This window comes from Cetorhinus maximus, chromosome 3 (genome assembly GCF_964194155.1).
Source record: "Cetorhinus maximus chromosome 3, sCetMax3.hap1.1, whole genome shotgun sequence".
Lineage (NCBI taxonomy): Eukaryota > Metazoa > Chordata > Chondrichthyes > Lamniformes > Cetorhinidae > Cetorhinus > Cetorhinus maximus.
The window spans coordinates 162,416,156-162,560,334 of record NC_135881.1 but is presented as its reverse complement, the minus strand read 5'-3'; the positions used below and the strand labels follow the sequence as shown (position 1 = coordinate 162,560,334).

At 44.1% G+C, this 144,179-nt stretch overlaps 1 protein-coding gene across 1 annotated transcript; it reads right to left on the bottom strand.

Annotated features, from left to right (window-relative positions):
* Positions 1-43,371: 43,371 nt before the first annotated feature.
* Positions 43,372-126,603, bottom strand: nedd9 (neural precursor cell expressed, developmentally down-regulated 9). The gene is made up of 7 exons (XM_078539176.1): positions 126,428-126,603; positions 81,571-82,041; positions 62,448-62,546; positions 50,699-50,815; positions 49,045-50,298; positions 47,007-47,096; positions 43,372-46,047 (listed from the first exon to the last, which is right to left on the bottom strand). Exons 1-7 carry the CDS (start codon positions 126,437-126,439, stop codon positions 45,538-45,540), a joined length of 2,553 nt encoding a protein of 850 aa, XP_078395302.1. The 5' UTR covers positions 126,440-126,603; the 3' UTR covers positions 43,372-45,537.
* Between the last annotated feature and the right edge of the window lie 17,576 nt (positions 126,604-144,179).

Here is a 144,179-nt window from a genome sequence, read left to right as displayed (position 1 = left end):
ACTACCAAGACATGAGATTTTTTTTATAGCTTTAAGACTGGAGGCATCAATGGGTATGTCTGGTGATTCATCGTGTGTGCCTGGTGCTGACCGAAACATAACTTTGGTGGCAGGACTCGAGGATTTTCTTGCAATTGTCTGGGTGTCTTCCTTGTTGAGAACAGATAAAGCACAGTCATCTGCATACAGAATCTCTCTGGTTATTGCCTCTGTGACTTTGGTGGAGGGACGCTGTCTGGAGAGATTGAAAAGCTTCCCTGAATGGAACCCATTGTTGATGCCTAAAGGCACATCTCTGATGACTCCCCTAAGCACTGCAGCAAAGAAGTGATTGAAGAGCTGGGGAGCCACGACACATCCTTGCTTTGCATCGCAGGTTATTGCAAAGGCATCAGACATCTCGCCACAGGCACAAACATGTTCGAACATGCCATCGTGCAGCAGGCACAGGATTTTGGTCACTTGTTTAGACATCCTAGCTTGGAGAGCAAGTGCCATAGACCTGGTTGACTTACATTGTCAAAAGCTTTAGTTAAGTCTATGAACAGCATATATAGATCCTGATGTTGCTTTCTTGCACTTTTCTTGTACTTGTCTTGCTATAAAAACTGAATTGGCTGTCCCATGGTGAGCCCTAATGTTGCTTTGGATCCCAATTGCAGACCTGCATGGTTTTCCACAGTGTGGCCAAGGATGAATTGTCTGATTTTGTTGGGACTCGCCAGTTTTTCTAGCCTTTTGTCCTTTGCTGCTTGTACTCTTCGCTCTTCGAAGGAAACAACACCACTACTTGAGTTTGCTCCCTGGAAGCTCTTTCTTGTGCATTTTTCTCCCAGCCTGTGATTGACATACCACATTTCCTGAGGTTTGCCTTCAAGGAGTCCTTGAATCTTAATCGTGGCCCACCAGGCAGTGTCCAAGTTTAAGTTGTGAATACATGACTGCCTTAGGGATTTTATCATCAGCCGTACGTACTTCATGTCCACTCCATCTGACCTGAGCTCTGATGGTGAGTGCTTTAATTCCAGACATTTCTGCTTTTTGAAGTACCTCAGTATTGGCCACTTTGTCCATCCATTTGATGTGCATGATGTTCCAGATGCATCTCATTGGAACCTGTCCAACTGCTTAATATGCCTGGAGTAGGTAGTCCATGTTTCACAGGCATATAGGGTTGGGCCTTGTTCACAACAGATTTTGTTGTAAGTTTGATGCCTCGTTTCCTCCACAGTCTCTTGCATAAACAGGCAAATATTAATTCACTCTGGCAATTCTATTTGCCACCTCACTATCCATGCAGACATTTCTTGAGATTGTGCTTTTGAGATAGATAAAGTTATTTACAGCCTTCAGAGTTGTGTCATTAAATAGTTACAGTGGTGGGGTGTAGTCAGAATTTGAAAACATTCAGAAAACAAAAAATTCACAGTGTTTGTCACCTAAACTTGATGATAAAATCACCAAATTCCACCAATTTGTCATCCAACATTGAAAGAAGAATGTGTATCTATTGCTCATCTGGGACATGTTCGAATTCCACCTTGCAGATGATGATACCGTGATGTGAGATCAACCAACACTGATGTGGCAGTTATTCCCAGTTGTTCTACAAGTGTTGTTCAGCTCTTGGGCGTATGTATAAATAAACCTCTCAAGGACAATATCAGAAAGACGTGAACAATTGGATGTTGGGCAGCGATAAAGCATTCACTAAAGGCAGAAATATGTGAGCACCCTATTGTGACAATGGGTCATATTGTGGGATGAACTTAATCTCAATATTGTCAAAAAATAATTTCTAAAATATGTAATATCAAATGTGCTTGACTGTACCAAGGATGATTACTTGTGGAAGGCTGAAGTTACCAGTGCTACCGAAGATGAAGATGAAAATCAGTAACATTCATATGGTGCTGTTATACAACCAGGCTATCGAGATGAATTGTTCAATGATTCAGACGGTGATCAGAGTGATTTCAAAGGATTTCAGTGTGAAGTGTTGCAGTTAATTCATCATGGTATATATCTATATTGTGTTGGATGAAATGTATATAGTTTGTTATAAAATAAATAAGTATTAGAGAATTGATATGAATTTTGTAGTGTTTGTTTGTTTTTACTTTATTCTATGGTCTTTTTTGAGCCTAAATCAATCCCTCAAAAACATTACCCATGTAAAAGTCGACCCCATGACTTTTGGCCTAAAAATTGGCCTCAAAAATTTCACTTTTACACAAGTATATATAACATTAAATTTAAACAGCAAGAACATTGGGTAGAATCTCAGGTCCTTTGAAAAATTTCAGGTATCGGTGCCATTTCCCGGTTGTGACCGTGTGTGGTTCAGAGGTGCACTGCTGTTAGGCATCTTCAGAGAGACAGCTAATTAATGGGCTGCCTCTACATTCACCATCCAATTAAAGACAGCGGGCAGGCTCCTGAGATGCCAGCCACACTGGCAGAGGTAGGTGTTACTGGGGCTGGAAGGGGAGCATGAGGGTCCCTCAAAATGGAGGCATGCTTTTTGAAGCCTGACTCGTATTTGAAGAAAAACAATGCCCACAGCTTATTGGGCCATCAGAATGGAACAGAAACCCCTCCATAAGAAGGGTATGGGTGGCGTTTCAGCTTTGCATTTTTGTGGCGCATTCATGGGGATAATGACAGGAGACCCTGATGGACCCGTCACCTGCCACTAGGAGCCTGCCTCCAAGCTGCTGCCAGCCCACCCTCCTGATGTTGGCATAGTAGTAAACAGCCGAGAGCAAGTGACCCTGGAAGTCCTCAACTTTGACTGTGGACCCCATGATGTCTTATGGCATTAGGCCAAACATGGGCATGGAAACCTTCTGCAGATTACCACATATTGCCACCCACCCACCCCCCCCCCCCTCCAAACCACTCCCGTGCCAGCTGATGAACCCTCCATGTTGAACATCACCAACAGTAGTTTGGTAGCATCACTACTAACTGGGATGGCCTGGCCCTGAAAGACATAGCTACCAAACTAGGCCTGCAGCAGGAAGAAACCAACACATGGTAGAAATCTACTTGACCTCTTCCTCACCAACCTACCCGTTGCAGATGTGTCTATCTATGTCATTGTTATGACCGATGCAGTTGGTAAAGTGAGGTTATTTCAAAGTCCCAGAGGGAAACTTTAAACAACTGTCATAACCTATAATTTTAAGTGATATGTTTGAGTTGCGACTCTAAATTCGGGAATCAGACCACCAGTTCCTGAGGTTTTGCATTAAACTAATTGAAACGTTTTATTAATTTACACAGGTTAAAAATATATATACAAATTACTACTATCATAACTTTTAACAAATTCCCAAACTAATCTTCATTAAGGCAACAGCAACCCATAGATTTAACCAAACATCAGGCAAAATGAGGCTCTTTTCACTGTGAAGCCAGTTGGAGGCTTACAGCTGCCTTTTGATCTCACATTGCCTCTGCCTGCACACCCGAAAACTACTGAAGCTACCAGCCCCATTGAATGTTAATTCTCATTGCCTCACCAGTCTCTTTGAACTCCACCTTTTAACAATGAAACCCCATTCATTGTACCAATTTTGTTAGTAATATAAACATATTGCTTGGCAGCTGTTAGAAAGGTGTCAAGTTTTCACCCCACTTCTTGAATGCTCTATTCAAAAAATGCTAATACACTCTACCTCTCTGTTTACATCTCAAACTAGTACATATCAAAGCACCCAGACTAGCTGCCTTTAATCCAGTTAAGACACACCCACAGACTAAACCTCTATTTTCAAAGAAATAATATTATTGGAAAATATTTTATACATTAAAAGCTTCATGACAGCCATATTGGTAAGAGTGACTACTACACAGTCCTGGTGAAGGCAAAATCTTATCTTCACACTGAGGACATCCTCTATTCTTTTGTGGCATTACCACCATGCTAAATGGAATAGATTCAGAACAGACCTGGCTGCTCAAAACTGGGTATTGATGAGGCATTGTGGGCCATCAGCAGCAGAATAATATTCCACTGCAAACTGTAATCTGAGTATTGCTGAAACAGAGACACTTTTTGTCGAAGCTGTTCATCTTGCGCTGATCGGACAATTTGTAAGACAAGTGACATCACTTTTGCATGTCTTGGGCAGCCCGTACATACGCGGACACAGCGAGCCATGAGGATGAACCCTGTCATATATATCACGCAGCAGCTCATCACCCTTACACAAGTCCAGCAAGCATTTTTTTTGGCTTACTTTTGAGCAAGGCTGTCTGGTCATGTTGAGTGGCAGGTCCAATGGATATGAATTTGGACCCGTCATTAAGAATGGTGTGCATTTTGTTGATATAGTCACACTTGCTAAGGATGACTATCCCCGTCCCTTTGTCAGATTTACTGATGTGTATGTCCAGGTTGGTCTTAAGGCCTCGGAATGCTGTAAGACATTTGTGTTGCATGTGAAAATCAGACAGGTCATTCAGAATCCTGCAATTATGCATGCTCTAGATCAGTTAGGTGCACTTTCAAGGATTCAGCATCTTTAGTGGATGCTGGTTTGTGGCAGGATAGTTGGGAGTAGAGGAGCTGAAGACAGAAAGAACATATACACACATTGTGCCTGTTTCAGCTAAAAAATATAAGTGACAGCTGGTTAATTTCCCAGGGCTTGACCAATGAGAGTCAAGCTGCTTGATTTAAATTTCGAACAATGCTTGGCAGTTAACTGTCAGTCACCATCAGTAATCATCATTCTCCATGGCAACACATCTACCAATCAGAGTCAACTTGCCAACCAATCAGCACTCTCTTCTCATACATGATAAATATGTTGTTTCCCCTGACATCAGTATTTTCTTGCAAATTGTCCTGATGAGTACAAGACGAAAAGTTTCAACAAAAAATAACTCTTTTTTCAGCAATACTCAAGTTCTGTACTACCAAACTATAATCTGTAATCTCATAGCCCAGCATATCCCTCACTCTACCAGTACCATCAGCCAGCGAACACAACCCAGGTTCAATGAGGAATGCAGGACAACATGCCAGGAACAGCACCTGGCATACCTAAAACTGAGGTGTCAACTTGGTGACGTTACAATGCCAGACTACATGAATACTAAATACCAGAAACAGCATGTGATAGACAGAGCTAAGCAACCCCATAACGAATGCATCAGATCAAATTTCTGCAGTCCTGTCACAGCTAGTTGTGAATGGTGGTGGACAACTAAACAGCTGGTGGAGGAGACTCCATGAAAATCCCCATCCTTAATGATGGCAGAACCCAGTATGTCAATGCAAAAGACCATCTTCAGTCAGAAGTGCCATACGGATGATCCATCTCAGCCTCGTCCTGAGGCCTCCAACATCGCAGAAGCCTGTCTTTAGCCAATTTGATTCACTCCATGTGATATCAAGAAATGCTGAACTAATGGAGTAGCGAAGGCTATGAGTTCTGGGTTCCGATGACATCCCAGCTGTAATGATGAAGACTTGTACTCCAGAACAAGCTGTCCTCTGGCCAAACTGTCCCAATACAGCTATAACACTGCCATCTACTTGACAATATGGAAAAGTGCCCAGTTACGTCTTGTCCACAAAAAGCAGGACAAATCCAATTTGGCCAATTAACACCCCATTAGTCTACCCTCAATCTTCAGCAAAGTGATGGAAGGTGACAGCAACACTTACTCATTAAAAACCTGCTTATCAATACTGTAATTGGGTTCCACCAGGACAACTCAGCTCCCAACCTCATCACAGCCTTAGCCCAGACATTGACAAAAGAGCTGAATTCCAGATTTGAGGTGAGAATGACTGCCCTTGACATTCATGCAGCATTAAATCAAGTGTGTCATCAAGGATCCTGAGTAAAATGTAGTGAATGGCAATCAGGGGAAAATTCTCCGCTGGTCAGAGCCATTCCTACCACAAAAGAAGATGGTTCTGGAAGCCAAACATCTTAGCTCTAGGACATCACTGCAGGAGTTCCTCAGGGAAGTGTCCTGGGTCCAACCATCTTCAACTGCTACATCAATGACCTTCCCTTAATCGTGACATCAGAAGTGGGGATGTTCGCAGATAATTGCTGAGCATTCAGTTCCATTCACTACTCCTCAGAAACTGAAGCAGTCTGTGCCCACAAGACCTGGATAACATTCAAGCTTGGGATGATAGGTATGGCATGAATGTTGCCACAAGTGCCAGGCAATGACCATATCCAACAAAAAGGAACCTAACCACCTCCCTTTGCCTTTCAACAGGATAACCCACCATCAACATCCTGGAGGTTATCATTAACCAGAAACCTAACTGGGCCAGCCATATAAATACTGTGGCTATAAGAGCAGATCAAAGGCAGGGAATTCTGTGGCAAATAACTTACCTCCTGAAACCCCAAAGTCTGTCCATTACCTACAAGAAACAGTTAAGAGTGAAGGAATTTGCTCTACCTGCCTGGGAGAGTGCAGGTCCAATAACAATAGAGAAGCTCGTCAACATCTAAGACAAAACAGCCCACCTTTTCCACTCCTTCCTCCACCTTAAACATTCAATTCCTCCATCACCAGTTGTAGTGTATACCATCAACAAGATGCACTGCAGCAAATTACTGAGGCCTCTTTGACAGCACCTTCCAAACCTGCGACCTCTACCACCTGGAAGTACAAGGACAGCAGATACATGGGAACACCACCATCTGCAAGTTCCCCTTCAGGTCACACAGCATCCTGACTTTGAATAAAATTGCTGCTCCTTCATTGTCAAGGTAAAGGTAAGTTAAGGCGGCTCACCACCACCTTCCTAAGGGATGGGCAATAAATGCAGCACCCTCACCCCACAAATGAATAAATAAAAAAAAACAGGTTAGATCCTCATTCTCGTTATATATTTTAAACTTATTTTAAATTTTTCCTGACCCCAATTTCCACTTCATGGCTGATATCATGTTTTCTTTTCCCCAGTTTCCTCACATTTCTCCAGTCATCCCACTTTCTTAGCTATTTACATACTTTTGTTCTTTATCATATTTATGCTTCTTCTGTCCAGTATTTGACTGCGATGTCCTGTTCCATCATTTCCCTCCATTATTCCTCTTTTGGTCTGTCTTTTTTGTATTATATATATATTTTCCCACTTCCCCTTTTTCTGATTATATTAATTTGCCTCTCATTTGTCAGTTTTGAAGAAGGGACCATACCTAAATCCTGGACTTGCCCACATTCTCCACAAATGCTGACTGACTGGCTATGCGTTTTCAGCATTTTTTGGTATTGTTTTAGGTAACTCAACAGATTTCCAGACAGGTCAATTCCCACAGCAATATAATGATTCCTAGTTAGTCCTATCCTTTCATATTTCCAATCTAAACTATTCTTACTCAATTATTTATCTCTGTCCAGGTAGACTGGTTTCTTCATTTGGTTTATTTTCAGTAGGTATATTCCTGAGCACTACCACATTTATTGGGATGTCATAAAGTGTTCACTCTGATTCTAAATCACATGTTAATTCTCTTACCAACAGAAAGGTAAAGGTAAAGTCTGTCAAAAAATGGAAACAAGCAGGAGAGACATTTCCCATAAAATAAGCCTTGAAAATAGTATTGGTCTCCTTGCAACTTAGCGTATTAAAGTAAACAAAACCACTCAGTGAAAGGCGAGATGAAATTGTGCTGTTCTTAGCAACAACTGCTAATGAACCACTTGACCTTTGTATTGAATCTGACTGACTATAAACAGGTGATAAAGAGCAGACAGTAGCTTTTGACCTCAAAGTTACAAGACTGAAACGTGCTTTTAATTGAGAATGCCGTGCTTATAAAATGAAACTAGGGCCAGGATTTTACAGCCTCTCCCGCCCGCGGTGTTGGTGGGGAAACACGCCACAGCGGGGCCATAAAATCCTGGCCTAGGGCGGTCTTTTCACAGATCCAATTTTGTTATTGCCCACAACTTCTGGCTGTGAAACTGGTCAGATGAAGGCAATGCCTCCAACTAAAGACAGAAGGCTGAAGAAGGGGAAAAAATAGATATTTGCCCATATTAAGAAAGCCAAGGTTAGAGAACTGTCAGGTTTTTTTTTATTAAAGCAAGCCATGTTTGAGGCCTTATGTAGTAATATCTAAAACATCTGTTTCGGATAGAGTTGTTTACCTTCCTGTAGCCGCTAAGCATATAAAGACTAATCCCCTAGGCATCCCCGGGAAAAAAGTCATTAGGATAATTTAAAACAAATTGTGTTTTTGTCATTTTCTTTGAACATATTTGTTTATTAGTTATAAGAATATTGTAGATTATAAAACTTTACCAGTCTGGGCAGCTGACGGCTGTAAGTCATGTGATGAAACCTATAGGAATGCATCCAACAGGAGTGGACAATCCTTGCCTCAGGTGATACACATAGTATAGTCATAAAGGTAAATTTTAACCCAGCCTACCTGGTGGGAATGGGGGTGGAGGTGCTTATGGGTGTTACAATCTATTGATTCAATGCTGCCCTGTTGCTGCCATAATCACACCATCCTTCAGTTTAACTGGTCACTTCACTTCGGTGGCTAAGGTGCCTGCTGGAAGAAGGTAGGTGCCTCACGAATGCATAACAATTGGGTTGCTTTGTTTTAATTAGGTTAGAGTAAAACCTCCAGGGATTTGCTTCAGGTTGCTTGACATAATGGAAAGCACAAATTAAAGGGATGCTGATATGGCACTATTTTACCTGTTGGATTTCCGTTTGATTTTTGAGTTTGTTTCTATTCATTTTTAAGCACCTTCAACCTGATTTAAGCTGTCACATGGTACCATCTTTGCTGCATTCCTTTCTGCTGGAGGAACAGTTAGGGGAAGAAAAGCAGCAGCCTTACAACTAGAACGAGCAGCAGCTGGGCATTTTAGATTACTGCAGGTGAGGGGAGCTTCTCGTAGAAAACATCACCCAGCCCATACGGTTAATGGACGGAGATATTTTTCTGGCTTTGACCAAGGAGCATCAGGTTCACCCTTCACCAAGTGGGCCTCTGCTGATTGACTGGGATGGAAGCTTGGCTGAAAGCCCAGACTTCCATTCATTTGTTGAAACAGGTACGCACAAAAGAAAACATTGCTTGATTGGCAGCTTTTTTCCCTCAGATCTATTTTGTCACTGGCTCAATGTTTATTTACACAAGATAAAAAGATAACAAGTTCTTATAGTTTCTGCTATTGATACTTTAAAGGTCTGGTTGATTGACACTTTTACAGGGTTGTAGTAAGAGCAGTTTTAAAAAAAGGAAATTATGAATGGATGTTATTAAATCTTTTCCACATATGTTATTACTACTATATGGTTCATTGGTTCTGAACAGACTGTATACTGGGTGGGTGTGCATAGAAGTGCTATGAGTTTCATGGAGGGGCATGAGGGACCATTGGGGGTGGTAGGGTAGGGCATGTGTTGGCATGGAGGGTATGAGGAGCCATTGGGGTTGGGTGGGTGGTATGAGTTTGCACCAGGGCATGGGTAAGACCTTTTCAAGTTATCCTTCAAAAGGTTTTGGCATCCAGACTAAGGTTCACGACCCCTGGGAGAGGCTGTGAACCATGAGTCCTTGAGGAGCTGGCCCAAGTCCATGAAAATTGCAGGGGCTAGGAGATACCTACCCCTGCAGTGAAGCCAGCCAGGTCAGGAGTGCAGGGTACAGGCATCTTCTCCCGCACTAATGAAAATTGGGAATGCCTGGAATGGTGGAAGGAATCCCAGAGTTTGGATCTGTCCACCATTTTTAATGGTCTGCGGTGTCTCCTCAAAAATCCAGCCCTCAATTCCTACCTGCACTATCCTGACAGTGTCCCAGGGACAGTATGCATTACCCACCATTGGTTCCAACCAATTGGTCATTCTTCCATGTTGGCAAAAGCAAAATACTGTGGATGCTAGATATCTGAAATAAAATTAGAAATGCTCAGCAGGTCAGACAGCATCTGTGGGGAGAGAAACAAGGTTTATGTTTCAGGTCTGTGACTTTTCATCAGAACTGAGGAAAGATAAAGATAGAAATGGATGAGCTTATGGGCAAGTGAAAGGGGGAGGGAGGGAGAAGAACAATAGGGTGGAAAGCAAGAGAGATTAAATAACAAAGGGCAGATGTGACTATGAAAGCAGGTTTTTGTAGATACCTGATGCCAAACTAATTAGCTAAAGTAGCTCAAAGAAACCACTTAGTGAAAAGGAAGATCCCAATATGAATTTACTGCGCCCTGTCATTCATAGAAACACAGGAACAGGAGTAGGCAGGGTGTCACAGTGGGGAGGGAAGGTGAGGCCCAGTGGGCTGGGGAAGAGGGGTGTGGCAGTCTTGATGGAGAGGCAGGTAGGGAGCATCTGCTGAGGCCAAACATGGTAGGGGTCGGGGAAAGCCCGATGTTGTAAGGGGGCCTTTGAGGGAGACACCCTCCCCCCACTTTCCACCTGAAGCCCGAGCAAGTTGACCTGCCTGGCCTCCCTGCCCCTGAACTCTTCCCGCCAGCCTCAGAATTTAGGCCAGGTGGGAAGCAGGCCTTAAATTGCCAATAATTGGAGATTAAGATCACTTATAGAATTACAGCTCCTATTGTCTGGATATTTACAGGAACTCAAATACAATAGTCACTCCAGACTGGGTTTCTAAAAATTCAAAATCTAACAAAGAGAGGTATTGAGAAACCATTTTATCATAATCAGGTGAGAACAACCACCATTCATTCTCCATTATGTGGCAATGGCTTATGACATTTAATCATTTGTGTGAACAATGGAAGAATGGACACTGTGGTCACATGATTGAAACCTGGCTTCAGACAGCAAATCTTATTATTCCAAGGGCAAGCCAGAGCAAACCAGTCTGGGGCCACTTAGGGCAGAAGGATCATTATCTCCCCAGCAAAAAGAAAGGAAACTTGCCTGAACAGACAGTCAACTCAGGCAGTGAGCAGAGGGGCTAATTTGTTTTCACCTGCAAGATTATATTTCTTCCTTACAGAAGCTCAGCCACAGCTTTGTATGAAAACCCAGAAACTTCCAATATCCAGTTATATTCAAAGAATCAGGAAAGAGAAACCCTTCAGTCCTGAAAACTTTTTATCTCCAAAGACTGATTCAGGACACATGATTTGTGTCTTGTTAGTCTATTAATAGTCTAGGTGCATGCATCATCCCTAGAACTCATCTTTTCCTGTGTATATGTGTCTTTCTGTTTGAGGGGGTGAGTATTTCATTGTGTTCACATTTTGGGTGTAGTGTAAAAATAAGTGTTTATTCTTTCTTTTGATGGAAACTTACCAGAAAACCTGTTGCATCTATCCTTCATAACACTCAAAAGGTTTAAAAACCTTGTTGCAAACAAGCAAGAGGTGAGAGAAAAGGGGAAAAATAATCCCACCACCTCTCCCCATCCATAACATAGCAAAATAATTGACGGAATTTAGGTCTTTATATATAGTTATAGTGATGAGGATGCTCTCAACATCTGAGGAGCTTTATGACTATAATATTAGCATTAGTTTCAGCATCACAGTATGTGAGCTGAAACAATTTGCTGGTGAAGACAGATTGTAATTTGAGGCCCTGTCTGATCTGATTTTTTTTCTTCTTTTCTTTGTTACCTGAGGCATAAACTGTGCTGGTGTCTCCCTGGTTCTTCTCAAAAAAATCTGGTAAATGACTGAGTTTATGAAACACTTAGGCCTGGATGTTCATCTGCAAGTCAGGTGTATAGAGTCAGGAGAATTCCCAGCTCCTTGAGACTGACTTTTAAAAATGGCTGCCCGGATGGCAGCTTTTCAATCCAGGGTCGGGGGGGTGGGTGCACTATATTAGAAGTCGGACCAATAGTAGTGAGGAGGATGCTGGGTGCAGAGGTAGGCTGAGCAGAAGGCTAGCCTTGGGGCTCTGGCATTGTGTCTAACAATTAAAAAAAAACAACATAAAACATCCCTCACCCCTCACCCCCACATTGTTCCCAATGCTTCATCCATGCACTGTACACACCTCACATACTCCCTCAAACTCCAAACCAACACATGCGCTATATCCACCCCCATGGCCCCTCATACTCTCTATGTCAACCCATTCCACTGCACCTACCCCATGGCCCGTTATAGCTTCTAAGTCAACTTAGGGCTGAATTTTCCATGCCCGCTGATGTCAGGCATGATGGCGAGCATGAGAGGACAATATGTTGGGAAGGCCAAAAATTAGTTTCACAACATAGTGGGCAGAATTTTCCGTTTGCCGGTCAGTCGGGCGGCCGATTGCCGCTGAAGAAACGGGCCGCACCACCATTTTCCGCGGGTGGGCCAATTAAGGCCCGCCCCGCGAGTAAGCGACTCCCGTGGAGAATGGGAAAATAGTTGCGGGGCGGGCGGCCTCAGACTGCCGGTTCCAATGGGGAGCCGGCAGCCTGTATAAAGAGTGGCCAAGCAGCCTGCTTGAGGCAGTGCACCTTGGCCACTCGTGGAGAGAGGGAGGGAGGTGCGAGTGGAGAGCAGCATGAGCAGGAGGAGGGGGGCAGGCTGCAGGAGAGGCCAGCGGGGGGCCACTGTGCCCCCCGATTTTCCGATGCATGCCTTGCTGTCCTCCTGCAAGAGGTGGGCATCCGTCAGCACCTTCTGTATCCGGAGGATGGGAGGAGGAGGGCCCCCCATGTCACCAGCCAGGCGTGGGAGGAGGTGGGTGACGATGTCAGTGCCCATGATGATGTGCACACAGTGCAGGAAATGATTCAATGATTTTCTGCGCTCTGGATGGGTGAGTACCATGTCTGTCTTGGCCATTTGACCCAGAAGGTAGCCTTAGCCTTTGAGCCCCTCCACCATGTCTTGCTGTCGTTACTGCAGAGGGCATCTGTTGCACGCTGGGTGGGCAAATGGGTACTGACCATGTTTACATCAGCCTTAGTGGTTGAGGTGAAGAAGGGTTCTCCCCGCAGCATATATTGGTCTTTGTGGCATTTGAGTAGTCTGGAGGCAACCTGCAGGGGAGGCTGCAGGACACATACTCAGAACTCAACACATGTCATATTGATGGTAATGAGATGGTGCAAGGGGTACCTCAAGGTGTTTTGGGTAAGTGCCATCTGCTGGCATTGGCGCTGTACCTAGTTGCACCTCCTTGCTATGGCGCTAAGAGCCATGTGATATTCAAAGTGATGGACGCCGAATGTATCCAAGGGGACCGTTGGGGGAGGGGTTTGGACCAGCCTTACTATCTTCTGGGGACTGATCACTAGTACTGTGGACAGGAGCCGCTGGAGGCCTCAGATGGGCCACTGTGGTTGGGGTGCGGCGTGCGCATACAGAGTACAGAGTACCCAATAAATCCTCGTCTCTGTTTTGCAGGCAAAAACTCACACAATGCCTGGAAGCGCCAGAGGACTGGAGGTGGGCAGGAGTCAGGAGGCCAGGGTGGCCGGGGGTGGCGAGGCTGGGGTCCGGCGGGCAGGTATTTGAGGTCCACAGTCCCATGCACTCTGTCTGCACACCATCCAAACCACTGATGGTTGCTGCAATCATTAATGCTGAAACACTGCTCATTCACAGACTGAGACATTCTGATGTGTGGGTTATACAGAAGGGACCATCGTCCCCTTGAGGAATCGCGTCTCCACCACCTTCCAAAGTCACCTTATCCCATTTGTGACCACTATCACCATGGTCTCACATGCCATTGGATTGCTGCTGCACAGCCAAAGACTTATTTCATTTGAGGGGGTTTGGGACCTCCTGCACCCTTTCAGCCAGTGCGCCCCACATAGGGATGAAAGGTTGAACTGAATGTACGCTAACTGATGCACTGTCCTTGTTGTTAATTTCAGCATCACCACCAGAGCGACCCACACGTACTGAACGCAGCCCCCCCCTCTACACCTGAGGGCCAACATGTGCAACTTGCGGCACATCATTTCAGCCAGCCAGGCACCAGCACAGACACACACACCTCAGTGGGGACTTTACCGTCGGCTAGTGTCCCGGGTCACAGTGGAGAGAGCACATCACGATCGGTGGAGGAGATGGTAGGGGCAGAGAGTGCTGATGGCTCCAGCAGCTGGAGGCTGCAGGGGACGAGGCACATGCTGAGTCCGGCACTGATGACGTCCCTCTGGAGTTGTCCCCATTGCAGCAGCTGCAGGAAAGGCGGCAGGAAGTGCGTTTGCATCTGGCAGGGTTGCATGAGGGAGTGGTTCAGTTGCTCTCTGCGACGGAGGAGTCTAGGCAGAGAGCACGTGAAGAATCTATCCTCAGGGCAGAGCTTCAGGATTCCTTTAATGAGAGATTGGCGACTCATAGAGAGGGGTTTCCACCAAATGGATCAAAATATGATTGGGTTATGCTCTGACCTGCAGGCCCTCAGCGGTTCTGGCCACGGCTGGTGTTTTCCATTGTGGGAGATGTTGTGGACACTCGGTGCCCATGCATCTGCGGTGAGCAGCAAGGTAGATTTGGACCTCACGTCGGCGCAGCAGTTGCCTGTCGTCTCTGCGGGCTCCTCTTATGGTGCTCCGGATGAGGGCAGCAGCTCCTCCGCCCCTCTGCCAGTCAACATTTCTTCCATTAAGGCTGTGACAACTGGGGAGATGCCAGTTCAGGAACTGGCCACCCCCTCCCAGGCGGAGCTATCACAGGCTCCACGGGCCAGAGGACGCCTGCCAGGGCCATTGAGCCCAATAGGACAGCAGAGTCAGCAGGCTGTCTCACAAGCCACTCTGAGCGATGGGGCGGCACCTAGACATAGCACCCGCAAACGTAAGCATGAGGCACCTTAGGCACTCCACGGGCTTGGCACTGGTCATTTTGTGTTGGCCTTAGAATAGGGATCCATGTTTTTGTGATCGCTAACAAGTGGTGTGTGTTTTTGTTTTGGACAAAATAAAGTCCACCTTTGTAACCATGGCTGAGGGTCTTTTGTTTGTGGTGCATTTTTCTTTTTCACATATTTATCATGAGTGTTTGAGTGATGTTTATGTAATAAGCCCTTAGTTGCAGCTGATGAGGTGGAAGATATGGCATCTAAGTGCCACGTGTGGAAGTGCCAGGCAATGGTGTTCCTGCTGATCCATGTGTGTGGAGCTAGCTGAAGGTTCTTTGGATTAAATTGTCATGGGTGTCTCTGCCTCCTAGGTGTAAATGCGGGTCATCGTTCTGCCCCTCATCATCGCCCTGTGCTTCCTCATCCTCTGAGGCACTGCTGGATTCATCATGTGCAGCCTCATCGAGGGCGTCAAGGTCTTCATCGTCAACTGCATCCCCCCTTTCCAGCGCAAGATTGTGCAGGGTGCAGCAGACTACCACTATCACAGAGACGCGATCTGGAGGGTACTGGAGTGCGCCCCCTGAGCGGTCCAGGCATCGGAAGTGCATCTTGAGAAGACCAATGGCTCTCTCCACCACAGCCCTTGTGGAGGCATGGCTCCTATTGTACCGCTGCTCAGCTTCTGTTCTTGGATGGCGGAGAGGCGTCATGAGCCACCTTCTGGGGTGATAGCCCTTGTCACCCAGCAGCCATCCATCCAGCCGAGCCGGAGCACTGAAGAGCTCCGACACCTGGGAGTGTCTGAGGATGTAGGCGTCATGGGAGCTGCCTGGGTACCTTGCACAGACTTGTAGAATCTGCATCCTGTGATCACACACTATCTGCACGTTCATGGAGTGGAAGCCCTTCCTGTTGATGAAGGCACCGGGCTCACCTGCTGGCGCCTTGATGGCCACATGTGTGCAGTCTATAGCACCCTGGACGCGGGGGAAGCCAGCAATGGCCGTGAAGCCTCTGGTTCACTATGCCTGACTTGCCTGGTCACAGCGGAAGTGGATGAAGGTGGATACTCGTCTGAACAGAACATCTGTAACCTGCTTGACACAAGTGTGGACAGCTGATTGGGAGACACTGCAAAGATCACCCACCGAGCCCTGGAAGGAGCCATGGGCATAGAAGTGGAGGGCAACTGTGAGCTTCAGAACTGCTGCCATGGGGTGTCCATCCACACAGTTAGTGGAGATCTCAGGGCCAATCATCTGACAGATATAGTTGACTGTCTCCCTTGAGAGTCTGAGCATCCTTCGGCACTGCACTTAAATCATATTGAGGTAGCTGCTTCGCCACCTGTATACCCTAGCAGCAGGATAGTGGCGTCTTCTGCGGCCCCTTCCACCTTGGACAACCTCTTGGCCCTGTGCCCCTTGTGCCTGCGCCTGGTCTCCCAAAGGTGGCTCCCCTGGAGGCTGATTGTCCAGTCCTGGCCTCCTCCTGATTCTATCTCTCCCTTCCTCCTCAGGGGAGCTGCCTCCGGTGGAGAGGTCAGAACCCATAGCCCCAGGCTAAATGGAGGCCTCCGGAAAGCTGCAGGCCCGAGAAAGATTACTGTCTGCAGACTGGTTTCAAAGTACACAAGAAGCTCTTGGAAATTGATGAGAACTACTAACAATCACACAGGCAACTTTTAAACACTTTCATCAATTATAACTTTGTCAAAAACATGAACAACCCCCTCTGAGTCCACATATCCCGACATTGCAAAAGTTTTCTTGAATAATCTCCTACCCGCCTTCCCGTTGGGCCTGTGCACCTACCCGAAGTCCGCACGGGCCCCTCAAAATCGTACACAATTGGCAAGTTAAGGGGCTTAACGAGCCCTTCAATTAATGGCGGGTGAACTGAGCGCACCCGCCCACCAAAATATCGTGATGGCGCACGCTGACATCGGCATGCTCGCGCGACGTCAGCGCGCGTCATTTTATGTGCTGATGTGCGGGCTACGCCATCCGCACGTCAGCCGGAAAATTCTGGCCAGTGAAACCAGCGTGCAATCGCCTGCTCTGTCCATCAATGGCGGGCTGCATTTCCCACTGCCGCATGTCAGGAACTTCATTGTAATACATCTACCTATCATTATAAGCCCTGCTTGCCAGAATCATCCCCCCCACGCCGGATCATCCGGGCACGTTGGCATGTTTCACATCTGAACATAAGCAACGTGCACCTGGCGAGCTGCACTTCACTCGGGACTTCGAGGTTTGTTTGCCTACCTTGCTTCAGACAGCACTCGTGGTCACCAGATCCAGGCTTCGCAGGCAGAACCACATCACTTTTAAGGTGGCTCACGAGCAGGTATTTACCTATCAGACCAGCAATAAGGTGGGGGTGGCTTTTCAATGGCTGCAGGGCTAGGGCTTGCTTGGGGAATGGAGAGAAGTGACTTCAGGCAAGGGAAGAGGCTGCAGGACGAGGGCATTACCGGGGAGGGGTGTATTAAAGGGTGTGTGTGGGGACGCATGTTGATCTGTGCAAATGCCCTCAACATGGTGAGGGCTGAGAGACAGTCTCCAGAGGAGATGAGGCCAGATGGAGATGTGAGGGTGTGTGTAGTGATGTCCCTTGATCTGGAAGTGAGTGAGATGCCAGTGAATGTGTGCTGTGCTTGAGTGTGAGTTTGGAGTGATGAGATGGTTGCCTTACCCTGGCAGCACGGATGAGATCATTCTACACTCTTTCTACACCGGGTGGCATTCTTCTGTGCAGCATTGGCACTGACCACCATTACCACTGGCTCCCAAGCCAGAGTGGTGACACTGATGGGTCTCCTGCTGCTAGAGCGGGGGTAGAGGTCATCGCAGTAGGCTCCAGCAGTGTGCAGAAGGCGTTCCAGGGATGTGTCACTGAATCGGGGGGCTGCAGTCTTCTTGCCTTTCAGGGCCATGTGCAGCAGTCAGGGCTGGAAGCACTGAGAGGTATGGGCAGAGCTGTACTTTAAATATGGCGCCCAGTGTGAGGAAGTGTCGATGTGTCGGCGTGGCGGGCAATTTGGAGGCCGCCTGCCAGGGGAACAATGTATTTCCCAGGAATGCATGATTAATGAGGTGGGATTGGGACAATACGGTGCCCGCTACCACACTTAGTATAAATCTGAAATGATTCAACCCTTAGTATCAACTCATGCTAACCAATGTTCCCCACCCAACACCCTTTGCCCTTACACCTACTATGCCAATTTTCCCAATATTCACCATGGGCAGACCTCAGGATCCATGCAGAGATGAGATAAAATAAAATCCTTTCAATAAAGTTCTAAGTGTCTATTGCAGACTTCACAATATTGAAAAAAACACTCTCATTCATAAAACCCATTTATTGCATTTACATTCCTTCCACTACATAAAGCCTTGTAACAACAAACATTTCTTTCAAGTGCACAAGCCCTTATAACAACAAACATTGGAATTCATAGCCCCACTTCAATGAGTCTATAACCACTTGTAGCTGTCAATCAAACTGTGAATTGGCAGGCATCTTGCTGTGATAATGGATGGTTTTGAAATCAGTCATGCAGCAATAATCCAGCATTGGAAGCCCTCAGGCTTATGTCAACAGACAGAATGAAATAGCAAGCAATGATTTTTTCAATAATCCAGACATTTTTTTTCAAAGATTTAAAAAGCAGGACTTTTAAATGCATTGACAGCTTGACAGCTCCCTTTGACAGGTGCATTTGACAGTTCCTCTTGAAGCTTTTGACAGGTGCTCTTGACAGTTGCTTTTCACAGTTTTGACAGTCGATTTTGACAGGTATGTTGACAGTTCTAATGAGCCTGATAGTTAATGAATTTATGCACTTTTTGCACACATTCATGCCTAATTTTAACAATTTCAAATGGCACCTTTCCTCCCCCGAAGGACACATCACCTCCTCCAAAGGGCACCTGACCTCCCCCAAAGATGTCCCAGGACCAGATCCAAAGGGATACCTTACCTCTCCAAAGGAGTACACTTGTATCCAAAGAAATGCAGAAAGTTTAGATCTGCTCTTACCAGGTCTCCTCTGCACACTTTGCATTTCACATGAAATGTGAACTGCCCCCATCCAGCCCCTTTGAACATGGGTGCAGAGCTTGCAATTTCTGGGCTCATCTGCTATTTTTGCAACAATGCAGAGGCTCATCATTGTGGTGAAAGTCCAGCCCTTAGTCAATCTCCTGTGGTGTTGCACATCGAATAGAAGACGCAGGGTAATATTCAGATGAAAAAGAATTAGAGGGCAGGGGATAGTTGCACCAGGACCTGAATGCAGAGATAATTCAATCCCAAAATTAAAGTTATATATTCTGTCCTTATTTTTACATAGTATTTGAGAAAACTTATAACCACTTTGGAAGCAGAGAAGTAGAGTTGGTTGTAAAATATGAATTTCTCGGCAATACAGCCTGAGGAACCAAAGATGCAAACCTGAGGCGTTATGGCACCACTGCTGGTGTGTTAATTACAGCACGTGTGGTTTAAGTAGACAGTTTCCCTTATACTGTGAACTTGGGGAATTAAAATGGGAATAGTCAATGCCACAAGTGCACCTGGATTTGAGATTTTGAATAGCAAGCAAAGTTAGTTCATTAAAGATTAATAGGACTCCTTCACCCAGTGTGCCAACACTAACCCTCTCCCCAATCCCTCCTTCAACATGGCAGGATGGGGGAAGACTGACTAAGAGCTGTGCAAAAACAAGGCCATGAGTTGACAGCATTAGTCCTTGAGGCATTTTGATTAATTTATAATAAGATGATAGAGATTGAATTGATTTTCACCCAGGGGCCATTTTGAATTGCAGATCCCTTTCCCTGCCTTCCTCAAAAGTTGTCCTCTCTTGGCTATTCAGGTGGGTATGGGGGTAAGATAAATGTGAATATTCTTTGAAATATTAAGCATATTGCCAACTGTATGCAAAATGGAAATATGTATATTCTCTTTATGTAAATAAATCTATTCCACATTAAGCAATAGAAGATTTTTTCCCCAATGATTAATCTGTTTCCTGCTTGTATCAGAAGCATTTATATCAGTCGGTAAAAATAGCAAATTTGCATTAGAGCCATCTGCTGGTGACAATGTCTGAACACCAAGTGAAACTGTGCAGCCCACATGCTATTTGATCTGTTAGTGTCTATGGGCAATTCTTATCAAGTAAATGAGCTGCCAGGGCAATGTTTTTTTACATTTGATAAGTTGATTATATTGTATTCGATGTCTGTACCCACAAGAATTCAGTGGCAGCCTACACTGCAGCTCTGATTTTCAAAGAATGACAGGACAGAAGTTTAGTTCTGATTGCTACCTTCCAGCAGAGTGCTTAAAATTTTGGACCCAACATTTTAAGTAAATGGATCACATTGCGAATTTTGTATGAGGGCAACTCCTTCACCATTCTCACTACCACCAGAATGGTGAAAATATAACATGCTATAAAGTGCGGCAACTGTAAGTGCATCCCACACACTTGCATGCAGAAAATCACACTGATAGTTGAGAAGCTATGCCTGTAAGGTAGCACTGGGATGGAGATACAGCACTGTAGCTCCATTCTCTGACTCACCGCCAGTCCAACATTACATCTCTCATGTTTTCTCTTTTTTCATTAAACCAATACCATGCCCTATTCTACATTTCACATGGCTATCAGCTTAATTAGGAGCCTTTCATATGAGACTTTATCAAAACTTTTCAGAAAAGTGCTTCTCCTATTTACCTCTTAAATGATTTTGATTGTTTTATTTATTATGAAGCAGGTGCTGTTGTCCTGTTATTTTTCCATTTTTAAAGGGCTGGGGATTTAAATCACTCCAGATAATGACCATTAAACAGACCTCATCCACCCATCAAAATCATTTACCCCTCCTCCATAAAATATTGGTTCCCAGAATGTGAGTGAAGGCCCGGGGACAGTGAAAAGGGGGTTTGTCTGAACTCAGCACTAATTTCAAATGGCCCTTGCTGAGTTTGGGTTTCCCGCCTGTGTGATTCACTCCCTAACCCCTTCCTCCTGATGGCAAAGGAAATGGGGGTGGGATTTCTGGACCCAGGTCCCACCTGGCATTTTTAAAGGCCTCCAGAGTCAGGTCAACTGCGCGAAAATCCGGCCCAAAGTGCTTAATTGCTTTTGCATTTTAGCCAGACCTTTACTCTGACAGCAATGTTTTGTATTATTTTTATCCTCTCATTTGCTTATAAATATATCCATTTTTAAATTTCATGGCTATTCAGTATGCGACAGTTATGCTCACTATAAAATCTGTCATATGTTATACCAGCCATTGCATATAGCCAGCAAACCACATTTGCACAAGAAGACCTGCTAGAATAAATTAGGACTGTACCCAGTGGAGTTTATACAATAAGTATGCCTGCTGCTTTGATCTCAATGAGGGCCAGTGTGTGAGAAGCAGTGGGTGGAATCATCCCAGATTTGCACTAAGTGTGGTTGTGGGCTGGAAAAACAATGTTTCTCCCACCAGCCGCAATAGCGGCTTTTCACGCTATATCGTTCCAAACCCGCCGCATTAATTATGCATTCCCGGGATACATGCCTTTTCGATGGCGGGTTCCAAATCACCTGCCATGCTGTCACCTCGCTGCTTCATCACGCCAAGCACCACAATTGAAGTACAGCCGTACTCAGTGCTTCCAGCCCAGGGCTGCAGCAAAGAAGACATGACCCCAAAAGGTAAGAAGACTGGAGCCCTGGGCTGGAAGCACTGAGTACGGCTGTACTTCAATTGTGGTGCTTGGCGTGATGAAGCAGCGAGGTGACAGCATGGCAGGTGATTTGGAATGCAATGGAGGCCTGCTTTGATGTCCCGCACCCCCTCTTTGACCGCAAGAGGGGCAGCTACATTATCACTCCGGCCTGGTAGGTGATGGTAGTGGTGATCAGTGCCAATGCGGCACAGAAGAAGACCATCCAATGCAGATAGAGGATGAATGATCTCATCCATGCAGCCAGGGCATGGCAACCATCTCATCACTCTAAACTCACACACTCAATCCCATCACACATTCACTGGCATCGCACTCACTGCTAACTCAAGGATCATCACCAGTCTCTTTCACACACACCCTCACAGCTCCATCTGGCCTCATCTCCTCTGGAGACTGCCTCCTCAGCCCTCACCATCTTGAGGCCACTTGCACAGATCAACATGTACGTACACACACACCCTGGGATACCCTTCTTCCCCAGTACAGCCCTCTCCCTGCAGCCTCTTCCCTTGCCTAAGGCCACTTCTCCCCTTTCCCCAAGCAAGCCCTAGCCCTGCAGCTGTTGAAAAGCCACCCACATATGGCTGATCTTGTAGGTAGAGACCTGCCTTAAGCCCCTCTAAAAGTGATGTGGTGCTGTCTGTGAAGCCTGGCGCTGCTAACTGTGAGTGCTGACCGAAGCAAGGTAGGCGAACAAACCTTGAAGTCCCAAGCAAAGTGCAGCTCACTAAGTGCCTGCCTATTATATGCTGTTGTGAAACACATTGGCGTGTTTTCCCACTGACATGGGCGGACAGTCCAGTGGGGAGGGATTAGTCCGGCGGGCTGGCCTTATAATGATATGCTGATGTATTACAATGAGGTTCCCAATCTCCGATGGTGGGGAATGTGACCCGCCATCGATGGGCTAAGCAGACAATCGCAAACTGGTTTCATGACGGCGTGAAACCGATTTTTGGCTTTCTTGTCATATTGTCTGCTCATGCCACCGAACACACCCAGCACCAGTGAGTATGAAAAATCCCGGCCAGTGACTCAGCAGGGACTTGGGGTTGAATTTTCACCATTCAGGTGGCAAACAGGAGCAGGTTCTGTTTTTCAGAAACCTGCTTCTGGTGGGAAACTGATTAAAGTTCATATTTTCACGCGCCCTTAATTGTTTTGGAGATGGGTTTCCTGTTCAATTGGAGCCAGTGAGGGCAGGAATTGAGGTAGGTCAGATAAAGTTTAAACTCCCGACGGCAGCCATCACTGCAGCTGCTGGCCGTCCTGAGGGAGAGATGTACAATTTATGCCAAAACCTTTCCATTACTCCAGAGGGAAGTGAGAAGTCAAAGGGGAGCTGGAGACCTGACACCTGGGGCAGGGTAGGTCCTCGTTTCATCAGCTGGAGGCCATGAGGGAGGGGAGGGAGGTTACTTTGTCATGCAGCAGGAGCACATCTCTGTTCAGCGTCATCTCCCTCTGCTTCCACGTCCTCCTCCTCTGTCACTACCTGCTCCTCCCTGTATAAGCTGTCTTCTTCCAGGCCTTCACCTCTCTGAAAGGCCATGTTATGGAGAGAGTGGCAGACCATCACAATGACCAAGACCCTTGAAGGGAGGCAACACCCAACCAGTCCGGACATCGAAATCACACCTTCAGAAGCCCAATAGTCTGTTTAATGGTTGTCCTGTTGAACAAATGGCATTGGTTCTTTTGCCTCTGTGCGTCTGTCTGGGCCTCCCATAGAGGGATGAATAGCCATCCCTTCAAGGGATTTCCCTTGTCCCCTTAGTATCCATGCATGCACTTTGAGAGTTGGAGTGAAGATGTTAGCCTGCCTGGACTAGAGGAGAATGAAGTAGTCATGGTAACTACCAGGAAAGCAAGCACACACACGGAGGAAGCTCTTGTTGTGCTCACAGACCAGCTGAATGTTGAGGGAGCGGAAGCCCTTCCTGTTGATGGCCAGTCACTCGGTGCCTTGATGGCCACGTGGGTGCAACTGATGATACCCTGCACCAGGGGAATCCAGAGATGGAGGTGAAACCCACTGCTCTCTGCCACTGTGAGGTAAATGAATGTGCAGTCTAGCTCTAGCAAAGACAGCACCCGTGACCAGCAAGATGCAGTGCTGTGCAGCTGCTTGAGAGATATCTCTGAGGAGTATTCGCAATGAGGTTTTCATATGTCATGAGGAAGACAAGATAAGGCTGGTTCTTGGGAGAAATGAGTTACCCACTCTAACCATGCCTACCTCTGCAGACTTCCCAGGTCCTTTGACAAAGAGCATACTATAGCAGTTTTTCTCAGACATAAACATAATTGAACAGACTTTCAAGTCTGTTAAAATAACCTCAGCACAGTGTTTCTAGTGTACAAAAACATAGCACTGATATTTTGATTGCTGCTAACTTATTCACACTTGCCTCTTGTGGTAATTATAAGTGATTCACTTCCTGTCCATTTCAAACTCAGATGATTCATCTACAAAATATGAGATCAATTAGCTCAGCTAGACTGACCTGCGAATTATCTATGATTCACTCAGGTAGCTAAGATAAAAATTTTCCATATATTGAGAAATTGTGACCCCGTCCATGATTTTCCATCCATTAATTTTAAACCAGGGAGCACTAAAATGGAAAATCTCCCTTTGCATCCAGAAAGGATAATCATAGCAACATAATGTAAAACCTCTTCCTAGCTCTTATCTGTTTTTAATTTGCTGTAGGTGCTTATAAGTGAACCATAAAATGAAAACTCAATCAACCTTTGATAAAGCAGCTTTTCCGAATTTTTCATTTGGAATTACTCACAATCCACACATCTACCCTTTGGCTTGTAGATTTATGAAGTAGAATTTTTCATATGGCAGGCAGGCTTGGCGATAGCGGGCAGGGGTGGGCACGGAGCCAATTGCTGCCTGTGATCGGCTCTGCGCCGCCATTTTACGCGGGTGGGCCAATTAAGGCCCGCCCAGCATAAGATGCAACCAGTAGCGCTCTCTACCTGTGCAGGTGGGAGGAGGAGGGAGAGTCAGGGCCAGTGCTCTTTCACGTGCATGCGCGCGAAAGAATGCTTCAGTCTCCCTGAGGCACAGAACAGAATTGAATTATTAAATAAAATGTGTAAAAATGTATTTAAACATGTCCCCTCATGTGACTGCGTCATATGAGTTGGGACATATTTTTATATTTATGAAAATTTATTCATTTATTTAACAAAAGCTTGAGGGAGTCTCATCCCGCTTGTGGACGAGATTTCCTAACAGAAGCTAAGGCCACTTGGGCTTTTCACCTGCCCACCAACTTTAAGGTTGGACTGGCTGTGTTCATAAGTACTTCAAATAATTCCTTAATGGCCTTAATAGGCCATTTACGTTTCAATGGGCCGCAGCCGACTCCGTTGTGCGCCCGCTGAATGAAATATGCGATGACGTTGGGACGCACGCCCGATGTCATCGCATGTCATGTTACATGTTGGCATGTTGGGCCCGCCCTCGCACGCCAACTGAAAAACTCTGCCCATGGTGAATAATTCCACTCTTATGAGAGTGCTCTTCCGTTGAAATAAGGCTTTTCAAATGCATGTTGATGTCAGTAGCTTCACAGTGCGCAAGCTGACTTTCGAGTGCACTTCACCCAGGAAGTGTGCCATCTCTAGAACTGGGGGTCTCACACCATCTAGGATTGACAATATAACTGCAGCTCAGGTGAAAACCAAGTTTCAAAGGTTCCAGCTGGGACATTTAATGGGCTGTGAACTTCTTCATTGTTATTCATTGATTTTGATTTTAGGAGAGAATGGGTGATTTTGTCTGCACTCTCCTAACATGCAAGGAATCATTGGGCTGATTAATCCTGCTCTGTGGCAGGGGGTGGGAGTCGGACCCGGAAATGAATGGCTTGCTGACTCCCACCCCTGCAGGTCCAGAACAGTGTATAACATGGCAATCACCCAATTATCGTCCACCGGGAGGGTTTCCAGCCCACGATGTTGCAGGAAGGTGGCCTGTCCACCCAATGGGGTGATTTTGTTGGAGTGCAAAAATATTTGCAATCATTGACACAGGTAAGTTTCAATTTTCAAATCATTTTGACAATTTTCACAGAGGGTCAGAGTTAAGGACCTTTGGCAGGGAAAAAACAGTCATGGAATGCACCCTAAGCTTAACCATGATGAAAATAGGGACATATGAAGCAGCAGACTGATAACTATCTTTCTCCCTCCATAGATAGCTGAGGTGATAGGGAGGGAAGAAGGCCCAGAACTGACCCAAGGTTCGATGATAACTCCCTGTGAGTCCTCCTCCAGACTGTGAGTAACGGGCAGGATGTACTAATGCCTGACGATGGAAAGAGAAGACCTCCCTGTTCGATCAGAGTAGCTTGGACGGAGGTGGCTACAGATGTCAGCAGCACTGGGGTCATCCTGAGAACATGGAGGCAATGTCGAAAGAGGCTCAATGATCTTTTAAGAACTGCAAGGATGAGTAAGTCTCCACTGTAGACATGAGCATAGACGGAAGGTAATGGGAAGGCTCCATTTAGGTAATGCCTTGTGTACTGCTCAGAAATCCAAGGCAACAGGATACACAAATGACACTGATTGTGGCCCCAAGGCCTATGTAGGAGTGGTGTTGGGCGTGGGGGAGGGCGTGGGGGTGAGGTGTGGAAGGTACATAGGCTATTGGCTGCTATATATTGTGCAGCCTGTGGAGTTGTAACAGGGCATAGGTGTGAAGGAATGAGTGTACCTGAGAATCTAATTCATCGCACTGTCACACTTCTTTGCTAGGAAAGAGGGCCCACAATGCCAGGGAGAGGAGCAGGACTGGAGGCGGCATTGCCAACCTGGCCATCCTGACCCCGCTGGAGGAGGAGCTCTCCATGAGTGACTGATGCCATTCAATTGGCAGTGGTGAGATTGGAGGAAGACCCCTTGGTGGTGAGATTAGAGGAAGACCCCTTGGTGGTGAGATTGGAGGAAAGTCTCGGGGTGGAGGGATTGGGGGGAGGCCTCGGGGTGGTGAGATTGGGGGCGGGGACCTCGGGGTGGTGAGATTGAGGGAAGGCCTCGGGGTGGTGAGATTGGGGGGGACCTCAGGATGGTGAGATTGCGGGGGGGAACCTCGGGGTGGTGAGATTGGGGGGGGAGGCCTTGGGGTGGTGAGATTGGGGGGAGGCCTGGAGGTGGTGAGATTGGGGAGGGGACATCGGGGTGGTGAGATTGGGGGGGGGACCTCGGGGTGGTGAGTTTGTGGGGAGGCCTCGGGGTGGTGAGATTGGGGAGGGGACATCGGGGTGGTGAGATTGGGGGGGGGACCTCGGGGTGGTGAGATGGGGGTGGACCTCGGGGTGGTGAGATTGTGGGGAGGCCTCAGGGTGGTGAGATTGGGGGAAAGCCTCGGGGTGGTGAGATGGGGGGGAGGCCTCGGGGTGGTGAGATTGGGGAGGGGACATCCGGGTGATGAGATTCGGGGGGGGACCTCGGGGTGGTGAGATTGGGGGGGGACATCGGGGTGGTGAGATTGGGGGGGGACCTCGTGGTGGTGAGGTTGTGGGGAGGCCTCAGGGTGGTGAGATTGGGGGAAGGCCTCGGGGTGGTGAGATTAGGGGGAGGCCTGGAGGTGGTGAGATTGGGGGGAGGCCTCAGGGTGGTGAGATTGGGGGTAGACCTCGGGGTGATGAGATTGGGGGGAGGCCTCGGGGTAGTGAGATTGGGGGGAGGCCTCGGGGTGGTGAGATTGGGGGGAGGCCTCGGGGTGGTGAGATTGGGGGGAGGCCTCGGGGTGGTGAGATGGGGGGGAGGCCTCGGGGTGGTGAGATTGGGGGGAGGCCTCGGAGCAGTGAGATTGGGGTGGGCCCTCGGGGCGGTGAGATTGGGGGGATCCTCGGGGTGGTGAGATTGGGGGGAGGCCTCGGAGTGGTGAGATTGGGGGAGGGGCCTCGTGGTGGAGAGATTGCGGGGGAGGCCTCGGAGTGGTGAGATTGCGGGGAAGGTCTCGGGGTGGTGAGATTGGGGGAAAGTCTCGGGGTGGTGAGATTGTGGGGGGGAGCCTCAGGGTGGAGAGATTGCGGGGGAGGCCTCGGGGTGGTGAGATTGTGGGGGGGCCTCGGGGTGGTGAGATTGTGGGGGGGCCTCGGGGTGGTGAGATTGCGGGGATTACCTCGGGGTGGTGAGATTGGGGCGGGACCTCGGGGTGGTGAGATTGGGGGGGTCCTCGGGGTGGTGAGATTGGGGGGAGGCCTCGGGGTGGTGAGATTGGGGGTGGGGCCTCAGGGTGGAGAGATTGCGGGGGAGGCCTTGGGGTGGTGAGATTGGGGTGGGGGGCCTCGGGGTGGAGAGATTGCGGGGAAGGCCTCGGGGTAGTGAGATTGTGGGGGGGCCTCGAGGTGGTGAGATTGTGGGGGGAGGCCTTGGGGTGGAGAGATTGCGGGGGAGGCCTCGGGGTGGTGAGATTGGGGGGGGAGGCCTCGGAGTGGTGAGATTGGTGGGGGGACCTCGGGGTGGTGAGATTGGGGGGAGGCCTCGGGGTGGTGAGATTGGCGGGGGGACCTCGGGCTGGTGAGAGTGCAAAGGGCATTATCTGCACTAACTTGCTGGAGTTTTTTGAAGAGGTAACAGAAAAGGTCGATGAGGGTGATGCTGTTGATGTGGTGTACATGGACTTTCAAAAGGCATTTGATACAGTCCCACAGAACAGACTTGTGAGAAAAGTTATAGCTCATGGAATAAAAGGGACAGTAGCAACGTGAATACAAAACTGGCTGAAAAATAGGAAGCAGAGAGTAATGGTCAATGGATATTTTTCGGGCTGGAGGAAGGTTTGTAGTGGAGTTCCCCATGGGGTCGGTATTGGGACCCTTGCTTTTCCTGATATACATTAATGACCTGGATCTTGGTGTGCAGGGGACAATTTCAAAGTTTGCAGATGATATGAAGCTTGGGAGTGTTGTGAACTGCGAGGAGGACAGTGTCGAACTTCAAGAGGACATAGAGCAGTTAATAAAGCATGTAGTTTCTTGGGCTTGATTAATAGGGGTATAGAGTACAAGAGCAGGGAGGTTATGCTGAATTTATATAAGACACTCATTAAACCTCAACCTCAGAGTATTGTGTACAGTTCTGGGCCATTCGGCCCAGAAGAAGGATGTGAACACGTTGGAGAGAGTGCAGAAGAGGTTGACAAGAATGGTTCCAGGTATGAGAAACTTCAGCTATGTGGTTAGATTGAAGAGGTTGGGACTGTTCTCCTTGGAGAGAAGGCGGCTAAGAGGAGATTTGATAGGAATGTTCAAAATCATGAAGGGGCTGGGCAGAGTAGATAGGGAGAAGTTGTTCCCACTCATAAAAGGATGAAGAACGAGCGGGCACAGATTTAAAATAATTTGCAAAGGAAGCAAATGTGACGTGAGAAAAAACTTTTTCACATAACGAGTGGTTCGGGTCTGGAATACACTGCCTGGAAATGTGGTGGAGGCAGGTTCAATCAAGGCATTCAAGAGGGCATTAGATTATTATTTGAATAGAAACAATGTGCAGGGGTACAGAGAAAAGGCAGGGCAATGGCACTAGGTCATAATGCTCATTTGGAGAGCCGATGCAGATGTGATAGGCCGAATGGCTTCCTTCTGAGCCATTAAAATTCGGTGACTCTGTGATTCAGTGTCAGCATTGTAGAAGTTGTTTAATGTTAACAAACAGTAATACTTCATTCTGCATGTAGTGCTACCATAGTTGAAGGCTGTGCCTTCACACACATCACAAAGGTAGAGAATGTTTGTGAATTATTCACTTTTTTATTTCCTTGCACAGGTGAACCATCGACTGCTGTGACCACCAGCCCTGAGGCACCCACACTAGCCTCCGAGGAGAAAGAGGAAACTTCTGAGGGTGCAGAGTCACATCCTCTCCCTGCACCAAGCACGGCACAGATACTGGCACCTCGGCAGGCTTTTGCGCATCTGAGCCAGGGGAAGCACAATCTGGTGAGGGCAGTTCACAATCGCACGTGCAGATGCCAGAGAGTGTGTGGAGCAGGCCTCAGGCAGCCAGGGATGTGTCTGAGGTGATCCAGAGGCTGAGCCCCAGTCAGATGGAGCCTCTGGAGTCATCCGTGAGGCGGCAGATGCTGAACGTCCAGCGTGTACATGGAGATTTGGCAGAGATACCGGGGGTGGGGTTGCATATTCTGGCAAGGATTCTGGAGGTGTCCATCCAGGCCATGTGCACTACAATAACCCACTCGAGTGTCAAACTTCCTCCATGTTCAGACTGGCAACTGCCTTGCAGGGGAAAACACAACAGATTGCAGAAGCAGCCGTGGCTGTATGCACTGACTTGCACTCTGTCACCCTGGCTCTGTTCTCAGGGGCCCAGAGCCAGGATGACAGGGGGAACTGGGAGCCTGAGCATTTAGTCAGCTCCTGGTCCCTCTTAGGAATGCAGGGAGGACCAAACAGCCCTAGTGGTGGAGGATGAGCAGCAGCTGCCACCATCTGGAAGCACCTCTCAGGGCACTTCTGATGAGGGCAGCCTCTCATCCATCCCTCTGCCATTGGCACAGCCAACCTCGATTGCTGCCGTGACAAGAAGGGCCTGCTGACACTCTGCAAGAGAATTCTAACATGGCGGCCTCCTCAAGGTCTCATTCACACAGAAGATGCCCGCCAAAGCCATTCGGGGCAAATGGATCTGCAGGCTGCATGAAAGTGATTCGAGAGCAGCACATGGAAGAGATTTGGAAAGACTCTGCAGTAGACACATGTCAGTTCACATGGGTGCATGTAGATTTTGTTTCCCTGAGAAGGCCCATATATAAATAAACTATCTGCTTCATGCAAGCTCGAGCAGATTATTTATGGTTTAAGAAAATGGCGGGAGATGCAGTTCAAGGCAGATGTGAAGGTGTGTCAAGCTGCAACAATGGTTAATGGATGGCTATGGTGATTAAGTTGACAGGACTTTAGCAATGTGTTTTCCATGGAGGTGGGATGAAAGAGATGCACAGGGAGTGTAGGCAGCTCAGAGGCTTCGGCTACATGACCTACAGGAACCTCTCCATTATTAAAGCCTCACGTGTGTCACATCCATCCATGTACTCCTGTGCAGGCCCTTGCACTTCTCTGTCCAGTAGTTCCCTCACATGCTCATCGATCTCAACATCAGAGGAAAGTACTGTGTAAGTAGGTTTAGTTCTTTCTTTCTTTCAGTTTAGACAGGGTAAACTCACTCTCAGCTGTCAGAGCTGAGTAGTTAATTCGCTAACTGGTTGAACCTGGTTACTGTAACTGTAGTTCAGTTTACTATAAATTCAGGGTTCTTTAGTGCAGACAAATGGAGTGCAGCTGACTAACTGAGTGAAAACTTGGCCCAGAATTTTACATTCGGTGTGCGGGAGCACGCCCGACATGCCGGAACGTAATATGATGCGCGGTGATGTTGGGGTGCATCCCGATGTCATTGCGCACTTGTGCGATATTTCGTTCAGCAGGTGCGCGCCAGAGTCAGCTGCGTACCTGCCAATAATTGAAAGGCCTATTAAGGCCATTAACAAGCTCATTAAAATCAAATTTATTGCCCATCCAGCCTTACAGTTGACGGGCAGGCGAAAAGGCCAAGCGGCCTTTACATTTTTTAGGGGATCTCATCCACGAGCGGGAACAGATTTCCTAAAGCAAATAAACATTAACTGAAAACATTATTTTTGAATTAAAAACATGTCCCAGCTCATGTGACAGAGTCACATCAGGGGACTTGTTTTTAAAAATTTTTACTGTGTTTATTAATTTTTTTTAGAAAGCGCTTCAATCTGCCTGAGACAGCTCAGTGCCTCAGGGAGATTGAAGTGCCCTTTCGCGCACATGCACGAACTGAGCACCAGGCCTGCTCTCCCTCCTCCCCCCACCCGCACAGGTAGCGCTCAGCACCATCGCTCGCGATCCACGCAGGGCAGGCCTTAAATGACCCGCCAGCATGAAATCGCGGAGTGGAGCCGATCGTGAGTGGTGGTCAGCTTCCTGACCGCTCCTGCCCACTCCCGCCGATCCGGCCTGACAAGAGAGAAATTCTGGCCTTGGAGTTTGGTGAGAGGGGGAGTTGGGGGAAGGAGGTGTTTATATCCTCTTTTTATCTTTCTCATCCAATAGAATTTGGTTCTTGTTTTACCACAGGGAAAGGAGCTAGCTGTTTGGTGAGTATCTGGTAGGTGGGTAAGTTCTATTCTATTCCAGAGGTTTAAAATAGTACACAATTTGGTGGTAAAATTAATAAAATATATTAAAAAAACATAAATAAGTGATTAATATAAGTAAATAATTATTTAAAACACATTATGGATGGCAGGACAGGTGATGTATCAAGGCTGCAGCATGTGGGAGCTCTTGAATAACATTGTGATCCAGGGCGAACACGAATGCAGTAAGTGTTTGCGGCTTGAGGAACCTTGGCTCAGAGTCATTGAGCTGGAGGCTGAGCTGCAGACTCTGCAACACATCAGGGAGGAGGAAAGTTACCTGGGTGCTTTATACCAGGAGGTAGTCACACCACTTAGGATAGGGTCTTCTGATTTGGTCAGTGGCCAGGGACAGGAGGGTGTGACTGTGAGTGAGACAGGTAAGGGGACCCAGAGGGCAGGAGTGCAGAAGTGTGAGCTTCTGCAATTGTCCAATAGATTTGAGGTTCTCTCAGCTTGTTTGGATGAGAATGGGGGCTGCAGGGTGGATGGGCAAACCGACTGGCACTGTGGTAGAGGGAGCCATCCAAGTGGGGGGAGCAAAAGGAAATGTAGTGGTATTAGAGGACAGTATAGTGAGGGGGATTGACATTGTTCTTTGTAACAAAGAGGCGAGAGTCCAGATGGATTCTGGTGCCAGGGTTCGGGACATCTGCTCAGGATTGAACTGGAACTTGCAGTGGGAGGGGGACAATCCAGTGGTCATGGTCCATGTAGATACCAACAACATAGGCAGAATAAGGAAGGATAGTCAGTATGAGGAGCTAGGCACCAAATTAAGAAGCAGAACCTCAAAGGTAATAATTTCTGGATTATTACCTGAGCCACGTGCAAATTGCCATAGGACAAATTAGATTAGAGAAATGAATGCGTGGCTCAAAGACTGGTGTGGGAGAGGTGGGTTCCAGTTCGTGGGGCACTGGCACCAGTATTGGGGAAAATGGGATCTGTACTGTTAGGACGGTCTACACCTGAACCGTGCTGGGGTTGGTGTCCTCGCAAGCTGCCTAACTGGGCAAGTAGAGAGGGTTTTAAACTGAATAGTTGGGGTAAGGAATCAAATTTGGGAAGATGTGGTAAACCAAAGAGTAGAGACAAGGTAAGAGAGACAGGTATTAATGTGGGAAATGGTAAACAGACTGTGACAAGAAAGGACAGAGAGTACAAATCTAAGAGTAAATCAGCAGATAAGGCTAGACGCTACAAAATAATAAGAGGTCAAAACTAAAGGCTCTGTATCTAAATGCATGTAGTATTCAAAACAAAACAGATGAACTGATAGCACAAATAGAAATAAATAAGTATGATCTGATAGCCATTACAGAGACATGGCTACAGGATGACATAGATTGGGACCTGAATATTGAAGGGTAGGTGATATTTAGGAAGAACAGGAAGTTAGGAAAGAGTGGAGAGGTGGCTCTGTTAATTAATGATGGTATTAACACATTAGAGAGGGATGACCTAAGTTTAGGAAACCAGGATGTAGAAGCAGTTTGGGTTGAGATGAGGAATGATAAATGCAAGAAGCCGCTTGTGGGAGTGGTGTACAGGCCCCCTAATTGTAATTACACAGAAGGACAGAAGAGATAATGGGATCTTGCCAGAAAGGTACAGCAATAATCATGGGGGATTTTAATCTACGTATAGGCTGGAAAAATCAGATGGGCAAAGGTAGCGTAGATGAAGAGTTCAGATAATATTTTTGGGATAGTATCTTAGAACAGCATGTTCCGGAGCCAACCAGAAAGCAGGCTATACTAGACCTGGTATTAAGCAATGAGGTAGCATTAATTGATAACCTCCTAGTGAAGGCACCCCCAGGTAGCAGCGATCATAATAAGATTGAATTTTATTTTCATTTTGAAGGAGAAAGGAGTGCATTCAAGACTAGTATTTTAAACTTAAATGAGGGCAATTATGAAGGCATGAAAGCAGAGTTAGCTGAAGTCAACTGGCAAATGAGGTTAAGTGGCAGACATTTAAAAGGATATTTCAGAATATACAAAATATATACATCCCAATGAAAAAGAAAAATCCCAAGGGGAGGGCCCACCATCCATGGTTAGCTAAAAATGCTAAAGACAGTATCAAACTTAAAGAAAAGGCAGATAATTACGCAAAGACAGGTGGCAGGTCAGAAGATTGGAAAGATTATAAAGAACAGTGATGAATGACAAAAAGATTAATAAAGATGGAAAAATTAGAGTTAGAGAGAAAGCGAGCAAGTAATATTAAGATGGATAGTAAGAGTTTCTATAGATATTTAAATAACAAAAGAGTTAACAAAGTGAGTGCTGGCCCTATAGAAATTGCATCTGGGGAATTGATAATGGAAAGTGGGGAGATGGCGGATGAACTAAACAGATATTTTGCTTTGGTCTTCACTATAGGGGACCCAAGTAACATCCAGGAAATAGCTGTAAATCAGGAAATAGAAGGGAGGGAGGAACTCAGGCAAATTGCAATCACCAGGGTAGTGGTATTGAGCAAATTGTTGGAGCTGCGGGCTGACAAATCCCCAGGTCTAGATGGACTTCACTCTAAGGTTTTGAAAGAAGTGGCTAGTGAGATAATTGCTGCATTTTCCAAAATTCCCTAGATTCGGGAAGGTTCCATTAAATTGGAAAATAGCAAATCCTTTATTCAAAAAGGGAGGGAGACAGAAAGCAGGAAACTATAGGCCAGTTAGCCTAACATCTGTAATAGGAAAAATATTAGAAGTTATTATTAAAGATGTTACAGCAGGGCACTAAGAAAATTTCAAGGCAATCAGGCAGCGTCAACATGGTTTTGTAAAAGGGAAACCATGTTTAACCAATTTATTGGAGTTCTTTGAAGTAGTCACATGTGCTGTGGATAAAAGGGAACCGGTGGATGACCTGTACTTCGGTTTCCAGTAGGCATCTGATAAGGTGCCACATCAAAGGTTATTGCAGAAAATAAAAGCTCATGGTGTATGGATAACATATTGGCATGGAAAGGAGATTGACTAGCTAACAGGAAGCACAGAGTTGGGATAAATGGGTCTTTTTCTGGTTGGCAGGATATGATGAGTGGAGTGCCACAGGGATCAATGCTGGGGCCTCAACTTTTTACAATCTGTATAAATTACTTGGATGAAGGGACCAAAAGAATTGTTGCTAAATTTGCTGATGACACAAAGATAGATAGGAAAGTAAATTGTGAAGAGGACGTAGGATGGCTACGAAGTGACATAGATAGGTTAAGTGGGTGGGCAAATATCTGGCAAATGGAGTATAATGTGGGCAAATGTGGAATCATTCACATTGGCAGGAAAAATAAAAAAGAAGCTTATTATCTAAATGGTGAGAGATTGCAGAGCTCTGAGATTCAGAGAGGTCTGGGTGTCCTACTGCATGAATCACAAAAGGTTAGTATGCAAGTACTGCAGTAATTAGGAAAGCTAATAAAATGTTATCATTTATTGTGAGGGGAATTGAATACAAAAGTAGGGAGGTTATGCTCCAGTTTTACAGGGCATTGGTGAGACCACATCTGGAGTATTGTGTACAGTACTGGTCTCCTTATTTAAAAAAAGATATAAATGCATTAGAAGCAGTTTGGAGAAGGTTTACTGTTCTAATACCAGGAATGGACAGGTTGTCCTATGAGGAAAGGCAAGGCAGATTAGGCTTCTATTCACTGGAATTTAGAAGAGTAAGGGGCGACTTAATTGGAGCCTTTAAGATCCTGCGAGGTCTTGACAGGGTGAATATGAAGAGGATGTTTCTCTTGTGGGAGAATCTAGAACTAGGGGTCACAGTTTAAAAATAAGGGGTCACTCATTTAAGACAGAAATGAGGAGAATTTTTTCTCTCAGAGGGCAGTGAGTCACTGGAACTCAAAGACAAAAAAGCAGTGGAAGCAGAGTCTTTGAATATTTTTAAGGCAGAGCTAGATAGATTCTTGATTAACAAGGGGATGAAAGGTTTTTGTGGTAGGCAGGAATGTGTGGTTAAGGTTACATTCAGATCAGCCATGATCTTATTGAATGGTGGAGCAGGCTCAAGGGGCCGAGTGGCCCACTCCTGCTCTGAATTTGTATGTTCATATGTTCGTATGTAGGATTGACTGCTTTCTTGTGGATCGTCTCCCTGCAGGGCATCCCCTCTCTGAAGTGCAGGGTTGTGCAGAGTGCAGTGCGCAATGACCATCAATGACACGCTGGATGGAGCATACTGCAGTGTTCCTCCTGATCTGGCAGGCACCGGAACCTCATCTTTAGGACCCCAACTGTCTGCTCAATGATGGCCCTGATTGTGCTGTGGTTGTCATTTATCTCCTCTCTGTGTTTGTCCTTGGAACCCTCACTGGCTCATGAACACTTCTTCAAAGGGTAGCCCTTTTCACCCAGAAGCCAACCATCCAGTACATCAAGTCCATTAAACATATGTGGCACCTGAGAGTTCCTGGGAATGTAAGAGTTGTGGCTGCTGCCTGGGAACCTAGAACAGGCCTGCACAACTCTTCACTGGTGGTCACATGCTAACTGCACATTTAAAGAGTGATAGCCCTTCCTGTTTATAAATGTGCAGGGCTGGCCTTTATGGTGACGTGTGCGCAGTCTATCACCCTGGACCCTGGGGAAACCTGCCATCTTTACAAAGCTTCTGACTCATTCAAATTGACTGTGGCAGTCCATGGAGAATGCAATATACTGATCTGCCCTTTGGAACATCACATCAGTAAAAAACTTAATGCTGTGGTGGACAACAGCTGCGTCATTCCACTGAGGTCTCCACACATGGCTTGAAAGGATCCAGTTGCAAACAATTCAGTGCCACAGCGACCTGCATGGTAACTGGCCTTGGGTGGTCATCCATGAAGTTGGAAGCAATGTCCCCAGCCAGCATCTCACATAGAGGTCACCGTGCTTCTTGACAGCCTGAGTTTCCTCTGGCACTGTGTCTCAGACATTTGAAGGTAACTTATTCTCACTCTGTATACTCCACCGAGATCATAAGACCTTGTTTTACACCTCCGTGGTTGCAGCATCCTGCCTGTGTAGGTCTGCTGCCCTCATGCGCCTCCAATACTTCCTGCCCATGACCATTCGGCTTTCTCTATGTCCTTCTCAATTTCCTTCTCCTCCTCCTCCCTGGAAGATGTGTCTCCCACAGAGACCACTATCCCCATGTTGCTCAAACCACACAGGCTGGAATGCAGATGAGGCACTAAGTGCACAAGTGTGCAGGCAACATTCATGTTTTAAAAACTTATGGATTACACTGAATACACACCTTCAAAGAATAACTTATCCAGCATTTTCTGTTTTTATTTCAGATTTCCAGCATTCACAGTATTTTGCTTTTATCACAGCGGTCTAGTCTGCTGAAGTTAAACAGAGACCCAACTACTGCCTTTAAGCCCCCCTGACATGCAACCATGGAAGAAAACGAATTCCCCACCTGACATTTTTCCCACACACTGAACGTTTATTGCATTCAGCATGTATTATTGCAGTCGATTGGACTGATAATTAGCTGCAGTAACTAATAATTGAATATTTGATTATGTTGGGCGGGCACTCAATTCCTAGGGCTGCCTGCTAACTGTATTATTGTTTTCTAGCAAGATGACATCAGGAACACGATCCGGCATCATCGTGCTGGATAATACGCTTCCCTGGGCGCAGGACAGTCCCATTTTCAGAGCGTGTTATTCAGCCCATAGAAACTCACAGACCACCTCACCCCATCATGCCATACTGGCTCTTGTAAGAATGATCATGCTTAGTCCCACATCCCTCTTTTCCCTCATCCCTGATAACATTGGGTAAACCTCCTCTATACCCTTTCTAAGACCTTTATATCTTTCCTGAAATGTGGGACCCAGAATTGTCCATAATACTCCAACTGAGGCTAAACCAATAGTTCATAAAATTCTGGAATGGTCTTCTTGCTTTTATGTTCTATTCCACTATTTATGAACCCAGGTAACCATTTCATTAATTTGTGCATATGGACACTTGAGATTTATCTGCTCATATATTTTTTGCAAAATCATGCCATTTCTCCTCTCCTGAGATCCCAAACATCATGGCGGTCAGTCTTCAAACACACGAATCTGGATACAACAAAGGCTATGTGTCCTGACAACATTCCAGCTGCAGTATTGAAGACTTGTGCTCCAGAAGTAGCTGGGCTCCTAATCAAGCTTTTCCAGTCCAGCTGCAACACGGAGATCTACCCAACAATGTAGAAAATTGTTTAGGTATGTCCTGTCTACAAAAAGCAGGACAAATCCAATCCAGCTAGTTAACGCCCCAACAATCTAATCTCAATCATCAGCAAAGTGATGGAAGGTGTAGTTGACAGTGCTTTCAAGCAGCACTTATTCAGCAATTAGCTGCTCACTGATGCTCAGTTTGGATTTTGCCTGGGTTGCTTATTTCCAGACCTCTTTACAGCCTTAGGCCAAAAGAGCTGAATTCCAGAGGTGAGGTAAGCATGATTGCCCTTAACATCAAGGCAGCATTTGACCACGTGACTCATCAACTAGCCTGAGTAAAATTGAAGTCAATGGGAATCAGGAGAAAACCCTTCAGCAGCTGGAGTCATACCTAGCACACAGGAAGAGAGTTATGGCCAGTCATCTCAGTCCCAGGACTTCACCACAGGTGTTCTTCAGGGCAGTGTCCTAGGTCCAACTATCTTCAACTGCTTCATCATAAAGACCTGGATAACCTTCAGACTTGGACTGGTAAGTGGTAAGTAACATTCCTGCCACACAAGTGCCAGGCAATGACCATCTCCAAAAAGAGAGTCTAACCACCACCTGACATTCAATAACATTACCATCATCGAATTCCCCACTGTCAAACATCTAGCTGGTCACCATTGATCAGCCACATAAATACACTGGCTCCAACAGCAGGTCAAAAGTTATGTATTCTATGATTCTAGTCAGTTACTCATCTCCTGAATCTCCCCAAACCTCTCCACCACCTACATGGCAAAAATCAGGACTGTGATGAACATTCTCCACTTACCTGGATGAGTGCAGCTCCAACCCTCAAGAAATTCAACACCTCTCAGGGCAAAGGACCCTGCTTGATCAGAAACCCAACCACCGCTTTAAACATTCATTCCCTCTATCACTGGCACAATGGGTGGAATTTTCCATGCCCGCTGGCGTTGAGCGTGTTTGGTGGGTTGAGTGGACAATATGGCGAGAAGGCAAAAAATTGGTTTCATGGTGTCCATGAAATTCGCCAACCTCTCCATGGAGGAAGTCAAGTGCTCACTGTCCATACATGGCTGTGCATAGCTTCTGGCATCTCCACCAGATGTTCTCCTGCTGCTGCTGCATCTCCAGAAGGTTTTGTGTGGCCATCAGCAGAGGCCAATCATCAGCTTTGGGCTCAGCATGTACCTGAACTCTAAAGGCCTCAAACTGTCAACTACTATCGACTGTCACAGACTCCACCAGCTGTTCCACCGATTGTTTAAACATGAATGTATCTGTGCTGGTAGAGGGTGTGGGGGAAAGATGTGACATTGCACCCTCTGAGGTTTTTATGCCCTCCTTCTCATGGACTGCAGGATCCTGGATGAGGGAGCAGGCCACCCCTCCAGAATGTGAGGACTCTCATTGGTGAACACAAAGAATCAGTCCATCTTCCCATCCCTCTCCGAAGCATGTCTCCTTTCTACCCAGTGGTCAACAGCAAACTCACTGCCACTTCACTCTCTTCTCTCTGCACTCCTGCTTCACAGTCTGCAATTGTAAGGCTGCCCTGCTCTCCAGCCATTTCCATTGCCTCTTCCTCTGCAGGTGTCTGGCACTCCTCCACCTGGCTTTGCCTGTTCTCTGCTGTTCTGAGCTATTTTCTTCTGCAGACAGAAGGGGAGAATAAGTCTTTGCTCAATGAACAACTAGCACCTTTATCAGCATGCATTCCTTTAATAGATGGCACTTGTACAATGATGGAAGGAAGAGCCTGTAACCTCTAGCCCACATGCAACCAAGTCTCATGATGCACCTGCTTCTGAGGCTTATACTTCTTTGGCCTGCCTGCCTTCCCCTCACTGAAACCCATTGATTGTTGCCCTTATGAGAGCCACATCACTCTAACCATTCTGTTATGCTTAGTCTGGTGGTGCAGAGGAGATCATTGACCCTTTTTTTTTTACTGTCAAGGACAGTATTTATGTGTTTTTCTATTGCCCATGATCAAAGTATGTTTATGTGTGAGCTTAGTGTATTTTCTTACCCTCGGAGTGGTTTGCCCCAATTTAAATAAAATCCAGCAGCAAGCTTTTGTGAATTATAAAACAAAGAGGATTATTTATTAACACACACTTGCCCCGGAGGTTTAAATGTGACATCCCACACACTCTATCATATATATAAAGATTAGATACAGATGAAGAGAAAAAAACAATACAGTTACTATCTGCTATTATTTGAGTCTCTTTCATAGCAGGCTTGTAATTTCTTAGATAAATTGATGCTTTAGCTGGAGTGGAGGTTTTGTAAAGCAGAGAATTCTCAGTAAGCTGCAAGGTTTCTTGTAGTTGAATGGGCAGGATGTCAGCTCTCAGGTGAACTTGAAGGTGGAACAGGCTGGAGGAGAGTCCATCATCCACTTTCAAGGAATAGCTGTTTTACCTTGGCTGTGTAGTTGGCTTATAGCTGTTTTGATGGCTTTTCACATGGTGTCTCTCACTGTGTTTCTGATCTGAATAGCTTCTGCTGTTATTTTTAATAGAACAGGTGTCTTAATCATGTGACCACTTATAAGCTTCTTCCAAAAAAATGGTAGTGGTTTGGGCTGATGTGCATCCTGTATCGTCGCCTTTCACACTTTGAGAGTTTTGAGACAGCCATGGCTTTGTAACTGAATGACCCATTCTATTTAAATTACCCTTTTAAATGTCTTCTCTGAAAATCGACATTGAGTCAACAACAGTCTGGATGGGTCCCTTGTCCTCTGGAAACAGGGACATTTTGTAATCCACAGAAGAAGTCAGGTGAACTTCGGGCACCCATCCTTTTGCAGCCTTATTGCATTTAATTTCTTTTTAAGATATAACTTTAAAAAATCATAATATCTCCATGCCAGTACTGAGCATGATACGGCATTGGACCCAGGTGCACTTGTTGACCCCCATGTCTGCTAACCTCCACTACAATATCCATCCAGGCTTCCTTGATCACGCATCGCCTTCCATTCCTGGAGAACCCTGAGAACAACCTGCAGGGACGTATTGCTGGACCCTTTGCTCCGAGTTATGTGCCAGTTGGACATTTCTTTCTCGATGCTGGTCACAGATCAGTATGCGCTGATGAGGCTGGAGATCTGGGCAATGGGCTAGGGGATCAGCTGAAGAAGAGAAGGTTGACGCTGGAGGTCTGGAGAATGAGCTTGAATTTCAGCTCAAAAAGAGATCAAGTCTGGAGGTCTGTTTAGCAATGGAATTCCTCTCTTCCTCTGCAACACCAATGCAGCTGGCCTGTAGACACTGCAGGCAGGTCCAGATGCTGTTTAAAATAGCACCCAGGCCTCCGAATCCATCAGCTGATGGTGGATTAATAGACTTCCTTCCAGCCCCTGCCACATAATTGGCCGGGCCCTGTCACTCTACTGCATTTAATGGCTGGCTGTTACCAAATCATGGTTGGCCAACCATTCCCGCTGTCAGTGGTAATGCTACCCACTTCCAGTTCCGATTCCATCATTAGGACCCGCATCAGGGCAACTAAATTCTACCTGATATCTCCTTGTGATTGAAATTGGATATTCATGTCCTTTGCATATGCCCAATCATTCCTTCCTTTTTTGAAGGAAGGCCAAGAAAACACCTGGTAGGATAAGTCCAGGTAGGAATAGTCAAGATGCTTTATTTTACAACTCACAAACATGGAGAGCACCAGTTATGACTCCACTCATTTAACTTGATCAGTACAACTTGTCTATGTAGTAATACAAAATAATGAACACACACTTCCCCACGTCAGGGAGTTCCTACATGTTGCCTAACTCTGACAAAATAACTCCTAACCACTCTCTTGCCCTTTCCTTGAGTGTTATTCAAATTTGCCCTCACAGCTGTGTTTCTGTCTTTTTTTCTCTTCTCAGATTATTAGTATGGCTGACATTTAATAAACAGTATGGATTATTGTACAGATTATGATATAAATAATGGATTGTGATACTGTTTAAAGTTTTTTTAGAATAGTGTAATTCATGCAGCAGTGTGACTGTGGCATAGTATGGATTTTGGTAGAGATTACATATAAAGTGTGGATTACAAACATTTACACTATTCCCCAAATTTAAACCATACTTCATGATTCATAGTGTACTATAAACAGCATCTTACTATAATCCAGGACCAGGCACTTTGGTATAATTTATTGAATGGTATGTATTATGGCTCAGGTTGTGATTAATGGTACAAACCATGTGCTGTGGTCAATATGAATTATCTTATAGTTCAATATAAATTATGTTAAAGTAACAGGACGATTATGTAGTAAATATAGATTATTGTGGAGATTATGGATCAATGTGGATTATAGAAGAGGTTATAAATTATTTTACAGTATTTCAGAAGATTATTTCACATCTGTATTAATCATTATGGTATTACAGACACCACTGTGCGGTTTATGCCTTGCAATGAACATTGTGCAAATTACAGCACAGTGTTATGACAGATTTTGCTCTAATATGGAGTAGGGTACAGATTCAAATGTATAATGGGGTAATGTAAAGATTATGGTCTATGCTACAGTATAATGCAGATTATGTTTTAACAATACAAATCATAGTATAGTTATGGATTAGTGTAGGTTATATAACACCCTGAGGTACCAATAAAGTACTGGATATATGTGCAGCCTCATTGACAGGTTTATGTCCATGTGTTTACAGTGCTTCTTCTGTTCCTGAGGGCATTGACTTGTGCTGGCTGCATTCCAATACCTTCCCAAGACACTGTCACAACGATCTGGTTGTGGCTATGTCTCTCAAATGGTCTTCGCAAAGAGAGGCACCTCATGAGAATTAGCCTTGTACTCATTCATAATGTAGGCTCAAAAGCCACCAACTGTCTTCATTTTGGGTGAAATAACACATCCTTTTAAGGAACGGTTTCCTTTCTTAATGAGCAAATCTCTCCTGTAACCCAATAAGTCCACTCTTTCAAATCAATAGAAGCATTAGCAGGACTTTGGCTACATTCTCATGCCTGTTCCACTGCTCTCAGCTTTGATTTTAAAAGCAAAACATCATATTGCCTATTTCACTCACATCTAATGAGAAGCAACACATTTTACATATAAAAATGTACCAGGCCATGGTTGGGATTGGGAGGGGGAGGTGGGTAGCAGGTTGGGATGGAGGGGAAAATAATTTTCCCAAGTACATCCTAGCTAGGGGCAGCCTCATCCACTGGTGGGGAACTTTGGAGAAGCACCAGCATGCTGCTGATACTTTCATGTGTATGTTGGAGGTAGGCAGTGCCAGTGGGCACTCGAATTTACTCACCACATTCTATTTAATAAAAAAAATTAGGATTAAACAAAATAGAATAGTTTTGGTCAGGTATTACTTCTCATTTTAATGAATCAATAGGTTGTGAAAAATAAAACAACCATTTTCTAAAACCATATCAAAAACATTTAATTTTTTTCAGTAGATATATTTAAATTTTTTTTTACAGAATAACGTGGCTGAATGCTCTATGTAACATTCAGAAAAGTTTAATTAAAGTACATTTCCAGTTCCGGCAACGTTAGACATAGATTACAACAGAGTCTGAACTTTACCTTCTTACTGCACATTCTCCTTATGGATTTCAGTTGTCATATAACCACACAATTATAAGACATTAAAAATATTAATGAACCATGTTTTCATTCATAAAGCAATGCAATCTGTTGTGAATAAATCAAACATCTACAAACTTAATGACAGATGATAAATGGCACTATCTGGATTCTGACATGGCTTTTTTTTCTATATGTAGTTAGCTACACACAGATTTCCTGCACATTACATTACGAACCTTAATGTAACAACATGACACATTTCATAACAAATGGATTATATCTACCATCAGGTGTATCACTTTACAAAATTCTGGACTTGGGGCTGTGGAAGTACCACACAGATTGTAATGGTTCAACAAGGCACTTACCACCACCTTCTCAAGGGTAACTAGGGATGGGCAATAAATGACAGTCCGCATCCTGACAATTAATATGACAAATAAAGTATGCAATCAATTGGGAAAGATTTATGGGCACAAGACCATTGATATTCAGATCATCAATATGGAACCAACTGGTGGTATAGTCTTTGTATGATTCCATCATGGAAAACTACTCTGTTTATGAGAGTAGCAGTGTCCAGTCTTTGTCCTGTGGGTCATATGGGTGTCCATCAATATAATTTATCTTAACTTGCAAATATTATAAAGTTGTTGATCCTAAAAAATCATATGCTCTGATTTAAGATTTAATCATCAAATGTTAAGAACTGTACTTTCCAAACTGCTGGCTACAACATTCGAATAGGACAGATCAGCAAATAAGAAATTTAAAATTAGAAGTGTGTCACCTAGGCTTCGAGGGTATAGGGGCAGCATTTTTGGACACCTTTGTTAAACTGTACTCATTGACTCCTGTTCAACATCCTTGAACCATCACTCATTTGATAATTAGCATAGATATTTGTAGGGTGCTCTAAGTAGTGAATACAGTTTCATCTGACAATGTTAGGGGCAGAATAAATAAAGGGAATATGGCAAGGATGATTAAAACAGTAAAAAGAAATGTACAGTACCAGTTAAAAATATACAAACTAAAATTCAAAGGTTTAGTAGAAAAATGATTTCTCTGCTTCATCATATTATGCAGAATGATTGGGATTTCATGTTGCTTCTCAAGGCCAATGTAGTTCTCCAGTTTGCACTTTTGCTGATACAATGATAATAAAAATGTGGGCAAGACACCCAAATTTCCAAATATTCCTCGGGTGACAGCATGAACACGTAAATTAGAAATATAATTGATCATTCTATAGTTCATGTTGGCAGTGGGGAGTTGCACTCACAGGGAGCCTGTGACTGATATGCAGCCATGGATTTTCTTTCAATCAATTCTGACTGGCACAAAATGATCACTGTGCATCTTCAATGTGCTCTCTGGGAATTCAACGGAATTGTGGAATCAGTCCTGTACATTGTTACTGGTTTAATGAATGGCCAACACTGTCATTTCTGAAGTACAGAAGAGTCAAAACACTCTTCTGATTAACAACCTCATTAGAACCACTGTCTCTTTCATCTGGTACAGGAGAAAATCTCTTTTAGTGCTGGTTTTTTTTCTCTGCGTTCATTCATTTAATGCTGCAATAAATATGTACAGTTATAAACAAAGCCACAACTTTGGGTTTGACTGCTACTGAAATGTGAAGTTGCTAAAAATGGACATGATACAAAAGGCGCTTCACAGTGCAGTGTTAAATGGTAAATAGTTAACAATGAGTTTATGACTCAAAGTGTGATTATACTTGGTGCACAGTATGATTCAGAGTAATTTAGGGAACATTAAAATCTAGATACTCTAGCATCATATGCATCTGAAAAATGCAAATTGTTTCAGTGAAGCATTGAACATGGGAAATATAGCAAAAATACATAGTGATATAAAAAACATTCTACATAAAAACAGAACATTCAATGAGCATGTCCTTATAATACAATATATTGTTTCTTTAAAGAATACCTTTACTTATTCGGAATTTAACAATAATGTCTCTTCATAAAGACGCCAAGTGCAGCAGCAGGACTTTAAACTGATGAGAATGATAGGATAGTTCTGTGACCTTGTCCACCATCTCCTGCACTGCTGCTATGCTGGGATATTGTAAGGCAGCTGTCTTGGTTGCCATGACGATACTTTTAAGAAGTTCACAAAGCAGATTACTATAGTTTAATACTTTATTCCGAACATCCTGGGCCATAGCTTGTCTTGATAACGTGTCCCCGATAAATACAAGTTTGTGAGCACTGAGGATAATGAATTTGCTATGAGCCACAAAGATTCTGGGTGGCTGCCCGCCACTGATAGAACTGAAGAAGGCGTCAATGGCATTCAGAAGTGTTACAAAATGAGTCTCGCACTGTTCAGAATAGAAGAAGAGAAGCTGCTTATCTTGAGAACTGAGATTGCTGCTCTTTTGAGGAATGTGCTGTGGTGCTTTCCAGTTTGAGAGGTCATTTTCCACTGGTTTTGTGACTTCTTTCTCCAGTTCCTGAAACTGGCTTAACTAAATAGAAAAGGAAATCAATTTTTAAAAATCAATTAAAACTAACATGAACATAATTATTTGTCCTGCTCCCAAAGTTTGTAATTTCTAAATTTCACAAGTGAAAAATGTTCATCCAAAACCCAGCATTACAAAAATAAATTTGTTCCATCCTCCTCCCAAACCAAAAACTGAGATTTGCTCACATCAAACCTAAAGTACCCCTTACAGCTGGATACCAGTGACCGCAATTAGATATAATCACTTCTAATAAATTAATATGGATGTGTTTTTAATGTACAAGAAAAAGTAAGGAAAGGAAATATACTGACATGTTACAACTGATGACAGAATATTTTTCCATTCTGTTAAAATTAACACACACTCACACGAGGAGTGCCAGAGCATAGAACTGTCTCTTATATTTCAGTTGAGTAGTGAAAATGTTCATCACATTTCTGTACAATTGAAGCCAGCCACTGAATGTATTAAAGGACAATATAACTTACAATAACAATGCTGAAAAATGTTCACTACTAAATGCTTCCAGAGTAGACAAGTTTTATAATCACAGGGCCATGAATCTGATTATAGCTAGGCAACCCAAGCCTGAATCTCATTTTCAACCAACATTTTTATTGGAGGTATGGAATGAGTGGTGAGGACAGAAGGTCAAATTTCATCTGGAGAAGAGAATTCCTTCCAAAATTACTTGAGTCTCTCAGCAGAACCAAGCAGCTATGGAAAATTAATGGTTACACATTTTGCTGTCTAATATTATCATACCAGCCTTTTATATATTCATGCTCGTAACTTATCAAAGTCAACATATATTTAAAACAAATATGTTAAATGGCAGTCACTGTTAATCAAAATGATTCAGCCTGAAGAGTGTTCGAAGTGAGTTAAAATTCTTATTGACCTAATAAAGTCTTTCAGGTTACTAACTGAAGAAAACATGCACACACAACAAAACGTACTTGATGTTGCTCCAGTTGCACTTTGTTCTGCTTGACAATATTTTCTTTTTCCAGGAGTTCTCTTTGTTGCCTCTCAAATTCGTCTTTCCCCTTCAAAGTTTAAAAACAAAGTAATCAAACATGAACAAGTTATCAAAAATCTCTCACATTGCGATTTTTTATCAATTGGAAATTCGCAGTCTGCGCATTCACAATTTTCGAATAATCTCACGAGAGGTGCCATATCATAGAACTACCCCTCATATTTCAGTTGAGAAGGGAAAATATTCATCACATTTCTCTACAGGTCAAGCCAATTGAAAGCATTAAAAGGGTAATATAACTTAAAATAACAATGCTGAAAAACGTTCACTACCAAATGCTTTCATCAGAGTAGAAAGATTGGGGGAATTACAAAAGGCTATGAAATTGCTTTTCATGCATTTCTTAATTTAAAAAATGAGAAGAGAGAAATACATAGGATATTAGGCACAGACACAAGCCATTCTGCCCAACCAGTTCATGGTGGTGCTTATGTTCCACTTGAGCCTCCCCCCCATTATTCCTCATATAAATCATCATCAAAACCCATTATTCCCTTTTCCCTCATGTGCTTGTCTAGCTTCCCATAAACTGCATCTATACTCAACTACTCCCTGTGGTAGAGAGTTCCACATTCTCACCACTCTTTGGGTTAAGAAGTTTCTTCTGAATACTCTATTAGGTTTATCAGTGAATATCTTAAATTCATGCCTTTTGTTATGTTCTATCTTACAAGTGGAAACATTCTCTCAATATCCACTCTACCAAAACCTTTCATCATTTTAAAAGCTTCAATTAGAGCACCTCCCAGCCTCCTTCAAAAGGAGAGACTTAGCATGTTAATTCTTTCCTGATATGTAAACCTACGCATTTCTGGTATCATCCATGTAAATCAACTTTAAACCATCTCCAGTGCCTTCACATCCTTTTTATCATATAGTGACCAGAACTGTATGCAGTGCTCTAAATATGGTCTAACCCACGTTCAATACAGGTTCAGCACGGTCTCCCTACTTTTCAATTCTATCCTTCTAGAAATAAAGCTTGGTCCTTGTTTTTTTTTAAATGGCCTTGTTAACATATAATGCAACTTTTAGTGATTGGTATATTTATTATATTGCAATATCCCATTGTTCCTCTACCCCACCTAGACTTGCCCTTTGCAATTAATAAGTGATCTCCCCATTCTTCCTACTGAAACATACTACCTCACATTTATCTGCGTGGAACTTCATTTGTCAATTAATTGTCCATTTGCAAGTTTATTAATATCTTCCTGGCATTTGTTGCAGTCCTCCTCAGTATTAACTATCTTCCCCACCATCACCCACCCCAACGCCCCCCAAAATTTGGTATCATCAGAAAATTATGCTTCTGATTCCAAAATCCAAATAAGAATATAAATTGTGAACAGCAGTGATCTCACCACTGATCCTTGTGCAAGGCCACTTCCCACCTTCTGCTACCCTGAATAACTACCCGTTATTCCCACTCTCTGCTTTCCATCTTGAAACCAACTAGCAATTCATTCTGCCACTGGTCTCCTGACTCCACATTCTCTGCCCTTATTCAGTAATCTGTTACTGGGCACCTTATCGAAGGCTTTTTGAAAATCCAGATAAATTACATCTACTATCACCTCATCAAAAAATTCAATAAGTTTGGTCAAACAAGATTTTCCCTTTTGAAATTCATGCTGACTATTCATTATTACATCTTTCTTTTCTAGCTGTTCTCCGATTCACTTCTTTAGTAGGGATTCCATTACTTTTCCTACGACCAATATTAAGTTGACTGGTCTATAATTCCCTGGGCATGTTCTATTCCCCTCCTTAAAAACAGGAATTATATTAGCTATCTGCCAGTCCTCTGGCACTGCACCTCCTTATAATGAATTATTAAATATGCACTGTAATGGTTTGGTTACCTCTTCCCTAGATTCTCTTAAAATGTGTGGAGGCAATCCATCCAGGCCATAGGCTCAGTTCAATTCAAAAAGGTCAGAAATAATACAAACCTGCAAATGGACATAATCATAGTCTTCCATCCAACTTTTATCTATGGTTTCTTTACTTTTAATATGATCTTGGTGGTCCAACTGTGGTGGGCTATGCAAAGGTCTTATCTGAATCAGTGTCTTATCTCCTTGTGATTGGGGCTGATTACAGTTTGTAAGACTGTTGTCACCAACAGTCACCTGGTTTATTTCATGCACAGTCTCTAGGTTTGTAGTTCCAACACCTTGTTTGAATAATTGTTCTGCATTTGCGCTTATAGAAGATGCTAACTGCTTAACATCGTCTGGTATAGTCTTTGTCACCATAACAAAACGGTCTAAGTCATCGCATTTATTATGAGACCTGTTTACTACCAAGATGTTCAAGGACCAGTTATTGTTATCCAGTGCCTGGCTGGTCTGGACTAAGATCTGGTAAGAGTCATCCAAACGCTGCAGCTGCTTTCTTAGTTTGTTGTGAAGACTGATATCTGATAAATGCGACGCATTCACGACGGCTCCTTGGGCAAATCCAAGGAATCCCATTAATGAGTGCTTTACTTTGTCAACGCTGGCATGTATTTCATTGAGGTTTTTCTCCATTACTTCATAAGATCGCCAATTAGGAATGACAAAAGCCACGAGTTCCTTTATTGATGTATCCACATTATGCTGCAGTTGAGTCAGTCTCTCAAAGGCAGAGTCTAGGTCTAGCAGTAACTTCTTCTCTGGCAGTGGCGAAGCTGAAATAGAAGACTCCTTCGATGTAGTTGAAGATGTAGACATGTTACTCCGTGTACTACCTGTGCTAGAGAATGACAAACGATTCATTCCATCAGTCACATCCTGCACCACCTTCACATCTTGCGAAACCTGTGGTGGAACATCATATATTGCATTCTCTACTGCTGGTGTAGGTCGATCAAAGTTTTGAAAACCTCGGGGAATATCATAGATGTCTTTCTGAGGGGACAGTTGGTGGGTTGGTGGAATATCATAAACACACTGTTTTTTTGAAACCAACTCTGAATTAACCACTGTTGGTGGGACATCATAAATAGACTGTTTCAGAGAACTGATCCCACCTGCTGGATGGACTGAGTTCAGTTTTAAAGGTGGCTTTACAGTAGTTGGAGGGATGTCATATAGCCCCTCAGATTTCTGACTTATAAGTGGATCTGTGCAGTGTCTCATCGGTGGTGGGAAGTCATAAGTAGCTTCTCTGTCATGACTGCCAAGTGCCTCCTTGCAAGAAGTGGGTGGAATATCATACACCTATAAAAAATTGCAAAAATAATTTAACACACATTTTTTGTGCAGAGCTTTATAACACTATATTCTGTCCTATTTAACTGTATTACTGAAATTAATTATTTGATAGAACTGAGAAGTCAATCCTTATTGAATAACTAAATATGAACTTCTGAACCATTCTCTCAATTGTAATAGCCCTCAATGTTCAGGCAAAGAATAAAAACTATTTGTGAACAGAAATTCCATGCTTAAAGGATCACAAACATTATTAATTTTTCCACAATCAGGGGTCCAGTGTAGTGTATTAAGGGTCACTGGACTCAGGCCACCAGCTAATTTTGAACCCTTGGTTTACAAAAATAGTCCTCAGCTTTAAAAAGCAATAGTGTATTATGTGTGTGCATATGCAGCAAATACTTACACTTTGCTTCTCCTTCCCCATACAAGATGGTATGTCATACAATCCTTTGGCTCTAAATTCTTCCTGTTGTGTATGATGCATGGCTCCTTTTAGCATTGCAGGAGGGATGTCATATAGCTGTTAAAGGCAAATTAGGCTTGGTCAGAACTTAAGCCAAACACTATCTAAATATTATTAATAGATTTGAAATGGCTGGGATTTTGAAAAATTTTCCCTCAGATTTTTGTTTGATTTCACCCTCCATCACCCTGGCTGTACTCTTTTGCATGCTCTTCATTTCAGCTGTGGAGAGGGTAAGGTGGAAATCTCCATTGTAAATGCAAGTTCTTGGATCAAATATGCTTAGAGGATAGACAGGTGGTAATGAAAAATTTGCCTCATGTATCAATTAAGAACACTCGGAAAACTGATGAGTTTTGATAGAATAATACAATAATGGAAGTTAACGTATAACAGTAAACAGTTGTATATGTGCTACGGAAAAATAATTTCTCTTTAAATTGTGAAATAAATGAATTTGGTTACAATAATAATAGAATCTAAGAATACAGATGGAGGCCATTCAATCCATCATGCCTGTTTTGGCTCTTTGTAAGAACTATCCAGTTAATCCCACTCCTGCTTTTGCCCAATATCCCTCCAAATTTCTCTTTTCAAGTATCTATCCAATTCTGCTTTGAAAATGGAATCAGCTTCACTCATCTTGTCAGCCAGTGCATCCTAGATCAAGACAACTCGCTATGTAAATAAATGTCTCCTCATCTTCTCTCTGGTTCTTTTGCCAATATTCTTAAATCTCAGAAGGGCTTGAAATGTTAACTCTGTTTCTCTCTCCACAGATACTGTCAGAGCTGCTGAGTACTTCCAGCATTTTTGATTTTTATTTCAGATTTTCAGCATCCACAGTTTTTCGCTTTTGTATTTTAAATTGGTGTCCTTGGCTCACAATCCTCCTGCCAATGGAAACTCGTTTCTCCCCATCAACTCTATTTAATCAAAATCAGTCATTCCTAATTTTACAGAAGAAAAAGAATTAATCACCAATTACACATGTGGCGACATCCCAATTTCTTAGAATTTTATTACATTCTTTCCCTTTTTGATCATAAGAAACAGGAGCAGCAGTAGAACATTCAGCCCCTCAAGATTTTGGCCCAGTGACAGTGAAGGAACGATGATATATTCCCAAGTCAGGATGGTGAGTGACTTGGAGGGGAATTTCCAGGTGGTGATGTTCCCATCTATCTGTTGCCCTTGTCCTTCTAGATGGTAATGGTCGTGGGTTTGGAAGGTACTGTCGGAGGGGCTTTGATGGGTTCCTGCAGTGCATCTTGTAGATGTTACACACTGCTGCTATTGTGCGTCAGTGGTAGAGGGAGTGAATGTTTGTGGATGTGGTGTCAATCAAGCGGGCTGCTTTGTCTTGGACGGTGTCAAGTTTCTTGAGTGTTGTGGGAGTTGCACTCATCCAGGCAAGTGGAGAGTATTCCATCACACTCTTGACTTGTGCCTTGTAGATGGTGGACAGGCTTTGGGGAGTCAGGAGGTGAGGTACTTGTTACATGATTCCCAGCCTCTGACCTGCTCTTGTAGCCACAGTATTTATAAGGCTAGTCCAGTTCAGTTTCCGGTCAATGGTAAGCCCCACGATGTTGATAGTGGGGGATTCAGTGATGGTAATGCCATTGAATGTCATGGGACGATGGTTATATTCTCTCTTGTTGGGGATGGTCATTGCCAGACATTTATATGACGCAAATGCTACTTGCCACTTGTCAGCCCAAGCCTGGATATTGTCCAGGTCTTGTTGCATTTGGACATGGACTGCTTCAGTATCTGAGGAGTCACAAATGGTACTGAACATTGTGCAATCATCAGTGAACATCTCCACTTCTGACCTTATGATGGAAGGAAGGTCATTGATGAAGCAGCTGAAGATGGTTGGGCTGAGGACACTAACCTGAGGAACTCCTGCAGTGATGTCCTGGAACTCAGATGACTGACTTCCAGCAACCACAACCATCTTCCTTTGTGCTAGGTATGACTCCAACCAGCAGAGAGATTTCCCCCTGATTCCCATTGACTTCAGTTTTGCTAGGGCTCCTTGATGCCACAGTCAGTCAAATGCTGCCTTGATGTCAAGGGCAGTCACTCTCACCTCACCTCGGGAGTTCAGCTCTTTTGTCCATGTTTGAACCAAGGCTGTAATGAGGTCAGGAGCTGCGTGGCCCTGGCGAAACCCAAACTGAGTGTCAATGAGCAGGCTATTGCTAAGCAAGTGCCCCTTGATAGCACTGTTGCTGACCCCCTCCATTACTTTACTGATGTTACCTTACTGATGATCAAGAGTAGGCTGATGGGGCAGTAATTGGCCTGGTTGGATTTGTCCTGCTTTGTGTACAGGTCATACCTGGGCATTTTTCCACATAGCCAGGTAGATGCCAGTGTTGTAGCTGTACTGGGACAGCTTGACTAGGGGAATGGCAAGTTCTGGAGCACAACTCTTCAGTACTATTGCCTGAATATTGGCAGGCTCCATAGCCTTTGCACTGTCCAGTGCCTTCAGCCGTTTCTTGATATCACATGCAGTGAATCGAACTGGCCGAAGACTGGCATCTGTGATGCTGGGGACCTCCGGAGGAGGCCGAGATGGATCATCCACTTGGCACCTCTGGCTGAAGATCGTAGCAAATGTTTCAGCCTTATCTTTTGCACTGATGTGCTGGGCTCCTTCATCATTGAGGATGGGGATATTTGTGGAGCCTCCTCCTCCAGTGAGTTGTTTAATTGTCCACCACCATTCACTACTGAATGTGGCAGGATTACAGAGCTTAGATCTGATTCATTGGTTGTGGGATTGCTTAGCTCATTTTATCACTTGCTGCTTATGCTGTTTGGCACACAAGTAGTCCTGTGTTATAGCTTCACAAAGTTGACACCTCATTTTTAGGTATGCCTGGTGCTGCTCCTGGCATGCCCTCCTGCAGTCTTCATTGAACCAGTGCTGATCCCCTGGCTTGATGGTAATGGTAGAGTGGGGGATATGCCAGGCCATGAGGCTACATATTGCTAGATCTGTTCAAAATCTATCCCATTTAGCATGGTGGTAATGCCACACAACATGATGGAGGGTATCCTCAATCTGAAGGCAGGACTTCGTCTCCACAATGACTGTGCGGTGGTCACTCCTACCGATACTGTCATGGACAGATGCATCTGTGGCAGGCAAGTTGGTGAGGATGAGATCAAGTATGTTTTTCCCTCTTGTTGGTTCCCTCACCACCTATCGGAGACCCAGTCTAGCAGCTATGTCCTTTAAGACTAGGCCAGCTCGGTCAGTAGTGGTACAACCGAACAAGTCTTGGTGATGGACATTGAAGTCCCCCACCCAGAGTACATTCTGCGCCTTTGCCACCCTCAAGTGTTTCCTCTCCAAGTGATGTTCAACATGGAGGAGCACTGATTCATCAGCTGAGGGAGGGCGTACCGCAGTAATCAGCAGGAGGCTTCCTTGCCCATATTTGATCTGATGCCATCAGACTTTATGTTGTCCCAAGTCGATGTTGAGCACTCTTAGGGCAACTCCCTCCCGACTGTTTACCACTGTGCTGCCACCTCTGCTGGGTCTGTCCTGCCGGTTGTCTCAGGGGTGGTGATGGATGTGTCTGGGACATTATCTGTAAGGTATGATTCCATGAGTGTGACTATGTCAGGCTGTTGCTTGAATAGTCGGTGAGACAGCTCTTCCAATTTTGGCATTAGCCCCCAGATGTTAGTAAGGAGGTCTTTGCAGGGTCAACAGGGCTGAGTTTGTCATTGTCGTTTCCGGTGCCTAGGTCGATGCCGGGTGGCCTGTCCAGTTTCATTCCTTTTTTGAGGCTTTGTAGCGGTTCGATACAACTGTGGCTTGCTAGGCCATTTCAGAGGGCATTAAGAGTCAAGCACATTGCTGGGGGTCTGGAGCCACATGAAGGCCAGGCCAGGTAAGGATGGCAGAGGAATCCCCTAAAGGGCATTTGTGAACTGGATGGGCTTTTGCAACAATTGACAATGGCTCCACGATCATCATTAGATTTTTAATTCAGACTTATATTGAATTCAAATTCCACCATCTGCCATGGCGGGATTCGAACCTGGGTCCTCTGAGCATTACCCTGGGTCTCTGGATCACTAGTCTAGCGTCAATACCAGTATGCCATCGTGGTGCCTTTAAGTTACATTTCCAATTGCTACGTCTTGGTGCACCCCTCCACCCCACCTTCACTGGCATCGGCATTGGAGACAGCCTGCTGACTCTGCTGTCTTGTTGGCCTTGATGACCTTGGTGGTCGTCCTCTGGCTGGTGGAGCCTGTGCTGGCCCCACCTGGGAGGGAGTGGCCAGCACCAAGGCTGCCATCTCCCCAGTCGCTGCAGCCTCATCAGATGGCACGGTCACTGGCGGAGGGGGGGCATGAGTTGCTGCCGTCATCCAGAGCGCCCTGAGAGGTGCCCGCACAGGCAGCTCATGCGTCAATGTCAGGTCACTCTGGACCTCCTGCTCATCATTGATGAACGGGCACCTCGTTGGAATACTGGGTGCCTCATCCACCTTCCACACTGGCACTGATGACCTGAGCTCAGTGCCTGTGTGAGGGCTTGAAGGTCTGAGCGTCACCCCAGGAAACCCTGATTCTGCCCCTAGAGCTGCCCCTCCATGAGAGTTGCCACTCTCTCAATGGAGGAGGCAGTGCGCTCAGCCTTAAGGGTCAACGCAGTGCTCATGCTCCGCATGGACTCTTCCACAAAAGAGAACATGGCACGCAGACCTTCATGGATCTCTGCCAGATCCTCCTGCACATCCCGCTGGACACCCAGCATCTACAGCCTAATGGACAACTTCAGAGGCTCATCATGTGCCTTCGACACAGCATTGTCTCTGTTCCCAGCAGTCCTGGGCACTCTTTGCCTCCGCCTGCACCCCAAGTGAGTGTGAAGTGCCCTCACCAATGTGCACCGACATTTTGGCCGCCAATCTAATGCCCAGCTGGTATCTGCACTGGTGCCTGGTTCAGAGGGCGGGTGTGACACAGGCGCAAATGAAGCCCGGTGGCCCTCCAGCGTCAGGGGTGGCCCTTCGGGGTCCAGAGCGCGAGTACATGTTGGCAAATCTAAGGAAGAAGAAGGATGTCATTCATTAAAGTCATCACACTATCACTGTGCATGCCAGGCACCCTGGTGAGACAATGGAGATCTGCATCATAGTGCATTGTCTTTCAATCATCAATGGGGTCTCCAGGTTTGAGGCTCCCATCAATGAAGAGACTACACTAGAATGGTTGCACAATCCGAAACTCTCACCACTGTGCACTGCACTACTACCCTTCGTCTGGCACCCCCGCCTCTCCACGCCTATTTGCACAGGGAGCATGCCGGCTCTCCAGCTCAAGGGCGTCCTGCTCGAACCTGGTCAGCAGCAGTAGGTTGGGTGGGCCTCTGCCTGTACGTGACCTCTCTGATTGGTTATGACTTATCTTCTCCTGAAACAACAGAGCAGCATTGAGTAGTCCACTCTCTACCTGCAGCGCCATTGCAGCCTGGCCAACCCCAGCTGAGGAACACCTCACAGGGCACATCCGAGTTGTGGCCTTGAGCCGCGAGGCACTTAGTCCAAGGAGCCAGACTCACCCCCTTGGCCAGCTCCAGCATGAATGACAGTTGGCACTCAAGGTCCACGAGGGGACAGTCACACCTTAACACTTCTGCACACTGACCCATGCCAACACAGTACTTCCTCAGCGCAGCACATCACTGAACCTCTTCCGGCACTACACCCATGTGTGCAGCACCACGTCATGGCTGCTAACCAGTGCTGCAACCTCCTCCTCCCATCTCTGGGGACAAGGGTGTCCCTCCTGGCAGCCACCTCATCCAGGAGGACTGCAAGGCACTCATCTGAAAAGCTGGGGGCTGAGTGCCCACCCAACTTGCCTTCCTGCTTGCCATATCCAGCCGCACTCGACTCCATAACTTGAATATTGACAATGCAGAGAAGACGTTCTTCAGTGGCAGCCTGGGCCGTTTTTAAACTGGCTGCTGGATCGCCATTGGACCCGGCGGCTCACAGGCACCTGCCTCCGCCCATGCTTTCCTGACCACTGGGGGGTCGTGTTTCATGCTGGGCGGGCCTTAATTGCAGGAGGCAGCCCGTTTCCCGGCTGATCCCAGGCCCGCTGACCTGAAAATTCTGTCCTTTCCACGAGTTTCTATAAGTATTTACTAAGGAACAGAGTAACTAAAATGAGCTTTGGTCCCTTAGAGGGTGAGGCTGGGGGATTAATAATAATAAACAAGGAAATGGCGGAAGCATTGAAGAAATATTTTGTGTTTGTCTTCACTGCAGAAGGCACAGAAACATCCCAAAACAGTTGAAAATCATGGGGTAAAAGGAGGAGAGGAAGTTAAACAATCACAATCAGCAGGGGAGAATCTATTCGAACTAAAGGCTAACCTGATGACTTTCATCCTAGGGTCATAAAAGAAGTGGCTGCAGAGATAGTAGATGCATTGGGTGTGAACATCCAAAATTCCTTAGATTCTGGAAAGGTCCCTAGTAGATTGGAAAATCGCAAATGTGACACCTCTGTTCAAGAAAGGAGGGAGACAGAAAGTAGGAAACTATAGGCCAGTTAGCATAACATTTGTCATAGGGAAAATGATAGAATCCATTATTAAGGATGTAAAAGCAGGACATTTAGAAAATCATGCAGAGTCAACATGGTTTTGTGAAAGAGAAGTTACCCTCAACTAATTTAGAGTATTTTGAGGAAGTAACAAGCAAGGTAGATAAAGGTGAACCTGTAGATGTGGGGTACTGGGATTTCTAAAAGACATTCGATAAGATGCCACATCAAAGGTTATTTCATAAAATAAGACCACAAGCTGTAGGGGGTAACATATTAGTATGGATAGAGGATTAATTAGCTCATCAGAAGCAGAGAGTAGGGATAAATGGGGCCATTTTCTGGTTGACAACATGTAACTAGTGGAGTGCCACAGGGATCAGCGCTGGGACCTCAACTATTTACAATCTATATCAATGACTTAGATGAAGGGACCGAATGCTAAATTTGCTGATGGCACAAAGATAGGTAGGAAAGTAACTTGTCAAGATACAGGAGTCTTCAAAGAAATTTAGGTAGGTTAAGTGAGTGGGGGGAAAACTGGCAGGTGGAGTATAATGTGGGAAAATGTGAACTTGTCCACTTTGGCAGGAAGAATAAAAAAGCAGTACACTGTTCAAATGGAGAGAGATTGCAGAACTTTATGGTACAAAGGGATCTGGTCTCCTGGTACATGCATCACAAAAAGTTAGTATGCAGGTACAGTAAGTGATTTGGGAGGCAAATGGAAAGTTGGCATTTATTGCAAGGGGAATTGAGCATAAATGGAAAGTCTTGTTATAGCTGTACAGGGCCTTGGTAAGACCGCATCTGGAACAGTGTACAGTTTTGGGTTCTTTACTCAAGAAAGAGTATAATTGCATTAGAAACAGTTCCGAGAAGGTTCACTTAACTGATTCTTGGGGTGAAGGAGTTAGCTTGTGAGGAACGGTTGAGCCTGTATCCATTGGAGTTTAGAAGAATGAGAGGTGATCTTATTGAAACATAAAAGATCCTGAGGGGCATGACAGGGTGGATGCTGACAGAACGTTTCCCCTTGTGGGGGAGTTTAGAATGAGGGGACACAGTTTAAAAATTAGGGGTCTACCATTTAAGACAGATGAGGAGAATTTTTTCTTCTTCCCTGGGTGTCCTTGTTCATGAATCACTAAAAGCAAGAATGCAGGTGGAGCAAGTAGGAAGGCAAATGGTATGTACATCATCACAAAGGGATTTCAGAAAAGGGGTAAAGGTGTCTTCCTGCAAGTTGTACGGAGCCTTGGTGAAACCGCACCTGGAGTATTACGTACAATTTTGGTCCCCTTATCTAAGGGGAGATCTACTTGCCATAGAGGGGGAGCAACAGAGGTTCACCAGATTAATCCCTGGGACGGTGGGATTATTTTATGAGGAGAGATTGAGGAGGCTGGGTCCGTATTCCCTAGAGTTTCAACGAATGTGGGGTGACCTCATTGAAACTTACAAAATTCTTACAGGGCGTGACAGGGTGGATGTAGATAAGATGTTTCGCCTGGCTGGTGACTCTAAAACCAAAGGACACAGTCTCAGAATAAGAGGCAGGCAATTTAAGACTGAGATGAGAAGAAATTTCTTCACTCTGAGGGTGATGATTCTTTAGAATTCTCTACCCCAGAGGGCTGTAGAAGCCCAATCATTGAGCATGTTCAAAACAGAAATCGATGGATTCTGGAGACCAATGACATCAAGGGATATGGAGATAACGCCACTTTCCTGCACTAAGATAGATGATCAGCCATGATCAAATTGAATGGTGGAACAGGCTTTACGGGCTGAATAGCCTACTCCAGCTTCTAATTCTGGTGTTCTTGTGATGCTTACCAATGTCTTATCCCTTGCACACGAGCCATTACTCCAGGGCCAGGATTCTGTGGTACATATGGGAGTGTCTGAGCAGCTCACACTTTCACACCCATGCAATAAATAGATTTTGCAACCAATATTGTCTGCTATCCGCCCTTTATTATTGCCAGTTAAAACTGGTTTACATGTTCAGAAGTGTTTTTGAAACCATGACTAAACGATGGGAGTGGGACTATAATTTCAAAAAAAAGATTTTAAGCACTTAGGGTTGTCCTGAGGTTGGGAAAGGTGCTATTTAGAGGCAAATACTTTCTTTTTACTCAACTATTGAGTATGCATCACAGTTCCCACACAGACAGACATTCACAAGCTGGAAGGGTCAATCAGAATATTAGACACAGTGATTGCTTCTCCTGTTTTTTTAATTTGTTCATGGGATGTGGGCGTCATTGGCTAGTCCATCCCTAATTGCCCTCATTCAGAGGACTTTTTTTTTAAAGAGTCAACCACATTGCTGTGGGTGTAGAGTCACATGTAGGCCAGACCAGGTATGGACAGCAGATTTCTTTCCCTAAAGGACATTAGTAAACCAGCTGGGCTTTTTTTTTTTACAACATTCGGCAATGGTCATCATTAGACTTTTAATTCCAGTTTTTCATTGGATTCAAATTTCATCAGGATTTGAACCCGCATTACCCTGGGTCTCTGGAATACTAGTCCAGTGACAATACCTCTATGCCACCACCTCCCCTTAACAGTCCTCCTAATTATCTGGTCATTAAAAGTTAAAGAAGGAAAATTAGGTGGGCTCTGAATCTCTGGTCTGGGAATAAATTTATAATATCTATCCCTATATTTAAAATTGACATAGCTAGTCATGCCTAGCAGAAAGGAAGATGCTGGTTGCTGTTTGAGGTCAATCATCTCAATCCCAGGATATCACTGCAGGAGTTTCTCAGGTTAATGTCGTAGGCATCTTCAGCCACTTCATCGATGACCTTCCCTCCATCATAAGGTCAGAAGTGGAGATGTTCACGTATGATTGCAGAAATGTTCAGCACCATTCATGACCCCTCAGATACTGAAGCAGTACATGATCATATGCAGCAAAACCTGGACAATATCCAGGGCTTGGGCTGATAAGCAGCAAGTAACATTCGCGCCACACAAGTGCCAGGCAATGACCATCTCCAACAAGAGAGAATCTAACCATTGTCCCTTGACATTCAATGTCATTACCATCTCCGAGTCCCCCATTATCAACGTCCTGGAGATTACCATTGACCAGCAATTGAACTGGACCAGCCATATAAGTACTGTAGCTACAATAGCACAAGGCACAAATCAGGAGTACGGTGGAATACTCTCCACTTACCTGAATGTGTGTAGCTCCAACAACACTGAAGAAGCTCGACACCATCCAGGACAAACAGTTGGCTTGATTGGCATCCCATTCGTCACTTTAAACATTCACTCCCTCCACTACCAACACACATTAGCAGCAGTGTGTACCATATACAAGATGCACTGCAGAAACTCACCAAGGCTCCTTTGACAGCACCTTCCAAACCAGCAACCTTTACCACCTAGAAGGGCAAGGGCAGCAGATGCATAGGAACACTGCCACCTGCAAGTTCCCCTCCAAGTTACACACCATCCTGACATGGAGCTATAATCGCCGTTGCTTCACTGTCGCTGGATCAAAATCCTGGAACTCCCTCCCTAACAGCATTGTGGGTGTCCCTACACCACATGGACTGCAGCGGTTCAAGAAGACAGCTCACTGCCACCTTCTCAAGGGCTTTTGGGGATGATCAATAAATGGTGGCCCATGCCACTGAAGCCCACATCCCGAGAATAAATTTTTAAAAACTGTCCTCGGCACAGAAAAATTCACAGTGCAAACTCTGATCAGCAAGATATTGTCCCCTAAATATTTATCGCTAGATTAAACTGTATTGACTGGCAAATGGAATGCTGCAGCTAGTTATGAACCACTGGATTCAAAACATATTGTTGTGAGCTCACAGTCATTATAGTTTGAGCTGCGCAATGTTTGTTCAAGGTGATGCAATGGAGTTAGTATCAACCAAGTGAAAGTTACAGCTTTTAATAGAGAAGGCATAATGAGATAAATATATTTTCAAAACATCTTTCCTAAGGTACAACACCGTCAGCTCATGACAAAGGTTAGGACAGGTGGAGTTAGAAGACAAATAGCTGGAAGGACAGCAAATTGGCTAAAAAAAATAGGAAGCAGAGAGTAGAGATTAAAGGGTAGTTATTCACATGGGGGGAAGATAGAAAGCTGTGTCCCATAAGGAGCAGTGCAGGGACTGCTTTTAATATTATACATAAATTATTTGGACTCAGGAACAAGTAACTCAATGTTAAACTTTGCAGATGATACCAAGCCCGGCCAGGGTGGGGAGTGGTATAGCTAACACTGAGGCAGAATGCATTTAATACAAAAAGACATTAGAAAACTTGCAGACTGGACAATTAAACGACAAATGATCTTTAACATAGATAGATGTGAGGCGCAACACTTTGGTGGACAAAAACAGAAACATCACCTCCACCATAAAAAATAGAAACTGAATAGAGTAGAAGAGCAAAGGGATCTAGGGGCACAGATGAAAAAAATCATTAAAAGCAGCAACACAGGTCAGGAAAGCATTTAAAAATATGAACACAACACGAGGATTTATTTTTAGGTGTGTAGAATTCAAAAGTAGCAAAGTTACGTTAAACTTGTACAAGATCCTGGTAGGCTGGTCTCCATAATGGACATAGAAGTACTTGAGAAAGTGCAAGTAAGCTTACAAGGATGGTACCAGAACAGAGAGATGACAGCTATTGGGAAAGGTTGAGACATTTTTCATTAGAAAAGAGAAGACATGGGGGAGATCTGATATAAATCTTTAAAATAGGATAGATTTGGAAAGAATGCTTCCACATGTGGGAGAATCTAAAACAAGGGGCCATAAGTTCAGGATAGCTACTAATAAATCCAACAGGAAAAATGCAGAAAATTATTTTAAATCTGAGAGTAGTTAGAATGTGAAACTCTGCCACAAGAAAGTAGATGCTTTCAGAAGGAAACTAGATGAGTACATGAGAAACAAATTAATAGAAGGAAATGCTGAAAGGTTGAGATGAGGTAGATGGAATAAGAGGAGACTCAGCTGGAGTATGAATACCAGGACAGACTAATTGGGCCAAATGGCCTGTTTCTCTGCTGTACATTCTTTGCAATATTACATACCCCTTGATGGCGAACTGGTGGGATATCATAAACTCTTTGTTGCTGTCTTGATGGAGAGTCATAAACATAACCCTGTCCACATCTGATAGGAGTTACAACCTGTAGAAAAATAGCCACCAAAAAGTAAATTGCTAATAAACTTTCAAATAACTTTTTTTCTGCAAGTACTTATACAAAGAATGTGGAAAAGATGATCTCTATTAATCTGGGCTGGTGCAGTATCCACATTTGCAGTGATAAATCTCCTGAACACTAGCCAGAAATTATCTCCATTAAGTTTAGTCATCTCACCAATTGGGTTTATTGGGTTCAAATTTCATTTGAGACTAGAATTTGAACTTCAGTCTCAATGAAGGAGTCTGGCCCTTTACTGGAAATGTTAGGCCACTTTCAGTTTTGGGCACCTATTACAGACATTACATTACAGGGTTAGAGTTCAGTCAAGAATATTCATCACTGATTATAAATTATCCAAGGCTACACCTGGATTTTTAATGGATGCCAATGAGAGATGTTGCCTGTGAAAGGTACAATTTTCTACTAACGGAAGGGTACAGATTGATTTGACAAGTGATGCTTGTAGCTTTCTGGAAAGACTGGGAAATAATATAGGAAACAAAGATGCATCTGATTTTTATCAATTAGAATACACAGCATCCTGTCAGCCAATGACAGAGATACCACATCTTCAAAGCAAAGACATGCTACAACAAAAGTTGTCACTGACCCTCAGGGTACAACAACCCTAATCTGAGGCATTTTGGTAAAATAGATCAATATTTTGAGACAGTTATTATAAAGAAAAATATAACTCCCTTTTATCATCCTTAAATCATAAGACTGACATAAACAGTTAGTTAAGCATGCATTGCGGGGAGAGTAGAAATGCTGCACAGCTCACTGTACGGGGTAAATCTTACTGGATGATCAACAATGAGCTAAGAAAGTAAACTGTCCACTTTTTGCCATCATATAGACCATTGCACATTGGGTGCAAAGGCTTGTGCTCCCAGTAAGCAACCTGCCCATTTTAGCATCATATTGTTTCTTTGATTAGCTTCATTTATTTGCAACTCCAATAAGGGAATAGTAATTTTAAAGTAACTACTGAGGAGTGTGGGTGTTACAGTGGATTAGCACACCACCTTCTGAATGCAATCCAAGCTGACGAAACATTATTTTCCATCATCGTCTGGGTTTAAGGGCCTAATGCATTGTAAATATAGCAGTCACAACCTCGTTTCTAGCTGTCATGTGGTCACAGAAGAAAATGTTTCTACAATGACAAATACCCAAACAAATAACATCTCAGAGTCTATAATGTCTATTAATTCATTAGAATATATAGCTCAGTCTGTGCCCTGTGCCCCAATCCATCACTCGGTCTGTGCCCTGTACAACAGTACAGTACAGCAAATCTGTTGATCACACTTCTTTCAGCAGACAGGACATTTTTATTTGACAAAATATGGGTGTGGTGGCATTCAGCTTCCAAGTAAATGACTGAAATTCTGTTAACCCTTTTAGCCATGACACATAGCTCAGGCCATCTGTTTGGGGGAAACTTCTCATTCTGCACTAAATTGTTTTCTTATTCATTGGTGTCATCTGCATGAAACAGATGGAGGGCCCACAAATCCTCTTAGCCAGCCTGCTTCAGGACAGCGTATTCTCAGCTATTCCCACTGCAAAGTGAAGGAAAATGTAGATTGAATATATGAAAAAAATTGTTTAAAAATCCCTCTGAGATAGCAAGAAAAGTGGGAAGTCATACTATGCACAAAGGCACTAGTATTATTAAAGATCATTTTCGAAAAAGTAAAGCCTATTTTTAAATTCCACAGAGTAGGGCCAACCAAGTTGAGACGTAAATAAAGTATGAGAGAGCCCATGACAGATCAATGAGAACAAAGTGATGCACGGACAGAATGAGACACTGAGACACATAGAAAGAGATGTCATTTCATCTAAAGCTACCAATCTACATGTGAAAACTGATGTGATGGGGTGGAACTGCCAGCAGCCATGGCCTTCCCAGGAAAGTCAATATTGATTCAGCAGATGGGGCAGTTTCCTTTTAAGGTGGTGCCAGATGGTTTTACACTGCTTTGGTTTGGCTAAATTTCTCATTTTTTCCAGTTAAAACCAAGGGAAGGGATTGTGACCAGCTCACGGGCAAGAAAGTGATTTTCAAAGATAAATGATTTAAACTATAATAATTAATCTATTGAGCTAAATTAATGTATTTTAGAACCAGTATTTTTATTTTTATATACCAATCAACTGAATAAATATTTAGAAGAACTTCTTTCCCGTGTTTACAAAGCATTTTTTGGTTCACTAAATAGCGTAGATTCAGCCAGAAGGTTTAATGTATTGGAATGATTACAGTTGTCTCTTATTTTAATTCATATGTGATATATAACTAGGGAAGAAGAATAACTACTCCATATTGTACTAAAAACAGTTGAAAGTCAAGAAAGCAATGAATACAAACAAGGAAGAAAAACTCGACATTGCGTGGCGAGTGTGTTAAACCACCTGGCATTTGAAAGCCCAACAACCAAACGTGGGAAAGGGAAAGAAAATATGAGAATAGAATCAAAATGGGTTGTCGAAACAAATCAGTTTTCTCCGCTCCTCGATTCTCTGTGCACTTCTAAAGGATACGGGGACAAGGGCCATAAACAAGAATCAGATCACCACAGATCTATTGACCTTTCACCCCAGCTTATGGTTACACCAATTAAAGACAGAAGCAGGTGCTTCTCAGAGGGAAAAAAGAGATAAAATGGGAATCCCAGACCCTATTGCCAAGCAGTTCACCAAATATCCAGCTGTTTCAGCACTGAGTGTACTTCAGACCTTTAAAAGACAATTGCGGGACAGAAGTTTTCCTTTGTTATCTTGTATCCTCAGCAACTCCAACTTTCAACCTGTCAAAAAAGACCCAAACTCTGCATTCCCATCCATTCTACTGCTGAGCCAATCCTACAGCCATTTATACCGTGCCTCCTCCTGTCACCAATTGCCAACTTTATGGTGAATTAAAAAGTCATTTGAAAAACACTAATGAAAAATCATTGCACACATTCAGAATTACTGGTATGGTAGTTTGACTTGGTTGGTAACAATCTCATCTGGGTCAGAAGGTTGTAGATTTGAGTTCCACACCAGGAATTGAGGCATCTAAACTTACCAGCATCATGCCCATTCTGTGGGTCTAAAACGGGTGAGACAATAACTAGTTTAGCAAGACAGATATCTGTGCCCAAACTGCACACGTGTTTTGGGCACTGATAAAATGGTCAGGCCCTTTAAACAAAAAAGTGGTCCTGGTGGACGAGATTGGTAAATTGGTTCTCACTGGTCAGAGCTTGTAATACAACATGCGAACCCTGACTGGCATGTTTCTACTCTCAGTCGAGGAATCAGCACTGTGGACCCAGAGCTTCCTGCGCATGACAGATAACAAGTTACCCCAACATTCAATCTGCTGACTGTCCAATTTTTCTCATGATGGCATTCTCCACAAATACCTAAACATCAGACGGATGCTGAAGTTTTATGGCCACCAGTGTTGCAGAGCCCATCTTAATCATAGACAAAAATCGGGTTACAACAAAAAGCAAGATCTTTGTCGACCTCCCCTCATCAAACAAACATTGCAGACTAAATTCCTGATGTGTTTGAGAGTGGTCGTTAGTAAAAAAAGGTTTTAAAAAAAGGCTAAAACAGAACTCTGACCATTGTGTTCTACATCAGATTACACAGGATGTATGGCACAGACACAGGCCATTCAGCCCAACAAGTCCATGCTGGTGTTTATGCTCCAATCGAGCCTCCTCCCGTCTTTTCTCACCTAAATCTATCACTGTAACCCTCTATTCCCTTCTCCTTCATGCATATCTAGCTTTTGGTTTGCCATAACGTGTAGGAAGAACTGGGACAGACCCGGGGAACTTTGAGTAGAGACTGAGAGGATGGCAAGAACATTGTTGATGTAAGCACCACCTACGTGGACCAGCCTGAGCTCATGTATTTCGTAACCCGGAAGGAGTGTGTTGAAAGCCAGTACTGTTTTAATCCACCCACGCTATGCCACACCAGATGTTAGATTTAAACAGCCTCATCCATGGCTGAGGTGTAGAGATCTTGAAAACATAAACTTGTTGTGACATAGCTGCCAGGGACAGATTCTGCTGAAACCCGTGCCAAAAGCGTGGCTGTGGTAAAACAGGAATATCAATGTGCAGCCTGCAGCAATTGATTCACAAGACTCCACTTGTTTGTTCTAACTTCAACCAGGGGCAATGCATTTTAAAGACAGCTGCTAAAGGACGTCAATGAATTTTTGGTAATGTCTCTTTGGCTACAGACTTTCTCCAGGCTAAATGTACTTTCTTTAAAAAAAAAGCTAAAAACTATACAAAGATAGATTTCCCACTTCCCTGTGCTTGAAGAATGGGTATTTCCCAGGCACAGGGATAGACAGAAATAGGACAGAAACCTGTTGTCAGGACTCGGCACCCAACGCCCTGACTTTGAAAATTCCAGAGGTTTTCTAGCGGATGTAATTGGGTCTATGCCCATGCTAAACATAATGAGGCGTGCAGAGGCAGTCCCATCCTCCTCCCCATTTTCAGGTAGTTGTGAACAATGGATGCCCCAACAAAGACATCTAAAGAGACCTGGTACAAGGGCCAAACCCTGGACACTAGTGGGCTGCCAGAAATTGTGGTAGGAAAATGCACAACTTTGTTTTTACCCGCTCTCAACCTATCCACCAAGACAAGGGGATACACTTGCGGGGGTCTTCCAGTGTCTGTTCTCTTCAGCGCCATGATGTTAGTGGAACAGATCTTACTTCAAGACCCAGCCATGGGATATGCCCACGCTTAGAATCCCCCTCCCCCCAACCCACCAACCCACTTCAGATGCCTTTGTTGGAGCGTTAGTTCTACTGAAGGGTCATCAAACTGAAAGGTTAATACACTCTTGTCTCTCATTGCACAGATGCTGCCAGATCTGCTAAGTGTTTCTAGCATTTTCTGTTTTTATTTCAAGTTTGCTCAGTTTGATCAAACTGAAGAAGATGCATAGTTTGGTTTGTGCTTCTCCACACCTAAAATCTGGGAGCAAATGAACATTAAGCAAGTATTTACTGGTTCTGGATTATTACAAGAGCAGGATAACCTAGGCTGAGACTTCAGTGCTGTACTGAGGGAGCAGTGAATCGCTGGAAATGTTGTCCTTTATTGAACCAAGGCCTTGTTTGAATGAAACAAAAAACAGAAAATGCTGAAAACACTCAATACTGCAGTCAGCATGTGTGTAGAGAAGAGGCTAGGTAATGCTTCAGATGTGCAGTCTGCGCCTGAGCTTTAGGTTTCATTTTTGTTTTCCAGCATCTACAGTTGTGCTCCTTCTTTGTCTGTTCGGGTGGATTTAAATGGCACCGTTCAAAGAAGAAAGAATATAGATGCACTGGAGGTTTACAAAAAGGATTTACAAGGAAGATACCAGAACTGAGAGATTACAGCTACTGGGGAAAAGCTGAACAGGTTGAGGCTCTTATCTCTAGAAAAGAGAAAGGCTGAGGGGTGAATGATAGAGGCCTTTAAAATTATGAAGGGGTTTGACAGAGTGGGTATACAGATGATGTTACCACTTGCGGGGAGGTGGGGATGGAGAAAAAAAACTAGGAGGCATAAATACAGGATAGTTAATGCCAGTGGCAGCGGGATGAGGCTAAGTGGGCATTAATTGGGGTGGAGGTCAAAAGGTAACAGGGTCCCCACTTGCCAGCATGATTAAATGCAACCCCACCACACCCCCACGAACCCTAGCCACCAAACGCACCACAGGGGAAGGTACAAGATTTCACCCACAGTTTTTTGTAATCACAAATTTTTGTTGTTTGGTGTAGTTGTTAGCTGTACACTTCGTTCTGTTGGCTGTGGCTATCTCGTCAGAATGAAGGTAAGGACGTACAGAAAGATCTCTGTGGGAGGCACTTAGCGATTTGAAGGCTACGAAGTAATGAGAACAACAGAAGAAATGAGGAGGTTTGCTAATTAAACTATGTCTGGTAAACAACAGATTTTTGGGCAGCTTGGATCATTTCATGTATGTGAGAGATTCATTTCTTGAACTTAGTTTTCGACATTTCTACAAAACACAACTGCTGTATGCAGTCATTTTTCAGCTCACTTTTCACATCTGCAAATTTTGTCTTATTCTGGCACCGCCCTTGAATTCTGGTAATTTGTTATAAACAGGAAGTCAAAACCAAAATCATAACCACAAATATTCTAGGGGTTTAAGTCCGCGACAGGAAACAAAAAGTTACATCTGCACATTTCTACACAATTTAAGATTATGCACAAATATTATGTCAATGATCCCTGACAATCATCTCAAGTCTATAACATGAATCAATGCTTACATTTATATTGCACCTTATCACATCAGTATATCAGAAACTTCTTCACATGACGAACTCAAATCACTCTCAGAATGCAGTGACTGTTAATATGTGTTAGTATACCACTATTTAATCATGTTTTTACTGCATTCCATTAACAATCAACTTTGAACAGCTTGTTAACAAGAACAAAGTCCAGATTAAGATTGGATTAGTGTACAGTGCACCAGGGCACAAAATTCACTTTTCCTGGAATGTCCCAACTTGTTGAGTAGTGCATAGTTTAGCAACAACCCTTCGATTAATGACTGGAATAATTATACACTCCCTGTGTTTTTTCTAGAAGTCTGGCCATTCTTTCCTGCCTCCAGACATTGTGTGGGATTTGTGCCTTGTCATTATGAAGTCTGTAGTCATTAATTTGTCATGGTAATTGTACTGTTTGAAATCCTCGATCCACATTTCAAATTTGAAAACTCCCATCAGTTTTTATTTGAAAGCTGAACTAACAGGTACTAGTAAATAAATGAAGAGGTTGATAACCTGACATAAATCTGGCTGGACAACCAGTTTCTTTGAAATTGATTTTGTTCCATAATTTCTCTCTTACATCTGTCCCAGGTGAAACTTCAGTGACGCCGTAAATTTAAAATGGACTTTAGGCAGCTTTTCCTTACCAAGAGAGGTTTTCTTTGTTAGTCAGAGACACAACTGAAATATGGATTATGAATATCTGCGTTTTCATAGGAAGCTAGCTGGGCCAGCTGCTTTCCTGAAAGAATATGTGCAGGCCGCACTCAAGCCAGCGTTGTTACTGCACATGCACAGCCACGCAGAATTTTTTTTTTAAAAGGGGCTGTGCATTTATATAAATCACCTGCACGCTCCAAAAAAAAATATTAGAGGGTATGTTAATTACAGGCCGTAAGTGTTAGCGTAAGGTAAGGGCAAAAAGGGGCTTAATAACCATGTGCACTCCCAATAGGGAGCTATACTTGGAACAGAATATAGCTCAGAAAATCAATGCTGCAGTACAGGGATGTATGCTTCCTTCAATGGTTTCCCACCAGGAGTGCTGAATTCTCCTTCACATTACTAATAAGTTAGAAGCATCATAAATTCCCTCATCTCGGAAATATCCGATGCATGCAAAACATGCAGATGCCTGTGGGATATACAACAGTTGTTGTCACAGCCCAACCACCTGACTAGCTGTTCCTTCTCTAAGTGGTAACAAATTCTGTGTTGACCTCCCAATTTCCACATTGTGGGAGCAAATCCCTGAAGCTAAAGTTATCCACATTCCGTCCATCAAAATCTTCATTAAAAGATTCTGATAAGTTCACAGAGAGCTTGGAATTTTTAAATGATTTTCAGCATGATTTAAAGTATTACATAAATCAAACATTGTTGCACAATTCTTTCAATATTATTTTTATAAACCTTGTAAATAAACATGATTATTGCTTTTGGTCCGAATGAAGTGTCCTGGTACTATGGTGTTTTCACCTTTGAGTCTACAGAGGGTGCATCCATGTAGGCCTCTGGCCATTGTTTAAGGGTACACACACAACTGTTAAGAGTCAGCCTTGGCTAGGTAGTGGCGCAATAAGTCAAGAAAAGTATCGGCTCAAGCCCGTCTTCAGGGGCTTGAGCACATAATCTACGCTGACATCTCAGTGCAGTAATGTGGGAACTTATACTTTCTGATGAGACAATAAATAAGGCCCCATCTGCTCTTTTAGGTGGATGTAAAAGATCCCATAACACTGTTCAAAGAGCAGCAGGAAAGTTGTCTTGGCAACATTTATGCCTCATCCAACACCACTAAAACATCTGGAAATTTAACTCATTGCTGCTAATGGAACCTTGCTGCATGCAAGCTAAGCAACGAAAGGTGTGATATGAATACGTGTTCTTTCTTTCTATAGTGCACCACTCCTTACACAACATGAGTAAGTTACAGATCATTGCATCTCTGGCTCTACTTTAAATAATGTGCTGTAAACATCAGCGATAAGAGTTGCAAGAGGCTCTGAAGTTGTAGCTTGGTTACAAACACGATAAACCATATATATTTTTGTATAAAGTGAATGGAAAGAAACATGTCATTGATTGCAGCAATTAGAAACACTTCTTAGCTCCAACAACCCGAATGTCACCAAAACCTGCTGTCCATAATAATTTTATGTAATGCATAGTACAGGTTACCCGGGTGACCAGGAAATCAAATTGGCGTTTGCCAGTGGCATGGAATGAGCTCTTAGCGAATCTGTGTTTTTCATCGTGTCTGCTCTACTTTTCACTGAAGGTCACAGAACAACTGCTCAAATTCTTTTTGGAGATTCGACTTTTTCTTGGCTTGAAATCTTGGCAATATTTTCAAAGGCAATGCATTGTTAAAAACCTGTGCAGTCTATAAGGGGCTGCCAATCCGTGATCACCCAGTTTTTGCTTTTGAAGTGGACCAATTTCACCCTAGAGTTGTAGCATCTGAACAATGAATTAACATTATGTGGGGTACTCGCATCAGATAGGAGTGTGGAATGTTTACTCCTCTCCCCATTATATCTAATCAGTCCTCCTAGTAAGGAGGTGTGTGATGGACATTCCCACAAAAAAAAACACAGGGTCTAGATTTTCCCCTCTTGAGGCAAGGTCCCACCATGAGGCACGCAGGGCTGCAATTTTAAAGTTACCAGGCCATACCTGCCGTCTGCTATTTTCCCTGGGTCAGGAAAAGTTGCGGCCTGATACACAATCAAAGTTACATTGGGTTCACAATTTAAATCCCTGCTGGAAATTCAAGTTTCTCTTCCCATGATATTTTCCTGGAGGAGAGTGGGTTGCTGAAGGCTGTAGGAACTCCATAGATAAATAAGTTTGTGAACTTTGGGGGAAGCCTGCTGTGGAGTTGGAAGCCTTTTGACGGGTAAGCTTAAAAAGGCTTGCCAATGCCCCCTCAGATTCCTCATAACCCCTCACATCCACAATGCCCCCTCCATGACACCGCATATCCCTTCAATACAGCCATGCCCCTTCCACCCCATACATCTTTCATAAAGCTTCCATTACCGCATGCCCCTTCAATGCCACCTGCATCCTCCATACCTACTCATCCTACAAACATTGCTTACAAGGCTGAATGCATTAGTCAGCCTTGGAACTCAGCCAAGCATTCATAACGAGGCCATCTAGTAACTCCATCAACAGAAGCAGGCTGAACAAATGGCTAGGTATTGATTTTCCATCTGACCTCATTATGAATGCTTGCCTGAGCTCCAAGATCCAATAATGAATTCAGCCTTGTAGGCAATGCTTATACAGCTCTGGCGGGAGTGCTAGTTTTATTTGACTGATACTTTTAGGAGGTTATAATATGTTTTCTTTCTTTGAAGTGATTTTTCAATGCCTCTTTGTTTACTTGGATAAGATTAGGAGATGTTAAGACAACTAAAGATTTTTCATTGATACTATGAATGGTTGTGTTTGATTAACATTTTTGAGGTTGCTGGAGGAGCTGATTTTTCAAAAGAGATTTTCAAAGCCCATTTGCTCACTTTGTCATTTTCATGAGCATTTTAATGACTTACACTTATTATATGGCTCATTGGTTTTATACATAGTGGATACTGGAAGAATGAATATGGAGGATGCATGGTAGGCATAGGGATAATGGAAGTGATATGGAAGGGGCATAGGGGTATGGCGGTATATGAGGGAGCACGGGGATATGAGGGGGTGCGTGGCGAAGGCAAGAGGGGCATAATAACTATGTGCAGGACTGGGACGATGTCCCAGTGAACCGAGGTGGGCCGTCTAAGCAGCCAGCCTCGCCATCCTACGTTACCACCCCGGGCCTGTTTCTGGGGGCAACATTCTTCAACCTCAATTCCTGGATACTAAAATCTTGCGGGAGCTCCCAGGCTTTTAGAAGTCAGGAATGCAATTGCAGGAAATGGCCCAACTCGTGGTTCCCAACTCTTTAAGCGGAAAATCTGGCTCATGGTCTTTCTTGTGGGAACAACCCAGAGGACTATGTAAAGCAGTAGAAGAAACGGGAAGAAAATTAGAAGATAGTATAGATCTGTGTTTTGGGAACATTTTGTACAGCCCAGAAAATAAGCAATTGTAGCAATTAAGTACAAATTAGCTTGAACAGGTTCGTGTTCAGATTGTAAATCCTAAGAGCATCCAGAAAAATAAACTGTAGCTGTAGTATAGACCCAATGAATAAAAACAGAATATTTGAATGAATATTTTGTTTAGCAGGTTGCAAGTAATCATTTTACTGAGTTGGAATATAATAGATATACAACTTATTCCTCTTCTAGAGTAATGCAAAGAAAGTGAAAGGAAATACTCAAGTTTAAGGAAAAATAAAAGGAGTTTAAGTTATTGAGGCATTAACACCATTTCTGATGGTTACATATATAATGCTCTGAAGTTGTTGATTTACAAAAGTATTTAAGGAGGAGGGGTACTCATGGTGTTTATTAAAATTGGTGATGTTGTTTCAAATTGTTGAGGTGCGGCAGTCAACATCATAAATCATTCTTACATGCATTGGAGTTTGAGGAAGAGAAAACATTTTCCAAAGCTGTGAAGTTTTATTGTGTATAAAAGTACCAACTCAATTCTCCAGTGTTGAGAGGGGCATCTGTCACTGCCTCCACTGGTTGGCTATTAAGGACATAGAAAGACATGAGCAGTAGGTGCAATGGAACAGCACCACCTGCAAGTACCCCTGTTAGTGTCAAACAATATACTAATTTGAAAATAAATCACTGCTTCTTCACTATCACTGTCTCAAATCCTGGAACTCCCTCCCAAAAGCACTGTGGGTCTACCTACACCACAAGGACTGCAGGTTCAAGGCAGTGGCACACTACCAGCTTCTCAAACGTAGAGATGGGCAATAAACATCAGCCTTGCCAGTGAAAGCCACATCTAATGAATCAATAAAAAACATTTGCTACCAAAACAAGGGTTCTGTAACTTATTGCACTTCCCTTTCATGCAGGGGTGCCTTAGTCTTTGTCCGATACAAATTTGGTTGGAAACTGAGTGGGAAGAAGTTACCTGATGGTGGTATTCACATCTCTTTTCCAAAACTGTGGTTTGGACTCTACACCAGGTTTCACTTGTTCCTTAGCAACAATTAATAAAAAAAAGAAAACTTGCATTTATATGGTGGCTTTCACAACCTCAGAACGTCAAAACGCTTCACTAGAAAATGCTAAATGAAGTACTAATCTGGTTTTGAGGCCGATTTCATGGGGGATCCCCAGGTTCAATTCTTTGAGAGGAATTCAAGGAGTTTGATATAAATGAGAATCAATGACAACATCAGAAAATTTCTTTTCAGTTTCTTACCTCGCTCCAGCATCTCGCCAGAAAAAATTGAATTTTATTTCCTTTCGCCTGCAGCCTGGGGTCAGCACAGCACAGTGGACCTATGGCCTTTCACATAACTGGGGTTAGTACACCACTGTCTGCTTGTAATGTAGGAACACAGCAGCCAATTTACGCACACCTATGTCCCACAAACAGCAATGAGAAAATATCAGAGATTGTGCATTTTCAGATCTTGTTTGAGGAATTGTGTTGGTCAGGATACTGGGTCATCTTTGAAATAGTGCCATGGAATTTTTTATGACCCCTGAGAGAACAGACAGGGCCTCGGTTTATCATCTCACCTGAATGACAGCACCTTATTCTCTCACAGTACTACGCTGGAGTGTCAGCTAGATTTTGGGCACAAGTTCCTAGACTTAAGCGGTGAGAGTGCTAGCCGCAGAGTCATGACTGAGACTATGAATGGGAGTTATTGGTTTAATATTTTTCCCAGATTTTCCTCCGACTAAACCTATGACTGTGAAATTGAAACAAGCTTCCTGATTGCATAGAACCTTGCCAATTGGGAGAGGACAGCAAATTGCACGCATGCAGTCACAATTTTCCATTGATTGTAGTCTATGTGCGTGAGGTTTCCCACCATGAGGCCTCAGTGGATGAGGCTCTGCGTTGGGAGTGTGCAACTGGACAACTAACTTCACTGTGTCAGCAGAAGCTATTTTGATGAAAAAAAGATTTCATTCAATTGCAGTCCATTTGTATTTCAAAACAAATGGTAAAGAGATAAGGGGGACAAAAATAAAGTACATAAAGGCCAGAATTTTACATTCGGCACGTGGGTGCGGGCCCGACATGCCTGAGCGTAATATAGCGCACTCGCACTATAGTTCATTTGGCGGGTGTACGCCAGAGTCGGCTGCACGCCCACCGATAATTGAAAGTCCTGTTAAGGCCATTAACAAGGTAATTAACTTGAAACTTACACTGCCTGTACAACCCAACAATTGGCGGGCTGGCAAAAAGGCCAAGTGGCCTTTACATTTTTTAGGAAACCTCATCCACGAGCGCGATAAGGTTTCCTAAAGCAAATACATATTAAATAAAAACTTTTGAGATTAAAAACATGTCCCATCTCATGTGACACAGTCACATAAAGGGATATGTTTTATTAAATTTTTATTGTCTTTATTAATTTTTTAAAAAAAGCACTACAATCTCCCTGAGGCAGCTCCGTACCTCAGGGAGATTGAAGCGCTCTTTTGCGTGCATGTGCAAACTGAGCACCAGGCCCCCTCTCCCAACTCCCCCCACCTTCACAGGTAGTGCTGCCGCTCACAATCCATGCAGGGCGGGCCTTAATCGGCCCACCCGTGTGAAATCGCGGAGTGGATCGCGGGTGGTGGTCAGCTTCCCGACTGCTCCCACCCACTCCCGCTGAGCCCGCCTGTTGGAGGAACAATTCTGGCCAGAACAGAAATGTGCCAGTTAAAATTACATTTACTACTGCAGTCCCGAACTGCAGGAAAGCACCAAGGTTTGACTGGATATGAAATTCAGCCTCCTGTACCTGCTTAACAACTGGAAGGCATTGGGCCGTCTAGCTGAGCTTTAGCAGGAGCTTATACTATTTATTAGCACGGACTCCAGGGGATAAATTGAGAAGTAGAGGTAGGCCCTGAAAGGGAAATGTCTGACCTTTCTGCCAATATAAACTGCAATGAAAATGGAAACTGCTACTTTCCAGCCAAGCATTTCCTGATCAGTCCTCTTGCTGTCTGCTCAGCTTCAATACAAATCACACCACTACTTTAATAAGTAGCTAAGGTTATATTTTTTCATCTCTACATCAAATTGGTCAAATTTTTTCTGCCTTATGTGACTGAAATCACAGATGCTGCAATCCGACATGTTGTTGTCTGTAAAATTAAACATTCTGTCTCTATCCTCCACACCCAAACTCTGCTGCTTTTAGTTACCCAACATTTCATAATTTGCCTAAAGTGAGCCAGGCTGCTCTAGAGAAATAGCAGCTGTGAAGCTGCTTACAGTATTGTACTCTAAACTGCACAAACATTCCACTGTAAATAAAGATTTTAACGTGATTCAGCAGCACTTCAGTGAAATACTAAAAATAGAAAAATGTTACAGTAAACAGAATTATTAAGAGTAAAACTGACTGGGTGGCCCAATTAGCACACCGTCTGTTCACTGAGCCTCGGGTTTGAAGTCAGACTGATGTGAGAGGAGTCCCTCATCCTAAGTAACAGCTTGGCTCAGTGATAGCACCTTTGTATCTGAAAGTCGTGTCTTCAAACCGTCAGAACATTTGAGTACATAATCTGGCTGACACTTCAGTGTAATACTGAGACAGGCCTATATTGTTGGGTGTATAATTTTCCACATGAAATGTTGAAAAGGCTGCATAAAGCTGCAGCACAGAGGGATTTGGGGGTCCTTGTGCATGGATCCCAAAAGGCTAACATACAAGTTCAGCAGGTAATAGGGAAGGCAAGTGGAATGTTAGCCTTTCTTTCAAAGGGAATGGAGAATAAAAATAGGAAAGTCTTGCTAAAACTATACAAGGCACTAGTTAGACCACACCTAGAAAACAATTTTGGCCCTCTTATCTAAGGAAAGGTATACTGGAATTGGAGGCAGTCCAGAGAAGGTTCACTAGGTTTATTCCAGGTATGGAAGGATTTTCTTATGAGGAGAGGTCGAGTAGGTCGGGCCTGTACTCATTGGAGTTTAGAAGGAGAGGTGACCTTATTGAAACATATAAGATTCTTAGGGGGCTTGACAGGGTAGATGCTGAGAGGTTGTTTCCCCTTGTGGGAGAGTCTAGGACCAGAGGGTATAATCTCAGAGTAAGGGGTCACCCATTTAAAATAGAAATGAAGGGGTATTTCTTCTCTCTGAGCGTAGTCAATTTGTGGAATTCTTTACCGCAGAGGGCTGTAGAGGCTGGGTCGTTAAGTAAATTCAAAGCTGAGATACAGATTTTTAATCAGTAAGGAAATCAAGGGTTATGGAAAAAGACAGGAAAGTGGAGTTGAGGATTCTCAGATCAGCCATGATCTCATTGAATGGTGGAGCAGACTCGATGGGCCGAATGGCCCACTTCTGCTCGTACGTTTTATGGTCTTAAACTGAGAACTGTTCATATGGACTTCAGAAAGTCCCATTATTCAAGGTTCTGCTGTTTCCATCTCCCTTTCAAGGTTAAAGCTGACATTGGTTTGCATGTGGATAATTCAATAATGTCCCACAGCTTATCAGATGGAGAACTGCTGCTAATGGGATTTTTACCAAATTACTTTCTGTGGGGATCTCTACAATGCCCTGATCGGTCACATCACATTTCAAGTTCCATATCCAACATTCATCATAAACATCAGTGTGAATGCCATTACAATGTTACCAGTAATTCTCTTTGTTCATAGTCATATCTAATAAGACTCCATTCTGATGCAAGGCAATCTCACTTTGCATAGAAATATCCTTCAACGATAACAAGTTTGTTGTGGTTATACTCAAGCACCATGCATGTTATTATTAGTGAAAGTACAATGTTTGACAGCAACTAAAGGCACTGGCGAACACCTTTAGAATTAGTAAAGGAACAGTCACAATATATGCCAATATCTTATTTAGTTTAATAAAGAGATGAAGATTTGCATGTATCACCTGTTCTGTGCAAATCCTTTACTGGATACCGGCAACTCCCATTTGGTGTCGCTCACAGAGTCGCTGTTTTATAATAATGAGGTTTAATGCCATGAACGAAGCAATGTTAAGATCACTGATATATTCAATCACTTTTCTCACTTATGATTTGTACATTTGTTATAGACTTGATTTTCCAGACAGGTTTCCCATAAGAATCAGTGAACTTTATTTACAGGGCTTCAGCAGCAGTTACGTACTTCCATCAAGAACCATAACTAGGCACTAACTCAACCCCCAAGGTTTTCCATACTTTGGGCTGACTCATTCACACTGTCACGTGATACTACACAGTATAATAAGCCTTATAGCTACAGTCACTACATTCCTTAAAGCTACAGTCACTACATTCCTTCCCCTTTAATTTTTTTTTACAATTTGTATTTACAAGAACAACTACATTCATGACATTACAAATATATACATGGGTTATGAAATTATAGATGCAGTCTCTCAGGTGGTTTCCTGATCCGGGTGGAATGTCGTAGCTCCACAACTTTAGAATCTCTTACAGAATCTTCATTTCCTGGAACAGCAGCAACATCAGGTACCTCCTTAGGCACAGGCAGTTCAGTGTTATCCACTCCGACAGATACATCTGGTGTGTCTATCCTTGGTTGATCAATCACAACGGGGGCCACAGGCTCTACAATGGTTACAAGTGGAGCATCGGTTTGTTGGGGTATCTCCCTTCTCAACTGATCCAAGTGTTTTCGGGTGATCTAGCCCTCCACTCCTACAACAATGGTCCGGTCACAGAAGCTATCACACTAGGTAACCAGCTCGATCCTGGGGATAAGGTACTTGTCCAACTTGGCAGCTTGTTTACTGTTAACTTATAATCCCTATAGATACGGATGGTCTGATCTGGTTTCAAGACAGGGACTATGGGTGCTGCCCATTCCAAAAATTGAACCAGCTGAGTAATATCCAGCTTCTCTAAACGGTTTAATTCAGTATCAACCTTCTCTCTCAGGGCATAAGGCACAGGCCTGGCTTTAAAAAAATGAGGAGTTGCTTCAGAGTCAACATAGATCTTAGCCTGCAGGCCCTTGATTTTCCCCAGTTCCTCTCGAAAGACCTCGTCATATTTCTTTAGCAATTCTGGCAGTCCTCCAGCTCTCTGCTGGAAAATGTCAGACTAATTTAGTTTAATTTATTTTAACCAATCATGACCTAGAAGGCTTGGTCCTTCACATACCACTACAATCACGTGGATCTGTGCTGTCTGGTGCTTGTAATAAACAGGTACAGTGGTAATACCTTTCACTTATATGACTTCACCAGTATACGTTTTCAATTTAGCTGAAGTTTGCTTCATATTCAATTGTTAAGTGCCTTTGTTTAAATATTTGAATGTGTGCTCCCCCACTACAGTGGATGATGCACCGGTATCTACTTCCATAATCAAAGGTTTTCCATTGACCTGCAGAGTAACAGTGATTGGCTCCATTTTCCCTACTTTCCCATTAAATAGAGAATAAACATTGGAATTAGCGGTTTCCGGTTCTTCCACATTATGTACTTCGATCAGTTTAGTTTGCTGCCTGGGAGTTTGTCTCAATCTTGCTTTACGTTATTGTCATGAAAGAGGTCACATACTGAAACAATGGCACTCCACCTCTTAAAACACTAAGTTTTAGGGATATAGTTACTTCCACATCAGTAACAGTTTATTTTCAGATTTGCTACTGAGCTGTCTCCTGCATATTTTTAAATTTTCGGGTAGCAGGGACTGTCTCCTACTTCATGGCTGACTCCCTGGTTTTCGCACCACGCCCGGAGGTTTGTTCCCTCCCCAACTGGAAAATGGCGCCATTTTGTATACTCTGTAAGGCTGCGAATCCCGGTCAGTGCTTCCCATCGTAAGCACTATTTCCAATGCTCTTTTAAAATCGATATTTACTTCAGCTAATGACAGTCGTTGAATGGCATCATCATGCACGCTGCAGACGAAACGATCCCTTAACATATCGGTTAGGATCTCCCCACAGTCACAATGTTCAGTTAGCGGTCTCAACTTTGCTACGTACGTTGCTAAGGTCTACCCCGGCACTCTCAAATTAAATCTGAACCTCTGCATAATTTAGGAGGGTTTGGGTTGAAAATAACCCTTTACAAGTGATACTACACGGTACAATAAGTCTTAAAGCTACAGTCACTACATTCCTTAAAGCTACAGTTACTACAACATTCGGTCCTGATTTCTGCTGCTCTATTTTGAACAATTAACAAAATGTGATAGTTGAAATGTGGCACTTGAACTTAACAGGAAGGAACCAAGATGCTTACAGGAAGCTTGTGCTGCAGATAGGACCTTTTTATATATTACAGAAGTATGATGAGCCTTGCTTCTGATCTACATTACTACTTAAATATAATCAATGTTATTGACAAAAATTATTTCAAATTTCCAAAATTTGCAGTATTTTGCTATTATTAACAAAATAGTTTACAACTTTCAGTTAATATCTTTCATTAAAGAAATTTTCAACATGCAACAGACATTTCAACAGCAGCCATATAAACTTCAGACCTCAGTTTCTTCTTCCCTATATTGTACAATTCTGCACTGACCACTTGCCCTGGCATCAAAGTAATCGTGGAATATCTCAGAACAGAAACAAACCAGTCATTCAGCCCATCTAACCTGTGCTGATGCATCTCTTCACATAAACCAACTGTTGTAATCCTAATCCTCTGCTTGCCTTTGATACTGTATCCATTGTTGTTCCAGGACATAAGTAAAGAAAGCCCCAAAGTTTTGTGTCAGTTAAATATTAACATGGTTAGTACTGCACTACATCAGTGAGTTAGTGGTGAACACCATCAAGCAATAACCTCTGCAGAAACTGCACCGTCTTTTAAGAAAAACCTGTAGCTTATCATTAACACAACATCATCAAAGCACTGTTTAGACCAGGAACAGACATACTTGTTCATTGGCTGTAAGTTTGTGTGGAATTGCTTTTTTGCAGTCAGAAGTCCAAAATTATTCACCATTGGTTCAGGCAGCTTGTCCAGTGAACCAGGGAGGTTGTTGGATTAATCCCTCACGACACACTGAATTGCTCTTAACTAAAGAGATACTGCACTTTACCTTGACACTCTGCTTTAAAGAGATGGAAACAACTAGGATTCCTATAATCATCATTGCCCAGGGACCTCTGCTGAAATGCATATTCTATTCAATAATGCCATAGGGCAAGGGCAGGATTGATTTTGACTGAAACATTCCCTGCAGTTGAATCGTTTTCTGACACTGAATGCTGGGGCACGTTGCACTGATGGCTTACCTATTACCCAATGGGGTAGATTTTCAACTTTAAAATGAAAATAGGGCAATTTCTTTAAGGGGTGGCTGAACAGCAATGTCAGTTTTACACCCTGTTGGCAAGTTGAAAACCACCCCAAAAGGTTTCTGCAGAAAGGAAGGAGAAAACTGGTGCAAAACGGGGTGGAAAACTCTGCAAAACAATATGGTAGCCTGGCCGAGATTGTTGCAGTAGAAACCAGAAATAGATTTCATGTTTCTTTGTGACAGCATAGGAATGCATAAAGTGGAGAATCCTGTACTATGAAGTAAACTCAAAATGAGTAAGAGAAACCTACCTTACTTGTAGGAGGGGCACTATCAGCCCCCCAAGCGTTCCTCTGTATTGATGGTGGCACTTGATAGATCTCATGACCTTGTGCAGCTTGGCCTGATGCAGTGGGAGGCACCTGATATATGTTCTGACTTAGGTGTGAAGGGGGTACTTGGTAAATAGGATCTCGAAAAGAACTTCCACAGCCAGAAGAGCCTTGCAGGCTTGGGGGTACTTGATAGATGCCTTGCTGAAGTGACTGCTGTGTTGCCACAGAGGAAGAGGGTTCATTTGGGCAGCTGTCATAAATTGGCCCAACAAGAAGTTTGAGACGGTTGCCAGGCGCAATGCCCTGTCGTCCATGCAGTGAGCAAAGCCACCATCCTTCTAACCCGCCAGTGTTCTGTTCAATCACCATCAATATATCCCCTTTGCGAAAAGATAGCTCCTCTGGAGATTCTGGTGCATTGTCGTATAAGGCTTTGGCCATAAGATTCTAGAGAAGAAAAAACAAGCTATTAGAGTTAGGAACAAGGAAGACATGGAAAATTGTCAAATGTATAAAAGTTTGAGACACAACTATTCAAACAATGAGTCACATGATGCTGTCCAAACCCTGATGTCTTGCCCTTGAAGCCCAGGCAGTTCACCGAAACCCTATTTGGTCCCATATTTGTTTAGGACGTTGTTACACTTTAAAACAAAAACTGCCCTTCAGGTGCACTGTTTTGCTAGACCCAACTGCAGTTAGAGGTGGGGACAAATGTTCAAAATTATGAAGAGATTTGATAGAGTAGATAGGGAGAAACTGCTTTCATTGGCAAGGGGGTCAGTAACAGAAGACATTGATTTAAGACAATTAAAAGAAATAGGGAGGTGGGGGGTTCCAGGGGAAAAGAACTGCAGGAATTCACCAAGGCTCCTTCAAAAAAACCTTCCAAACCCACAACCACTACCATCTAGAAGGACAAGGGCAGCAGTTAGATGGGAACAGCGCCACCTGGAAGTTCCCCTCCAAGTCACTCACCATCCTGACTTGGAAATATATCGCCGTTCCTTCACTGTCGCTGGGTCAAAATCCACGAACTCCCTCCCTAACAGCACTGTGGGTGTACCTACACCACATGGACTGCAGTGGTTCAAGAAGGAAGCTCATCAGCACCTTCGCAAGGGCAATTAGGGATGGGCAATAAATGCTGGGCCAGCCTGTGAAGCCCAGGTCCCGTGAATGAAAGAAAATGTTTTTAACAATGAGGAGAATGTTTTATGTTGCAGCAACTTATTATGATCAGAAAGAATGATGGAAGCAGATTCAATCTTTACTTTCAAAGGGGGACTGAATAGATACTTAAAAAGAAATTTGCAGGTGTGGGACTTATTGGATAGAGCCAACACAAACATGATAGGCCAAATGGTCGCCTTCTGTGCTATAGGATTCTATGAATATTGCAGCTATGGTTCTGCGCTCCACAGGCTTTGCACTGACTGCCTTTTAGCACCTTGAGAAAACAACACCTACATGCATGTACAACCCAGCTATACCCAGTGGATAACTTGCTGAGCCATTATGGGAGCTTAAATTGAAATTTATGTTGCTTTATTCCCCATCTCTCTAGAGTTCTTCCTGGCATCCTGGTCAATATTTATTCCTCACCCACTGCCAGCCGAAAATATTATTTGGTAATTATCATAATTCTGTTTGTAAGACCTTGTGTGCACATTGGCTGCTGCGTTTCCTGTGTTACAACAGTAATAAAACTTCAAAAAAATATTTAATTGACTCTAAAACACTGAGATGCCCTGAGGTACTCAGAGCTGCTATATAAATATGGATCTTTCCTTCTCTGTAGATATCCATTTTCTGCATTTTAGCATTTAATCCAGACTCCTATGATACAACAGTGATGAAACTTCAAAAAAAAATTTAATTGACTCTAAAGCACTGAGATGCCCGGAGGTACTGACAGCTGCTAGATAAACATGGATCTTTCCTTCTCTGTAGACATCTATTTTCTGCATTTTAGCATTTAATCCAGACTCCCTGTAAATTATTTAACTCATAGAAAAGCAGAAGTATCTATTTACTGGCTGTCTTTTGAGAATAAGGTTTGGATTACAGACAAATAGACTGCAAAATCTGCCCAACATAGCTGCAGTCTATGCCCCATTTGATATTCTTAGTTGCTCCAAATGCTACAGTTAATAAAATGCAATGATTTGACTTGGCTGCTCTGTATTCCTTCAAAAGGTTTAACAAGTCTAAAAATAAACAAAGGTGCATTTCCACAAGAACATCTTCAGTATGAAATAGCTTCACTACAGCTGAAGTGCAAATGCCGCCTCAACAATATAATGGGGTAGAGTGACGCTCCCAAAGAAGGAATCTCACTCTAATTCATCCCAGGGACATGTTGGATCTCAGCTCTAAATGCCATGAAAACTGCTTGCAGTTGCTACACAGGGGGGAGATGGTAGGGACGGCTCTCCTTTTATCGCCACCTCTCAGCTGATCGAAGAAATTGTGTTCTAAAAATGTGTTTTAATTCCCGAGTGCTGTAAATGACAGGAACAGACACATGACAGGTTTTCTCGTAAGTTTTAAAAGAAAGATAAACGTTTATTATTCAACACCTGAACAAATATGCAATCACACCAACTCGCACACTTAGAGATACACACACACACTCAAGAAAAGATTGTGAATATAAAAGTAGCATTCATCTAGGTCTTAAGAGTTGAAGAGTTCTTTGTCACACTTGCTTTTCTCTGGGGTATAGACTTAGAATGATGTAGACCTGTATTTCTTTTTTTTGGTCCACTGAAGAAAAGAAAGAGTCTGGAGGTTTAGGAAGATGAATTCACTGTTGTTTATTATTTGTAATAACAAATTTCTCTTGTTCCACTCCAGTTAAGGTGCAATATTTAAGCCCTGTAGTGAAACCCTGGTCCAGTTACTCAGGTAGAGAGGTTAAGGTCGACCTTAATTTCTGCCTACTGGAGTTTCTTAGGCAGGGTCTCGTTCTTTTGCTGGTCTAGATGTTTCTTCTCTGTCTGGTCCAAAAATGTGCTTTGTTAAATCTCTTCTTCAGAAACCTAGAATCTGTCATTGACCAGAGCATCTTTTACCATTGTCCTCACAAATAGTTTCTGATGGCTAGGCCATTGTCAAACAATGGAGTCTGAATAGCATCTATTCACATACCATTGTGATAAAAATGGGGCTTTTCATACCCATTCTCTGGATTTCACCTTTGGAGTCGAAGAGCATGCAAACAGTATTGTGAAACCAGTTTTTCAAATGAATTGGAGAAGTGCAATCATTTACCACGGAAAGGGTCATTTGCATTTTAATAACATCATCAATACTTACCCAGACATGAAGATTCGCTCAGAGGGACCTTGTAGTTTCATATGTATTGGCAGAAAAGAAAAGATCACCTGACCTCTTGACTCCATTTTGTTTTAAAGCAAAGTGTCTATTTTGAGTTTATACTTCTCAAGTTAATATTGTATGAGCATGCCACTGTGTAAGAAAACATACCCAGCAACTTGAACAAAACAGAAAAAGGAGGCACTTTTGGCATAATTTCAGTTCAAATTAAGCAACTGTGAATTAAGAGGAATAGGCTGTATTACTGGCTACAACTACATGGTACCATTCAGCAAATCAAGAACTGGCAGGAGCAGAGAAACATGTTTATTTTTGGAAAAGTGTCAGTCTATTATGAAGCTTCACAGACTTAGTGGATCCCTTTTCACTTCTCTTTTAGGGAATCAATCGTTGTACCTCTTTAATTCCACAACACAGTCACATTTCTTTCAGCTTTAGTGCTTTCACTGTTGTATACACACCTCACACTGCAGAACAAGTCACCAAGTGCCCTTATGACTTGCTGCACTTACTTTATCCTCCAGTAAATCTTGCTTTGGCATTTCACAAAGATCTCACTCTGTAAACAAAACTGCAAAGGATCTGCCAAATTAGAGTCCTGAACTACAGAGTCTAAAGGGAGAAACTGCTACCTCAAGACTTGGAGAGCAAAGGACAGGCTGCTGACGTCACTGAAAGTGATGCTTGACCCCTTAAACCCTTCTCACTGTCATGCCTTTTAACAGTTTCAAATGTCATCCTACACCCTATAAACAAACATGAGCGTTTTACGGGTCAAAACCTACCGTCTTTACACTGACAAAAGATGTCTTTGTTGGTTTCCTGGGAAACATTACCATTTAGCCAATTTTAATCTTGTTGTGGTATGCTGACAAGATGATGCGAACAATATACGCATCAAGGTAAAAGTTACAATGGTCAGAGAGATTTATCATCGAGATGAAGGAACTCATTGCCTGTCTGCTACACAGTGTGGGGAGAGAAAGATTCTGCTCAAACTCCTTCACAGTCAACTTGCTTTTTGTCTTATTTTTAAACCCCCTAATAGCAAATCATCATTGGCATATACATGGGAATTCTTTCTTGCTTGCTTGCTATGTAATCGCAGATGTTTCAAAGTAGTTCACAGCCAATTAATATTTTGATGTACTCACTGTGGTTGTGTAGGCAAACATGACAATTCATTTACGCACAGCAAATTTCACAAGAGGCCAAATAGTTATTTGGTTGAGTAGAATATGGGAGAGATGTTGGCCGGGGCACAAGGTGAACTCCTCTGCGTTTCATTGACTAGCACCAAGCTACCTTTTAGCAGAGATGGCAGATGAATCCTCAGTTTTACATCTCTTCTGAAAAACAGCCCCTCTGACAATGCAGCACCCAATTAGTATTGAACTTGAACACCAGCCTAAATTATGTACTCAGTGCCTAGAGCAGCACTTGGAACTCGAGGCCTTTGGCCAACTAGGCAACAGCAATCAGTAAATGGAAGGATGTGAGCCTAATGTTCTATTTCCAAATGTGGCAATCTTTGACCTGGGCACAGTACAGGAAAAGCTGTAATTTCTTTAAAATGTCTGTGGAATCCGTAATTTGTTATTGTTTTTCAGAATGTTTGAAAAGGACTTTTAAAAGTTTGCATCAATTGTAAATTGATTGATTGTAATTTTTTTGGATAATAAGAAATTTTGGTCCATGTAACCTGGTGACCCCTGACCCGCAAGCAGTACCAGCAAGAAGGAAATTTTGACCAGGAGCCATGTGGCTACAGACAAAGGAGACGTACAGGCACAAGGGAGAATTTCAAGCAGAGGAGCTGGAGGGTGAAGGCAATCAGTGCATAGATGCAGACACAAAGAGAAAGCAGACAGAGGCGGAAAGAGGAACACAGAATTCTTTTGGGGAGAAAAAGCAAATTCCTCTCAGAGAGGGGTCAGTTTTTCTGTTTGGCAGAAAAGGAGACAACAGCTCTTGGAGGTACTGTGTCACCTGGCCAAAACTGTCTAAAACCTGGAAAGCTGTCTAAATAGCTGAGAGATGCGAAAGAGTTGGCTATTTTCTCAGAAGTGCCAAATCATTAACCAGGGTGTTATTGGCTGGTCAGTTGAAAAGGAACTGCTACACCATGAGGACCGCAAAGCCAAGAATTAGTGAGGTCAGCTCTCTTTACTTCCATCGGTATAACTGGAATGATATTTGATAACATTTTTTCTGAATTCACAAACTTGTGAAGGATAACTGTATGTACTAACATTTCATGTTTGACTATGAATTTTCTGTTCTCAAGTGTTATAACTGCAGGCAAAGAACAGACAGAGTGCAGAACAGGTTTTTGAATTCAAACTTTTCACAATGATATGACAATTTCTGTCAGTTCATAATAGACACAACATGGCCAAATGTTATGACTGTACGCTACTGGTGGTGCGCCTCAGCGGTAACATGCAGTTGTAAATTCAACCCTAATATTTAAATTTACATCAAGGCCATAAGGCTGTGAATGGTGGTTGGAAAACAATCTGTTTAAGAAAGATCCAAGCAGAGTCATTTAAAAAAATATATATCAACGAGGAACTTTAATTTCAGTTTAACAGGCATGTGTATGTGTGTCACTTGTTGTTGCCTAACCTGTCCTCTGCATTCCATGGCTCATGCCATCATTAATCGGCTAAGTCAGAATTAGTATAAAAATGGGTCAGCATGTCTATGGTAAATTAATTTAATTGCTTTACTGTCTTCGGGAAAATCAAAATTGGGGAAACGCACCAACACAAAAAAATATTGGTTTTCCAATTACATTGGCACTTTGTATTCTGCTGTCTGCTGTTGCACCACACTTTATGCAAATATTGGTAGGAATAACCCAATGGAAAATGGTTATTGTTGATAATAGAAGAAGCCTGCTATGCAGAGCAGGCTAATTAGATGTTATCACAAGAAATTAATTCAGAACACTCCCTATCGTTACAATGGGGGATTAGCATCTAAAAATATTGGATGACAACTCTGTCATCAGGGAATTATACTACTGTTGGTGTCTTTTCATGCAGAATTGCATTTTGGCTTAGAAAGAACTAAAGATTGGCAGAAGAAATAACTTGAAATTCTTTGCCTAGATTGACTGGTGGGAAAGGTTATGCTCATGGCTTTATACGGGATTCTACACATAGCTGTCAGTTGACCAAAGGGTCATCCAGATTTTTCAAAGGCAGAGAAAAATATTCTAACCCTTGGATTCTACAGGATATAATTGAGAAATGTTACACAGGGAATTCTGATCTTAACGATCTGAGGAGGATGTTTTTAGTTGGCGCAATGATCTAATGAGGTAAACATTATATCAGTGTATCCCCATGGAGGTAAACAGGGGTGATTGAGAGATACCAGTGGGGAGCTACCTAGCAGGAAGTACAGGTCAGTGACAGGACCGCTCAATGCGGTTGGGAATCGGGAATCACACAATCACTGGCAACATCATTAGTAGAAGTTGGAGTTGGGAAAGCTATGGGACCTAAAAAGTTGCAGTTCAGATGGAAATAAATCTTTTCAGTAAAAGTTAAACTTCCTGGCCAGTATTTTACTATTAGAACATAAGAAATAGGAACAGGAGGAGACCATTCAGCCCCTAGAGTCTGCTCCACCATTCAATAAGATCATGGCTGATCTTCTTGTGTTTCGATTTCCACATTTCCATCTAACCCTGATAATCTTCAGTTCCTTGCCTAACAAGAATCTATCTACCTCTGCCTTAAAAATATTCAATGACCCCGCCTCCACCACCTTCTGAGGCAGAGAATTCCAAAGCCGCACAATCCTCCAAGAGAAAGAAATTCTCCTAATCTCTGTCCTAAAAGGGCGTCCCCTTATTTTAAAACAGTGCCCCCTAGTGCCAGACTCATCCACAAGAGGAAACATCCTTTTGACGTCCACCTTGTCAAGGCTGTTCAGGATCTTGTATACTTCAATCAAATCACTCCTCACTCTTCTAAACTCTTTCTTAGATAGCCCACTCTTTCCAGGTATCATCTAGTAAACTTCCTTTGAAGCACCTCCAATGCAGTTACATCCTTCCTTAAATAAGGAGACCAAAACTGCACACAGTACTCGAGGTGCAGTCTCACCAATGCCCTGTATAAATGAAGCAAAACATCCTTACTTTCATGTTCAATCCCTCTCGTAATAAAGGATAGCATTCCATTAGCCTTCTTAATTACTTGCTATACCTGCATACTAACTTTTTGTGACTCATGTACTAGAACACCTAGATCCCTCTGCACCTCAGAATTATGCAGCCATTCTCCATTTAAGTAATGCTCTGCTTTTTTGTTCTTCCTGCCAAAGTGAACAACTTCACATTTTCCCACATTAAACTCCATTTGCCAGATCTTTGCCCACTCACTGAACCTATCTATATCCATTTGCAACCTCATGTCCTCTTCAAAACATACTTTCCTATCTATCTTTATGTCATCTGCAAATTTAGCTACCATGCCTTCACCCCCCTCATCTAAGTCATTGATGTAAATCGTAAAAAGTTGAGGCCCCAGTACAGACCCCTGTGGGACGCCTTTTGTCACATCCTGCCAATTAGAGAAAGACCCATTTATGCATACTCTCTGCTTTCTGCTGCCAGCTAATCTTCTATTCATGCTAATATGTTACCCAATACACCATCGGCTTTTATTTTCCGTAATAATCTTTGATGGGGCACCTTATCAAATGCCTTCTGGAAATCCAAGTACAGTACGTCTACAGGCTCCCCTTTATCCACTGCGCATGTTACTCCTTCATAAAACTCCAATAAATTGGTTAAACATGATTTCCTTTCACAAAACCACACTGACTCTTCCCTATTGCCTTCAGCTCTTCTAAGTGTCCAGCTATAACCTGCTTAATAATCGATTCTAATAACTTCCCCATGACAGACATCAAGTTAACTGGCCTATAATTTCCTATTTTCTGTCTCCCTCCCTTCTTGAATAGAGCGGTTATATTTGCTACTTTCCAATCTGATGGAACCTTTCCAGAATCTAACGAATTTTGGAAAATTAACACCAGTGCATCGACTACCTCATTAGCCACCTCTTTTAAGACCCTAGGATGTAGTCCATCGGGACCCGGAGACTTGCCAGCCCACAGCTCCATTAATTTGCTCAGTACCATTTCCCTAATGATTTCAATTTCACCAATTTCCTTTCTCCCGTTCACCTCCTGATTTGCAGCTATTACTGGAATATTTTTTGTATCCTCTATAGTGAACACAGAAGCAAAATATTTGTTCATTTCTTCCACCATTTCCTTATCACCTACTATTAACTCCCCATTGTCACTCTCGAGAGGACCAACACTCACTTTACTTAAACAAAAACAAAAAATGCTGGAAAAACTCAGCAGGTCTAGCAGTATCTGTGGAGAGAAAGACAGAGTTAACGTTTCGAGTCCCTATGACTCTTCTTCAGAGCTGAAGAGAAGTGGAAATGTGGTGAAGTTTATACTTTTTAAGGGGGGGTGGGGCAAGTGGAGCTGGATGAAAGGCCATCAATAGGTGGGGACAAAGGAAGGGTTGACAAAGATGTCATGAACTAAAGGGCATCTTTGTCAATCCCTCCTTTGTCCCCAGCTATCACTGGCCTTCTATCCAGCTCGACCTGCCCCACCCCCCTTAAAAAGTATAAATTTCATCACATTTCCACTTCTCTTCAGCTCTGAAGAAGAGTCATAGGGACTCGAAACGTTAACTCTGTCTTTCCCTCCACAGATGCTGCTAGACCTGCTGAGCTTTTCCAGCATTTTCTGTTTTTGTTTCAGATTTCCAGCATCCACAGCAGTTGTTATATCTTAACTCATTTTACTTACTCTTTTCCTTTTCAAGTACCTGTAGAAACTCTTGCTATCCGTTTTTACATTTCTAGCTAGCTTCCTCTCATACTCTAACTTCTTTCTCCTGATTAACCTTTTAGTCATTCTTTGCCATTCTTTATATTCTGTCCAATCATCTGTCCTGCCACTCATCTTTGCGGAGTTGTATGCTTTTTCCTTAAGTTTGATGCTTTCCGTACCATCTCTAGTTAACCTGGATGGTGGGTCCACCCCTTAGAATTTTTCTTTATAGTAGGAATGTACTTATTCTGAATACTCTGAAATATCCCCTTAAAAGTCTGCCACTGTTTCTCTATTGAGGCTTCCCAGTTCACTTCAGCTAGCTCAGCTTTCATCCCCACATAGTTGCCCTTATTTAAGTTTAAGATGCTAGCCTGAGACCCACTCTTCTCCCTTTCAAACTGGATGTAAAATTCAATCATATTGTGGTCGCTGCTACCTAGGGGTGCCTTTACTCTGAGGTCATTAATTGATCCTGTCACGTTACACAATACCAAATCTAATATAACCTGCTCCCTGGTTGATTCCAGAACATGCTGCTCTAAGAAACTATCTCAAAAGCATTCTAAGAACTCCTCATCCAGGCTACTACTGCCAATCTGATTTTTTCAGTTTGTGTGTAGATTAAAATCACCGATGATTATTGCCGTCCCTTTATCATAAGCAGACAATATTTTCTCTTGAATACTTTGTCCTACACTGTGGTTACTGTTAGGGAGCCTGTAGACCACTCCCACTAATGACTTTTTTCCCCTACTATTCCTCATCTCCACCCAAACCGATTCTACATCCTGATCTCCTGAACCAAGGTCATTCCTAACTATTGCACCAATGCCCTCTTTGATTAACAGTGCTACCCCTCCCCCTTTACCTAGCTTCCGATTCTTCTTGAATGTCATATACTCTTCACTATTTAGGACCTAATTTTTGTCGTCCTGCAGCCACATCTCTGTAATTGCTATCAGATCATATTTATTTTCTTCAATGTGGGCCATCAATTCATTTACTTTGTTACGAATGCTACATACATTCAGATAGAGAGCCTTCAGTTTTGTCCTTTTGTTACCTTTGTAACATCTAGTCTTGACTGTTGATGTATTCTTATGTTTTTTCTCTCTGTCATTCTTATGTTTTTTCTCTCTATCCCTTCCTGCCGTTCTCTGACCCTCATTTCTCATATTACTATTTTGCTCTCCTGTCTTGACTCTACACCTTAAATTGCTACCTCTACCCAAGCTTGATCCCTCACCCCTCTTGTTTAGTTTAAAGCCCTCTCTACTTCCCTAGTTATGTGATTTGTGAGGACACTCGTCCCAGCATGGTTCAGGTGTAAACCGTCCCAGTGGTACAGCCCCCACTTTCCCCAGTACTGGTGCCAGTGCCCCACAAACTGAAACCCACTTCTCCCACACCAGTCTTTGAGCCACACATTTGTCTCTCCTGCCCTATGCCAATTTGCATGTAGCTCAGGTAATAATCCAGAGATTATTTACCTTTGAGGTTCTGCTTCTTTATTTGGTACCTAGCGCCTCATACTGACTTTGCAGAACCTCTTTCCTAGGTCTACCTATGTCATTGGTACCTACATGGACCACAACAACGGGATCCTCCCCCTCCCACTGCAAGTTCCTCTCCAGCCCTGAGCAGATTCCCCGAAGCCTGGCACCGGGCAGGCAACACAGCCGTCTGGACTCTCACTCCTTGCTACAGATAACAGTGTCAATCCCCCTCACTATACTGTCCCCTACTATCACTACATTCCTTTCTACTCCCCCCATTTGAATGGCTTCTTGCACCACAGTGCCATGGCCAGCCAGCTCATCCACCTTGCAGACTTCGCTTTCATCCACACAGATTGTGAGCACCTCAAACCTGTTTGACAATTGTAAAATCTGAAGCTCCTCCATTACTGTCTGCTTGGTCCCATTACCTGCCTCACTCACAGTCACATCCTCCTGCCCCTCACTGCTGACCAAAACAGATGACTCTCTTCTAAGAGGTGTGACTGTCTTCTGGGACAAAGTATCAGGTATTTCTCCCCCTCCCTTATGTTGCGCAGTGTCTGCATTTTGGCTTCCAGATCAATAATCCTGATCCGTTATTCTTCAAGCTGCTTACACTTCCTGCAGAAGTGTTTGTCATGGATTGCCTTGGCTCCCACATTCCACAGCGGCAACATAACACCTGTCCGCCATTCTAACTTATGTTATTTAATTAATTTACTTTATTTACTTTCTTCCTATGTATGCTACAATTTACTGTGCTTATTGAATGCTCGTACCACTGACAACTAAAGACTGTATGCTTCTTAACTACAAAGTATGTGCTTTAGATGTTTGTTTAAATTACTTTATTTTTATTGCTTTTTAAAATTCTTTATTGTTTGGTTTTAATTTTAAAGTTTTCAAATTTTAGTTTATTATTTTAAAGTTTTAGTTCATTTTATTTATAGATCTACCTTAACTCACCTGCTTCTCACACACTGTCCCTTCGGCTGAGCACTTACCGGCCAATCAACTTACTAGCTTCCTGTGATGTCACAGTTGCTTCTTGTCTTTTTCCTGGACTGCAGCTTCCCAGCAGCTAAAACAGTGCAACAGTGCACTCCTCAGCTCCCCACTGTCTCCCGCAGGTCTGCTCCGCACTGACTTCCAGCAAGGTACCCAAACTGAAGCCTCTTCTGCCCTCCACGCCCTTTTCAATCTGAAGCCTCTCCTGCCCTCCACGCCCTTTTCAAACTGGGGCATAGGTGCTGACATCAGGGGGAAATGCATGTCGTCAGCGTGCACAGACAGGCGCCAGAACGTTCCCCAAGATGTTACAGGTGGCAGCCAATTAAGTGGCTGTGAAGTGCCCACAATAATTTGCTCAGCAGCGCCACCAGGAGCTCTGGTGAATGTTGAAGTAAGTTAGAGACCAGGGGCCTGCAAAAGGCTGGCAAAGGCAAGATTTACAGTTACAGTTAAGAAAGAGCTGAGCGCTGGAGGGAAATCCCTCTGGGAAAATTGCTGGGCCTGGGGGTGCATATGGGGTTGCTGCTGCTGGCGACCCTCTCTTTGCTGTGTAAGAGCTTCCATTCAGGTCGGTGACTGGAAGGCTACCTCCATTTAGCTGGCGGCCTCCTCATGCTGCTGGGGTGGGGGGTGGTAGGTGATCTGCAAAAATGCCAACGGTCCTGTAAAATGGCCCCTAATTGGGCCCTTTCATTATGGAAATTGGCTGTTGCCTCCTTGGAATGGACACACAGTCTGCTTCGGATCTCGCTGTTGGTGAAATGTCCTGATGGAAGGATTGCATTGGGATCTCTGGTGGACAGGGCTCTCCATCATTTTACCAGCACCCCCACCAATCAGCCCACCTCTTGGGGGCTGGTAAACTTCAGCCCTTTGTTTCTCGAGATGAATGACACTATTTTTGTCAAGGTGAGCTCACAAGCAACAACGTGATGCATTTTGATATGATTTGTGCAGTGATGACTGCAAACGGAATATAAGCTCCAAATGCTGGTCCCAATCTGAGCTGAATTACAATAGCAAAGCCTGTGTTAGGGAGGGGATAATCACTGGACGCAATTTTGTGCCCTCCCACGTGGCACTTATGGCGACATTTAATCAGGCGGGGGGGTAGCGGCTGGGGACAACTCCACCCCAATTAAACCTGGGGCAGGAAGACTTGTGGATGGCGTTCCCGGCCTGCTGCCAATTGAGGCCCTTAAGCGGCTGTTAATCCTGCCGCTGCTGGTATTAACCCATTGATGGGTGGGGAGCTCGCCACGCAGTGAGCATGACAAGCAAGCCCATGCAGGGTTGCTTGTGGAGCTCCTGGAGAGGTGGGCGGGTACATATCCTCATTCAAAGGTATTCAGTGCCTGATCGAGGGGCCCAGCATAGGGAGGAGCGACCCCCCCCAACACCCCCCAGCACTCACCTCTGGCTTGGGATCCAAATGATGATCCTAGGCCTCGGCTGTACGTTGTTACGGCAGTAGCCATCAAATCACCAGTGGCACTTCGATTAGATACAGCTGCCAGCCTCTGAATTGCCCTCTGACTTCCTCAGGGGAAAGTGCTCACCACTGGCTTGTCAAGTCCCTGAATGGGACAAGACATGAGGAGCCTACATGAAAAGAGATGATACGAGGCTCTCACCAGCTCTCTAGTTGGCTGGCAAGACCCCCGTAGTCTCCACAAGAATCCATTGCAACCCCTCAATAGGAAACATCGGTAGACAACACGTCAGGATGCGCTTTGATCTTATTTCTCTATCATTAACTAGCAAAACAACAAGTATCTTTAATAGCTACTAGACTATGGGCAGCACAGTGAAGCAGTGGTTAGCGCTGCTGCCTCACAACTCCGGGACCCGGGTTCGATCCTAACCTTAGATACCTGTCTTTGTGGAGTTAACATGTTCTCCTCGTGTCTACGCGGGTTTCCACCAGGTACTCAGGTTTCCTCCCACTGTCCAAAGACAGTGTTGGTTAGGTGGATTGGTTATGGTAAATTGTCCCTTAGTGTGTTTGTGTGAGTGTGTGTCCTGTTCTGGGTGTAGCCTGTCTAGCGCCCATTACCTGTTGGGATAGGCTCTGACTCCCCACGACCCTGAATTGGATGAAGCAGTTCCGGAAAAGTGAGTGAGCGAGCTACTAGACTGATATACTGCAAGGTCCCCCAGTTGTAGCTCAGAAGAGCTGATGCTTTCCGCAGAAGACGACAAATAAACGTTACCCTCCCACTCACTTACAGAATCAAATGTATTTGATATATTACCCAAGATAAATGGTTAACCTTAGTTTAGTATATGCCACAATTGTCATATTGGTCGTGAAGCAATGTGGATGTCATAGTAATGTAAAACAAGTATGATGTGTTTCAAGTTCTGGCAACTATCAGCATGAAAACATACCCCTTGACCTATGGGTAAGAGAGAAACATACAGGGCTGATTTAATTGAATTGGTACAACTGTGTCAAATTTCCATGTATTCCTGTCATGATGTTGTTTGGACCTTCTTCCCAGTTGTTTGACTTTAATGAATGGAAATGTTGGGGAGAGTGAAAAGAGAGAGGAACTATCAAATCATCACATGGGGACTAAGTAAAAAACACACAGGAGCAAGTATACAGAGGTTTACTTTAGAAATAGTTGCGTTTCAGTATGCAGTCATTTGCATGCAGGGGATAGGTTCAATAGGTGGCTGAAGCAAAGTCAGCTAAAAGCATATGGGAACAGGGAGGCACATAGGATTATGATTACAGTCCATGGCCATAAATCTTCCAAACCTCTTCAGATACAGGGTTGGTGCCAGAAGATTGGAGACTTGCAAATATTAAACCCTTTTCAAAAAAAGGGTGCAAGGATAAACTCAACAACTACAGGCCAGTCAGTTTAACCTTGGTGGTGGGAAAGCTTTCAGAAACAATAATCTGGGATAAAATTAACAAGTCACTTGGACAAACGTGGATTAATTAAGAAAAGCCAACACAGATTTGTTAAGGACAAATCATGTTTAACTAACTTGTTTGAGTTTTCGATGAGAGTAATGTGCTTGATGTGGTGCACATGACTTCCAAAAAATAAAGCGCCACATGACAGGCTTATCAGCAAGGTTAAAGCCCATTGAATAAAAGGGGCAGTGAAGCCTGGATACGAAGTTGGCTGAGTGACAGGAAACAGCGATGAACGGTTGCATTTCATAACGGTGGAAGATATATACTGGGGATTCCCAGGGATTGATACTAGGACCACTGCTACTCTTGAGCTTTGTTAATGACCTAATCTTAGGTGTGCAGGCACAACTTCAAAATTTGTGGATGACACAAAACCTGGAGGTATCACCATAAGAATGGGCATTAACAGGCTGGTAGAATGTCGCACATGAGTTGTAAGACAGAGAAGTGTGAATTGATACATTCTGGTCAGAAGAACGAGGAGAGATAATATAAAAGGATTCAATTCTAAAGTGGGGGCAGAAGCAGAGGGACTTGGGGTGTATGTGGAAGAGTTAAAGGACAGGTTGACTAAGTGGTTAATATAGGATCCTGGGCTTTTTAAATAGAGGCATGGCGCACAGAAGCAAGGAAGTTATGATGAATGTTTATAAAACACTGGTTTGGCCTCAACAAGAGCGTTGTGTCCAACCCTGGGCACCAGACTTCAGGAAGGATGTGAAGGCGTTGGAGAGGGAGCAGAAAACATTTATGAGAATGGTTCTGGGATGAGGGATTTGGGTTATGTGAATGGATTGGAGAAGCTGGGGTTGTTCTTCTAAGAGAGTAAATGATATTGGCATTCAAAATCATGAGGGTCTAACCAGAGTAGAAGGGAGAAAATATTCTCATTGGCTGTAAGTTAAGAACCAGAAGTCACTGATTTAAAGTGATTGGGAAAAGAACTGAAGGCAACATGAGGGTGTTACAAGTGCAAGTTTTTATAAGGTTGCTATGTTTCAGGACTGTGTCGGGAAAATTCTCAATTCCGCAAACCCGGCTCAGGAGAAAGTGCCACGCATATTCGGATATTTATTCCGGAGTGGTGGGGGATTGTTAACAGGAGCCGGGCCCAACACCCCCAGAAACAGTCTGAAGGCAGCCACAAGGGCCGCTAGGTACCGAGGTGGGCTGTTTAAAAGGCTCCCCCATAGTGCTCTGGGACTTTGTTCCAGCTGTGAAAAAAAAACAATAAACCTAAAAACAGCCTTCAAGCCCTCACCTCTCAACCCCACACACTCATCATGTTCCATCTATGTAACTCATGCCATGTCATGATCCTACCAACCACCCATGGCCCCTCCACACCCTCTATGCCAACCTATTCCCCTCTACTTATCCCCATAGCCCCTTAAAGCCCCAATGCCATCCTAGCGTCAACTCATTCAAAGCCATGCCATCACACCTACCACCCTTTGTCCATACACCCTCCATGCCAGCACACCCAGTATCCACGATGGGCAGGCTTCAGGAGCGATGGTGAGATGAAATTGGGTGGGAATGTAAGTGGTGAGGAGGATATTAAGAGGCTTCAAGGCAATTTAGACAATTTGAGTGAGTGGCCAAATACGTGGCAGATGCAGTATAACGTGGATAAGTGTGAAGTTACCCAGTTCAGTAGGAAAAACAGAATGGCAGAGTATTATTTAAATGGTGATAGAATGGGAAATGTTGAGGTACAAAAGGGACCTGGGTGTCCTTGAACACCATCACTGAAAGCAAGCATGCAGGTGCAGCAAGCAATTAAGAAGGCAAATAGTATGCTGGCCTTCATTGCGAGAGGACTCAAGTATAGGAGCAAGGATGTCTTACTGCAGCTGTACAGGGCCTTGGTGAGACCACACCTGGAGTACTGTGAGCAGTTTTGGTTGCGTTACCTCAGAAAGGATATACGTGCCATAGAGGGAGTGCAACAAAGGTTCACCAGACAGGAATGTCGTATGAGGAGAGATTGGGCCGACTAGGCCTGTATTCACTAGAGTTTAGAAGGATCAGAGGGGATCTCATTGAAAAGTATAAAATTCTGACAGGACAGGACTGACTGGATGCTGTTTCCTGGCTGGGGACATCTAGAACAAAGGGTCACAATCTCAGGATATGGGATAGGCCATTTAGGACTGAGATGAGAAGAAACCTTTTCACTCAGAGGGTAATGAACCTGTGGAATTCTCTATCACAGAGGGCTGTGGAGGCCAAGTCATTGAATATATTTATGAAGGAAATAGGTAGATTTCTAGACTCTAAAGGTATCAAGGGGTATTGGGAGAGAGTAGGGATATGGAGATGAGATAGAGGATCAGCAATGTTCATATTGAATGGTGGAGCAGGCTCGAAGGGCCGAATGACCTACTCCTGTTTCTATTTTCCTATGTTTCTAAATAAAGTGGTGTGTATTGATGACACCACTATTTCAAAAAAGAATACTCATTCATAAAAATCCATTCAAAATATTTAAATTACTTTATGAGCTTAATCCCTTGTGAAAATAAATATTTGTACTCATAGCACCACAAAGGCTTTATAATCAATTGGAGCTGTCAATCAAACTGTAAAGTTACAGGCCCCCCTGTGATAATAATATATTGTGGAATCAGTCATGCAACACTAATCATATAATAATAACCCTCAGGCTATTGGACAGCTAGTGAAATTACAATCACTGCTATTTTTTCCCAAAGCGTTGAAAGAGTTTGGGGATAGCTTGACAGTGCCACTGAGTTTATCCACTTTTTAAACATACATTCATGTCTAATTTTAACAATCCCAAAGGGCGCCTAACCTCGCCGAAGAGGGTATCCAGATCTCTCCATAGGACACCCTACATCTTCATATAACTCCATCAGCTTTAGACCTTTTGTTCAAATGTCTAAAGCCCACGAGTTATATTTTGGACAACCCACTAATGAAAATTTTACATGTGCAGCTGCCTTCATTAACCACGGATGTGCAAACTACAACTCACCCCTATTCTTCCCCGGCAAAAGTGGTGGGTGCCAGGTTCAGGGGCGGGACTTCTGAATCAGGGCTGTGGCGCCATTTTGGCTTAGGCATGGAACCATTCCAGCTTAGCAAAAATTCGGGCCTTAGTCTCCAAAGTCCCAGGAAGGTCTTAAGAATATTAAGTTTTGAAAACAGTTACACTCTGACCTATCTGGTCCAAATTTTTGTCGCCAGTTCGGGTTCGCTGAGCAGGGAAATCTCCCAGCTTGGCAAACCCGACCTTTAAAAATGACCGCCATAGGTCAGATTTTCAGTCGGGTGGAGGCTGGCTAAAATAGGAGTCAAGGCAGTTGATTCCAGAACGAAGGCGCAGGTTGCTGGGTGTGGAGACATTTTGGCGCATGGCTTGCCTCTGTCCCTCGGGCACTGTAATTAAATAAATAAAAATAATAGTAAAATAAAAAACATCCCTCCAGCCCTCACCTCTCACCACCCCACAAGCTCCCTATGCCAACCCATGCCATATCCACACAGCCATGGCCTCCATATTCTCTATGCCAACCTATACTCCCCTACCCACACCCTTTTCCCCTATACCCACATAGTACCCCTCCACCCACCCATTTCCCCCATAGCAACTTAGTTTCCCTCTATCCACTCCCAATGTACCTATACCCCTTATGCCAACTTAGTGCCAACTCATGCCCCACACACTACCCTTTGCCCTTATCCCTCGATGCCAACTCCCCTCGTATCCTAGGACAATTCCTTGACAGCGTTGACACTTCCTGGACAGCTTTGACAGGTGAACAGTTCCTTGACAATTGGACAATTCCAAAGAGTTTGTGCATAAAAAGTGCATAATCATGTTCCCTTTTAACAATCCCAAAGGGTACCTTACCTCTCCCAAATGTGTCCTGGGACCCTATCCAAAGGGATACCTCACTTCCCCAAAGGGGTACCCTTGGCTATCCAAATGAATTCACCAAGTTCAGACCAGCTTTTACCTGGTCTAATCTACGCACTCCGGATTTCACACTCCTGGCCTTCTAAAATCCCATTTCAGTGGACGCAAGTGGTGACTTAAATGGCCAACTGCCTCTTCAAAATACGCATGTGCGAACCCCAGCCTGACTCCAGACCCGCCTGCAAACTTGGGAAATGCTGGGTGCGGGGGCAGGGCTTAGAATTTGTGTCCATTTCCAGAATTTTCACAACAGAGCGCCTCCCTGTTGTGGCAAAAATTCAGGTCTCTATTTAATTCCAAGACAGAATGAAGTTAGGAGTCTAAAGTCAGCTAATTACTATTTCTACTTAGAGACAAGGTCATGTGATTCATGTTATTATGGCAATGGGCTTTGAGAGGGTGAAAAGTCCGTAAGAAGTCATTGTAGGATTGGCTTACAAAGCATTGTTTTAAATATCACTGAATCTCACAGTCGGTCTTAGTCTGTGAGAATATGAGAAAGGGGGAGAGCTGAGAGATGGAGGCGTCAAGAATCCATGGTTCACCACTCAAGAATGTCAGTGGGAGATCCTGCTTGGATTGAAGAGACCGAGTTTGTGAAGATTAAATAAGACTGGAAGATTCACCCATCTTTCACTAGAGGGAGGAATCTCCAGGGTAACCCTCAACGTAAAAGCCAGTTTGAGGATTAGAAGTTACCCAGTTGTAAAAGGAAAAGAAGGGAACTAGCTATTGGTGGGTAAGAATCACTTTGGGCTGGTTCCAGGAGAATAAGTGTCTAATTAAGGAACAGAGCAAAACATAACTGTGGAGGGAGATTTTCAGTCACATTAAAGCATTAACAAGGGAATTTTTCTGTATTTTAAAATAAGTTGCCTGTAAAATAGTGTTTAGTCAATGTTGCTTTTAGATCGTTATATAGTAAAAGTCTTAAAACTTGAAATCTTGTCATATAATTCCTTTAAGTTGGCCACTGGGAATTCAAATTTCTTTTTTAAAGTTATTGGTCTCTATAGGGGTTGTAACAAGAGGAAAAACTTACTCTGTGCAGTGAGTGGTTAGGATCTGGAATATATTGTCTGAGTGTGGTGAAAGCAGATTCAATCAAGGCTTGCAAAAGGAATTGGATAATTATCTGAAGAGAAAATATTTGCAGACCCATGGGGAAAAAGAAGGCAAATGGGATTCTCTTGAGTTGCTCTTGTAGAGAGCTGGCATGGCATGACATGCCTTCAATGCTGTAATCATTCTATTACTTTATATGTAGAGGGTAAACAGGAACACTGATTGATCTGAATGGCCTGTTTCCACATTGCAATTTTATGTAATGTCACAAAATTTACAAACAGTTAGCTTGATCCAACCAAAACTGGTGACTCCTTCTCATCTCAAAACAGACATTGAATCACCATCAAAAACCAGCCACTGCTATTTGCATAACATCTTTAAATGCAGCAAAAAGCTACTTTGCTTTTGGCAGAGGTTTGGGTCAGGGAGGTGCTGTCAAACCCTGAACAGACATAGATGGGGGGGGGCTTCAGGATGATGATCAAAAGTATTGACAAAGAGGTACGTTTTAAAAGGAGGCTATTGAAGGTGTGGAGAAGTTTAGCAAAGGGGAGGACTTTAAATGGAGACTAAGGGGGCAAGAGAGTTGAGAGTTTTGTTACTGATAGCAGGGGAAGAGGAGGGACCAGGGATCTGCAGTAGGCCAGAGCTGCATGTCGGGGGTGGGGGGGGTCAGGGATGTAAGGCTGGAGCAGATTGTTGGAGGAGATGAGGGATTCGAAACTTAGAATTATAAAATTAATGTGCTGAGGGGTGAAGAATAAACAGTCAGTCAATCAGTCAAGTCAGTCAGTCAACAGATGGGTAAACAGGATTTTCCACTGGATGTGGTGCAGTGATGGAATTCCGAATGAGCGAAATTTATGCAAACTTGGGGCTCATGAGTTCAGCGAGGAGGGTGTGGAATGTGTTAGGAGTGAATGTGATCATATGGGGTGGAGGTGAATCATAGTTTAGTTGGCAGTGTTGATGATGGATTGGGCATGGGTTTGAAACTCAGCTCAGGGCCAATCAGCAGATTAAGCTTGAGTGGCAAAGGGTTCAAAGTTGGATTTTGAACATCCAGTTTCTGGTGTGGCAGTGGAACAGAAATAGCTTCAGTTTTGCCAAGACTGAGCTTTAGTAAGTTCTGACTCATCGATGACCTGTCTTCGATGGTTTGTCTGCTGATCAATACTGAATGTGGCTGCTAAAAGATGTGCAAAACACTGGTTTTCTTGACCTGGGTTACTGCCCTTGATAACTGCTGTGGTCAGAGGCTTGTAGCACCTGCTGACATTCAATTCTCTCAGCCGCATATACAACAAATGAATTAGAGGTCACTGTGACTGGTGCATTTAAACAGAGAGGTAACTGAGCAACAAGCATCTAAATGACTGAATAAAGTGATAATTGCATTAGAATAATAATTAAGGGGGTAAGCCAAACCTTTTTTTAAATTAAATAGTAACATTCCAACATCAAGCTAAATACAACAGATTACATTCTGAAGGATCCACGTGCACAATTTTGAGAGAAGTGAAATAGTCAGAGGTCAGAAGAAGGTCAAAACAATAGAACTGCCTCATATCTATTCTACATTCTTTTGTGGGTAACACATGAGCTCCCAATCAAACAAGCCCTGTTGGAATACTTATCATCTGATTGTCTTACCCATAAATAATGCAATTCACTGTGTGCCAGTTGTAGCTCAGTTAGTAGCACTTTGAGTAGACCTTTGAGTCAGAGTCCAAGTTCAAGCTCCACCTCACTCCACCCAAACATGAAAAATCAAGGCTGACTCACCAGTGCAGTATTGAGGGAGTGTTGCATTGCCAGAGGTGGCAGATGGAATACAACGTGGGGAAGTGTGAGGTCATGCACTTTGGTAAGAAGAATAGAGGCATGGACTATTTTCTAAATGGGGAGAGAATTCAGAAATCTGGAGTGCAAAGGGACTTGGGAGTCCTAGTCCAGGATTCTCTTAAGGTTAACTTGCAGGTTGAGTTGGTAGTTAGGAAGGTAAATGCAATGTTGGCATTTATTTCGAGAGAACTAGAATATAAAAGCAGGGATGTGCTGCTGAGGCTTTATAAGGTTCTGGTCAGACCACATTTAGAATATTGTGAGCAATTTTGGGCCCCGTATCTCAGGAAGGATGTGCTGGCCCTGGAGAGGGTCCAGAGGAGGTTCACGAGAATGATCCCAGGAATGAAAGGCTTAACATATGAGGAACGTTTGAAGGCTCTGGGTCTATACTCGATGGAGTTTAGAAGGATGAGGGGGGATCTGATTGAAACTTACAGAATACTGAAAGGCCTGGATAGAGTGGACGTGGGGAAGATGTTTCCATTAGTAGGAGAGACTAGGACCCGAGGGCACAGCCTCAGAGTAAAGAGAAGACCTTTTAGAACAGAGATGAGGAGAAACTTCTTTAGCCAGAGAGTGGTGAATCTATGGAATTCATTGCCACAGAAGGCTGTGGAGGCCAGGTCATTGAGTGTATTTAAGACCAAGATAGATAGGTTCTTGTTTGGTAAGGGGATCAAAGGTTACGGGGAGAAGGCAGGAGAATGGGGTTGAGAAACTTATCAGCCATGATTGAATGGCGGAGCAGACTCAATGGGCCGAATGGTCTAATTTCTGCTCCTATGTCTTATGGTCATGTTTCAGATGAGATGCTAAACTAAGGATCTATTTGCCCTTTCAGGTATACATAAAGGATTCCATGGCATTATTTCGAAGAGCAGGGGAGTTGCTCCTCACATCCGCCCCCCAACCCCACCCCCCACACCGGCTGTGTCCTGGCCAATATTTATCCCTCAATCGACATCACTAGAACAGATTATTTAGCCATGATCACATTGCTGTTTGTGGGAGCTTGCTATATACAAATTAGCTGCTGCATTTCCTACATTACAACAGTGGCTATACTTCCAAAGTTCTTCACTGGCTGTAAAGCACTTTGAGGTGTTTATATAAATGCAAGTCTTTTTCTTTCATTAATTCCATTCAAGATGGTAAAGGAACTATCGGCTGTCGAATGCTCCACCTATGTGATGTGGGAAGTCAGGGCCACTTCCAGGGCAACCGTGTGTGCAGGAAGTGTCTCCAGCTGCAGTTACTCAAAATCCGTGTTTCGGAGCTGGGGCTGCGCCTGGAGTCACTGTGGAGCATCCACAAGGCTGAGATCTTTGTGGATAGCACGTACAGTGAGGTGATCACACCGCAGGTAAGAGTGCACAGGCAGAAAGGGAATGGTGACCGCCAGATAGAGTAAAAGCATTAGGGAGGTAGTGCAGGAGTCTCCTGGGTCCATCTCCCTCTCCAACAGATTATCCATTTTGGATGCTGCTGGGGAGATGGTTTCTCAGGGGAATATGCAATAGCCAAGTCCATGGCACCACGAGTGGCTCAGCCTCACAGGGTGGGGGAAGAGGAAAAAGAGTGGTAGAGCAATAGTGATAGGGGATTCTATTGTAAGGGGAACAGATAGACGTTTCTGCAGCCGCAGACATGACACCAGGGTGGTATGTTGCCTCCCTAGTGCCAGGGCCAAAGATGTCACTGAGCGGCTACAGGACATTCTGAAAGGGGAGGGGGACCAGCCAGAGGTCAGAATCCATATCGGTACCAACAACATAGGTAAAAAGAGGAATAAGGTCCTGCAAGCAGAATATAGGGATCTAGGAAATAAATTAAAAAGCAGGACCTCCAAGATAGTAATCTCAGGATTACTTCCAGTGTCACGTGCTGGCAAAATCAGGAATAGGAGAATAGGCCAGATGAATACCTGGCTGGTGAGATGTTGTAGGAGGGAGAGATTTAGGTTCCTGAAGCATTGGGACTGATTCTGGGGAAGATGGTACCTGTACAAGTTGAACAAGTTGCACCCCAGCAGGACTGGGACCAATATCCTCACAGGGTTATTCGCTAGTACTGTGGGAGAGAGTTTAAACACGATTGGCAGGGGGATGGGTACCTGAGCAGGGAGACACAAGAGAGGGAAACAAAGATAGAAATTAAATACAGAAAAGTAGAAAGCAAAATGGAAGGCAGAGGAAACAAGGGCTAGCAGCAAATAGGGCCATAGTACAAAAAAAAGTGTAAAAATGTTAAAAAGACAAATCTAAGGGCACTGAATCTGAATGCACGGAGAATTTGCAATAAGGTAGACAAATTAGCAGTGCAAATAGATGTAAACAGGTACAAAACAACTGCGATTATGGAGACATGGCTACAGGGTGACCAAGACTGGGAACTGAATATCCAAAGGTGTTCGATGTTTAGGAAGGACAGGCAAAAAGGAAAAGGAGGCGGGGTGGAATTGTTAGCTAAGGAAGAAATCAATGCAATAGTGACAAAATCTAGATGTAGAATCAGTCTGTGTGGAGCTAAGAAGCAACAAGAGGCGGAAAACATTAGTGGGAGTTGTCTATAGGCCTCCAAACAGTAGTGGTAAAGTAGGGGATGGCATTAAACAGGAAATTAGAGATGCAGTAACAAGGGTGCTACAGTACTCATTGATCACTAATCTGCATATAGATTGGGCAAACCAAATTAGCAATAATACTGTGGCGGATGAATTCCTGGAGTGTGCACAAGATGTATTTTTTAGACCATCGTGGAACCAACTAGGGGACAGGCTATCCTAGATTTTGTATTGTGAAGGGGTTAATTAATAATCTTATTGTGTGGGGTCCTTTAGGGAAGAGTGATCATAGTATGATGGAATTCTTCATTTGGATGGAAAGCGGAAGTCCAATCTGAAACGAGGGTCCTAAATCTAAACAAAGGAAAATACAAAGATATGAGGGGTGAGTTGGCTACAATAGATTGAGGAACTTCATTAAAAGGCATGAGGTGGATAGGTAATGTCTAATATTTAAGGAATGGATGTATGCATTCCAACAGTTATTCATTCATTTTTGGTGCAAAAACACAACAGGAAAAGCGGCCTAACCATGGATAACAAAAGAAATTAAGGATTGCATTAGGTCCAAAAAGGAGTCACATAAAGTTGCTAGAAGAGGCAGCAAGTCTGAGGATTGAGAGCAGTTTAGAATTCAGCAAAGGAGGATCAAGGGATTGATTAAGAGGGGAAAAATAGAGTACAAGAAGAGTAAACTTGCAAGGAACATAAAAGCGGACTGTAAAAGCTTCTATAAAATGTAAAAAGAAAAAGATTAGTGAAGGCAAATGTAGGTCCCTTACAGTTTGAAGTATGAGAATTTATAATGGAGAACAAGGAAATGGCAGAGCAATTAAACTACTGCTTTAGTCCTGTTTTCACAAATAACTTTCCAGAAAAATGTTAAGGAACCAATGATCCAGTGAGAAGGGGGAATTGAAGGAAATTAGTAGTAATAAAACAATAGTGCTGGAGAAATTAATGGGACTGAAAGTCGATAAATCCCCAGGGCCTGTTAATCTACATCCCTGGGTACTAAAGGAGGTGGCCACGTGTTGGTTGTCATCTTCCAAACTTCTGTAGATTCTGGAACAGTCCCGGCAGATTGGAGGGTGGCAAATGTAACCCCATTATTTAAAAAAGGAGGGAGGGAGAAAACAGCAAATCACAGACTGGTCAGCCTAACACCAGTTGTAGGGAAAATGCTAGAGTCTATTATAAAGGATGTGATAACAGGACACTTAGAAAATATCAACAGGATTATACAAAGTCACCATGGATTTATGAAAGGGAAATCATGTTTGACAAACCCACGGGAGTTTTTTTGAGGAAGTAACTAGCAGAATTGATAAGGGAGAACCAGTGGATGTGGTGTATTTGGATTTTCAAAAAGCTTTTGATGAAGTCCCACATAAAGGGCAGGATTTTTACCTCGTTGGTCGGGCATGGCGGGCGGGCCCATAAGCGGTCGCAAAACCGACCGCCGTCTGTGATCGGACCCGGACTGCGATTTCACGCTGGCTGGCCAATTAACGATCAGCTAGCGTGAATCGAACGCTGGGAGCCTCAGCACTGCCTGGGTGAATGGAGAGGAGGCCGAGCCCGGACGTATGTGCATGCGCGCAGGTGCGTGCACTGAAAGCTCCCTGATGGCACAGAACTGCCTCAGGGAGCTGAAGATTTTTAAAAACATAAAGACTTCAAAAATGTTAAAAACGTGTCCCCTCATGTGACTCTGTCATAAATGAGATTTCGACACTTTTATTTTATTTTTAATTCCTGTTGGAAACCTCATCCCGTCCTTGGATGAGGTTTCATAAAAAATCTAAAGGCCGCTTGGCTTTTTCGCCTGTCCGCCAACTGAGCGGTTGGATGGGCAGCCCAAATCAGATTTAATTAACTGATTAAGGGCCTTAAAAGGCCTCTTAACTGTTGGCGGGTGCGATACCGCCTCTCGCGCACACCCGCTGAGCAAAATATCGCAAGAGACACTCGTCTGACATCATTGCGCACTATTTTTCTCTTGTTCGGGCTAGGTGCACACCCACTCAACGAGAGAAAAACTCTGCCCAAGAGATTAGTATACAAAATTAAAACACCTGGGATTGGGGACAATATATTGGCATGGATTGAGAACTGGTCGACAGACAGGAGACAGAGACAGCAGGAATAAATGGGTCTTTTTCTGATTGGTAGGCAGTGACTAGTGGGGTACCACAGGGATCAATGCTTGGGCCCCAGCTATTCACAATATACATCAATGATTTAGATAAGGGAACCAAATGTAATATTTCCAAGTTTGCTGATGACACAAGACTAGGTGGGAGTGTGAGCGGTGAGGAGGATGTAAGGCGGCTTCAAGGCGATTTAGACAAGTTGAGTGGGCAAATACATGGCAGATACAGTATAACGTGGATAAGTGTGAAGTTATCCACTTGGTAGGAAAAAGAGAATGGCAGAGTTTTATTTAAATGGTGATAGATTGGGAAATGTTGGTGTACAAAGAGACCTGGGTGTCCTTTTACACCAGTCACTGAAAGCAAGCAAGCAGGTGCAGCAAGCAGTTAAGAAAGCAAATGGCCTTCATTGTGAGAGGACTTGAGTACAGGAGCTAGGATGTCTGTCTGCTGCTGTACAGGGCCTTGGTGAGACCACACCTGAAGTATTGTGTGCAGTTTTGGTCTCCTTACCTAAGAAAGGATATACTTGCCATAGAGGGAATGCAGCAAAGGTTCACCAGACTGATTCCTGGGATGGCAGGATTGTCGTATGAAAAGAGATTGGGTCAACTAGGCCTGTATTCACTGGAGTTTAGAATGATTAGAGGGGACCTCATTGAAATGTATAAACCTCTGACAGGACTGGACAGACAGGATACAGGGATGATGTTTCCCCTGGCTGGGGTGGTCTAGAACAAGGGGTCATAGTCTGAGCATACAGGGTAGGCTATTCAGGACTGAGATGAAGAGAAATTTCTTCACTCGGAGGGTGGTGAACATATGGAATTCTCTACCACAGGAGGCTGTGGAGGCCAAGTCACGGAATATATTTAAGAAGGAAATAGATTTCTAGACTCTAAAGACACCAGGGGTTATAGGGAAAGCACAGGAGTATGGCATTGACCTAGAGGATCAGCCATGATCATATTGAATGGCAGAGCAGGCTCGAAGGGCCGAATAACCTACTCCTGCTCCTAGTTTCTTTGTTTTCTATGTATGGAGGAGATGCGAAAACAGCAAGAACAATAAGTATGCAGATACCACATTTTACAAAAAAAGGGAAGGGAAACAATTCCCTATGATTCTTGTTTGATCTAAATTGTTTTTTTGCATATCTGATGGAAATCAAGGCCAAGTGTGTTTTTTTTTTAAAGGAGCATTTTCTACCCAGCCTTGCTGATAACTGATAAACCCTTCCTCATCAAGTACATGATGTATAACTGCTACCTGCTTCATTAACAACTCAGAGTGGGAGAGAAATTTCCTGGGGCTTTCCCGACTGATAACTATTACCTCAGCGGAAACCCCATATACAAGCTGAAACAGAGTATCCAAAGTTATGGCAGCTAGTCAGGTGAAGGCAAGGAAATTTCCAGTGACAAAGTTTTTAGATTAATGAGCAAGCAGTAGAAATCCGCAGACCACATGCTGGTTTAAAAGGAGTGAGTCAAAAGGGAGGGTTAATGGCTGAGGTGCTGCTCCTTTCCTGGTGCAGAGCCAAGCTAGTTCTGAGTGTGACAGCAGAGAAATCAGTGCAACATTATCCCTGATGTTCTGACCAATGTTTGTTAGTAGAAGATTTCCACATTTACACCCTTTGATTATTGTGCCCATGGTTACTTCCACCCCAGTTCTTTTTCTGCCCTCTCTTCAGATCCAGCCTAACATTCCCCTCTCCCCAAACCTTTCTGTCTTTTGGTGCTTCCCCCTTCCCCCATTCTTCTCAGCATTGATGGCAGTCTTCGCCTAGTCTTGCTCTACTCTCTGGAACTCCTCGAAGCTTCACTCTGCTCCTTTCAAAACCTTCTCAAAGCCCACCAAACTTTGAATTCTCTTCCCTTCCCTCTTCCCTTTCATAGCTGTTGCACCCTAAGTAATGTCCTCGCCGAGATCAGCTGACTAAGCACTAACTGGACCTCGGCTGTGGGATTGTATTTTCATGCTCTATTTACCAACTAAACCACTGAGGAAACATCCTCTGAGAGTACAAGACAGTCCTTTCAATCGCAAGAGCAAATCACTACTTCAAATTCACATCCTTTTGTTATTTCCATAATATTTTAAAAAATTTATTTACTCCTTTATACTGGTTTTGAGCTGTGTTGTTACTAATTGCTGACAGTTTATGTTATATTTATCACAAGAAGATACAAATACCATGTGAGATCTAGTGAAAAGTAGATCAACAGCATTAGCTAAAGTTTGCATACATACACGATTGAATGGTTCATTTGTGATCATAAGCTGCAAAAGTGATGCACAACTGGTTTTTAAGTTCTTCTGCACCCCACCATTCTGTGGTACACTGTATAGGAAATTATCTAATCATTTTCTACCATTATTCATTTGATTTGCTGTGTAACTTCATGTCCTCAGATGCAAGAACCTCCATGTTGGAACATTTAGATCTCCCAGTGAGATCCCATCACAAGACATTTCTTACGCTAATATTATACACGTTCTAGCTGAATCCCAATTAATACAAAGCTGGTTGCAAGTAAAGAAAACTTGACATAAGGATTTTTTTCCTAAATATTAAAAATATAAATAAAGTCATGGGCACAGCTTTGTAGAACTATGGGCAGCATTTTCTGGTTGGCGAGCGGGGTTGGGGCCCGCTCGCCGACGTGTAAAATGATGCAGGGTGAGGTCGGGCGTGTGTCCTGACGTCACCCTGCATCATTTAGATTTTCAGTTCGGCGGGTGCGCAGCCAAGTCAGCTGTGCACCCGCTGAACTGTCAATGGCCTATTATGGCCATTAAAAAACAAATTAATGAACTTAATGGGCTTGCCCACCCAACCTTAAGGTCGGCGGGCAGGCGAGGAGGCCAGGCGGCCTTCGGGTAATGCATGAAACCTCATCCACGGGCGGAATGAGGTTTCATGTAAGATTTAAAATTTCACGAAAATTTTTTAATAAAAGTAATTGACATGTCCCATCTCATGTGACAGTTTCACATGAGGGGACATGTCCTTAAAATTTTTTTCCGTCTTTAATTAGGTTTTTAAAAGTAATACTGATTTCCCTGAGGCAGCACTCCCAGCTCAGGGAATTCCCACCCCCCCCCCCATGCCCGCACAGGGAGCGCACAGCGCTTCCGGGCGGTCGTCACGCTGACTGGGCCTTAATTGGCCTGCCCACGTAAAATTGCGGCATGCCCCCAGCTGGGGTCACTGATTGGGAAACCGCCCGCTCACGCCTGCTCCCACACAACCCCCCTGCCCCCGACGGGGGGGAAAATGCTGCCCTATGTCATTGTCAAATCCATTGTGTATTGACATTCAAACTGTTGGCATGTGGTACCTGGGCAGTAGAGGTTTGAAATGTTTAGTTTATTATAAAGTAAAATTTATGTAGTAATGAGCTTTTTCAACAGTAAATGAAGTTACCGAAAGACGTACACTAACATTCATCTCTGTGGGCAGCTCCAGGCTGTTCCCTGCTTTGGGTAGCCCAGCTGTGAATGAGAAACTTGCAATGTGAAAAGACTGAGGCTGCAAGTTCCAAGCAAGCCTTGCAGTGTACTTGAAACCAATTCCGTTAATAAAGTCGACACAGAATAGGTTTTTAAAAAATTATATGCATTCTATTAGCTCTTTTCTTGGAAGAAATGTGAAGCCCTTTTAAATCTTATTCTGAGACTCCTCCATCACTGTCTCCCAGCCTTGGTGCTGTTAAATCCAGAGCGTTCATTTGGCCAGTGTCACTGGGTTCCCAAGTACTGGTTTTGCACCAGCCAAATGTAAAACTGCCAACATTCTAATGCTGGATGCTGACCAGGCCTTTGATAAGTAGTTCTTCTGGACCACCAGTTTCATGAGGTCCTGGCTTGTGCAGTTCTCATACTTTGGTAACCAGGCAGCACTGGCATGATACAAAAACACTAAGTTCACTGTCATTTCATCGGAAAGCGAATTAACTGCTAGGTTCTGGCCTACAATTGCTAGGCTCTAGAATCCAACTTTAAAGGCTCAATACATAGACCATTAAAACAGCAAGATATACTGGATGAATCAGGACTATAGATATTACATACAATTACATCATAAAATCCTTGAGTCCAAAGAGACGTACACAATGTTTATACAGTGTGAATTATGGATCGATTAAACTGTATGTTTTATCAGTTAGTTTCCTCCAGCATATATAGAAATGACGTTTCTATTGGAAATTTGCACCTTTAATTTGATACAGGTTACCCAAGAGGCTCGTGCCAAATGCCTGTAGGAATTTTTGCCTGTACCTCCTCACTTTGTGCAAAGTGTTTCACAAAACACTTCTCAGAAAGCTTCTTAAAAATTTCCACCTCTTTGTTCATTTTCATAATTGCTGATCATTTTAAATAATAGGAGCTTATTTTTCTTAACCTCATGTGGTCAGTGGGAGCCCCTTGCTTGCTATCCTGGCCAATATTTATCCCGTAACCAACATCGTCAAAACTGAGGCCAAGTATTATCATGTTGCAGTTTGCAGAAACTCAGTGCGCAAATTGGCTGCCTCATTTCCTATAACAGTGACTACACTTCAAAAGTACCTCCTTGTCTATAAAATGTTTTGGGGCATCCTGAGATCATGAAAATAAACATTTTTTTCTTTCTGATTGTACATTAAATGGTTAGAAAATTATGCAATTCCAAATTACTGATGTTCTTCCTTTCTACATGTACTCTTATGGTTTTCAGGATAACAGCATGAAACACTTTGGGAACTAAAAAATCAGGCACAGGAAAGAGTGATGTTCCCAATATACTTTTCTCCCATAACCTGCCTTAATGTCAAAAATTCCCCCTCCCTGCCAACTGAATGTTTTAATTTGAAACTCAACTTGCTCATAGTTCCTATTGCCAGCAGTGAAAGGAGCTTTTTTGTTCTCAGTCCATGTTACAGTGATAACTAGGTCTCAGAAGAAGAAAGGACAAGGTGTGAATCAAATTGGTTTAATTTTGAAGTTACTGATCTAAAGTCACATATTTAATTTAGCCTCTCTACATGGTTGTATATATTCTATTATGGCCTGTAAAACAGACGAGGTGCAACATGCTTTGATTCTACTACAGATTGAGCATTATGAATGAGATGGAAGATGATGGCATTCTAAAAAGCAATGTATACTTCATTTATATCTAGATAGGAACAGTCAGACAGATACCAAGACACAGAAAGGGAAGCACGTTTGGAGAAACTGCAGTGGGGTAGATTTTAACCACCTAAGAGGAACAATGTGATAATGGAGTTAAGATGGCGTAAGAGAGTTGCGTCACATTCCCCACATGTTCCCACTATCACAACTAACCCAAGCATTGGAGCAGGAGGGCCACCATGGCAGACAAGAGTCTACTTTACTTTGGAAAGATGAAGCAGCCTGATGACATTATGTTGATTTCCATATTTGGGAGAGTCACATGTGACCAATCACAAGACAGCAACCTTGGAGTGGCCTGAAGACGCCAAGGTACATTGGAAAAATTTACTTTTATGTGGAATCATTGTGAGACCAGGAGGGCTCTTTTTGGATACTTTGGACCCTTCTTGCCCTGGGCTGATTCCTGGCCACGCTTGTTGCTGATTGTTTCCGCCCCCCAAACACAAACACCCCCCTCCCACTATCACGTTTATCTCGCTCTGCGCCGATTCTGCGCTGGGACCTGACCTTCTGATTTTCGATGCCATTCCCGCTGGCTTTGAGCAGGAGCCAGCACCATGAAATGCTAGTGAAGCCTATCTGCCTATCCCAGGCCTCAGGTCCCAACTTGCATATTCTATTTCCAGCCCAAAGGTCTGGCCTCCAGTCAAAGAAAGACACTAGATATAGAGATAAGGAGCATGACTGTATGTTAACATGCATCATTTCGTACGTTTCTACTTTTGTTTCAATCCATGACACAGAGGACTGAGGTCACCAACTGTACTGCAGAGTTAAAAAATAAGGATTTTCTTCAAAATTTTAATTTTCACTTTTACTTTTATGATGCAGAAATGAATGAGAAGTCATTGATAATTAGTTAACTGATGTGTGTAAAAATATATTAATTTTTTTCATGCTGATTTTACACACTTTCCCAGGAATAACTCTATCTCTGACCACATTCTTTTCAGAGAATATCTCATCATCTATGACTACAAATTTCCAGAAAACCGAATTGCATCACTGTATTTCATATAACCTTTACTGCTGCGGACTTTTCAGTGTGGGCTGGTTGAAAATGATGTATTTTAAAAATATCCTCAGAAGTGACATCAAAGACAAGTATTTTGTCTAACCCCTGGCAGTAGGTTGCACTCATCATTATCTAGTAATTAAATTCAGACTAACCAGTTCCCTTTGGAATACAGTGAGAGTCCCAACAGCACGGCAAGTAGAAAAGGCTTTGATAGCTTTAAACAAATGTTTATTAATTCCCTTACTTTTCTGCACTGGGGTACTTATTTAACAGTTATAATATAAAATCTATTTACCTTTTTAAAGTAAACATCAACACACATGGATAGTTTTTTGTGTGTGAACAGTCCCAGTGTAGACCATTACTTAGCAAGAGTGCACACTGGGAAATGACAGACTGCATGTGGGCAATTTCCAGATCCTTGCTCCAAATAGGTGAGGGTCTGTCCTGGAAGCACACAACTTGTAAAATCTACCCTGTAATTTAGCAGGTACATTTTTCAGGTTTGTGTTCAGTTAGTGAGAGTGGCAGCCCATTGGCTTTCTCTGCAATTATTTGTTAGAGCACAAGTTTCAAGAAGTTGCATTTATATAGCACTTTTAAAATAATCAAACATCCCATGGCACTTTACAGGAGAATTATCAGACAAAATTTGACTCTGAGCCATGTAAGGAGATCTTTGGGCAAGTGACTAAAAGCTCATTCAAACAGGTAGGTTTTAAGATATGTCATAAAGGAGGAGAATGGGGAGGTTTAGGGGTAAATTCCAGGCCAGAATCTTCGGGTCGGCAAGCGGGGGCGGGGCCCGCTCGCTGACACATAAAATGACGCGCGGTGAGATCAGGCGTGTGTCCCGATGTTACCGCGCGTTACTCAGACCCTCAGTTCGGCGGACACGCACTGGAGTCAGCTGCGTGCCCACTGAACTGTCAAAGGCCCCATTAAGGCCATTTAAATATAAATTAAGTTATGGTTGGCAGGCAGGCAAAAATTCCAGGCGGCCTTCGCATTTATCATCAAACCTCATCCACGGGCAGGATGAGGTTTCATGAAGTGTTTATAAATTGAATGAAAGTTTTTATTAAGGTTCATTGACATGTCCCAGCTCATGTGACACTGTCACATGAGGGAACATGTCTTAAAAACTTTTTCTTTCTTTATTTAAATTTTTAAAAATCAAACTAATCTCCCTGAGGCAGCTCCCCCTGCCCGCACAGGGGGTGCTCAGCGCTTCCGGGTGCATGTCATGCTGGGCGGGCCTTAATTGGCCCACCCACGTAAAATGGTGGCGCGCAGCCAATCGCGGGCGGCAATCAGCTGCGCGCCCGCCTGTGCCCGCTCCCGTCCAACCACACCCCCCCACCCCCCACCCCCACCCCACCCCACACAGGGAGAAAATTCTCTCCTTAGAGTTTAGGCCAAAGACAACTGAAGGCATGGCTGCCAATGATGGGGCGAGGGAATTGGAGGATGTGCAAGACACAGAGAATGTAGGGCTGATGGAGATTCAAAATTCTGGTGTTTTGATAGTGGCATTATAGGAAACATGGGTGTAATTCTACTCTCAGAGTGAACGTAAGGTCTTATACATTAACTATGCCCATTAATAACTCAGCCTAGTGATTTAATCAAACTGGCAAAAAAGCAAAGACCTCTCCCATCCTATGGGAGGAAACCAGTTCAAAGCTCACATTCTCTGTCGATGGCATGTTTGACTAGGATGTGTTTGCAGCTGCTGCACCCAGTTCCTGTACTATAACTGACTCCTTATTTTATCTAAACTTTTTTTTAGTTAAATACAACGGGTGATTAAAACTCTGACTACCCAGCGCAAATGGCCGCTGGCTAAGTTAACATGGCTGCAGTGAACTTATTGTCACTCTCCTGCTTTATTGCCATATTGCCATATTTACTGGTGCTTTCCTCTGGGCACCTTCCTGAATCAGTGAACCTTATTACTCATTAAAAATTGTGATCCTAGTACACTGAAGCAATTGCAAGGGACAAGGGGCAGAACAGCATGTTCTGCCCAGACGTACTGCGCAATAAAAAGGAAAACTAACCGGAAAGTGTACTTTGTGACACCAGGAGTGAGCATGAGAATAACATGGGTTAAATGTGTGAAGTACCTACAATTGTAAAGTGCAGTGATGCGTCAAGTGTTGTAGTGCAGATAAGGTTTAGGCCAATAGACTTCTTGCCCTTTAAATTTGACAAGATTAAAAATAGAACTTTGGTTCCAATTCTGATGAATTGTGACTTCAGGGAATGTTTGCATCATTTCAATGAGTAAATTTGGTTTTTCAAAATAAAACAACCCAACTCATAATCCTTACAGACATGCACTTGTACGTGAAAGAATGATTTCAGTTTGACTAGTTACTTTAAAGTATTTCCCTTCCTGTTAAGTTGCTGCCACTGCCACAAGCCACTCTCTAGCTAACAGACAAGCTGATCCCAGGCCACTGTTGATTTATGTGCTGAGTATATGTTTGGAGCAATGGAAGGGCACCTCAGCAGTTCAGTAACCTCAGATTATTGCAGAGGAAGCACAGACAAATTCACTGGTCATCTACTCCCAACAGGAGCCTGTGCTCGCTAGCTCATCATGTGGGAAATCTCATGATCTGGCACACCCCGCAGGGCTTATTTCCCCCCGCCCCCAGTTTGTATCTCAAGAAGTACTAGAAAATTCATAATTACAATGAGTTGTTTCCTGGTGACTAATCCAACAGACCAAGCTATCTTTCTGACAAATATTTGGATGTGCTGTTCCCTTATTCCCACATTGTTTCAATCATTAGACTCCCCTAAAAACTCCTCTAATACAAAGCTACACAGCAACATATATCTGCTTCATTGCCCATCAGAAACCAGATTGATCAGTAATATTTTCAAACAACATCCCCCTCATTTAAGGGCAGTGGACTCAGTCCCAGCAGATTTCCAATAATCAGAGGCTAACTGTTTTCCTGTAGAGTTAAATGCTGCAGGAGTTTAATTGCTGAGGTTAGAAATACTTTGTTCTCCCCATCCCCCAAAACCACTTTAGCTTTGCAGAGTGAAGGTTGAATCATTTCCTTTTGTCAGCCTATGACCAGAGGGATATAAATTACAACTGTTTTTGTTCGTCCTTCGAGGCAAAGATGACCATGGTTATTGTCTGCGGTGTTTGGCAGGGCTCTGGTGGTACCCACCTATGTACCATAGGGGACTGTTAAGGCCGATTTGTGCCAGAAAGGTTTTGCTGCAAAATAGGAAAGGATACTGCAGATGACCAAGTTTTGGATGAGTTGCTGGCTCGGCATTTTCTCTGCTTGCGTTTTCTCTCTGCTTCTGATTGTGTTTGCTTTTGAAGGAAGTGTTTTTATTTGGTTGCAGCATGTGCAGCATCCTGGGCAATCTTCTCCTAGGACTTGAAGCTGATATCAAAATCCCAAAGTGAAGCCTTCAGAGTGTCCATGAGAGTGTGCCCCAGGTTCAAGTTCTTCATAGAAGGTTCGATTTGGCAAGTGTCAGGCATTCTAGCTACATGACCAAACCAACTCAGCTGTGACTGTCTCAATATGGTGTGGATGCATGGCATGCCATCTTGCTTGAGCACCTCAGTGTCTGATATTTTGATCTGAACTTTAGAAGTTTGAAGGCAGCTCAACTCAAGCCTCTTGGCATGATGCTGGCACACAGTCCAAGTCTTACCTGGGTGGAGCAAGTAGGCAGGACTATTACTCTATAGACTTTCAGACTAACTCCTCTTCATTCCCAGTTGAATGCTAGAAGTCTGCTGAAGGCTATACTTTGGCAATTCTTGCATGTGTCTCATCTTCAATATAGATAGATCCAGAGAGTGTGCTGCTGAGATAAGTGAACTTATCCACAGCTGACAGGTTTTGGTGTTGAACTGAAACCTTGGCTCAAGAGAGGGCTTTCCTCGAGCAGGCTGGTACATTACTTCAGCTTTCTTTACGCTGATCGTAAGGCCGAAGTTGTTGCATGCATTAGAGAACAGGTCCATGCTATGTTGCATTTCCAGCTCTGAATCAGCAGCTAGTGCACAGTCATCATCAAACAGGAAATCGTGAAGTATGTCCTTAGAGATCTTGGTCTTTGCCTGGAGTTGTCTGAGATTGAGCAGCTTCCCATCCAAGATATATCTAATTTCGATGCCAGGATTGCCAACATGGAAGGCAGTAGAGAGCATGGTGGGGAAAAACATTGGAGAGTTGGAGCTAACATGCAGCCCTGTTTAACTCCATTAGTAACTGGGAATGGGTCAGAAGACTCAGCATGATCCAGGACACGCACGAGCATGTTGTCATGGAACTGTCAAACCATTGAGGTGAATTTCTCAGGGCAGCCAAACTTCTCCATTACCTTCCAAAGGCCTTCATGTTTGTCTGTGTCAAAAACCTTGGTCAGGTCAACAAACATGGTGTCCATGTTCTGTTCCTGGCATTTCTCCTGGAGCTGTTTAATTCAACATCATATCAGTGGTTCCTCCATCTTTTCAGAAACCACACTGACTTTTTAGCAGCAGATCCTGGTTGAGATGTTGCACTAAGTGGTTCAGATGGATTCTGGCAAAGATTTTACCAGTGATAGAGAGGAGTGACATTCCTCTATGATTGTCACAAGATTGGCAAGTTCCTATCTGCTCGTATAGATGGACAATGGAGGCATCTTTGTATTCTTGCGAATGTTTTCTTGCTCCAAGATAGACTGAAAAAGTTCAGTGAGCTTCTTGACCAGGTGATGACCTCCAGCCTTGTAGACCTCAGGCTGGGATAGTATCAGCTCCTGGAGCTATGCCACTATACAGGAGTTTGATTGCATTTGTCATTTCTAACAGCAAAGAGGAGTTAATGGCAAACTGGCAGCCTGGTGTTTACTTCTTCATTGATGGATAAACCAATTTAGGATATGGTTAAAGTGCTTTACCTATCTTTCTACAATTTGGGCTTTCTCTGTGAGCAGTGTTGACTTGTTGGTATCGAAGATTGGTGATGGATTTCAGGGCATCATAGAATCTCTTTCAGTCTTTGTGATCTGCATATTACTGAAGTTCGTCAGAGGGATATAAATAATCACAATTGTTAAAAATCCTAGGAAGCTCCAGATGGAATCTCAAATTCCAAACCAAAGAATCCGCCCTTATGCCAACTCCTACACACCCTTTGTCAACTCTAGCCAAAATAAGTTGGCCCAATCTTGCACATCATCTCTTGAATCATAAAACCGAATAAAAATATTTTTTATGCAGCCTAGAAACATTAATCTGTTCCTATGACATTATTCATGTAGTATCTGCAGAAATATCAAAGGAAGGGCCAGTAATTACTTAATATGAAGATGCTCAATTGAATTGTGGTTCTAAAGCACAGAATTTCTTAAGTGGAACCTCATCACAATATACCAAAGCCCGCTCATCACAATGTAATGACTTTGGCGGCAGCAGTTTTCAGAGATCAAATGGATTAGATTGCTCTGACATTAGACAGCCACAGGCCTAGTCATGATGAAACACGACATCGAGAGTGATTATTTTTACATGGTTGCAGAGTATCACCATTAACATTACCTGTAGAAACAGGTCAGGAGCGAAGGCAATGACGGCAGTGTTTTAGTTTGTCGGTGTTTGCTGCCATTGCCATAAGGGTGGCAAGGCACCCTTCCAATTTCAGAGGAGATAATTGCAATTGGTGAAGGGAGTTTGCTTTCTAAATTTTTCAATCATTGATTGTTTCTCAGTGAAGGTAACAATTATACTGAAATTTGTAGCTACTTCAAAAGAGATCCACACTAAGGGGATGCAATCTCAAGACAAACAATTGCTTAAACTGACAGCAGTATCCTGGCCTACTGACAGGCCCCAGGCAGCTCTGACAAGGTGCAGCACCCAGAATTAGGATAATTCTAACTAATTTATCATCAACAGGTGATATTGTGATGATACAGTTGATGTTGTGTTTGAAGCTCACGTTTATCAGCAGATCCACCTTTAGTGTTAAATCCAGGCTGCTCTCCATAAGTAGTGTCAAAACAGCCTATAAATCTTATCCAAAAGGAATTAAGAAAGTTAGTTAAGTAGAGGTTACTACCAGGCCACAGTAGCACACGGTGGGGAGAGCAGAAAAAAAAGAGAATTACCGAGAGAAGATAATTTTTTTTACATCAAAGGAAAAGTCTTTGGTCTGGTGAAGAATAATGTACTTCCTGACCCATCCTTTCTCTTTATTAGTTCCTGATTAACTTGCTGCGAATATCCCGAATGTTCTATATTTACTGAAGTATTGATTGGATGTTAGAACAGTGTTTGGAGCAGTGTTAAAGATAGCAGTTGTAGGAATACAGGAAAGTACAGGGTCTTCAGCCTATCTGGCCCATGCCAAAAACTAATAGCCCACATCATTCACTGCCCTAAATCCCCATCAACTTTTCTCCTTTGACTGCCTCCCTGGGCAGTCTGGTCCACACATTCACCACTTGCTGTGTAAAGCAGTTAACTCTAAACTCTCTGTGCACCTTAATTCTTCTAAGGCCTACACTTCTGAGTCCTGCTTCCCTGGTCCATGGCAATCTTAAACACTTTGGCCGGGATTTTCCAGGAAATTCTCAGCCATTATTGCAGCTCAATATATCTTTGCTCAAAGAATATCTTCCTGAAATGTTCTCTTCATACGAGTAAAAACTCCCCAGCTCCTCAACACCATCATTTCCCCCCCCGTATCAGTTTGATTATCTTGAATCAGAGCCCTGAAGAAGAGCCATACAGAACCATAACGTTAACTCTGATTCTCTCTCCACAGGTGCTGCCAGACCTGCTGAGTCTTTCCAAGCATTTTCTGTTTTTATTTCAGATTTCCAACATCCTTAGTATTTTGCTTTTGTTACAAACAAATTTGTTATCACATCCAAAGATTAATGCGCTACCCCTCTGGCCATGCATAGTAAGAGCTGGTTGGCTTTCCTTACTGCACAGTGTCAAAAATACTGGGCTAATGGAAGATTAAAAGAACGGTTATTAAAATTCTCAACACTGGCCCATTAGGCGCAGTGACCTACAGTGGCGACAATGTTGAAATTTTCGAGGTTAACACAAGTCAAAGCCAACCATCATTTCTCGAAAAGCAGTTTTCTAGTAATTAAATCTAAATCTTTTCCTGCAACATCGACTCCCAAGAAAATCTCATCATATCTAAACAGCACCTATACCATGGGAAAGCCCTTAAGTGATTAGGTAGAAATTTTCATGGTGTACTATGTAAAATTTTATGTGGAGAATGTGACTGTATATATTCCTTATGATGTCTGTGATAACAGAAAAGCTACAAACAACTTTAAAAAGTTGTACCATCAAAAAATATAAGTAAAATTAGGAGGCTAATCCATTTCACATTTTCTTCTTGGCAAAATAATTCATATAATAATTAGGAACTTAGAAAATGTAGAGGGCCAGAGAGTACAAACAGTGCTCCATCTGGTTGGTCTCAAAAATTAATGGGCCAATTTTAGCCTCCATCCCACCCCTGCACCTCCCCCCCCCCCCACCCCCGCACCCCCCCCCCCCACCCCCCACCCCCTCCCCCACCCCCGGCCCCCCCCCCAAACCCAGCATAAGATAACAGAGGTTAAAATAAAGGCAGCTTTCTGCTCCCACCTTACTAAACTGTAAAAGTCAGGGTCTATCGATGTAGTTGAAACCCCAATAGAATTTCAGTGAGCAATCACATCTGATACCAGTCTCACCAGGAACAAAGGGCATCAAGGAGCACAAAGCCAAGTACAGAGCCGAGAGGCTTTTTCAAAAATTCATTTTTGGGCGTCACTGGCTATTGCCCATTCCCTTGAGAAGGTGGTGGTGAGCTGCCCTCTTGAACCGCTGTAGTCCATGTGGTGTAGATACACCCACAGTGCTGTTTGGAAGGAAGTTCCAGGATTTTGACCTGGTGAATTTAATTTTATAAAGGTTTCTTTGTGGACTAGAAGTACCAGCCCCCCAAACAGAAGTTGAAATGGCCCTGACCTGCCAGTCACTCCACTGGCCCCACACTGACCTCTTTGGAGCCAGCTAAAATCAGGGCTTACTACTGTTCAATCACTAATTCTCTCATCCAACTATGCCACACTAGAGACTTGCGCTGCCTCACTGTGTAGTTCATTCTATACATTCACAAACCTTTGCATAAAGTAATTAAAATCTAAACTCTACCTTCCCACTTCTAAGAAGTTTGGCAATCTCAGGCCAAAAGCTACATTTGAACTTTGATCCATCATTAACTTCAACAGTACGGTGCTTGAATGTTGTTAACTGAACACTAGATGGCTCCCCAATTGGAGTAAGTGCATTATAAAACTTCTATTCCAAGGTCTCTTGTACTGCTTTTGTCATAATTTTGACAGAATACTCTAGAGGGTCTGGAAATAAAAGCAGTTAGTTATAACCACAGTAATCCAAGTGCGTATTTGGACATAACAATGATCACATGTACAGTGAAACACCTGTTAGTGCAGTCAAATAAGACACTAGTGCTCCCAAGTGAAAGTTTCCCTCAGCCAACAAACTTTAAAACAAGTGAAGCGTATAGTTGAGTGTTGCAGTTTGTTAGAAGGCCAGCACATTGCGCCACTGAGGAGAGTAACATGTGAACCTTCCATCGGTGAATCCCCACAGCAGCAGTCCCTGATTTTAGTGGAGAAGGCTAGGAGTGGAGGCAGATGCTTTTTTTAAAGGGAAAGCTAGAGTTGCTCATCATCACTCCCAGACCGCATCAACCTGCTTCCACCCCCGCCCTCGGCAGCAGCTCCTTATGTAGTAACATCCAAGTATTTTTGCTTGCATGAGCCACAAATAATAAAACAAAGCCTTGATGGGGTACTGGGCAGTATATATAAATCCATGCCCCCATTAATTTGTCGATTTCCGAAGTTGCTGATACTAACAGATCTTAGTGTTCTGTTTTAGGACTGACCCACCAATGTGTCAACTGGACCATAAAATTCAAAGAGGACAAACAATCAAATAAAAAATACATAAGCACAAGTAGGATTGAGTTCCAACGGCAAGATATTCAGGGATCAAGGGCGCTCGTTCATTAGAGAGACAGCAGCAAAGGCCAAGAAGCAGCTGATCCCTTACCATCTTGTATGGTAACCAGAAGGAGGTGAAAAATCAGAACCTGAAAAACGTCATTACTGCCCTGGCGATTGTGTAAATTTTTTCAATCAAATGGCTGTACTTACAGAACCACCTTGGAGTGAACTCATTAATATTGATGAGGGTCCATGGAAACAGCAAGCTTACATCCTGCAGCATTGGAACAACAACTGTGTGTCGTTGCACAAGTTGCAACTTGCCCTAGAGCCTGAGGAAGTCTGCATAATCTAATAAATGAAAACCTGCACTTCTTGCCTTCACGAATGGATTCAGTCAGTCAGTCTTGGTGATGGGCAGAATACATAATGAACAGTTGCTGTATTGGAGGAGAAGATGGAGACTATGGTGCTGCAATCCTGATGCCTGGGAGGGCACTTCTTTGGTAGAGGACAGGAGGCAGGACCTGGTTCTGCTGGACAGCCATCCATTTTTAACCCTTCGCTCCACATGGTGTTGACATCAGACGAGAAGCTGGAACTGGTGGGATGTCATCATCCTCCAGAAACCCCACCAGTTCCACTCCGTGTACAGAGCAATTGATTAATTAGGAAAAGTTGCATTTATATGGCATCTTTCACAACCTCAGAATATTTCAAACACTTGAATACCAATATATTACTTTCTGAAGTGAAGTCACTGCTGTAATATAGGAAATGCATCAGAAAAACTGTTACTCCAAAATCAATACTTTTTTTTTAACTCTTTGAATGATTTTCAGCCAGACTGGTATAATCCCACAACAAAGTGCTGTTCCAAACATCTTAGGGCCCCCATGGGTGCAGTTGCCAAGACAATGTCGTAAATGGTGTCAGGGCCTGTCCCGTTCATATAAATGACCTAGGGCTTGGAATGCCATAGCAGACTTGGTGTCCAGAAGTCCCACCTTTCTGGTGGAATTTCAGATCCCACCTCCTCTTTATGTGGATCTAGGAAAACTTAATAGGTTCCACTGCTGCCTTGGCACTATTTTAGATTGTTTATCAATTTTTAAAATACTATTTATGAAGCCATTAATGTTGTAATTTGAGAAGCTCAACAGTATTTCAGCATTGGCAAATACAGTCTACATTAAGTTGTGGTCATTTTCTGGTGCATTTCTTTTCAAAATTCAAGGATTGAAAAAAAGAACTATTTATCCATTTGCCAATTTAAAATAAATATAAACTGAAAACAAACTGCAATGTCGTCCACAGCTGGCTAAGATCCAAGCAAAGAGTTAAATGCTTGTCATGTGTGCAGAATATCCTAAAGCAACACACACACAATATATTTATTGTATGCCATTTCTGTGGTTTCAGGCTGATCTGAGGAGGAGTGGGGTAAAGTGCTGATTTCATAAGGTTTTCAACCACAACACAAATCCACCAGTGTGAATTCAGTTTAGCCGATTTATCTTAACTCATTGACATCTTTATTGTACATCTATCTCCTGCTGCCTATGCCTCCCCTCCACACCATGCTGGGGTGCTGTTTCTCAGGTGACATCAACAGTCAGCACCTTAAGTGACAATATGGGTGAATCGAGACAAAACAACTGTTGACTATTTGAACTGTCCAGGGCAAATAACAACCAAACCCACACTTTACAGCTGGATAGCGGTCAGGAACAGTCACCCCAATTAGCGTGAGAACTCTGAGACTGATCATAACATCTTCACTACTACCCTGGCCGAAATCACCTAACTCAGCACAGAAAGGGAATGAAACTTGACATTGTGTGGGTCAGTGTAGTTCAGGCCACATTATCCAGGGTCACCCCACAACAAAAATGCTGGAGCTGAAGGGGGCACTATCTAATTCCCAAGGACCAGAATGAGCACCACCTATAAGCAGGGATCCTCACTCAACAGATGGTAACACAGCGGTGAAATGCTACCAGCTTTTCAATCCCATTCCTCAACACAATGTCACAGCCCAGCTCCATCTTTTCCTTTGTCCATTAAGTGGATTGGGTACATTGACTCAGTTGTGCGGTGGATTGTTGCAATAATACTTCGTGCCGGTGGAATTCGCATCCACTCAAAAGGCATTTGGGAAAAGCAAATACCACCCTAACTACTTTAGATCAGTTGTGGGGTAATTCTAAAATAATATGACATTGATGAGGTCAGATGTGGGAACTGTGAGATCTCATTTTATTTTTATTCCGATCTTGGGAGGATTACAGAGCGGGGCGAGATTGATTCCAGAACTGAGGGGACAGAACTATGACTATTCTCGGGACTTTCTCCTCGAGAGAGAGAGAGAGAGAAGGTCGACGGCTGATCTGATAAAAGCATTAAGAATATGACGGGACTTCCAGGATGTGGGTTTGATCTGCTGTGACTGCAAATAAAAGAAATACAAGGGTTTATAGTTTGGAATGAAGGGCGACAAAAGGCGATGGAAGATTCAGGCAAATAGGATGATCAAAACATAAAGGTTGGACCATCGGCGGCGGTATTGGAACAAGAAACTGTGATGGGGTTCAAAAAAAGCACTATGTGCTAGCAGACAGGGTTCTGGGTTTAGAAATGCAGACAGTCGGCTAGGTGGACCCACAATTTTGTCCGAAATTAACGTTCCGCAAACAACTGGTATCGGAAGGCGCCACAAAGCAGCTTACTCCTGCTCCCATTGCTTCAGTTCTTAAACCAGGTTGCTCTCGAACACCTCCAATGTCCAGTATTTTTACAGCATCATGTTGCCTTCATGTCCACTCACTTGGAAAAGTGTATGGGAAAGAGCGTAAAGGCAAGATCACGAATTATCCGGCGAAATAGGGTAGAGACAGAGAATGCCACATCAACTGAAATGCTGAATACTTGTGAAAAACTGCACAACTCCCTCAAATTCTTTCCCTGCCACACGCACTACGTATGTAGATCATTTATTTTAAGTGCAAGTTTTCTACAAGGAAACAGAACTTCCTTTTAATAGGGATCCTTAGATGTAAGTGAAGTTACACAACACTACACAGCCCTGCGCTTTCAGGCTCAAATAAACAAACGGCAGTGACATCCCACCCAACCCCACCCCCACCGTCTTCCCACAACCGAGCAACGGCAATCCGACACAGCTCAAGTGTAGAAAGTTCGCATTCAGAGTTAAAGCAAGAGCCTGGAGCAAGCACACAGCGAGCCCTTGCAGTTGGAACTTTCAATCAGCCTCGGCTTCCAGCTCTCCGCAGCGAGGCAGCCGACAACACCGGCAAGTGGCAAAGAAAGAGTAAAACCCATTTTACCTTACGCTTCATTTTAATGATCCTCCCCAAGTGTCAGACTAACCCTTGGTCTGCAGGGTGCATTCAGCACTGTGGTCTCAGAATGTCTCACAAGCAGGTCATTGCCAAAAGCAGAGAATGAAGCTGAGTGTAGTCTCTATCGGTACCAGCTCCTCACCCCGTTCGCCTCTCTCCCTGTCTCCAGCTCCTGTTCAACAGACACGGCAGCAAAGCTCCACTCATTTGCATGATGTGTAGAGCCGGCCCTCTCATTGGCTCAGGGAGAAGCTCTACTGTTGCATCGGCAAAAGGTGGTGCTTCAAAGTGACCAGCAAAGGGAGATTGAACAAGAAAATTGTGAATGTAACATCCTGTTCTAAGCTCTGAAAGGAAGGAATACTTTGTCAGATTAGTCAGACTTAAATAATAATAAAAAAGAAAGCTCGCAAAGCGAATTCTGGAAATCTTATTCCTGTGACCTAGCAACCATCAACACGGCTTCCCAAAATGGACTCATTTCAAAGCTTCATGCGCCACACATGAAATGGCCCAAGAAACAAGACGTTTTCTGTTTACAATCTCTTCTATTGACCTCCCCCGCTGACATTTTTAGTTCAGTTTCTCCCTTGTTCGGTGGGAATTCAAAGCAATCTGACAGTCAGATTCCAGGGCACTGACAGATGCCACTGCACAGCTCCTGACAACGACTCGCCCTGTACACAACTGAAGAAACCCATCAGGCGTCACGAACTGTCCCTGGCTCCACAAATACCATATTATCAACACATTCATTAGAATTGCTCTAATCTATGTAATTTTCTAACACATATACACTGACCATTGTATTTCAGCTCAAACCCACCGTCCCACTCATTCTTGGCTTCTCCAGCCCCACAGCTTTCTCCTCAACTCCCTCCTGCCTAAGTTTCCCACGTGGGGAATGGTACAACCTGGCGTTACCTGGCCTCACTTGATATCTGCATGCATGCATGGGGGTGGGGTGACTGTAGATGGATCAAGAGCACAAACTTGACTGCTGTTTCTTCACTTCCCTTACGCAGGGTGCTGATCCCAATTGTACCATTACTGTCCCATGTGAGATCAATGCAACACAGACTGGAGATCACAGCTGGGCCTCCCTGGAGATACTGCTGGCAGATGAAGACTTCAGCCGTCAGTCACTGGCTAGGCTACATTGTCTCTCACCTAGAGGACACAGAGGACAAGATCAAAATTTCTTCTCGATCAATTCGGATCTGTAACTGAGGGTATGTACGAATTAAGAGCTGGAGTAAGCCATTCAGCCCCTTGAGCCTGCTCTGCCATTCAATAAGATCATGACGATCTAATTGTGGCCTCAAATCCACATTCTACCTACTGCTGATAACCTTTGACTCCCCTTTTGGTCAAGAATCTATCTACCTCTGCCTTAAAAATATTCATTTACCCCACCTCCACCGCTCTTCGCAGCAGATCCCAAAGATTCACCTCTGTCTTACATGGAAGGCCCTTTATTTTTAAAATGTGTACCCTAGATCGAGTCTCTCCCGTAAGGGGAAACATCCTTTCAGCATCCATTCTGTCAAGTCCCCCAGAATCTTATGTGTTTCAGTAAGATCACCCCTCAATCTTCTAAACTCCAAAGGATACAGGCCCAGCCTGGCCAACCTTTTCTCATGAGATGGAAGTGCATGGTAAAATCGGGCAAAGTCAGCATGGTTTCATCAAGGGGAGGTCATGCCTGACAAATCTGTTAGAATTCTTTGAGGAGGTAACGAGTAGGTTAGACAAAGGAGAGCCAATGGATGTTATCTACTTGGACTTCCAGAAGGCCTTTGACAAGGTGCCGCACAGGAGGCTGCTCAGTAAGATAAGAGCCCATGGTGTTAGAGGCAAGGTACTAGCATGGATAGAAGATTGGCTGTCTGGCAGGAGGCAGAGAGTGGGGATAAGGGGGTCCTTCTCAGGATGGCGGCCGGTGACTAGTGGAGTTCCGCAGGGGTCAGTGTTGGGACCACAACTTTTCACTTTATACATTAATGATCTAGATGAAGGAACTGAGGGCATCCTGGCTAAGTTTGCAGATGATACAAAGATAGGTGGAGGCACAGGTAGTATTGAGGAGGCGGGGAGACTGCAGAAGGATTTGGACAGGTTAGGAGAATGGGCAAAGAAGTGGCAGATGGAATACAATGTGGGCAAGTGTGAGGTCATGCACTTTGGTAGGAAGATTAGAAGCATAGACTATTTTCTAAATGGGGAGAGAATTCAGAAATCTGAAGTGCAAAGGGATTTGGGAGTCCTAGTCCAGGATTCTCTTAAGGTTAACTTGCAGGTTGACATGGTAGTTAGGAAGGCAAATGCAATGTTGGCATTTATTTTGAGAGGACTAGAATATAAAAGCAGGGATGTGCTGCTGAGGCTTTATAAGGCTCTGGTCAGACCACATTTAGAATATTGTGAGCAATTTTGGGCCCCGTATCTCAGGAAGGATGTTCTGGCCCTGGAGAGGGTCCAGAGGAGGTTCACAAGAATGATCCCAGGAATGAAAGGCTTAACATATGAGGAACGTTTGAGGTCTATACTCGATGGAGTTTAGAAGGATGAGGGGGGATCTGATTGAAACTTACAGAATACTGAAAGGCCTGGATAGAGTGGACGTGGGGAAGATGTTTCCAGTAGTAGGAGAGACTAGGACCTGAGGGCACAGCCTCAGAATAAATGGAAGACCTTTTAGACAGAGATGAGGAGAAACTTCTTTAGCCAGAGAGTGGTGAATCTATGGAATTTATTGCCACAGAAGGTTGTGGAGGCCAGGTCATTGAATGTATTTAAGACTGAGATAGATAGGTTCTTGATCGGTAAGGGGATCAAAGATTACGGGGAGAAGGTGGGAGAATGGGGTTGAGAAACTTATCAGCCATGATTGAATGGTGGAGCAGACTCGATGGGCCGAATGGCCTAATTTCTGCTCCTATGTCTTATGGAGATAGCACCCCCATTCAGTGAGTGAACCTTCTCTGAACTGCTTTCAACGCATTTATATCCTTTCTTAAATAAGGAAGCCAAAACTGTACACAGTGCTCTAGATGTGGTCTCACCAACTGTAGCAAAACATCCCTATTTTTATATTCCATCCACCTTGCATAAACAACAACATTCCATTTGATTTGCTAAGCACTTGCTGTACCTTGTTACGACCGGTCCCCGTGCAAGGTTCCCCCAATTTTATGCTCCCGGGTGAGGGTAGAGGAACTGGCTCCCTTTCTTTATTCAACCCCCCTCCATTGGTCGCAACAAGGTTAATTTGGAAAGGATCCCTTCCCTCATGGATCCTTTTTCCCAGTCCAAATGTATTTATGTTTTAAAAGGAGTCAATTTAACCAGACTTTCTTGAGTCAAAGAAAGAGTGAGTTTATTAGTTACTAAAATGCAAGAAGAAGTAATAAAAATGCAATATGCATACACACAGATTAGAAATGAGAAGTGAGTCCAGAAATAAAAGTTAAAAAAATATATACAAATCAGATGTTTGGCTTGTCCATGAGGAGTAGAAGGTGAAACGTTGCAGTCCTTAAGTTGGGTGACTCCAGTAGAGTTGACTTTGGCAGTTGAGCAGAGGATACGGAGATTCTTGGTTCTGCAGGTTAGCTGAAAGGAATTGTCCTGTTTCCTTTTTGGCTGTGGCTTTGCTGGCTTGTGACTTGCTTCCAGCAATCAGGGAGAGAGAGTTTTTAAACCTACAAGTGCAGGGATGCCTAGTTGATGTTCTTCAGCTGTGTTCTTCACAGCACACACTAGCACCAGAACAGAACACCAGACTAGCACACAGAGACCAGGGTTGCAGTTGGCTTTTTAACCCCTTTTCTTGTGTATCCCTGGAAGGGAAAATACAAACCTGTCTTTCACCCAGAAACTGCTTTCTATCTAGGAGATAACTCAACAGGAGATGGTTTCTGCTGAGGTGATAATCAGTCTCCATTATCTCCACAACCACAGGAGATCACAGTTCAGTGTTTGTATTGCATTTCTTCCTTTGAAGTATCTCTGTCTGAAGTAGGCCTTGACACCTTCTTAGGTTGGACATTCTGTTCTCTCTGGATTAGTTGGCCAAATGTAATCCACATAGGAATTTTCCAGGACACCCAAATCCCTCTGTACCTCAGAGTTCTGCAATCTCTCTCCATTTAAATAATACACTTCCTTTCTATTCATCCTGCCAAAGTGGACAAGTTCACATTTTCCTACATTATACTCCATCTGCCAAATTTTTACCCACTCACTTATCCTATGTATGTCCCTTTGCAGGCTCCTTATGTCATCTTCACAACTTACTTTCCTACCTATCTTTATATCATCAGCAAATTTAGCAACCATGCATTCCAATCCCTCCATCCAAGTTATTGATATAAATTGTAAATAGTTGAGGCCCCAGCACTGATCCCTGTGGCACTCCACCCATCACATCTTGCCAATCCAAATATGACCCATTTACGGCTACTCTCTGTTTCCTTTTAGCTAACTAATTCTCTACCTGTGCTACTATGTCATCCCCTACACCATGAGCTCTTATTTTGCGTAGTAACCTTTCATGTGGCACCTTCCAAATGCCTTCTGAAAATCTAAGTACAGCACATCCACAGGCTCCCTTTAGCCATGTTGCTTGTTACTTCCTCAATGAACTTCAATAAATTAGTCAAATATGTTTTCCCTTTGACAAAACCATGTTGACTCCACCTGATTGCGATGAGATTTTCTAAGTGCCCCGCAATAACTTCCTTAATAATAGATTCCAGCAATTTCCCTACGACAGATGTTAAGCTAACTGGCCTATTGTTTTCTGCTTTCTGTCTCCTGCCTTTCTTGAATAGAGGAGTCACATTTGCTATTTTCCAATCTGATGGGATCTTTCCAGAATGTAGGGAATTTTGGAAAATTAAAAACAATGCACCTTCTATCTCAGCAGCCACTTCTTTTAAGACCCTAGGACAAAGTCCATCAGGACCTGGGGACTTGTCAGCTTTTAGTTCTAATGCTTTTCTTAGTACCATTTCTTGGTGATTGTAATTGTTTTAAGTTCCTCCCTCCTGTTCACCCTCTGATTCATAATTATTTCTGGGATGTTATTTGTATCCTCTACAGTGAAGACAGATGCAAAATATCTGTTCAATTCATCCACCATTTCCTTATTTACCAATATTAACTCCCCATTCTCACTCTCTAGAAGACCAGCGCTCAGCTTACTCACTCTTTTCATTTTTAAATACCCACAGATATATTTCTAGATAGCTTCCTCTCATATCCAAATTTTCCCTCTTTATTAATCTTTTAGTCACTCTTTGCTGTTCTTTATATTCTGTCCAATCTTCTGACCTGCCACTCATCTTTATGGAATTATATGCTTTTTCTTTCAATTTGAAGGGCCGAATGGCCTGTTTTCTGTGCTGTAGTGTTCTATGGTTCTATGGTTCTATGGATGGCGTGTCCTACCCTTAGAGACTTTGGGAGGAATTTTCCCAAATTTGCACTGTGCAGTAGCGGGCGGGCAAAATGACATCCTGGCGATGGTGGGTTTTCACACTGTTTCGCCCCAAACCCGCCTCATTACATATGCAATCCCGGAAAATACGCTGTTTCCATGGTGGGTGGGCTCTCTTTCACACTCCCGCCATCACACTGCCACCACATTATGCCAGTCACCCTGTTTAAAAGGCAGCTGCCAGCACACCGCTCATCGCCATCAGCTCACCGCCGCTGCCCAGGAGACATGGCCAGCAAAGGAAAAAAGACTGCAGCCCCCCGGTTTAACTTGAACAACTACTGGATGCCATGGAGGCCCGCTGGGATGTCCCATACCCCTGCTCTGGCCGCAGGATGGGTAGCAATGTGACCAATCCGGCTTGGGAGACGGTGGCAGCAGCGGTCAGCGCTAACGCCCTTCAGAAAAGGACAACCACCCAGTGCCGCAAGAGGATGAATGATCTCCTCTGTTCCGCCAGGGTAAGATACTCTTTTCAACACTCCCAACTCACACACTCACAAACCCAACACACATCCACAGGGCCCTCACTCAATGCCAGTGCAAGGGACATCACCATTCACTCTTTCACACACACATTCATTGTCCTCAGCCTGTCATGGGACCACTCACCACACACACAGGCCAGGCACATTTATCATCTAGCCCAGCAGGCATCCTGCTTACACTTTCTCCATCTCTATCCGTGCGGCACACAACAAGAGAGAGAGGTCGGAGACCGGTGGCAGAATGCCTGAAATCAAGGTCCTCACTGACTTTGAAAACAGAGCCATCCAGCTGGCCGGTGATGACCAGGACCAGTCCTGTGCTGATGGTGAGGTCAGCGCTGCTGTACCAAATGAGGATCCAGCAGTGCAACATACATCAGACAACCATGCTGTGAGTGATGTGTCCTCTCTCACAGGCCACTGCCATGAACTAATTATCTCCTCTTGCTTTCACAGACACAGCTGCCAAACTGCCAACAGAGTCCATGACCCAGGGCCTCCAATCAAGCCCCAAAGAAACCTCTGAAGAGGAGCCTGAAGGCACCCTCCTTGAAGTTCCATCAAAGCGCTCACCCACACCCTCCACCAGTGCAGAGACACACACCTCGGTGGGACCTAACTTTAGAATAGACATGGGATCACAATTGGGTAAGCACATTGCACTGTCTGATCTACAGTAGATGGTGACAGGGACTGCCCAGGTCCCCGGCACTTGGCGGACTGCTGGAAGCCAGAAATTTGTTGAGTCCGAGTCAGATGATGAGCCTCTGGACTTGGTCATGTCACAGTTGCTGGAGCTGCAAAGGCAAACTCGGGAACATCAGGAAGGGATGTCCACTGCACTCCTCAGATTGCAAGACACGACGGAGGAGTCTGTCCATCTTCAGGCTGAGGTGATAGCGCCAGCATGCCAAAGCACCGAGGTCAACGCTGGCAGGATGGCGCCTGTCATGGAGACCTTGGTCCAGGACGTCACTCCTGCACTGCTGCATGGGCTCAACTCCATCGCTGATGCCATAGTTGGCCTCCAACAGTGTGTACATGAGAGGGGTGCTGGGCAGCTCGGTCTCACTCCAGCTACCCCTTCCATTTACGGAGTCAGCCAGGGGGATCTATGGAGTGTCCTCACTGCATGTTGTCATCATCCTCCTGCAATCGAGCGACTATTAGGGCCTCCACTGCATCTCCATGACAGGAGCATTATCACAGAGGGTATTCACACTGCCATAAGCCAGACTGGAGCCAAACATTCACAAGTGCGCTGTGAGGATTTATGGGGTCACCTCACTGCATGTCGTCATCATCCTCCACAAATCTGGCAGCTATGAGGGCCTCCCGAGCACACTTGCCTTGTCTAGCCAGTGCGAAAGCCTCATTCCCGTCATCGTCAGCTCCAAGGACCTCCTCACCCTCATCCCCGTCAGCGTCCTCCTCATCGGAGAAGATGTGCAGCTCCTCCATCTCCTCCTCAGCCAGCTCCTCTCCTTGTTGGAGTGCCAGCCTGTAGACGACGATGATGCGTGACAGCTTCTGTGGACTGCATTGCAGGGCTCCACCAGACCGGTCCAGGCACCGCAACCTCATCAACACCCCGATGGTCTCCACCACCAAGTTATGAACTGCATTATGAGACTCATTACAGCGTCGCTGTTCTGCAGTCTGAGGCTGCGGCATGGGTGTCATCAGCCACGGTCTTTGCGGGTAGCCCTTGTCCCCAAGAAGCCAACCCTGCAGCTTCTGTGGACCCTGGAAGACTGCAGGGATTTGGGAGGGACTCAGGATGTAGACGTCGTGCACACTCCCTGGAAACCGTGCACAACCTGTAGGATGCATTTCTGGTGGTCGCATACCAGCTGCACGTTCAGTGAATGGAAGCCCTTGCGGTTGATGAAGTCCATTGAGTGTAGCGACAGAGACCTGAGTGCCACATGGGCGCACCATGCACCTGTGGGAATCCCAAGATCACGGAGAATCCAATGGCCCTTGCATCCTGGCTGTCCCGGTCCCGTGCGAAATGCACAAAGTTGTGTGCCATGGAGAAGATGGCAACCGTGATCTCATGGATGCATTTGTGGGTGGCTGATTGTGAAATCCCACAAAGGTCACCTGTGGAGCACTGAAAGGAACCACTGGTGTAGAAATTGAGCACCACGGTCACTTTCACAACTACTGGCAGTGGATGCCCTCCATGTCCCCTTGGCGCCAAGTCCTGCACTAAATGGCAGGTGTGAGCCACCAGGTCCCTAGACATGTGCAGTTGTTGGCGACACTGGTTCTCAGTCATGTGCAGGAATGGCAGGTGGCGTCTATAGACCCTGGGTGTCGCTAGACACCGACCAGCCACGGCTCGCTGTCACTCCTGGGCAGAGTGTGCGGGAGCTCCTGCTGCCCCTTCTTCATGAGGTTTCTGCTCCTGCCTTTACACAGCCAGGACTCTCAACCGCTCTCTCCTCCGTCTTCTATGGTCTCTGTAGGCCGTCGGGCATACAGCTAGGTCACCAGGCTCCATGCTCCTCATGTGGTCCTCCTGCAGCATGAGTGATGGTTATCGTGGGTGTACTTAGCACCTTTCCTGTCCCTGTGTGACTGCCCCTTAAGGCTCCCCGGGAAATGCTGGTCACCCCTTGGATGGCCAGAGTTGAGTGCGCTGCATGGCTGCCCTGTCAACCTGCGACATGGGGGACACTGGTCCAAACCGGGATGCTGAGATTGCAAGGGGCTGTGAGCGCCCCCAGCAGTGACTGCTACATGGCCAGCGTTGGCGAGGAGATTGTACAACATGTGCAGTCCAACTGCCCTGTGGTCATGGACTCGCAGTCTGTGTTGGGGGTGGGGGGGGTGGTCTGGAGCACTTGGTGACCCTTAGGTATCTCTGCATTGCTTGCATGGGTAGGCAGGATAGGAGCCCAACTCCAATTGTATCACTGTGGCTGCGCCTGAACTGTCTCAATTGCAGAGAAATGGTCAGTTTATACAGGTGTCCCTAATGTGTGGCCACTTCCCTCACCTACCCTGCCCCCCACCTCAATTTCTTGTGCGCAGGATCCAATGCCAGGGGAGCAGTTGCCACCACCCCCCCCACACCCCCAACAACAGAAACAGTCGCCTCCAAGGCTGGGCAGTAGTTGCCCCCACCCCGTCCCCCAACAACAGCAACTGTTGCCACTGAGGTGGGCAGCAGTTGCCCCCGGACACCATCCCCTCCAAAACAGTCACCTCCGTGGCAGGGCGGCACTTCACCCAGGCCTCCCGGCGCCCCTGAAGCCTGCAAAGCAACAGGCGACTCTGGCGAGCTGTGGAAAACGATGTTGTTCACTCACCTCCAGTTCTCCCAAAGTGAAGGTCGTCAAATGTGCGTTGCCTGCTTGCTGCTGTGAAACATATCAACGTGCTTTCCCGCTGATATGGACAGATGATCCGGCAGGGTCCAAGAGCCTGCCTATTGGCCTTTTAATGATATGCTGATGTATTACAATGAGTTCCCTGACAACCTTGGCATGGAATGCGGCCTGCCGTTGGCGGGCTGAGCGGACAATTGAGATCTGTCTTCCCACCGTCGTGAAACTGATCACGCCATATTGTCCACGCATGCCACCTATCATGCCCACTGCCAGTGGACACGGGAAATTCCGCCCTTTGGTTCTCACTGGAATGTATCTTTTCTGAGGATTCTGAAATATCTCCTTAAATGTCTGCCACTGCATCTCTACTGACCTATCCCTTAGCCTAATTTCATAGTTCACTCTTCATGCCTTTATAATTGCCCTTATTTAAGTTTAAAACACTAGTCTGAGACCCACTCATCTCTCCCTCAAACTGAATGTCTAATTCAACATATTCTGATCACTGCTACCTAGGGGTGTCTTCATCATGAGGTCTTAATTAACCCTGTCTCATTGCACATTACCAGATCTAGTATAGCCTGATCTCTGGTTAGTGCTAAAGCATGCTGCTCATACTCCTTCAGCAGAACCTCTTTCCTAGTTCTACCTTTGTCATTGGTACCTACATGGACCACAACCAATGGATTCTCCTCCTCCCATTGCAAGTTACTCTCCAGCCCAGAGAAGATGTCCCGAACCCTGGCACCAGGCAGGCAACACAGCTGTCTGGACTCCGGCTCTTGGCTGCAGAGAACTGTGTCTATCCCCCAACTATACTGTCTCCAACTACCACTACATTCCTATTAATTTCCCAGCTTGAGTGGCTTCCTGTATCAAGGTGCAATGGCCAGTTTGCTCATCCACACTGTATCCACCACTTTCATCCATACAGGCTCCAAGAAAATGAAACCTGTTGGACAATTGCAAAGGCTGAAACTCCTCTTCTACTACCTTCTGTGTCCCCACTCCTGCCTCACTCACAGTAACACCCTCCTGTCCTTGACCACTGACCAAATTAGAAGGCCCTATCTAAAGTGTGTGACAGTCTCCTGGTACAAAATTCCCCCTTCTTGATGCATCGCAGTGTCTGCAGCTTGGCCTCCAGCTCAATGACTCTGAGACAAGGCTCCTTAAGCCACAGGCGTTTACTGCAGACGTGTTTCCCTGGATCACCCTAGCGAACAGCAACACCCACATTCTGCAGTCGCAACACATCACCTGCCCTGCCATCTTTGTTATGTGTTAATTAATTTATTTTTAATCAATCTATAATTAATAAACACTGCTACTCCCAATAACCTGTACTACTGCTAGTAACCTTATACAACTAATAAAACTTTACAATTACTAATAAATTACATGAGTTTTGAGGATAAATGAGCAGAATATTCACCAACCAATCACTTACCCGTTTTCCTGTAATGTCACACTTTGATTTCTCTCAGAATGCAACCGCTCCACAATGAAGCCACAAACTACAGTGCATCGGGTAGTTCCTCTAGGCGGTGGTTACTGCCTCTGGGTCCTCCTTTTGATTGCTCTTCTCAGTTAATGTAAGTAATATATCCTGTGCTAGAAAATACTAGTGAGTACTCCAGCACTTTTTTTGTCTCTTGAAGCTCGGGCAGTTGTATAAACTAAGAGCTGAGGAAATAGATCTATTAATTTATAAAGCTGGAGAGCCCGGGGGTAAGGAGTGTGGACCTGAAGGAGTTTGGGAGCAGCAGAGGCAGGAGGCCAGAGAAAATACGGGTGTTGAGTTGAGGTTAAAAAAGCCCAATTGACATCAGGACAAGGAAGTATGCTGATTGGTGAGCAGTTGCTGAGATTTTTTTCTAATAAGGCTTCAATAAGTTTTTAGTTTATTTCTGTTAGGTTTTGTTAGTACAATAAATCAAGACCTAGCAGGGCACCTCAGTTCCATGACGTGCATATCCAGTACAATGTGGGAACTCCAGGAGGCATCTCATGTTCTGGATAATCACAGATGCAGGAAGTGTCATCAGCTGGGGAAGTTCGAGTTGTGGATTTCGGAGCTGGAGCAGGAGCTGGTGTTAGCGCAATGCAGCCACTAGGCTGAGAGCTTTGTTTCCAGGTGTGGATATCTCGAAGCTTTTCTTTATTCATTCATGTGATGTGGGCATCGCTAGCTAGGCCAGCATTTATTGCCCATCCCTAATTGCCCTTGAAAAATTGGTGATGAGCTGCCTTCTTGAACTGCTGCAGTACATGTGGTGTAGATACACCCACAGTGCTGTTAGGAAGGGAGTTCCAGGATTTTGACCCGGCGACAGTGAAGGAACGGCGATATATTTCCAAGTCAGGATGGTGAGTGACTTGGAGGGGAGCTTCCAGGTGGTGGTGTTCCCATCTATCTGCTGCCCTTGTCCTTCTAGGTGGTAGTGATCGTGGGTTTGGAAGGTGCTGCCTAAGGAGCCTTGGAGAGCTCCTGCAGTGCACCTAACAGATAGTACACACTATTGTCACTGTGCATTGGTGACGGAGGGGGTGAATGTTTGTGGATGTGGTGCCAATCAAGCGGGCTGCTTTTCCCTGGATGGTGTCAAGCTTCTTGAGTGTTGTTGGAGCTGCACTCATTCAGGCAAGTGGAGAGTATTCCATCACACTCCTGTCTTGTGCCTTGTAGATGGTGGACAGGCTTTGGGGAATCAGGAGGTGAGTTACTCGCCGCAGGATTCCTAGCCTCTGAACTGTTCATGTAGACAAAGTATTTCTATGGCTATTCCAGTTCAGTTTCTGGTCAATGGTAACCCCCACGATGTTGATAGTGGGGGATTCAGTGATGGTAATGCTATTGAATATCAAGGGGTGATGGCCAATTGACAGCCCAAGCATGGATGTTGTCCAGGTCTTGCTGCATTTGGACATGGACTGCTTCAGTATCTGAGGAGTCATGAATGGTGCTGAACATTGTGCAATCATCAGCGAACATCCCCACTTCTGACCTTATGATGGAAGGAAGGTCAGTGATGAAGCAGCTGAAGATGTTTGGGCTGAGGACACTACCCTGAGGAACTCCTGCATTGTTGTCCTGAAACTGAGATTGTTGACCTCCAAAAACCATAACTATCTTCCTTTGTGCTAGGTATGATTCTGACCAATGGAGAGATTTCCCCCAATTCCCATTGGCTCCAGTTTTGCTAGGGCTCCTTGATGCCACACTCAGTCAAATGCAGCCTCAATGTCAAGGGCAGTCACTCTCACCTCACCTCGGGAGTTCAGCTCTTTTGTCCATGTTTGGACCAAGGCTGTAATGAGATCAGGAGCTGAGTGATCCTGGCGGAACCCAAACTGAGCATCAGTGAGCAGGTTATTGCTAAGCAAGTGCCGCTTGATAGCACTGTTGTTGACCTTCCATTACTTTACTGATGGTCGAGAGTAGACTGATGGTAAATTGCTGTGTTGGATTTGTCCTGCTTTTAGTGTACAGGACATACCTGGGCAATTTTCCACATAGCCAGGTAGATGCCAGTGTTGTAGCTGTACTGGAACAGCTTGGCTAGGGGTGTGGCTAGTTCTGGAGCACAAGTGTTCAGTGCTACTGCTGGAATATTGTCAGGGTCCATAGCCTTTGCAGTATCCAGTGCCTTCAGCCATCTCTTGATATCACATGGAGTAAATTGAATTGGCTGAAGACTGGCAACTGTGATGCTGGGGACCTCCGGAGGAGGCCGAGATGGATCACCCACTTGGCACTTCTGGCTGAAGATTGTTGCAAATGCTTCAGCCTTATCTTTTGCACCGATGTGCTGGGATCCCCCATCATTGAGGATGTGGATATTTGTGGAGGCTCCTCCTCCAGTGAATTGTTTAATTGTCCACCACCGTTCATGACTTGATGTGGCAGGACTGCAGAGCTTAGATCTGATCCATTGGTTGTGGAATCGCTTAGCTCTGTCTATCACTTGCTGCTTATGCTGTTTGGCATGCAGGTAGTCCTGTGTTGTAGCTTCACCAGGTTGACACCTAATGTTTAGGTATGCCTGGTGCTGCTGCTGGCATGCCCTCCTGCACTCTTCATTGAACCAGGGTTGATTCCCTGTTTGATGGTAATGGTAGAGTGGGGGATATGCTAGGCCATGAGGTTGTAGATTGTGGCTGAGTACATTTCTGCTGCTGCTGATGGCCCACAGCACCTCACAGACGCCCAGCCTTGAGTTGCTACATCTGTTCGAAATCTATTCCATTTAGCCCAGTGGTAGTGCCACACAACATTATGGAGTGTATTCTCAATGTGAAGACGGGACTTCGTCTCCACCATGACTGTGCGGTGGTCACTCCTACCGATACTGTCATGGGCAGATGCATCTGTGGTAGGCAGGTTGGTGAGGATGAGGTCAAGTATGTTTTTCCCTCTTTTCAGTTCCCTCACTACCTTCCGCGGACCCAGTCTAGCAGCTATGTCCTTTAGGAGTCGGCCAGCTTGGTTAGTAGTGGTACTACCACTGCTTGGTGGAACTTGGTGATGGACATTGAAGTCCCCACCAAGAGTGCTTTTTGTGCCCTTGCCACCCTCAGTGCTTCCTCCAAGTGGTGTTCAACATGGAGGAGCACTGATTCATCAGCTGAGGGAGGGCGGTACGTGGTAATCAGCAGGAAGTTTCCTTGCCCATGTTTGACCTGATGCCATGAGACTTCATGGGGTCCAGAGTCAATGTTGAGGACTCCAAGGGCAACTCTCTCCTGACTGTATACCAGTGTGTCGCCACTTCTGCTGGGTCTGTCCTGCTGTTGGGACAGGACATACCCAGGGATGGTGATGGCGGGGTCTGGGACATGATCTGTAAGGTGTAATTCTGTGAGCATGACTATGTCAGGCTGTTGCTTGACTAGTCTGTGAGACAGCTCTCCCAAGTTTGTGACCAGCACCCAGATGTTAGTAAGGAGGACTTTGCAGGATCGACAGGGCTGAGTTTGCTGTTGTCGTTACCGCTGCCTCAGTTGATGCCTGGTGGCCCATCTGGTTTCACTCCTTTTCAACTTTCTAGCAGTTTGATACAACTGAGTGGCTTGCTAGGCCATTTCAGGCGGCATTTAAGAGTCAGCCACATTGCTGTGGGTCTGGATTTTGCAACAAAGTCCTAAGAAGGTGTAACTCTTTTGAGTCAAAACAATTAACTAAATTAACAAAATAAGGCATAAATCAAGCACAGCCCCTAAGTCAGGTCAGCTGTAAAACCAAGGACAAAGTTTAAAGGAAACTTAAAAACATCAAACCAAAATGTGATTAAAGGGGTCAATAAAACACCCCAGTCCCCGTGGTGCCCACCGAGCACGGAAGGCCTCGAGAGTGCCGGCAGACACCGCGTGCTCCCTCTCCAGGGGCACCCAGCCGCGAATGTAGCCGCGGAAGAGGGACAAACAATCGGGCGGGACTCCCCCATCGATCGCCCGCTGCCTGGACCTGTTAATGGCCAACTTGGCCAGGCCCAGGAGCAGGTTCACGAGGAGGTCCTCCTCCTTCCGCACCGGGTGTCTGTAGATCAGGAGCGTGGGGCTGAAGTGCAAACAAAACAGTAACAAAAGGTTTTTTAAATAACTAAAAAGGGAGTGCAGCCTACCACACCCTATATAAGCATGGTCCACGGACTCCACAAGACCACAAAAAGGGCAGGTGTCCTGGGAGTCCGTGAACCTACACATTTTACGATTGTATGGGACTGCTGCATGCAACACCCTCCAACACAGGTCCCCGATAGAAAGCGGGAGGACACCTCCGTAGAGGGCCTCCCATCGGGGCCCTCAGCCACCGGACGGCAACAAGGCACGCCAGGGCATGTCCGGGCGGCGGACGAGGGCGAGAAAATGAAAGGTGTGCAGCAGCAGTCCGTACAGAAAACTCCTCCGCGCCGTGCCAGAGATTTGACAATGGATTCATACTTATTATTACACTTTTAATATTGGGTTTTTATTAATTGAATTAAAATTCCACCATCTGCCATGTCGGGATTTGAACTTGGGTTCCCAGAGGATTACCCTGGGTCTCTGGATTACTAGTCCAGTGACAATACCACTGCACCACCTCCCATCCCAAGGGCCCCAGTCAAAGGGCGTGCAGGCAGAGAGGGAATGAGTGACCACCTGACAGTCAAACAGGGCCATCCAACTAGTCAGGAGTTCCTTGAATGCATCTTCATCTCCAACCAGTATTCCGTTCTGAATATTAGTGAGGGCGATTATTCCTCTGGGGAATACAGGCAGAGACAAGTCAACGGCACCATGAGTGCCTCAACTGTACAAGGGGGAGCAATAAGGTCAGGAAAGCAATAGCAATAGGGGATTCTGTAGTTAGGGAAGCAGACAGACATTTCTGCATCCATCAATGTGACTCTAGGATAGTTTTTACCTCCCTGGTGCCAGGATCAAGGATATCACCGAGTGGCTTTGGAATATCCTGAGGAGGGAGAAGAAATATGGTCCATATTGGTACGAATGACATAGATAGTAGGAGGGATGAGGTCCTAGAGGCAGATTTCAGGGACCTGGGAAAGGAATTAAAAAGTAGGACCTCAAAGGTAGCAATCCCCAGATTACTCCCAGTGCCACATGCTTGTAAGAGCAGAAGGAGGAGGATAGTGTCACTGAATTTATAGCTGGAGAGATGGTGTTGAAAGGAGAACTTTAAATTCTGGGTGTATTGGGACCAGTTTTGGGGATGGTGGAACCTGTACAGGGGGGTGGAACCATTACAAGCCGATGGTTTACACCTCAATGAGGCCAGGACTGATATCTCGGCAGGCTGATTTGCTGTTGCCATTGGAGAGAGTTGAAACTTACTTGGCTGGTGGGTAGGTAGGAAGAGAAGCAATCTCTGAGTATGGAAAGTTGGGAAAAAAAGGCTATAAAACAGACAACAAAGGATTTGTTCAGTGCAAGGACTCCTTCAATGCAAAGTGAGTAAGGCAGATGAGCTGAGGACTCAGGTAGACACTAGGAATTATGTTATCACTGCTATTACTGAAACACAGCTTAAAGAAGGGCAGTTCAACATTCCCAGTTATAGGGGTTTCAGACAGGATAGAGAGGGGATAAATTGAAGAGGAGGTCACAATATTAGTTAAAGAAACAATCACAGCTATGAGGAGGGATGGTATGATAAAGGAGCATCAAATGCAGCCATAACGGTTGAGTTGAGAAACAAAAATGTGGTGATCACACTGCTGGGAGTATAGTATAGGCCCTCAAGCGGGTTGAATGAGTTGGAAGAGCAAATATGTTGGCAAATTGCTGAGAAGTGCAGAAGCAAAAGGACAATAATAATAGGGGATTTCAACTACCTTAATATTAACTGGGATGAATTCAGCGTAAAAGGTGCAGAGGTTGCAGAATTCTTAAAATGCATGCTGGAGAATGCGAGCACGTAGGAAACCCAAGAGAAGGGGCAGTTCTTGGCTTACTTTCAGGGGTGATTAAGGCAGGTGTAATGAGTATCGGAGGGAGAGCATTTAATGATAGTGATCATCATACAGCCAGATTTAGCATAGTTATGGAAAAGGATAAAGATTATCCAAGAGCAAATGTTTTAAATTGGGGAAAGGTTAATTTTACTAACTGAGATGTGAATTGGCAAAAGTGGACTGGAAAAATTTAATTTAGGGTAAATCAGTGTCAGAACCATGGGATGCAGTCGAGGAGGAGCTAAACAGGGCTCAAAACAAATATGCTCCACACAAAGAAAACAGGATAGAGCTCACAAATCTAGACAACACAACAACCCACCCCCGCAGAATGTTAAACAGCATATAGAGTTTGCCTGATCGGCAAAAAAGCAAGCATATGTCAAATGCCAAGAAAAAAAGACTTGCATTTAAAAAGTGCCTTTCATTATCACCAGACAACTCAAAGCGCTTTATAGCCAATGAAGTACTTTTGAAGTGTAGTCATTGTTGTAATGTAGGAAACATGGCAACCAATTTGCACACAGCAAGCTCCCACAAACAGCAAAGTGGTCATGACCAGATAATCTGGCTATAGACTTGTTGCTGGAGGGCTGGTGGATTGCTAACTTTCTACTGCTGTTTAAAAAGGGAGGAAGGGATAGCCAGAGCAATTACACTCAGTTAACCTAACCTAGATGATGGGCACATTATTGGAAAATATTCTGAGAGACAGTATAAATTATCATTTATTGAGGCACATATTAATCAAGAACAGTCAGAACTGCAACAAATTGTCCTAAATATCAAACAGTTCACATTCTGAATACTGTGAAATGAAGATGTCAGAAAGTTAGAGGGCAGAATCATGAATGTAATAGTAAATTCCCATTGTGTTAAAATTATCGGAATGCACCTAAAAAAGGTGCGGGAGGAGCCCCTAGTGGAGAACAGCACTATTTTTTA

What these genes read in the sequence shown, in the direction of transcription:
- nedd9 (XM_078539176.1), bottom strand. An exon ending in GTGCCCCTCCTACAAGTAAG is followed by an intron (nt 62,547 to 81,570) that starts GTAGGTTTCTCT and finishes ATTTTTCTACAG; the next exon opens with GTTGTAACTCCTATCAGATG. An exon ending in ATGATTATGTCCATTTGCAG is followed by an intron (nt 47,097 to 49,044) that starts GTTTGTATTATT and finishes TAAACTTTGAAG; the next exon opens with GGGAAAGACGAATTTGAGAG.